The sequence below is a fragment of the Eumetopias jubatus genome, unplaced genomic scaffold (assembly GCF_037043125.1).
Source record: "Eumetopias jubatus isolate StellerSeaLion01/CBP00866 unplaced genomic scaffold, mEumJub1_p1.0 scaffold_11, whole genome shotgun sequence".
Lineage (NCBI taxonomy): Eukaryota > Metazoa > Chordata > Mammalia > Carnivora > Otariidae > Eumetopias > Eumetopias jubatus.
The window spans coordinates 9,894,016-10,038,194 of NW_028274817.1; the positions used below are offsets into that span (position 1 = coordinate 9,894,016).

Consider the following 144,179-nt stretch of genomic DNA (forward strand, 5'->3'; position numbering starts at 1 on the left):
AAGGAATAGTGAGCTGGGCAGCTGCCTGTGGACAAACCACAGGGCTAAGCAGCTTTGTGGAGGGAGGGGGGAAAGGAAATTAGTCACTGCCTTGTGATCACAGAGTAGTACAGGGGGAAAGGATATCCACATTGCAGCTTATCCAGTCCCTCCCAGCCAATCCCCCTCTCCTTGGTCTAGGCAGAAAAGCCTCAGGGAAGTCAATGCGAAAACAGCAACCACACAGGAAGGAGGGGATGAGCTCAATGACCTATGGAGTAAGTCAAAACTTGGCAGGAATCCAACTTACTGTAATGATGATTCCTCTGGAAAGGGACCAGAATTCCCTCAGCTCTGCAAGTAGCGCACTTCCTCACCTCCATAGCAAGTCTTTGTTCAAATGTCACCTTCTCAATGAGGCCTACCCTGACCACCCTATTTAAAACTACACCTTTCCTCTCCATATCTTCCCCACTCCTTATCCCTTTTACCCTGTTCTATTATCTTTTTTTTTTTATTTTCCATAGCATTTATCACATTTTAATATACTGTGGAATTTACTAAGTTTGTTTGTTTTCTGTACCCCTCTCCCAATGAGGGCAAATATACTGTCATCTGCTTTGTTCACTGATATGTTTGTTCACTGATGCATCACAAATGTCTAGCCATGAGAAAGAGAACAGCAGGTCCTGACATCCAGGAACTGGCCTGACAGTCCCAGCTAGGCCTTGGTGTTCTGTTGAACACAATTTCACAGAATGTCAACATCCAACAAGGCAACTCTGGGGCCACAATGGATCGAGACAAAAACAAGAACACTCTGTAATCATGTCTGAACACAGACAGAACATGAACATTGTCCAGATCACAAAAATAACCAAACTTCTCTAATGTGAGTAATTGTGGCTTCTTCACCAATTACAGCTTTACGCTTGCTTCAGTTTTTTCTCCTTCTCTGAGATTTATTGACATAATCAATCATAAAACTGACCCTGCTTCCTGACATCATCCAACCCAGAGCAAAGCCCTGCTTCCTTTTTTTTTTTTAAGATTTCATTTATTTATTTGACACAGAGAGAGAGAGAGAGAGAGCATGAGCAGCAACACAAACAGGGGGAGTGGGAGAGGGAGAAGCAGGCTTCCCGTGGAGCAGGGAGCCCGATGCGGGGCTCGATCCTAGGACCCTGGGATCATGACCGGAGCCGAAGGCAGACACTTAACGACTGAGCCAGTAAGGTGCCCCTCTTTTTTTTAAGATTTTATTTATTTATTTGACACAGAGAGACACAGTGAGAGAGGGAACACAAGCAGGGCGAGTGGGAGAGGGAGAAGCAGGCTTCGCACTGAGCAGGGAGCCCAACGTGGGGCCCGATCCCAGGACTGTGCGATCATGACCTGAGCCGAAGGCAGACGGCCAACGACTGAGCCACCCAGGCGCCCCATCCCTGCTACCTTAAAACATCCTCCAAATCACCCAATATAAGCCCAAATTCTATCAAAAGTCCTTTCTGACACTTACTGAGATGCCTTATAGTATGCATTCCCTCTCCTTGCTGCAATGAGCAATAAATAAGTGGTTCAACTAAGGTATATTTCTGGTGGCTTTTGAATGGAAGGTATTGATAGTAGGTACATTAAAAAAATATTCAGTGGGGGTGTCTAGGTGGCTCAGTTGGTTAAGCGTCTGCCTTCGGCTCAGGTCACGATCCCAGGGTCCTGGCATTGAGCCCCACATCGGGCTCCCTGCTCAGCAGGGAGCCTGCTTCTCCCTCTCCCTCTGCTTGACCCTCCCCTTGCTTGTGCTCTCTCTCTCCCTAATAAATAAATAAAATCTTTAAAGACTATGTTCACTTTATGGATATTCTGGGCTTCCTGTTTAAACACTAGGTGTCTAAAGTCATGGCTATTCCAAGATATAGGCAAAGTTTCAACCCCATGCTGTTCTGCACAAAGTGATGTTAGAGCTGTCCTGCCTTACAGATTGCATTTCCTCATCTAGCAAGTGCAGCCAATTAGTGACAACAACCTTTGCCATTGTCTTAGGAGGATTTTCAACTTTCCTGTAGTTCATATGTAAATCTATAAGCCAAGATATGTGCCAGTTGACATAATGATGATGGGCATAAATCAGGGACTCAAGCACTAAGCTGTCTTGTGAGCCAGGATCCTTCAATGCATATGGGAAATTCTGAAGGACCCAGGGGCAGGAAAATGGGTGGAGCAGGAGCAGTGTGTGTGTGGGGGGGGGGAGGGGGTTCCAAAAGACAGAGACAGAAGGTTGCAATGACAAAATTGTCATTTTCATCTTTCTTAATAATGTTCTCCTCTATCCCATTTTCCAAACATGGATTATTGAAGTTTACTGTTGATGGGGGGCTGATGTGAGGAGCATATTGTATAATATTGTGCTAAAAGACACATTTTTTATGGCATATAAAATTATGTCAAATGTTTACCACTTGGAGTGACTGAATGAATAAACATCTGTATCCAGAGACCATGCTTCTCTAATATCAGCAGTTATCTTCTGAAATAATAAAATATGGAATAGAATCTGGAGGCATACAATGGGTGATATAATCACTGGGTCTACATTACCTGAATACTCACAATTGTATGTTATTTATTTTACATTTTTTTTTTCTTGTATTCATTTAGAATTTTAGCTGGACCAGGGAAGGAGATATCCCTAAGTAGTGTGAGAACTGCTTTCCAGGGCACCTGGGTGGCTCAGTTGGTTAAGCAACTGCCTTCGGCTCAGGTCATGATTCTGGAGTCCTGGGATCGAGACCATCATCGGGCTCCCCGCTCAACGGGGCGTCTGCTTCTCCCTCTGACCCTCCCCCCTTCTCATGCTCTCTCTATCTCCCATTCTCTCTCTCAGATAAATAAATAAAATCTCTCTAAAAAATAAAAAAAAGAACTGCCTTCCAATAATAGATTGGCTGCACAAGAAAGAGGACACTAGTTCTCCAAGGTCTCAAGAGGCAAAGCTAGGACATTAAGAGAGAACATGTGGAGCCAGATTTTGGCTCACCAAAGGGAGAATTTTCTCACAGATATGTCTGTCTCAAGCTGGTTTAGGAAGCTTTCTGGATATTTTGGGCACCTTTTCCTAGGAGGATATCAACAGAAGCTAGATGACCAGTTGGCAGGGGTAACGCAGAAGCAGTTCAAACACTAAAGCTGGAGTTGAGGCAGATGGCATATGCTGGCCCTTAACAGGCCTGGAAATCTATGAGACACTGAAAAAGAACAAAATGAAAAGCAGCACCAATTGAACAGAAGTGAAGTGATTACCCTTTACACTTGACCTCCTGCAATTAAGAAGAATGACTTTGAGCAGAGCAGTTACTTTTTCAGTTTCTCTGGCAGCTCTCAGGTGTCTAATGGCCAGAAGGTAAGGGCTATTACAATGTCCACTTCACTGTGGAGTTAAACTTTTAAAAAATGAGTCACTGCTCTAACGTTTTTTGCCTGAGAGCACAGCAGCTATTTGACAATTTTCCTCTTTACTTTTCTTTGATTTTTTTTTTTTTGGACTTCATTCAAAATCACCACTTTAAAGTTAGTTTTAAAATTATAGTATGGTTGTTAATTCACAAAAGCAAAAGTACATGAAAAAAAGTAGTCTTCAAACAGAATAAAGAAGTGTGGAATGGGGTGGGAGGAGGAGTTGGTGGGCAATGGGATTATATATTTTTTTAAAGATTTTTATTTATTTATTTGAGAGAGAGAGCATGAGCAGGGAGGAGAGGCAGAGGCAGAGAGAGAAGCAGACTCCCCACTGAGCAGGGAGCCTGATGCGGGACTCTATCCCAGGACCCTGGAATCATGACCGGAGCAGAAGGCAGCCGCTCAACAGAATGAGTCACACAGGCGCCCGGGACTATAATTTTTTGAATGCCCATATTTTGCCAGACCCTGTGCTAGGCATTCTGCATACACAATCGAATTTGCCTGATAGCTCTGTGAGGTCAATATGCTTAACTCCATCTAACAGAAATATACACTGGAGTCCTAATAATATAGCTCATGTTTATTACATTCTTATTACCTGCTAGATGCTATTCTAAGCATTTTGCATGCCATTTCAATTTTCCTTCTCATGGTAACCAGGGAGGTAGGTGCTTTTAATAATTCCGTTTTACAGAGGAAGAAACTAAGATCCAGAGGGATTTGCAACTTGCCCATGATTGCACAGCTCATAAGCAGTGGAACCGGGATTTCAATCCAAACATTTGACTCCAAAAATTATTGGGCTCTTACAACCAATGAAATCAGAGGTTGAAATACTTCTATTTTAATGACTGACGTGTCTGTGATAGAGGAGGTCAGAAGGTGATGGGCGGGATAAAGTATTGAAATGGGGACTAAGGTACAAAGGCCAGTGCTTTAAGGAAAGACATTTTTCAAATATAGCAAGATCACCCCCAGGCAAAGAGCAGAGACATGTCCAAGTATGAAAATGAATGCCTTACATCTGGGTCCAAAATGGACTTGAGAAAACACTTGTGAGGAGCTCCTAAGCAATTGCAGTTTTTTTTTTTTTTTATTCCAACTTGAGAACCAGAGGAAACTACTGAAGAATACAGAGCAAATGGTAGATTTGAAAAGATGAAAACTAGCCTGCAGTGAGGCCAGATTCACCGAGGTGTACATTAGGAAGGTGCCGGCTCCCTGTCTTTGGTAGAGCACAGACTATGAACTGTAAGGAAAACCCTGTTCTGCACATTTGAAAAGCATGTTATCCTGTTCTCATGCTGTTCTTTTAAAAGTGGTCATAAAAGAAAAATCCCTAATGATAACCTAGGTCAAGAAGCCATAAGAATTGTTTGGTTTTATGAATTGTATAGACAATTCTGTGCAAAGGAATTCTTACAGCAACCACAGCTACAGATGACAGGGCCAGGTAGGTGTTTAAGAAGCTGTGGGATGCAGCATATGCTATTTGGCCAGAAAGGTTCTCCCACTAAGACACCACATCCTTTGGGAATGTAAACTATCTTCAGCTAAACCACCCAAACCACATGGAGTTCTTCCTCCAGCACCTTCTCCACTGAGAGCAAGCGGGTCTTCAGTGTAGTTAAGCCTCCAAGTAGAGCAGTTAAAATGATAAAGGTTTCCATGGCTAAGGTGGCAGGATTCAAGCTAAGCTTTGATGCCCAGGCCCTCAAACAGCAGGAACAGCTGGAGAAAGCAAATCAAAAAGCAAATCGAAATTGCAGGAGCCTTGTTGCACCGCAAATAATCAGGGTCCTAGGGACCAAAAGAGAAAAGGCAGAATAAGGTACACAAAATTGAGTGAGCTACCTTGCCATTATAATCAGAAAGAGAAACAGATGGAACTAGGTGGAGTTTTGACCTCAGGCTACACATTTCTATCTCTGGGCTTTGGTTTCATTATCAGTAAAATGATTATAAAACCTCTCCTATATTGGTCTGTCATCAGGCACAAATGAAAATGCGTGTTAAAACGCTTTAAAAATTGTAAAGTATGTTAACACGCTAATGAAAACACTTGATCCTTATGGTTTTGGTCTATTAATTTCTTCTCATAGTTGTTAGCAGTCTTTTTTTTCTTCTTTAAGTGGTAATATTTATAAAAGTGCTAAAATTAAGTGTTGGTATTATTTTATTAATATGTGAGTCCCTCTAAATTCAGTAAGTAAGTGGTTAAATTTGTAGTTGGAGAATAACTCCGTGAAAGTTCTGTCCTTGAATGCCAAGAGAAGGTAAGGGAAGAGCTGAGGTATTGAAAGGCACGGAGCTACTCAGGTGGACAACCCTGTTGCTGACTGAGGAAATGAGAAAACTCAGTGGGAGAACCCAGCATACCCTGAAGAGATCAATGCAATGGGGTATGGAAGGGGGTTCTAATTAAATACACACACACACACACACACACACACACACACACACACACACACTCACACAATCTAGAATCTATATGCCAGTCTGTTTTACTTAACCCCAAAGGAAGAAAACTAAGATCCGTTGTGAGAAGCTATAGGTCAAAAAAACATGATAGTTTCATAGAAAAATAAAAAGCCTAATAAATCTGGAGTTATCATCAATCCATTCACAACTGAGCTCAGGGTTAGAATATCTGAAACAAATCTATATGAGTGATTCAATGTGCTAGGATCAGAAGCAAGTTGCACTATCCAATCAGCTTAAAAATCACATCCCAAGAGAAATCTTTCCTGAATAATTGCTCCACACAATCAGGTCCCTTGTAATCTCTCATTGCAGAGATTGCTTCATATCATCAATCAGGGTGTAATGTTTTCATGTGATTATTCATTTAATATATGCCCTCTTCCCCCATTAACCTGTAAGCTTCTTGTGTTTGCTGAATGAATAAATAGACTAATTAAAAAATTAAAAAGCCATGACCAAGGGTTTATCTCTTTCGAATTGACATCTCCTGGTTGGCAGAGACTAGAAAATAGCACAGAGCCTAATGCTTGCAGAAAAGGCATACTGCCATCAAGTGCTAATTACTTGAATTGCAGGCAAAGGTACTGGTCAAAACAAGTATCCAGTTCAGCGCTTCCTAAACTTTTCTGAAAATAAAATCACTTGGAGGTACTTATTAAAATTCAGATTGCTAGGCCTATAATTGACGGACTCAGAATCTCCAGGTAAGGGCTGGAAACATATATTTATCAATCTCCCCAGAGTATTCTGAGTAACAAGGAAATTTGAGCAACCCTGATCTATGCTAAAGTCCTTCTAAATTTGGTCTTTGGACATTCTGCTAGAGAATCACCTGGGGTCCCTGTGAAATATACAAAGACCTAAGACGCACTCTATATCGACTGACTTTTTTGTTTTCTTCTTATTATTATTTTTTAAGGATTTTATTTATTTATTTGCCAGAGAGAGAGAGAGCACAAGCAAGGGGAGTGGCAGGCAGAGGGAGAAGCAGGCTCCCCGCTGAGCAGGGAGCTCATGTGGGACTCCATCCCAGGGTCCTGGGATCATGACCCGAGCAGAAGGCAGATGCTTAACCGACTGAGCCATCCAGGCATCCCTGTATTATTAAACCAGTGCCACTCCAGCCACCAGATAGATAGAAACTGTCTCTCCCATTATAATTGCAAAACTTCTGTGGTAATACCTCACATTTACCCATCTTAGGTCAACCCTTGACCAACCAAGTGTGGTTGCTCATGATCTTCAGGTGTGTGGGACAAGTTTCTCCGGGGCGGGGGGCAGAGGTGTTAGGCCAACAAGAGAGGGAAATGAAATAGAAGTGTGTAAGGCCAAATAGTTGCTGTATTCATAGTATTCTCAATTAATTCCAAAGGGGGCTTCTGTCAGAAACGAGCCAATTCAAGTAACAGGTTTATAAGAGCAGGGTGGTATAGTCCAGTTGAGATCTTAAATATATTTTTGGATTTTTTTAGCAGTAAGAATTTGGACAGAGTAAGACAAAATTTAAATAATACAGCAATAATATTTCCATTTTTAAAATTCCTTCCTATTTTTATTAAACATTGGCCTTGATTTCAAGAACTTGCCAGCATTCTACTTCTTGTTTACACGGGTCCTATGGAAATAGCATTAAGCAATTTATTCCTGCCAACTACCATCTTGCTCTTAAAATTCTAACGTGCAACAGTATGGTTAGTCTTTCAAGCATACCAAGTTGACCTAGTTATCAAGCTTTACAGACCTCTGATCACTAAAGTAAATCCACAGCCTCTAATTTATGGAATAAAATATTTGGCATTAAATGGCAGTACCTGGAAATTCAGGTTGGTTCGAAAGCTGGTTAAACAAAATAACTTGTAAAAACATTTCGTGATTTTTAATTATTTTGTTTCAATCTTTAAGCAAAATTATTTTCCTAAATTGTACAGACAGTAACAGTTACAAAGCTAGAGTTGACACTCATGGTTCTTTGACAAAGACAAGTAGATGTTAAACTAATTTTAATCACATGGTCTTACCTTTATCATAACAACTTTAATTTTTTTAATGAACAGAAAATAAATACATTTTATGTAAGCAGCCATTGTGTTTTCTGGCAAATATAATTAATGTCTGATAAATAAAATTTATGAACTTTATAGCAATAGATCCAATGACTTCCACCACCACCCAGATTCAAGTCTTCATCATTTCTTACCTGATTACCCACTGTGGAATAGCCTCCCCATTTGTCTTCTTGCTGACACGAAAACCAGAGTTTTGTTTTTAAGTAAGTGACATTATGATCTTCCGAAGCCCAAAAACCATCAAATGGCTTTTTATCTTACCAAGAATAAAACTCAAAGTCCTCAATCTGATCCATAAAGATTTGCATGATCTGGTCCTTAGCTAAACTTCTACTCCTCATTTTCCACTACTTCCCTCACTCACTTTGATCCGATAGCACTGGACCCCTTGATGCTCATTGAACAAGCCAAGCACATGCCTATTTCAGGGCCCAGGTACTTACTGTTCCATGTGCCTGGAATTCCCTTTCCCCAGGTAATCACATGCTTCATTCCTGAGTCCTGCTCTGATGTTACACTTTCAGAAAGATGTTTCTTAATCCCTCCATACAAAATAGCACCTCCCCCTCACCTTCTATCCCCTTAACTGCTTTAATTTTGTTCATAGTATTTATAGCCACCTGACATATTATTTACTTATTTGTTTGCTTATTTGTCTTTCAATCCTAAAAGGATATAAGCTCCATGAAGAGGGGTTTTTGCCTACCTGTTTACTGGTATGTCCCCAGTGTTTGACACATAGGTACTCAATAAATATTCACTAAATGAATGCATGGATAATTCTTAAAAGGGCAAGGAAGATATCTCACAGTTGAAAAAATACAGTGTCACAAAAGGATTTAAGCAAATAATGAAATTGCAGGATATTATAGATTTAACTGATAAATTGGTTTAAATGCATCAAAAGTTTTAAAACAATCCAAGGGTAAAACTGTGGAGCTATTAGCCAAAAATGTAAATAGTCACTATAAATTTTGAAAGGATGACATTTGGCATCCATAGAAAGAGTTTTAGTGGGGATTCCTATAGCTAAAGACTGACAAATTTCACCTGTATATCAGACAAGCTAATGGAAGATAAATGATAGGTAGATAGATGATAAACAGGTAAAATAACTGAGTTACTCTACAAGATATATTCATTAAGGAAATGTGGCTTCTACAAGGGGAATCATGTTCAGCTAATCAGATTGAATTATTTGTGGATAACTAATATGAACAAAATAGAACAAGCAGATATGTTATATTCATTCGCAGAGTGTGTTACATAATCTTCAACCAGAGTTACCATGAAGTTGAGAAGACTATTTTTGTCATGAATATAGATAAAGAAACACAAAGTAGGGCAAAATTGCCCTAGACAGAAACTACAAATGGAGAGATCTCCCAGAGGTCAGCCTCATCCAACAATTTTTATAAGTGATTTGAAGGACACAATGCAATTGACACTGGCTCTTCTGGAGATAGTGAGAAACCGAACTGGAAGGGACAAAATGCAAGAAAATTATGTGAAAATTAGAGATAAGGGCAGGGGAAAATATACTACTTTATTTCAAACTGTGTGTTATATTATTTCTATAAGAAGATTTTTGTGGGTCGTTGGGCCCGTTCCCTAGAGCCAAAATATGTCTAGAAAATACTAGGCTTTATTAGAAAATATATTGTAATAAAACAAAATCCAGCATTCAACTGACATACAGGATTGTGGTGTGTTCACACCAGGAGCATTGTGTTATCACATCTCAAATAAGACATAAAAGAGCTGAAGAAAATCCAGAGGGAGGCAACAGAAATGATCAGTGAAAAGGAGGAACTGCCATATGAGAAAAGAATCAAAAGATTCTCTTTCTTCAAACTGAAAGATAAAAATACTGAAAGCATATCATTGAAGTCTATAAAATCCTGAACAGGGGCAGAGAAGGAGGATGTGGTCATGTTCATCACATTGTAGTATATCAAAATCAGTGGGGTTCTCTTGAAGCATGAAAAAAATTAATTTTAGGGCAAAGAAAGAAGAATTCTACTATAGATAGCAGATAGCAAACCTATTCATCTATGTGAAGATTTGATGAGTGTCTGTCATTCCCCAGATACCTCAGGTTATGAAAAAAAATTTTTTTTCATTAAATATTCCCAGCTGGGAGTGGAAATACAGAGACGAACAAGACGTAGTCTCTCCCTTGAATGGGCCTGAGGCTGTAAGGGGAGAAAGGCAAGTAAACATATAGTTATAATATTCCCCTAATCAGATATACCTGCAGATATTTCTTTAATCCATTCATTTCTATTTCCATGGCCTGTATCTTAGCCTAAGCCACCTCCCATTCTTTGCTTGGATCACCTTTTAAATAGGCTTTTAAGAAAACATCATCCTCCTTCAGTTCTTTCCTCCCTCTAATCTATTCTCCTTATAATATCCAGAATAATTTTAAGAATTAAATCATATCAGGATACATTTCTGCATAAAAGATTTCAATATCATTCCACTTTTACACACTGGCCTATAAGGACCTGCATGATCTGAGCTCCTGCCCTTCTCTCCCCTGTCGCAGCTCTGTATTTTCCCATTTGTTTGAACATTGGCCTTTTCCCCCTGGTCTTACCATATACCAATCTCTTTACCATCTTGGAATATTTCCATATGTTGTTTCCTCTGCCAGGAATATTCTTCCTTCTGCTTTTTGAATGGCTAGCTCCTCATCCTTCTGAGCTCAGCTTAAATGTCAGCTCTTCAAAGGGTACTTTCTCTGTCCACTAAATTAGCTGTCCTGCCCCTGTTGGCCTCTATCACAGTACTATGCTTTCTTCTTTCATCATTCTTAATAAAATCCATCTATTTGTAACTGGACCATAAATTCCATTGGGAAAGATACTATATCTGCCTTGTTTGTCATTGGGTCCCCAGTATATAGCTCTAGTACCTGGCACATAGTAAGCACATTACAAATTGGAATGGAAAAAAATGAATAAATGAATACGATAACTTCTATAAAAATGATGAAGGGCATTTCAGCTACTTAGAAAAGAGCAAAATTCATGGTATATCCTTTATGTATCCATACATTTTGAATAGTGTTTCACATAAATTAGCCTTAAAGATGGGAATATAGAAGAAAGAGGAAATTGACCATCTTATGAAATTGACCATCTTCATTAATTTAAGAGGTGACAGAGCCTGAAAATAACCATGAATAGTAACTACGATGAGTTATTAATAGAAACTGTGATGTTTGTGATGACATCCTAGTCTTTGAGATTGGTATTAGGAAGACAGCGACACTCTTAAGTATCACTCTCTTAGTTCCCCATGGGTTCAACCCAGGCAGGAAGAGAACTTTTTATGATCGTATGCTCCTATTATATTTGCTACATTTCCTTTAAATTTTCAATAATTGCTGATATACCCTCAAACATTCATATCCACAACAAAGAACAAGGTTTTTGTTTCAATATAACTGTCAAAAATCTAAGATTTAAAAGACTTCCAGTTCACACTGTTGTTTTTAATGACTAGAGTCCTATTAAAATCTTAAAAATGTTGTTTCAATATCACACTAAAACAGATAACCCCTGCTCAAAATTCAAGCCACAGTCTCTCTGAGCTAGAAGAAAGCTCTCACTTCTGTGCCCTCTCAGAGCATTTGCATGCTCCTATATTATGAAATACATGTGTTCATTCATTCAGGAAATAGTATTGCCTATTTAATAAATAGACTTAACGGGTCTACCATGTCCAGGTCTACCTGGCTAGATCCAGTGCTGGGCATACTTTAGAATTTATGTAGATGGCCTAGCTCTGTGGCCCCTCTCCTTGAGAGCAGAGCCTGTAGGTAATTCTTCCCTGCATCTCTGACAGAACTTCTCAGTGCTTGACACATATGAAGTGACTGATAAAGGAAAATTGATTGAATCAAAGTAGTCCCTCTAACAAACCTCCTGTTGATTTTGATTTCTGCAACATTGGCTCTATACTTAAACTCTAAAAATCATGTGAAAAACATGTGAAGCCACTACTGGTGAGCATCCAGCCTCACATTCACCTCTCAGTAAAACGAATTGAAAAGCAGATTCAATGAATATGGAATCCTCACATTGACATTGCAATTGGGTTTTCTGCCAAGAGAAACTTTATGAAGCCTTATAAAACTGTTACCCTAGCACAGCAAAATTGTTATTGTTATTCTGAATAGTCCTCTCTTAACCAAGGAAATGGGCTGGACCAAATTAGACTATGTTGTAGCACATTAAAATGACAAGGAAAAACAGTTTTTAAAGGTTCCTAATACATCTTCGTATGATAATAGTTAATAGCTCCTAAGATACTGCTAGAGACCTTCACATTTACTACTTAAAATGACCTAAAATTTGGATTTACATTATAAAATTTAATGGATCACACGGGAAAATCAAAATCCTATAGGTAAGCTATGAGCTGTTTTAAAAGTCTCTTGTTACACGTTCAGTAAAATGCCAGACAGGCACTTTAATTACTGACATGGTGCTTTGGACAACTGTGTACTTTTTAATAAGTACATCTTAATTGTTCACTTGCTGCTATCATTTTTAAAGTATTTCACAAAAAATAAAGGATGATTCTCAAAGTATTCTAAAACTATGGAGTGCTCCCAGTTTTGGTAAATCAGATGAACAATTTCCAACCACTCACAGAGACAATATGTTATAAAAGGAAACAAATAATGTTTTTTCCCTTTACCATTAAATAATTATGTGTATTGTTTCTTTTCAGAAATAATTTTATCTAAATTTAGGTGACCAGATAATTAGGTATACAGAGATTTGATGTACAGGTATTATAGAGAGAGAGCTGATTTTTAATTAGGTTATCTATTTTTCTCTTTTTTAAAAAACATTTTATTTATTTGACAGACAGAGAGAGAGAAAGAGAGCGCACACAAGCAGGGAGAGTAGCAGAGGGAGAAGCAGGCTCCCCGCTGAGCAAGGAGCCCAATGTGGGGCTCAATCCCAGGACCCTGGGATCATGACCTGAGCCGAAGACAGACGCTTAACTGAGCCACCCAGGCTCCCCTATTTTTCTCTTAATAATCTTGCTTGATTTTCATTATCTTGATGCTTTATCACAGCTATAAAGTGGAGTCTTCATACTTTTCCTCCTCAAGAGCCATTAGTTTTCTTTTTAAAAAAAATATAATCACAAAAAATCCAGCTGTGCAGAAAAGACTGAGCACACTTCTTTTATTTTCTGTTTTACGGGTTATTATTCAAAATTCATGTACCTACTCTGACTAGAATTTACCTCAATTAACCAGGGTAATGAGTTGAAACTTCTTTGTTTTAATTACACAATCTCTGGTTACTAATATTAAACCACTCTTCAAATCACTCTACCTACAAGCATTCTGTTTAGGAATATTAACTATCCAAGAGCTTTAACACATGTCATTCACTTGAAAACACTCTACTAGATCAACTCAGGGAAGTTTGCTCTTAATCGACAGAAAGATTTTTTTTATATCATGGTAAAAACATTTAACATGAAACCTCCCACGTCAACAAAATTTTAAATGCATAATACACTATTGTTAACTCCAGGCATGATGTTGTACAGCAGATCTCTAGAACCCATTCATCTATATAACTGAAACTTTATACCTGTTGAATAGCAACTCCCTGTGTCCCCCTCCCCACAGCCCCTGGCAGCCACCATTGTGTGCTCTGCTTCTGAGTTTGACTCTTTTAGATATCTCATATAAGTGGAATCATTCAGTACTTGTCCTCTGTAACTGGGTAATTTCACTTAGCAAAATGATTTTGCTCCAATTTTTTAAATTACAAGTTGTACTACATGTAGTATTGCTTTTCAGAGTCCACTAACCAAACAATAAGCTGGCCCAGAATTATAATTGTAGACTAGGAAAGATATCTTCTTGTAAGATTCATGCTGAGGCTGATTAAAAATCACTTCCCTCTGTAGAAGATTTGCAAATAAAACTCTCTCAAAAGCTCTAGGAAAAGCTCTTTGGTAGAAAGAAAATTCCTCTGAAGATAGTTCCCTGATGAGCATGCTGGTTAGGTCAGAATATCCTTAGACCACATTCCTGAACAGTCCTGATTAGTTCCTAAGAAGAAACAAGTAATAAGGAAATTGATCATCACCTCATGAAAATTTATTTTCATCTGTCTTCTCTTACATTTTCACACCCTAAGTGATGCATTGTGGGGCACAGGGAAGCTTGTTTCCAGTCAACTTTCCATTTTTGTTTTTGGTAATTGTCATTGGAAAATTATGTCCAGGGGTACCTGGGTGGCTCAGTTGGTTAAGTGTCTGCCTTTGGCTCAGATCATGATCCCAGGGTCCTGGAAATTGAGCCCCACATTGGGCTCCCTGCTCAGCAGGGAGGCTGCTTCTTCCTCTCTCTCTGTCTCTCCCCGCCACCCCCACTTGTGTTCTCTCTCACTCAAATAAATAAATAAAATCTTAAAAAAATGATGCCCAAATAAATGCCTCTATCTTCTCTTTAGCAATTTCTCAGTGGTCTTTTCCCTCCTACTACCTCCATCCATTTGTCTTCTACTCTTCTCCCTGCCCTCTCCTCCAGCCTCTGCCTCTTTTCTCATGTGGATCAAAATCTCATGGACGTTGGAAAGAAATCACCAGTATTCCAGGTGTACATGTAATGGTCATGCTCTGAAGTGAAATGAGGGACCGTAGTAGAACACATGCTCTCATAATATGCCCACACAATGGAGACATACCACACCCATGCACTCCACTTAAGTGGCTCACCTCTTATGACAGCTATGAAGGCAAGCCCATATCGGAAGAGACAAATTTAGTGACCTGCAAATAAGGGGACACCCAAGACAAAGAGTCTCTTACAAATATGAGAAACAAGATAAATCAAATCATTCAACAATGCATAAATATTCCACAGAAATTGGACCAATTATGAATGGCCTGAAAATAAAAGAACACCAGAGAATTAGAATGAGTGAAAATGAGAAATGACTTTCTTTTCTTGTCCATCCTTCCTATTTATTTTTATTATTATGTTATGTTAGTCACCATACAGTACATCATTAGTTTTTGATGTAGTGTTCCATGATGCATCGTTTGCGTATAACACCCAGTGCTCCATGCAGTACGTGCCCTCCTTAATACCCATCACCAGGTTAACCCATCCCCCACCCCCTTCCCCTCTAAAACCCTCAGTTTGTTTCCCGGAGTCCATAGTCTCTCATGGTTCATCTCTCCCTCCAATTCCACCCCCCTCATTTTTCCCTTCCTTCTCCTAATGTCCTCCATGTTATTCCTTATGTTCCACAAATAAGTGAAACCGTATGATAATTGACTTTCTCTGCTTGACTTATTTCACTGAGCATCATCTCCTCCAGTCCCATCCATGTGGATGTAAAAGTTGGGTATTCATCCTTTCTGATGGCTGAGTAATATTCCATTGTATATATGGACCACATCTTCTTTATCCATTCGGCTGTTGAAGGGCATCTGGGCTCTTTCCACAGTTTGGCTATTCTGGACATTGCTGCTGTGAACATTGGGGTGCATGTGGCCCTTCTTTTCACTACATCTGTATCTTTGGGGTAAATGCCCTGTAGTGCAATTGCTGGGTCATAGGGTAACTCTATTTTTAATCTTTTGAGGAACCTCCACACTGTCTTCCAAAGTGGCTATATCAACTTGCAAATGACTTTTAATATATTGCACTCAAAATTACTTTAGAATAATATGATGTGAAAGGTTAGGCTAAATGAATGCCAAGTTCTCTTTCACTTTTTTCATTCTGCAGGTGAGGTCTTGAGGTGATTTCACCAATGTTTAAGCTGTGTGATCTTGATCAAATGACTTAGTCTCTCTAGACCTTTGGCTCTACATCCATAAATGAAGAGAACTGTTGGGAGAAATGAATGTGATAAATTCCAGTGCTTGACAGGTCATGTTATGGTGTTGGTGACTGAATGGTGAGTTCATAAATAGGAAGAGGTTTTATGCTTTAGTAAATTATTGTTTAGTGGATTCAAGGGCAATAGTAATTGGAGGGGATTATACTAAATGAAATAAGGCAAGCAGAGAAAGACAATTATCGTATGGTTTCACTCATATGTGGAACATAAGGAATAGTGCAGAGGACCACAGGGGAAGGGAGGGAAAACTGAATGGGAAGAAATCAGAGAGGGAGACAAACCATGAGAGACTCTGGACTCTGGGAAACAAACTGAGGGTTACAGAAGGGAGCGGGGTAGGGGGATGGGGTAGCCAGGTTATGGGTATTAAGGAGGGCATGTGTCGTGATGAGCACCTGATGTTAAACCCAACTAATTAATTGTTGAACACTACATCAAAAACTAATGATGTACTACATGTTGGCTAACTGACAATAAAAAAAAAATAAAAATAAATAAAAGATGATAGCACTTTGAAAAAATAAATAAATAATTTTTAAAAATGCATTTAAATTTTGCATGCTAGTTGTTTCCTAAATGCTAGTCACTTTGCTGGGTTATTGAAATATAATTATAGATAAAATATAAGCCCAGACCTCATCTGCCTCATTCAAATCTCTGTTTTGTGTCCTGATTCAATTATTTCCTTCTTTTCTCGCATCTACTTCTTATTTCGTTTTTCTTTTGGATAACCTTTTAGTTGTCTTAAATCCTTGCTGAAATAAATTGCAATATACATAAATAAGGAGATTATTTAGTTTGTATATACATGCATACACACACTAACTAGCCCTTTTGTAGGGAAGCTACACCATAAACAATCACATTGTATACATTGGAATCAAGGTATGTGCTATGAAGCACAGAGAGGGGAATTAGCTCATTTTGTAATTGGGGGTTGTCCATTAGAGGCTTCCCCAAAGAGGTAACATTAGAATGAAGCCTTGATGAATGAGTGTTTATCAGAAGGAGCAAGGTTTGCTACCCTCAGGAAACAAAAGCAAAGAGGCAGGAAAATGTGCAGGGAATGAAGAATTGTTCAATGTGGTAAAGCACAGGGGGCAGGGCACTGAAGTGTGGTAGTCTGATGGTGAGGGCATGGTGACTAGTGGGGGGAGAAAATACAGAATAAAACCATTAATCAAAGTAAAGCACAACAGTTTCCAGACAATAAACTCAGAGCCATTTATCTTCAGTCATCACTGGGTATTTTCCAGTGGCCTTCCATGTCCACGTAGAATTGTACACTAAGTAAGTACATTCTTTATCAAAGTAATTATTTAAAATGCCAGGTCCTTTTGCTGTTTAGGCATGAAACACCCAGATTTCCAGCAAGAACTTAGAGATTTCCAACTGAAATATATTTTCATAGTAAAATAGATAAAAGTTTTGCTTTACTGACCCTAAATGAGGGCATTTTAAAGAATTCTGGGAATAGTTAGAAGCATTTATGCTCTAACACCTTTCAGTCAAAGCACAAGTTTCCTCTCACTACACAGAGCTGACAAAAGGCTGTCAGAGGTGCTATGGTGAAAAAGGCTTGCTTAGTTGTGTGCTGCTCAAATGTTTATTTTTATTTTAAATCAACATGATCTTTCAGTCCCTCAAATGTTCATGTCCAAGGAAATCACAGAAACATAGCATATTTTTCCTTTTTTCTGTATTTGTTAATACCCCTCTAGCCTAAATTTTTGCTGCAAAAGGCATTACAGTTGATAGGGTGGCATTTAGTGCCTATTCCACAGCCTTGGGTTATCAGTGACCCATACTCTGACTTCACAACCAAGAGGATGGCTCATCTCTAGTAGCTTACCTTTTTTTTTTTTTAATTTTATTTATTTGAGAGAGAGTGAGTGAGAGAGAGAACACAAGCCGGTGGGGGGAGGCAGAGGAAGAAGCAGACTCCCCACTGGGCAGGGAGCCCGATGTGGGGCTCAATCCCAGGACCTTGGGACCATGACCGGAGCCGAAGGCAGTACTTACCAACTGAGCCTTCCAGGTGCCCCTCTAGTAGCTTACCTTTAAAGTGAAATTCAGGGACACCTGGGTGGCTCAGTTGGTTAAGTGTTTGCCTTTGGCTCAGGTCATGATCCCGGGGTCCTGGGATTGAGTCCCTCCTTGGGCTCCCTGCTCAGAGGGGAACCTGCTTCTCCCTCTGCCTGCCACTCCCCCTGCTTATGCGTGCTCTCTCTCTCTGGCAAATACATGAATAAAATCTTTTAAAAAATAAAGTGAAATTCAAACTAACATCAGGAGAATTTCTGGTTCACATGCAAGATTATAGCAATTATCTGCCAAAATGACGACCAGTACAGTATCTGGCAAAACTTCTGTGCTCTGAATGGTAAGAGTATCTTGGAATCCAACTGGATTCCTCTTAGGTTAAGCCAATCTATGCAGGAACAAATGTGTTTCTTCAGCGAAGAATTCCACATAAATAAATAATATGGAGTTAAGTAACCAGGTAACTAATAATGATATAATTCCTTTTTGTATGAACTTTTAAGTAAGTCATTTAACCTGTGTTTCAGTTTTCTCATCTTTAAGATGGATGCAATGAAAGGTTTGGGGAGGATTTTATAAGGTAATCAAGGAAAGCACTTAGCACTATGCCTGGCACTTAGCATGTGTCATGATCACTATTATTGCTATGAATTGTCTAGAGTGACTCTACAGAATCACCAGAAACAAGGCCACTACAATTACTTAAAAATTATCGAACCACAATAAACTAAGATATTTTGAACACTACTTGATTCAATAAGCATTTACTGTGGGTTTATAAATGCTGGCATTTATGGTAAAGACAAATGATGCAGATGATCTCTATTCCCAAAGAACTTACAATCTAAGGGTATACACAGACACATGCATAAACAATTTGATACAATTTGTCTGTGAAGGCTGCTATAGTAGATATGGAGAGGGATTATGGGAATTTAGAAGCCACAGGTCTTGACTATGATGACCTATAAAGTGTGACCTTGAAAGAAACATTTATTGAAAACCTTTTATGGGCTAGGTTCTGTACGAAGCACCGGTTATACACAGCTGAAAACAAGATAGGCATGATCACTGCCATCATAGGATTTCTATTAAAGAATGCAAGAGGATTTGGCTTGGTGGGGAGAGATGAACTCACTTTTAAACATTTTGAGTTTGAGCTTACTCTAGAACATTTAGGCATAGATACCCACTTTCCACTTAAAATAATGGAGGTGGAGCTCAAAAGAAAGATAAAAACTGGAATCTTCTCTAAAGCAAGAACTTTGCCATGTTAACTGTTGTATCCTCAGCTACAAAAAAAAGCTTGGCACATAGTAGGTATTTGGTCAACATTTGTTGAATGAATTAGTACCAAAAGACAAAGATATTATTATTATCATTCTTCATCTTACTATTATTATCAGTATTATTTCTCTATAGTGATCTGACAAGATAACCAGAAACAGAGACACTAGAATTGGCCCTGGTAAAATCCTTAGATTTAATGAGATCACTGGGGGCATTTGATGCTTTGTGTATGTAACTGTGTGTAGCTACTATTGAATTTGTGTTTTCTGCATTAATGCTAGTCATTCTTGGGAAATCATTCTAATCTTTATTTATTTATTCATTCATTTATTTATTTAAATAACATGTCATGTTTCACTCAAACAAGCCAAGGGAAAAAAAGAGAGAGAGACAGAGGCAAACCAGGGAACAGACTCTTAACTCTAGAGAACAAACTGCTGGTTACCAGAGGGGAGGTGGGTGGGGGGATGGGTGAAATAGGTGATGGGGATTAAGGAGGGCACTTGTCGTGATGAGCACTAGTTGATGTATGGATTTATTGAATCACTATATTGTACACCTGAAACACACCACTATATGTTAGCTCACTGGAAATAAAGTAAAAACTTTTAAAAATAAAAATAAATAACATGTCATGAATACCATTTTTTGCCAAGTACCATGCTAACTGCTTAGAATGTAATGACAAGCAAGTTATCTGTCTGTCTGCAGGAAGCTTGCACTTCTCAAATGACATTGCTGACATCAAGGTCAGGGTGGCAGGAGAATGTAGCCAAAATATACAAAGAGGTAACAACAACAAACAGTATTATGTCTTACTAAAATTATTACATCTCTGCTTATTTCCATGCACAGTGATAATTTTCAATTACCAAATATAAAATCACTCCATGTATAAAATCCTCCAATCTAATGTCCCAATCTTGTCATCCAAATATAATAGAAGACCATATACAAATGTGTCTCGCTAGACCTGGAGGGAGGGCTGTTTTTCATATACTGGAACAGAGATTCATTCTTTGGAAGAGACTCAAGATTCATCACAATAAGCTTAAGTTAATGGACTAAGACTTTAAGCAAAGGTAACAGCATTGATTAATGAAAATGATGAAGTGGTCTTATGTTTTTGCACCAGCCTGTTAAAGATATGCAAGTGATGAAAATGAGGAAAAGTGTCCAGCCTCCAAACTGACCATGTATGCAAGCTTTCCCATTATCTGTAAAATGGCAAAAATAAAGAATTGTTTCTATTCTTCAGCAAACTCCTGCTCCGTTATTTGGGGACGGGGATAGAGGGTATGGAAAATGAACAGTTTCTATGAGCCCCATGGGATGCATTAAAATTTTGGCTGCTTAAGATTTTCTGGTAGTTGGCCTTGAGAAATGAGCTCCAAAAATATGATAATATGGTTCAAAAGAAATTAAAATAGCACTTCTGTTTTCTAGAAAGCTTTCAGAAATAGATGTGATTTACAGAGATTTGGGGATACAAATGTTTCTGTATAGCATAGGATCTAACACACCTGAATCTCAATCTAAATATGGCACCTAGATTATGAGATAGGCATACATAAATATATACACACATACACAGCCTCAGGGATAGCATGACCAATTTAACCCAATTTTCTGGGACTATCCTGGTTTTAAAACTGGAAGTTCCATGTCCCAGAAACTCCTTTACTCCTGGGAGAACTGACAGTTAGTCACTCTACCCACAGAATACCACAATTATGGAAATCACAATGCTACACTAAATTGAAAGTCCAGCATGCTTTTAAAGTATAAACTGAACAAAGAGTACTATAGAAACTTCACAAAACTGCATGTGTTCATCTTCATTTTCTCCTTGAGTGTCCAACATTTCAGGATCACTAGATGAGCAACCCCTCCATGCTGGTTCACTTTCTTTTGGAAACATATCAAAAGAGATTGCAAAAAATAGTTTACAGAAAATCATTTACACAGATTTGCTCAACAGTGGCTGACACAGAGTAGGCCCTCAATAAATATTTGTTAAATGCAATATCTTAATATTTCTACTTCCAAGGATTCAATTTGTGGTAATAGTAATTTTCAAGATCACTGCATTGGCTAATCCACATAATCTGATTTATGGGAAAATGCATTTTTGCAATAGCTAGCATTAAGCTTACTATGCTCTGGTTTTCCAGTAATTTCTGGCACTTTATCTGATATCCATAATGATAATAATTTCCTTCTTTAATCACTTATCGTGCTAATTAATGTGTCTGAACTTTTACATATTCTTTAATCTGTGCAGTGACTCGTGGAGGATAGTTATTGCTACCATCCTTATTTTACAAATGAGAAGACTGAGGCGCAGAAAGAGATAAAGCAACTTGTTCAAGACCACTTGGAAGAAATTAAACTTAAGTCGGCTATATTCACCTAACCATTTAGATATACTATATACTGTCTCTCTAATGTATTTCTTCTATCCACTTATTCATTCATTCAGTAAATATTAGTTGGGCACCTACTGTGTTTCCAGCACTATTATAGACAGTGGACATGTAACATTGACTCAACTAGATTAAGTCACTATTCTCATGAAGAGGGGGTGGAGGAAATCAGGAGAGGTTGGTAAAAGGGTACAAACTCTCAGTTATAAGATGAAGTTCTAAGGATCTAATATATCACATGATGACTGTAGTTGATAACATTGCATTGTGTAATTGAAATTTCCCAAGAGAACTAAATGTTCTCTCTCTCTCTCTCTCTCTCTCTCTCTCTCTCTCTCTCACACACACACACACACACACACACACACACACACACAAAATATGCAAGTTAATGGATTTGTTAATTAACTGGATGGGGGTATCTTTTCATAATGTACACATATATCAAATCATCATGTTGAACTCTTCAAACATCTTATAATTTTATTTTTCAATTACACCTCCCTAAAACTGGGGGCAAAAACTAAATTGAGCAGAAAATTTGAACCAAGGAATAGAAATTTCAATAGAGGGAAAAGTAAATAGAGTAAGGTATATCCATAATACAGAAAAATATTCAGAAGTTGTTAAAAAATGAAGTTATATACACTAACATGGTTTGTTACCCAAAATATAAATTATATATTTTTAAATAAAAAGCCACAGAAAAGACTATATATTTTCTATATTGTGTGTGTGTGTGTGCATGTGTGTGTATCCACACTGGTCTACATTTTATTCCTTGAACAAAGCAATAACACCATTTTTTGTTATTCTTGTGGTTCTTGCTTCCCAGAATAGCTTTACCCCACTCATCCATCCTTCAGTTCTTAGCTCAAAACCCACCTCCTCAGAAGGCCTTCCCTGGCAGCATAAAATAAAGTAGGATCCAACTTTCATACTATTATCATTATCTAGCCTTTTTGGATTTGGTCTTCATAGCACTCACATTTAGCATTTTTAATAATTATGTCTTCCTTTTTTTATGTGTCTCTCCTCAGTGGAAGGTAACAGAAAGGCAGAACTATATTCTTAATTGTAAATATCTAGCAATCCTGCACATAACTAAGCTTCAGAAGACAGATGCTACATCTCAGTCTTCCCCCTCTAGGTTAGACAGTTCCAATTCTTTTCATCATTTCTGAAAATAATTCCACTCTGAATAGTCTTCATTTTTCATTATTCCTCTTAAACATTTGCACCCCCCTCCAAAATGAGTAGATTGCTAATTACTGTTGAGCAGAGTGAAGTTACTATCTCTCTCATTTTAGACAAAATACTCTTCTTTATGCAGCCTAAGATAGCATTTGTTCTTTGGGAAAATGACATCAATTACACTGTGACTCATACTGAGTTTACCATTGACATTAAAACCAGATGTCTTCTACAAGTGCCTCTACAAAACTGTGCCTCTCAACATGGATGTGTGCATTGGGTTTTGATCCTAATGGCGTAGATTTACATCTATTTTTATTAAATTTCATTTTGAAATATCTACTCCACCATCTCAGTCTTTCAACACATTTTTGGATCCTAATTCACTGATCTAAACTACTTGTTGTCCCTTACAACTTTGTATTATCCATATATTTGATGACCAAATACTCAACTTCTTTATCTAAATCACTGGTAATAATGATAATCAGGACAGGGCTCGGGCTAGAGTCCTATGACATACCATTAGAAACCTCTCTCTAGCAGAACTACAATCAAATCAGGTATATTCAGCCACGGAGAAACCCAGTCATGCTTATATTTCCTCATGTTATCTACAAAGATAGAATGAGAAATCTTTTCCAAATGAGCTGCTGAGAGCATATGTGTTTTGTTTGCTGCATGAACCTCATATCAAAAGCTATTAAACTATCTTATAATAATAACAAATATAATAAAAGTGATAACAGCTTACATTTATTAAGTACTTATATGCTATGCAGTATGCTAAGAATTTTATTTTATTTTTTTTTATTTTAAAGATTTTATTTATTTGAGAGAGAGAGAATGAGAGATAGAAAGCACGAGAGGGAAGAGGGTCAGAGGGAGAAGCAGACTCCCTGCTGAGCAGGAAGCCCGATGTGGGACTCGATCCCGGGACTCCAGGATCATGACCTGAGCCGAAGGCAGTCGCCTAACCAACTGAGCCACCCAGGCGCCCAAGAATTTTATATACAATATTTCTTTTGATCCTCTGCTAAATCTGAAAGATAAGTGCTTTTTTATATTTTGAAGATGGAAAAACTGAGTCTCAGAGAAATTAAGTCAGAAGAAATTATAATTACTCTGAAACAACTTATTGTTGTAAATTCAAACAAGTGTTCATTGTTTGTAAACTTGTACTTCCAAAGCAATATATATTTGGCCATGTAGCATATTCTCAAAATAATTTGAAAGTCAAAATATTACTTTCTGAAACAACAGTGTTATTTACATTTAAATATCAGATTGCTAAGGAATAAGAGCATGAGACATATTGACACTATTAAAGGAGATATGATGTTGCCCCATCCTAGAGGAAATTTCTTGACATTTGTGAAAGCCCATAAAAATTTCACCATCCAGCTACTTCAGGAGTTCTAGTAAAGATAGCAGGAGGGGAAGAATGAAGGGGAGTAAGTTGGAAGGGGAGATGAACCATGAGAGACGATGGACTCTGAAAAACAAACTGAGGGTTCTAGACGGGAGGGGGGTAGGGGGATAGGTTAGCCTGGTGATGGATATTAAAGAGGGCACATTCTGGGTGGAGCACTGGGTGTTATGCACAAACAATGAATCATGGAACACTACATGAAAAGCTAATGATGTAATGTATGGTGATTAACATAACAATAAAAAATTTTTTAAAAAATCCATAGTCCGTCCTAATGTAATGCTTATGATTCCATGAAGCAGATGTATTCTTCCCATGAGATTTCAGTTTAAATCTTATCTCTTCCTACTATTTACTGTCACCACATCGGATTTTTTTTTTTTTAAAGGGCAGCCTCCTTCTCCTTGGCTATCATAACTGAGAGCTTTAGCTGTGGTTTATTGGTCCATGCAAAGCGGAGAAAAGGGACAAGCTCCAGCTGGAATGTGAGAGAAGTTTGAGGACAGAGCCATGTGGAACTAACGAGAATTGTCCTTTAAGAGCATAACAAATGTAGAAACACTGCTTTCCTAAAATCCTGTTTTATTAACCTTTATCAACGCTGAGAAACTGGGACATGATGGAATTTTTGAACTTTCCTGTCAGCAGCTAAAGGGTAATGCTTGTTATGATTGCTATTTGGCAAAAACCCAGGCTTTCATTCCAAAAGGTCTCAAATTAAATTTGTTCACAACTGATTAGAGAGCACAAAGACTACAGGGGTATTTTTGCCACCTCCGTGTCATATGTAGGTGAGAAATATTTGTTGCTCTTGATATAAAACCACCTATTCATGTTGTTGAATTGTTGGCACACTATTTACTACCACTTAGTTAATGCAGAAAGTTGCAGGGAAGTCATTGAGAATGCATTATAGTCTAAATGAAAATTATGAAATTTCACTTTTCCTCTGCTTTACTCATTAGAAAAGAAATTCAGTTTCTCTGTATTAATAGCTTTTAACATTCCCCTACAGTGAGAGTGCTTATTTTTAATCCTGTCAATGAGAACCATTGTTTTTCTTCCAAAGATAACACACCCTAATGTGTGAAGGTGCAGACTAATATGTCTGACTGTGGATATGCCTGAGAGATATATATATGTGTGTGTGTGTGTGTGTGTGTGTGTGTGTGTGTGTGTGTATTGTATATATATACATATATATGTAAATATATATATATTTATTTATTTATCCATTTGAGAGAGAGTGAGAGCGAGTGAGCAGAGGTGAGGGGCAGAGGGAAAGAACCTCAAGCAGACTCCTCGCTGAGTGTGGAGCCCAACCCAGGGCTCAATCTCAGGACCCCAGAATCATGATATGAGCTGAAATCAAGAGTTGGACAGTTAACCTACCAAGCCACCCAGGTGTCCTGAAATATGTTTTTTTTTTTTTTAAAGGCCAAAGGCAAACTTCTGTTTCAGACTCTAAACATTCCCAAGCAGCATGTGTTATCTTTTTAGCATTATAGTGTAGAGTCTAGGGCTGAGGCTTTAGAGTCAATCTTCCAGGGTTTGAATTCTAACTCCACTGATAGTTATTTACTCTCTCTGCCTCTATTTTCTCATCTGCAAAATGGAGATAATAATCATATAATAGCTACATTATTAAGCTGTTGCAAAATTAAACACATTATCTAGTAAGAGTGCTGTTACTGTCATTAATGAGATGACACAGAAATGAGTAATCTAGATCTAGGTTCTGGCTCAGCTTTACAATTAGTAACCTATGTGATCTTGAATGAAGCATCTGACCTCACCTCACTGGGTCTTAAGTTCCCCATCCACAGCATGGGGATCATGATGCATAGCTTCATGTTTGATAACATAAAATAACTCAGGTAAAGTGCTCAGCCTTGCATCTGGCACCAAGCAAACCAAGGGAATCACTTACTATTAATATCGTTTTGTGTGTGTATAAGAATGATTTATATATTTGTCAATATGAATGAGAAAAAATTGCATTTTCTAGGGCACAAATGAGTTTAAGTAACTTTTTAATGTGTTTGCTAGTCATCTGCATGCTTTTCCCATGAATTACCCCTTTATAACCTGTGTCTGATTATTTAGTAGCTTGTTTCTAGTTTCATTTTGATCTGTAGAAGTATGTATACACACACACACACACACACACACACACACACGTTTTATTATTGACTGAATGTTTGTTTCCCTCCAAAATTCATATGTTGTAGCCCTAACTCCAAGTGTGGCTATGTTTGGAGATAGGGCATCTAAAGGAATAGTTAAGGTTAAATGTGGTCATAAGGGTAGGGCCATGATCCATTAGGATTAGTGTTGTTCTAAGAAGAGACACCAGAAAGCTCACACTTTCTCTGCCATATGGAGACACAGTGAGAAGGTGGCCATCTGCAAGTTAGGAAGAAATCTCTCACCAGATTTCAACCATGCTGGCACCCTGATCTCAGACTTCCAGGCTCCAGAATTGGGACAAAATGAATTCTGTTTTTAAGCCACCTGGTCTGTGGTATTGTATTATGGCAGCCCAGGCAGATGAATATATAAATATATACTCTATTATATAAATATATATATTATATTATATTATATAAATATATTCTAACCACATAATATATATTCTATTAAATATTATTGAAAATAACTTATTTTTCCTAATTTATAATCTATCTTTATTTATTAAACTTTATGGTATTTTGTAATCTACAGGGGTGTGTGTGTGTGTGTGTGTGTGTGTGTGTGTGTGTGTGTGTGTGTGTGCTTAATTAAGATAAACTTATTAGCCCTTTTCTTTATGGCTCCTGAGATTTTTGTCATTCTCAGGAATGTCAAAAGTTGTAACACTCATATTCTAGATCTTCTTCTAGTACTTCCATGGTTTTTAATTTTAATGTTTTGATATTTAATCTACCTGGAATGTATTTTATATATGTTGTGAGATTATTATCAAATGTTTACCATCATATAGAAAACCAGTTATCCCACCACAGTTTACTAAACAGACTATTGTTTCACCACAGATTTGAAAATTCAACTTTAATATAAAATAAATATACTAAAGTCTGTCTGAATTCTTAGATATATCTGATAGATCAATCTTCTCTAGTAGCACATCACCTTTTACTACCATAATTGGGTAGAACACAATCCCATTCAAGTGTCTTAGGATATCCTAGTCTGGTATATTTTTTATTCCAGAAGAATATTATATTTATTTTATCAATTTTCAGTGGCTGTTTTTAAATATTCAAAGAATTTAAAAAGTATTAAAACTCATGGTCTAAATGAACAAGTAAGGAAATAGTTAAAATACTGTCTTCAACTCTTTAGCCTACAGAAGGTGATTATGGTGCCCACTTAATTTTCAAGAGAGTATTATACAATAACCACCAGAGAGTAGTAATTAAGAACATACACTTTGGAGCCATACTGTCTAGGTTCAAATTCCAGATCTTCCATTTGTCAGCTGTACAACTGTGGAAAAGTTATTTAACTTCTTGGCAACTCAATTTCCTCATCTATCAAACAGTATTAATAATACCTTTGTCTCAAGCTATAGATTAAATGAATTGATATATGGAAATCCCTTAGGAAAAGTTACTGACATAGAGTATGATCAATGGTAAATGCTGGTCAGATAAAATAACTGATTCAGAAAGTTATTTCTCCTTCCTGTGAAATAAGAAATGATCTCTAAGGGCACTGAGCATTGACTACAAATTCCAATTCTGTCAGTGATAGAATTTGGGGCATGAGCAGAGCCCAAGTTGGCATCCTTTGGGTTAACTTCTCTGGGCCATGTAGCAAAGTGTTTCATTCAAATACTCCCTGGAGATTCAGAGCCTCAAACATGTTTGCCCCCAAAGTTAACATATTTATTAATATCTTTGTCATATTTTCTAGAAGCAGCAACTTCTAGCAGATCTTGCTCTACAGAAGGATGTATTTCTGTATGAAGTGGATGTAGGCCACTTCAGTCTGTCCTCTAATGCTCACCTCAGTATCACTCTATCTAGTTGATAATAGCTTTGAGGTCAACTTCCTGAAATAGTATTTTTTTTTAACTTTAGGAATATTGTAGAGTAAAAAGACTGTTAAAGATATAAGATCAGGGGCACCTGGGTGGCTCAGTCGGTTAAGCTTCTGCCTTCAGCTCAGGTCATGACCCTAGGGTCCTGGGATCGAGCCCCAGGTCAGGCTCCCTGCTCAGTGGAGAGCCTGCTTCTCCCTCTCCCTCTGCCTGCCTCTCTGCCTACTTGTGTTCTCTATCTCTCTGTCAAATAAATAAATAAAATCTTTTTTTTAATAAATAAAATCTTAAAAAAAAAGAGCCTCTCTCTCCCTCCCTCTCAAAAGAAAAAAAAAACAAAAACAGGGGCACCTGGGTGGCTCAGTCGTTAAGCATCTGCCTTTAGCTCAGGTCATGATCCCAGGATCCTGGGATCCAGCCCCGCATCGGGATCCCTGCTCAGCGGGAAACCTGCTTCCCCTCTCACACTCCCCTTGCTTGTGTTCCCTCTCTCACTGTCTCTCTCTCTGTCAAATAAATAAATAAAATCTTTAAAAAAAAGAAACAAAGATATAAGATCAAAGTGAGCCATGATGCACAACTAAATTGGGCTTATCAGCATTTCTAAATGTGTTTAAGGCAAAAACATTTCAGAGAGAGGTAAATAATACCCATCATAGCTATCATTTGTTGACCTCTGACTACATGCTGGTCCCTGTGTTTGATATATATTATCTAATTTAATTCTCATAAAACTTCTGTGATGTTGACATTATCTCTTTTTTACAAATGAGGAAATAAGTTCACATAAATTAAGTGACTTTCCCAGGGCAACAGCTAGTAAGTTTCAGAGCTGGATTTGAATTCAAATTAAGTTGGTGTTTTTTTTACTCTATTTTTATTTTCTTCTTAGTAATATACCATACATTTACTATTCATATTTATTAGAAAGGATAAAATAGAGGAAGATGGCAATGGAGTAGAAGGACCCTATGCTCACCTCCTCCCACAAACACAAGTAGATAACTATCAAATCATCCTAAATTCCCCCCAGAAATAGACCTGAAGACTGACAGAATGAACTCCACAACTAAAGGCAAAGCAGAGGCCACATTGAAGAAGTATGGGGACATGGTTTAGGGGAGAAAGATCCTGGGTTCTGTGGAGGGAAGAGAGTCATGGTTGTGGAGAAGGGGAAGAGAGAAGCACACAGGAGAATGAACGAGATGAATGTTTCCCCAAAGCCACTGGCTTGGAAAATGAGAGGGGCTGAATTTCCTGAGTTCTTGCAACCAGTGGGGCTTAAGGCCTGGTGTTTTAAAGGTCAGTGGGTGTGGCTCAGATAGAGCACAGAGGGAACTGAGCTGCTTCTAGAGAAAAGGCAGGCAAACAAGTCAGGGGCATACAGCATGGAAACAGCATCTGAAGAGCACCTGGGGCACACAGTGGGGAGATTATGCACTCTTCTTGGAGTGTGCCTCTGAGAGGCAGCTTTCATGTAGACACCTCTCCAAGAACAAAGGAGTTGGCCAGCACCATTTCCCTCCCCAACCCTGCGGCATAAATACGGAGCCACCTGTGAGAAGCAGTGCAGCATTGACACTGGCAGCCTAACTTGCTAACACCAAGCACCACCCCTCTGTGCTCTGGTGGAACTGCCCTTCTCAGTCACACTTGCCTCAGTCCCAGAACAGTGGGCCCCTCCCCAGAAAACCAGCACAAACCCCTGCCCACACCATGTCTCCCAACCAGAGTTTTACAAGGCCTCAGTTCCAGTGGAGGTGGTCACAAGTTTCATTTTACAAGCAGACCAGAGCACACCTTGTTAAAACTCGATATATTCAGGCCAGGAACCAAACACGGCTCACAGCAAGCAAAGAGAGCCTCTGCAGATGTCTGGCCTAAAGGGTAGAGCAGCCAGAACACAATAGCAGACCACATGCAACACACACTGGAGACACTCCCTGAAGTGCCAGGCCATGGGCACTACATGACCTCTTCATAAGGCCATTACTTTCAGGAATGGGAGACATAACTGGCTTTTCTAACACAAAGAAGAACACAGAGGTTGACAAAGCATGAAGAAAGAGGAATTTCTCCCAGATGAAAGAACAAGATAAGGCCATAGCCAGAGCTCTAGGTGAAACAGATATAAGTAACATGCCTGATAGAGAATTTAAAGCAACAATCATAAGGATACTCGCTGGGCTTGAGAAAAGACATCAGAGTGACCATTACCACAGAGATAAAAGAGTTAAAGAAGAATCAATCAGAGATGAAGAGTGCAGTAAATGAGATTAGAAACACTCTTTTTTTTAAAGATTTATTTATGTATTTATTTGAGAGAGAGAAAATGAGACAGAGAGAGTACATGAGAGGGTGAGGGTCAGAGGGAGAAGCAGACTCCCCGCTGAGCAGGGAGCCCAATGTGGGACTCAATCCTGGGACTCCAGGATCATGACCCGAGCTGAAGGCAGTTGTCCAACCGAGCCACCCAGGCACCCCTAGAAACACTTTTGATACAATGAACAGAAGGCTGGAAGAAGCAGAGGAATGAATTAATGCCTAGAAGAAAAGTAATGGAAAGCAGTGAAGCTAAACAAAATAGAAAAAAAAAAAAAAAAAGAGGGGCACCTATGTGGCTCTGTCAGTTAAGCATCTGCCTTCAGCTAGGGTCATGATCTCAGGATCCTGGGATTGAGCCCCATGTGGGTGGGCTCCCTGCTCAGTGGGGAGTCTGTTTCTCCCTCTACCCCTCCCCCTGCTCATGCTCTCTCATGTGCTCATTCTCTCTCAAATAAATAAATAAAATCTTTTTAAAAATAGAGAAAAAAGAATTACCCAAAATGAGATTAGACTTAGGGAACTCAGTGACTCCATCAAACATAATAACATTCATATTATAGGAATCCCAGAAGAAGAAGGGAAGAAAAAGGGGCAGAAAATTCTTGTGAAGAAATAATAGCTGAAAACTTACCTAATCTGGGGAAGGAAACAGATCCAGGAGGCACGGAGAACTCCCATCAAAATCAACAAAAGCAGGCCAACACCAAGACATATTGTAATTAAATTTGCAAAATACAGTGATAAAGAACAAAATCTTAAAAGCAGCAAGATAAAATAAGTCATTAATTTACAAAGGAAAACCCATAAGGCCAGCTGCAGATCTCTCCACAGAAACTTGGCAACCCAGAAGAGAGTGGCATGATATATTTAAAGTGCTGAATGAGAAAAAAATCTGCAGCCAAGAATACTCTATCCAGCAAGGCTAGCATTCAGAATAGAGGGAGAGAGAAAAAGTTTCCCAGACAAACAAAAACTAAAGGAGTTCATGACCACTAAACCAGCCCTGCAAGAAATATTAAAGGGGACTCTTTGAGTGGAAAGGAGAAATCAAAAGTTATAGTATAAAGGCAGGAAACACAAAAACAGTAAAAATGAATATTTATGTAAAAATCAGTCAAGGAACTCACACAGAAAAAGGATACAAAATATAATTACATATATCCAAAACATGGGGAGGAAAAGAGAAAAGAATGGGTTCAAACTTGAATGACCATCAACTTAATAAAGACTGCTATTTGCAGAAGAGGTTATATACAAACCTAATGGTAACCATATATCAAAAACCACTAATAAACATGCAAAGAATAAAGAGAAAGAAATTCAAATACAGCAGTAAGGAAAATAAGAACAATATGAAAGACAGACAAGTAAGGGTCAGAGAAAATCTCCAGAAACAACCACAAAACAAATAACAAAATGGAAATAAATACATATCTATCAATACTTTGAACGTAAAAGGACTTAATGCGCCAATCAAAAGACACAGGGTATCAGAATGGATAAAAAAAAAAAAGAGACTCATTTTATTTTTTATTTATTTTTTTAATTTTTTATTGTTATGTTAAGCACCATACATTACATCATTAGTTTTTGATGCAGTGTTCCATGATTCATTGTTTGTGCATAATACCCAGTGCTCCACGCAGACTGTGCCCTCTTTAATACCCATCACCAGGCTAACCTATCCCCCCACCCCCCTCCCCTCTAGAACCCTCAGTTTGTTTTTCAGAGTCCATTGTCTCTCATGGTTCGTCTCCCCCTCCGACTTACTCCCCTTCATTCTTCCCCTCCTGCTATCTTCTTCTTTTTTCTTAACATATATTGCATTATTTGTTTCAGAAGTACAGATCTGTGATTCAACAGTCTTGCACACCTCACAGCACTCACCATAGCACATACCCTACCCAATGTCTATCACCCAGCCACCCCATCCCTCCCACCCCCCACCACTCCAGCAACACTCAGTTTGTTTCCTGAGATTAAGAATTCCTCATATCAGTGAGGTCATATGATACATGTCTTTCTCTGATTGACTTATTTCACTCAGCATAACACCCTCCAGTTCCAACCACGTCATCACAAATGGCAAGATCTCATTCCTTTTGATGGCTGCATAATATTCCATTGTGTATATATACCACATCGTCTTCTTTTTTTTAAGATTTTATTTATTTATTTGACAGACAGAGACACAGTGAGAGAGGGAACACAAGCAGGGGGAGTGGGAGAGGGAGAAGCAGGCTTCCCACTGAGCGGGGAGCCCGATGTGGAACTCGATTCCAGGACCCTGGGTTCATGACCCAAGCCGAAGGCAGACGCCTAATGACTGAGCCACCCAGGTGCCCACCACATCTTCTTTATCCATTCATCTGTCGATGGACATCTTGGCTCTTTCCACAGTTTGGCTATTGTGGACATTGCTGCTATAAATATTGGGGTGCACGTACCCCTTCTGATCCCTACATTTGTATTAAAAGAGACTCATTTTAGACCTAAAGACACCTGCATACTGAAAATGAGGGGATGGAGAAATATTTTTCATGTAAATGGATGTCAAAAGAAAGCTGGAGTAGAAATATTTATGTTGGACAAACAAACACTGTAACAAGAGACAAAGAAGGGCACTATATAATAATAAAGGGGTCTATCCACAAGAAGATATAACAATTGTAAATATTTATGCACCCAAAATTGGAGCACCCAAATATATAAAACAATAACAAACATAAACATTATTATCATTGATAATAATACCACAATAGTAGGGGACTTTAACAACCCACTTACATCAATGGACAGATCATCTAAACAGAAAACAAAACAAGGAAACAAAAGCACACTGAGCCAGATGGACTTAAAAGATATATTCAGAACATTACATACTAAAACAGCAGAATATGCATTCTTTTCAAGTGTACATGAAACGTTCTCCAGAATAGATCACATACTGTGTCACAAAACAGGCCTCAACAAATATATAAAGACTGAAGTCATACCATGCACCTTTTCTGACCACAATCCTATGAAACTAGAAGTCAACCACAAGAAAAAAAAGTCTGGAAAGGTCACAAATCCATATGGACTTAAAAGATATATTCAGAACATTACATACTAAAACAGCAGAATATGCATTCTTTTCAAGTGTACATGAAACGTTCTCCAGAATAGATCACATACTGTGTCACAAAACAGGCCTCAACAAATATATAAAGACTGAAGTCATACCATGCACCTTTTCTGACCACAATCCTATGAAACTAGAAGTCAACCACAAGAAAAAAAAGTCTGGAAAGGTCACAAATCCATAGAGGTTAAAACATGTTACTAAACAATGGGTCAACCAAGAAAGCAAAAAAGTAAAAAAAAAAAAAAAAAAAAATACATGAAGGCAAATGAAAATGAAAACACAGTGGCCCAAAACCTTTGGGATTCAGCAAAAGTGGTCCTAAGAGGGAAGTATAAAGCAATACAGGACTACCTCAAGAAGCAAGAAAAATCTCAAATAAACAACCTATCCTTACACCTGTAGGAGCTAGAAAAAGGACAGCAATCAAAGCCTAAAGCCAGCAGAAGGAGGGAAATAATAAAGATTAGAGCAGAAATAAATGATATAGAAACCACAAAAACAATAGAACAGATCAATGGACCAGGAGCTGGTTCTTTGAAAAAATTAGTAAAATTGATAAAACCCTAGCCAGACTTATCAAAAACAGAAAGAACCCAAATAAATAAAATCACAAAGGAAAGAGGAGAAATAACAAACAACACCACAGAAATTCAAACAAGAGAATATTATGAGAAAGAATATGCCAACAAATTGGAAAACCTAGAAGAAATGGATAAATTTCTAGAAACATATAAAGTACAAAACTGAAACAGGAAGACATAGAAAACTTGAACAGACTGATAACCAGCAAGGGAATTGAATCAGTAATCAAAAAACTCCCAACAAAAAACTCCCAACAAACAAAATTTCAGGACCAGATGTCTTCCCAGGGAAATTCTACTAGACATTTAAAGAAGAGTTAATACCTATTCTTCTCAAACTATTCCAAAAAATAGAAAAGGAAGGAAAATTTCCAAATTCATTCTATGAGGGTAGCATTACCCCAATACGAAAACCAGATAAAGATACCATTAAAAAAGAGAACTGCAGGTCAATATCCCTGATGAACATAGATGCAAAAATTCTCAATAAAATACTAGAAAACCAAATCCAACAATACATTAAAAAAAACATTCACCACAATCAAGTGGGCTTTATTCCTGGATTGCAAGCATAGTTCAGTATTTGCAAATCAATCAACACAATACATTATATTAATAAAAGAAAGGATAAGAACCATATGATCATTTCAATAGATGTAGAAAGAGCATTTGACAAAATACAACATCCATTTGTGATAGAAACCCTCAATAAAGTAGGTTTAGAGGGAACATACCTCAACATAATAAAGGCCATATATGAAAAACCCACAGCTCATGTCATCCTAAATGGGGAAAAACTGGGACCTTTTCCTCTATGGTCAGGAACAAGACAGGGATGTCCACTCTCACCATTTTTATTTAACATAGTACTGGAAGTCCTAGCCACAGCAATCAGAAAAGAAAAAGAAATAAAAGGCATCCAAATTGGCAAGGAACAAGTAAAACTTGCACTATTTGCAGATGACATGATACTCTATATAGAAAACCTATATAGAAAATCCACCAAAAAACTGCTAGAAGTGATAAACAAATTCAGTCAAGTCTCAGGATACAAAATCAATATACAGAAATCCGTTGTATTTCTAGATACCAATAATGAAGCAGCAGAAAGAGAAATTAAACAATTCCATTTATAATTGCACCAAATGATAAGATACCTAGAAATACACCTAACCAAAGTGGCAAAAGACCTGTAGTATGAAAACTATAATACACCAGTGAAAGAAATTGAAGACACAAAAATGGGAAGACATTCCATGCTCATGAATTGGAAAGACAAATATTGTTAAAAATGCCTATTCTACCAAAAGCAATCTACATGTTTAATGTAATCCCTATTAAAATACCAACATTTTTCACAGGTCTAGAACAAACAACCCTAAAATTTGTATGGAACCACAAAAGACCCTGAATAGCCAAAGAAACATTGAAAATGAAAAACAAAGCTGGAGGCATCACAATTCTGGACTTCAAGTTAAATTACAAAGCTATACTAATCAAAACTGTATGGTAGTGGCACAAAAATAGACACATTGATCAATCAAAATCCAGAAATGAACACACAATTATATGGTCAATTTATCTTTGACAAAACAGGAAAGAACATCAATGGGAAAAAGAGTCTCTTCAATAAATGGTGTTGGGAAAACTGGACAGCGACGTGCAAAAAAATGAAAATGGGCCACTTTCTTACACCATACACAAAAATAAATTCAATGTGGATTAAAAACCTAAATGTGAGACCTCACACCACAAAAATCCTAGAAGAGAATACAGGCAGTAACTTCTTTGACATCAGCCATAGCAACTTCTTTCTTTTTCTTTTTCTTTTTTTTTTTTTTTTATGGTCAACTAATCTTTGACAAAGCAGGAAAGAATATCCAATGGAAAAAAGACAGTCTCTTCAATAAATGTTGCTGGGAAAATTGGACAGCCACATGCAGAAGAATGAAGCTGGACCGTTCTCTTACACCATACACAAAGATAAACTCAAAATGGATGAAAGACCTAAATGTAAGACAAAATCCTAGAGGAGCACATAGGCAGTAACCTCTTCGACATTGACCATAGTGACTTCTTTCAAGACATGTCTGTAAAGGCAAGGGAAACAAAAGCAGAAATGAACTTCTGGGACTTCATCAAGATAAAAACCTTCTGCACAGCAAAGGAAACAGTCAACAAAACTAAGAGGCAACCCACGGAATGGGAGAAGATATTTGCAAATGACATATCATATAAAGGGTTAGTATTCAAGATCTACAAAGAACTTCTCAAAAGCAACTTCTTTCTAGATATGTTTCCTGAGGCATGGGAAACAAAGCAAAAATAAACAATTGGGAACCTCAAAATAAAAAGCTTCTGTACAGCAAAGGAAACAATCAACAAAACTAAAAGGCAACCCACAGAATGAAAGAAGATATTTGCAAATGACATATCTGAAAAAGGGTTAGTATCCAAAATCTATAAAGAACTTATACTACTGAACACCCAAAAACAAATAATCCAATTAAAAATGGGCAGAAGACATGAACAGACATTTTTCCAAAGAAGACATCCAGATGGTCAACAGAAACATGAAAAGACGCTCAATATCACTGATCATCAGAGAAATGCAAATCAGAACTACAATGAGATATCACCTCACACCTGTTAGAATGGCTAAAATCGACAACACAAGGAACAACAGGTGTTGGGCGAGGATGCATAGAAAGGGGCACCCTGTTGCAGTGTTGGTGGGAATACAAACTGGTGCAGCCATTCTGGAAAACAGTATGGCGTTTCCACAAAAAGTTACAAATAAAACCACCGTATGATCGATCTAGCAATTGCACTACTAGGTATTTACCCAAAGAACACAAAAACTCTAATTCACAGGGATACATGCACCTTGATGTTTATAGCAGCAGTATCTACAATAGCCAAATTATGGAAATAGCCCATGTCCATCAGTTGATGAATGGATAAAATAAATGTGGCATATACATATGATGGAATATTACTCAGCCATAAAAGAATGAAATCTTGCCATTTGCAACGACATGGATGGAGCTAGAAAGTATTACTTTAAGTGAACTAAGTCAGTCAGAGAAAGACAACACATGATGTCATTCATATGTGGAATTTAAGAAACAAAACAAATGAACGTAAGGGGGAGAAAAGAGGCAAACCAAGAAACAGACTCTATAGAGAACACACTGTGGTTACCAGAGGGGAGGTGGGTGGGAGGATGGGTGAAATAGGTGCTGGGGATTAAGGAGCGCACTTGTCCTGATGAGCACAAGATGATGTATGGAAATGCTGAATCACTATATTGTACACCTGAAACTAATATAACACTGTATGTTAACTAACTGGAATTTGAATAAAAACTTAAGAAAAAGAAAGGATAAAAAGTTTGGGCTCCTCTCTCACACAAAATAAATAAAATTCTTCATGGTTAAAGATGAAAATGTTAAAATAAAATTAACAAACTGAGAGTTGCTGGAGGGGAGGTGGGTGGGGGGAAGGGATAATAGGGTGATGGGCACTAAGGAGGGCACTTGTGATGAGCACTGGGTGTTATATGCAACTGATGAATCACTAAACTCTATCTCTGATACTAATAAAAATAAATAAAATTAATATAGATAATTTGAAAACTTATGTATAATCTAAGAGTCAAGAAAACTTTTTATTCAAGCTAGGTAACCTAGACACTATAGAGGAAGATTTGAAATATTTGAGCACTTCAAACTTAAAATATAATCATATGGCAAAAATAAAGGTAAAACCAAAAGACAAATAATAGAGAAAAATATATTTGTAGTAGATATTACAAATAAAGCGTTCATATCCAACATATAAAAATATCCTACACAAGCTTTGCGCAGTGGCAGTATTGTAGCCAATGAGGTTCATCTGAGGCGTGATTATTGCTAATTGAAAAATATCCTACACATTAATTAAAAAAAAAAAACACCTGAATTGAAAGTGGTTAAAAGGTGTAAGGATTCACAGAGGAAGAAAGCCACCTTGCCAAAGAACAAGTGAATTTACTCAGCCTCACTAACAGAGATGCTAAAATTAAAATAACAGAGGAATATCACTTTAGGACCATTAAATATGTTACCACATATTGCTGGAGGGTGGTGGAAGTTAACATGTTATCTCATACATCTGCTGAGGGATATGTGATGTAGTAAAGGCATTTAGAATTCAATCTGGCAACATCTATTAAAATTAAGAATTCACATAAACTTTAACTTAGCAATTCCATTTGAGACCCCTTTCCATGGAAATAAAAGCACAAATGTATAATGATGAATATAAACAAAATATATTACACACACACACACACACACACACACACACACACACACACACTCAGAGTAATTGTAATATTGTTTGTGGTGGCCAAAAAAACTGGAATCAACTTGAATGTCCTCAGTAGAGGAATGGTTTAATAAGTTGTCTTTCATTCAAACCATCACACTTTACATGTCTACTTTAAAACATCTATACCAGATGATGTGGAAAAGTTTCTGTGAAGTGTTTCTAAGTGAGGAAAAACAAGATGTGGTAAAGAGTAAAATACTGCCCCTATACATTTGTATGTATATGTATATATGTTACATTATTGTGTGAACATGGAGAAAGATATGGAAAGGTGCACAGAAAGCTTTTAACACTGGTTATCCAGTGAAGGAGAAGGTAATGAAATGCAAAAATTCTATAGAGTTAAAGGTTTTCCCAGCATTATAAATATATATAAAGTTACTTTACTTATGTAAATGCACAGGTAAATGTTTAAATCAGTGTAGAGCCATGTACAGAAAGAATGTTGCCAAAATTGTGCTTATTGCAGGGTGTTTTAAGTTTTCAGGATTATGTTTTTTTTTTAATTTTGTTCCTGATATTTTGAATTTTTAACAATAAAAATTTTAAATGATTTTAAGTTTAACATTTTCTAAAGCAAATATTACAGAGCAGATTAAGGAAATGATCCAGTATGTATACAATGATTTGATTGTTTACTCCTTCAGTCATTCATCAATGCATTGAGCAGCCACCATGATATTGTGTTAAGTGTGTTAGGGTGGTTGGGATTATAAAGATGGATGAAATATGCTCCTTGCTGTTGTATATTGTATATTGGGGGAGATAAATATGTAAATGAATAATTCTCATACAATGTAGCAATTGCTTTAAGGTATTTATACGACAACAGGAGCAACTAACTCTGCTGGCACTGGTGGTAAAGAGGCTTCAGAGGGGAATCACGATTTGAGCTTAGCCTTGAAGAATGAGTAAGCTTTAATCACTTACCAGCCCAAGGTGGGGAGGGAAAAGCAATCCCTTCAAAGAAGGAAACATCTTGTCCTATTTCATTTTTATCAAGGATGTGGAGGAAGCAGTAAACAGCTTATGAATTTTAGTCTTAAATGATGATAATGCACAAAAATGGGGAAATACCAGAGACCAAAAAGAGGAAAAAAAAAAAAAGCATCAAGGGAACAAGGGAGTTTGGAAGAGTTCTGATCAGCAAGTAATAAAATGAGAACCTTCTTCGAAAAATGCAAATAGATTTTTCTGAAGGAAGAAAAACTCAAAGCTGCATTTAATGGAAAGAAGCAATTTTCAAAGCAACCTGACTAAGCTCAGCAGGTTATGTTTGTAGTTAGGAAAGAAATATGGGTTGCTGTTCATTTAGGACCTTATGGAAGGAGGTTGGAGAGAAGAGGATAGATATTTAAGTAATGATTCTTTAGGTAGAGGTAGAAAGAGGGAATGTTAGAAATCAGCCATTACTGGGCACCTGGGTGGCTCAGTTGGTTAAGCAACTGCCTTCGGCTCAGGTCATGATCCTGGAGTCCCGGGATCGAGTCCCGCATCGGGCTCCCTGCTCGGCGAGGAGCCTGCTTCTCCCTCCAACCCTCCCCCTCTCATGTACTCTCTCTCTCTCTCTCATTCTCACTCTCTCAAAATAAATAAATCTTAAAAAAAATATCAGCCATTACTGCCACTTCATTGTATAAATTAATCACAAGCCATATATAGATATTTACTGTGAAGTATCTAAAGGTACCAGAATGCCTCACTGTTGCGGGAAGGTGCCCCAAAATACTTGAGTCTTCAAGAAAATCAAACAGGGGTCAGTAGTCGTAGGTTAACAGCAGCTCACACAAGACACATTAGTTCTTGGGGAATGGTGTGGAGGAGAGAAGCAAGAAGGAACACTTATTTATTCATTTATATTATTGATGATAATAACAGAAGCCATTTTATCAAATGCTGATTATGGGTTTAATAGTGTCAGGTGTTTCACATAAATTACCTCATTTAATCCCAGAATGACTCTAAGACATAAACACATATCATTTCCATTTCACAGGTAAGGAAACTAAATCTTAGAGAGGTTAAGAAACTTATCTGAGGTCAAATAGCTTCTAGGTGGTGAAGCTGTAAATGGAGGTTGGACTTCAAATCATATGCTCCAAATTGCTCTGCTCAACACCATGTTGCATCCCCCCCGCCCCCCGCCGCCACAACCCTAGTCCCAGCCATCATCATCTCACCCCTGTACTGTTGCAACAGGCCGGTACCTCTCTGGTGCTACACAGGCCACAACATCCAGTGAACTTCCTAAACATAACTCAGACTGCATCACTTGCCTGTATCAAACTGTCCAGTAGCTCTCTACCGCACATAAAATAAACTGCAAGTTCTCACCCTGCAAGTCCCTGTTCCCTGTACAGCCTCCTCTCTGCCAGACTCTCTGGTTTCAGTCACCACCTTCACTCTGCCCCTGTCTCTGTACTCCAGTCACACCCACCTCTTTGCTATTCTTCAACACATTGTTTTTGTTCTTACCTCATGGCATTGCTACTTGCTGTCCTTTCTACCAAAAATGCTCTTCTTTGAAGTCTTCACACAGCTCACTCTATCTCATTATTCAGGTCTCAATTCAAATATCAGCTCCTCAGAGATTTCCCCACAACCATTGGCTGAAGCAGCTGTCCTCTGCCCCACACCAACACTCTTAACTACTTCTTCATCCATATAAATGTAATTACTTGGCAGCAGGAACTATGGACCTTATGTTCTTCACTGTAAGCCCAGGACCTAGAACAGTGTCTGGTACATACTACACACTCAAGACATATTTGTTTCCTGAAATATTGGTATCCTTAAAGTGCCATACCCACATGCCTAATCTCTCTCTTTCTTTCTCTGTCTCCATTTATAGCATTAATTTTCTGTGGAGTATGTGAGCTTGTTGTCACCTTACAGAAGTAGGATGTATATCCTCCAATCAAAATTTGGTTTGAATTTCAAGACTAATGATGGCACTCATAGACCAAGAGGGTACAAAAAGGATTATTACTCACATAATGAGTTATATATCAAAAATAGAGTCAAACAAAAAAAAATAGTAACTACATGATGAATTAGATGGTTGTGATTATCTCACTTATATATCAAAACATTAAAGTGTACACCTTAAATATATACAATATTTGTCTATGAGTCACACTCTATTCCAATTCATCCCTCATGTTTGATAATGAAAATATTTCATGGTATATTTAACTTAATTTAGACTTATTTATGTAAGCTATTATGGCACCTGCAGCCTGAGACCAGTAGGAGAGGTAAATGTTCCTTTGAATATTTTGTTCAAGAGCCCAGCATTGTGTATTCTGAAAACTGAAATGAATGCCTTGGTCACTATCAATGTGTGGAACTCCAAAGATGGTAAGCAGTGCCATGATGAGCTCTTGTATTGTGTCTTTAATATGTGTAGAGAAATATGTGACCTTAATTTGTATTTTAGGTATCTGTGAGGCAAGAGATTCCAAGAGTTCTTTACCCCACATGAGTCAAGCTTGGGTAAGGAATTGTTTGCATTGGCCAGACCAGATGGTGAGACCATTGGCAGTGGCCCAAAGATCTGTAGAAATGTGCAGATGAGGCAAATTGTTGGCCAAGACATCCAGTGTTAAGTTGATTGCCTAAAGTTTGGCCAATTGAGCTAACCCTTGGGTCCTGTCCTACATCAGAAACATCCTGATTAAGGGATGAAAAGAAGCAGCTCTGAAGAAAGCTCCATTAAATGTGACAGTGATAATATCATTGGTTAACTGAATGAACTCCCTGTGGCATTCACTCTGTTGATCCTAAGGGGCTCCCCAGGTATTCAAAGGTTCTAAGATACAGGTGACCTCTTCTAGCACTATGGCATCTGGTAAAGGATTGAGCACAGGGAAGGTACCCTCTCCTGTAGGTGGGTTATGCGGAAAGCCCACTTTTGGTTCTATCCTGTAGCAAGGAGGCCTTACTAGCCACGCTGAGCTTGCAGAGTGCTGCTTTCATGATCTATGTCATAATGGGCAGCTGGATATGGAGAGTCACAGATTCAGGACCTGAGAAAGCCTGTATTTCTAGGAAAGTCTAGTATGCCATACTAATGGCATATAGCATTGGGCCAAGGAGGGCAGTTCCTTGTATCAGAAGTGCATGGCAACTAATTGACATCATGGATGTTCTAGGGACTCTAAGAGGTATGACAGAAGGTCGCTAAAGCCTCTACAATAAAGGAGTCTCTGCGGGGCCTAACAGGAGTGCCTTATTCCAAATCAATTTAGACAGGTTCTAGAACCTTTTGTGCAGGGCATCTCATTCGAGGTGGGCCTATTTGCAAGTAACAAAACAAATGGACTTAAATAAAATTTGTATTATAAGTAATGTTGCCTCCAGAATAAAAAAAAAAATGTCTAAAAGATTTTAGGCTTGTTTTAACAATGTGCGTACCAAGAAGGCTAAAAGCTGTTTATTCACACTGTCAGAACTGGAGCAGCCCTTAGCTTACCACATAATTTTCAAGAACTTAACTGAGGTGGTAGGGCCTTGTACTATGTGTGGGAGTAATGGGTCCTCCTCTTTTGTGAGTTCCTTTATAAATGTTTTTATGTCCTGAATAAGCATGCCATATGAATCTCCTCAAAGGATGTCATCAGTGTGATGTCATACCTGTACATCTGGAAAAAGCTAGATGTGGTTAAGATATTCCCTGCAAAGATTATGTGAGATGACAGGAATGGGAGAGCTACCCCACCAAGTACCCAGGTAAAGGTATATTGTGACGCTTTAAAGGTGAAGGTTAACTATAGCTGAGAGACTGCTGAAATAGGCACTGAATAGAACATGTTAGCCAAATACATTGCTGTGACTGCAAAGTATTTATCAGGTACTTATTGGATGGAATCAGTAATTTTAATAATATTAGATATGGAGTTCTAATGGTTGGGACCATGACATTAAGGGCATGAAAATTCACACTGGGGCACCATTCATATTTTCCAGGTTTAATAACAAAGTCAAATTTGACTGTTAAATGAAGAAGCAGTGGGGATAATCACAACTTCTCTAAATGGGTCTTATATAATGGGTTTCAATCTTTGAAGTCCCTGTTTTCATTTAGATTGAACCTTTTAAAAAAATCTGGGGTAGAAGGTATTATTTTAACTAGGGAAGAAGGTCCATAGGGTCATATTTTTTCAAATTGATAAGTACCAGAGACTTAATTTTATTACTCTTTGGGTCAGACTGTCCATGTGCACTAGAGAATGTTTCAGGGCAATGAATGCTTTGGCAATGGAGAATTTGGGCAAAGCAATAGTTCTGATGGTTAAGGTTGCACATATCTATTTGTTTCTATTTTATGTTCAGTTAAATCCCTGGTTGTTTTTATCAGCTTGCCCAGATGTGGGCCAGAAGGGAAAGAAGGAATGAGGCTTAAAAGCTGTCAATAGTCAAACATCAAAAATGGGATCAGGGAAGGATGCCTGGGTGGCTTAGTTGGTTAAGCTTCTGACTCCTGGTTTTGGCTCAGGTCATGATCTCAGGGTCATGGGATCAAGCCCCGTGTCAGGCTCGGCGATCAGCGTGGACTCTGCTTAAGTTTACCTCCCCCATCTCCCTCTGCCCCTCCCCTGCCCCACTCACATTCTTCTCTCAATAATAAATAATAAATTAAAAATAATTAATAAAATATGGGATTAGATTCATTTTAACACACTGCTACCCCACCCATACACCACCCCTCTCCCTATCTAGGCCCCCCCAAACACACAGAAACACCAAGTTCTTTTCTCACTCTCCAGTGGGATAAAGTGTTAGGAAATTTATCTTCAGTCCCTAGTCCTCATCTAGTCCTTATTCCCAATGTCCAGCTAACTATGGAGTGGCTGGTCTGGGCCCCAAACTTGCAGGATTCCACCTCCCTCCCTTCTCATACACTTGCCCCTTTCTTTCCCTTCTCATCATCAAAGAACAGAGAGACACACATATCTCCTTTTTGCAATTTGTCAGTGTTTAATACATCAACACCCATGTCCTTTATTTGGTCTCCACACAGGTGATCATTCACATACGTTTTGATCTCTACATGAGCAGCCATCTCTCCAACCTTTTTCTGGAGAGGTAACAGCTACTTCAAGTCCGTGGCCCCTGGTGGGCTTGGGGCATTGCCTGGGGTGGGAGACATGCTTTCTTGATCCCTCTTTGGCTGATTTTCATTCTTTTTTTTACTCTGCCTGTGGTAACAGATTAGTATTCTTGACTTTTTCCCCTTCTTACGCTTTTCCTCACTCTGTTGAAGGGCTAATTTAACCTTCCTGAGTATCTTCTGCACCTGGTAAGAAAACAAAGTGAGTCCAGAAAGACACTGGTTTGGGGGAAGAGGATAGAAATAGATGGGAAGGGGGACTTTAAAAGAATGGGTACAGACTAAGGAGGGGTTTTGTGCCAGATAAGGGCAGCATAGGGGTCTCAGGTGGCCACCTCCAAGAAGAGGAGGAGATGCATAAGTAGGGTATTCTGACCTTCTCACTTTCTTTGCCCTTGAGTCGATAAAGGGTCTTGTTGCTCTCGGTGACAGCCAGAAATTGTTTCATGTTTGGGGTACCTGTACGTGTACCTATATCTGAGTCAGACCCGGTCTCTTCCTCATTAATCTCTGCCATGTTGTAGCAACAGTGACTCACTCCGGGCTCCTGACCCCTCTATATATAGCCTGCCAGGACAATGAGGAGCCACACCCTTTAACTCTGATTGGTCAGTAGGAAATTCCTCCAGCCAATGGTAGCCCTGGAATGGCTTGCCATCACAAAGCACCACGCGTGAAAAACCATGGGAGGAGGGGATGCAAGCAGAGGAGTTCAGATGCTCTGGTTAGAGAAAGGGGGAGCTTTCTCAACACCCCTTAAAGAGCCCTCTCAAACTGATCTGTTATTCATTCTCATCTCCTCTGGTTCAATTCCTGTGGTACACATGGCAGGGAGAAGGTGATTTTTCCAACCCATTCCCCATGGCCACTCCCACTCAGTGGTTCATTCTGTCATCTCCCAGCGCTCATCACTACCTAGTATTTCGTATTTTCTTAATAAATTTTTAATTTTACAACAGTTTTAGATGTACAGAAAAATTTTGAAAATAATATCCATATATCCCATGCCCAATTTCCCTTATTTATTAATGTCTTATGTTAGTATGATACATTTGTTAAACTTAGTGAACCAACAGCACTGAAGTCTGTACCTTATTCAGATTCCCTAGTTTTTACCCAATGTCCTTTTTCTGTCATCTAGGATACCATATTAAATTTAGCTAACATGTCATGCCTTTTTAGGCTCCTCTTAGCTGTGACAGTTTTTAGACTACTTGTTTTTGAGGATCTTGACAGCTTAGGGTATATTTTGTTTTTTGATTTTGTTTTTTACATTAGTCCTCAAACATTATTAATCTTATAACTGAAAGTTTGTACCTTTTTCCCAAACTTTCCCTATTTCCTTCACTCCTCAGCCCCTGGCAATCTTTTCTACTCTTTGTTTCTATGAGTTTGACTTTTTTTTTTTTTTTTAGATTCCACATATAAGTGGTACCATGCCTATTTGTCCTCTGTCTGGTTTATTTCACTTAGCATAATACCCCATCAAGATTTATCCATGTTGTCACAAAAGGCAGGACTTCCTCCTTTCTCATGGCTGAATAATATATATAATATACCACATATACATTTCCTCATATTTTGGTCTTACCTAAAACTCCTTTGAGGTAATGTACCCATATTTAAGTCTCAATAGAGACATGAATTATCACACTTCCCTCCAACACTTGGCTCTACCAGGGAACTTTTCCAGGTTATGTGCACGTGTGTGTGTGTGTGTGTGTGTGTGTGTGTGTGTGTGTGTGTGTGGTTACTGGACATATTTCAGTGAGGTTCTTCTCTGCCCTGCTCATATTTATAAGTTTCTTCTTCTAGAGAACCCCAAATCAAATCAATACCATCAGGGTTATGGAATTCCCATGGCAATGGTTGAATTAATCCTTTGTCCTTATCACAGGAGTGCCATGGATATTTCTCTCTAGAAACCTGAGGATCAGTATCTCTCCTGTGTGTGTGTGTGTGTGTGTGTGTGTGTGTGTGGTATAAACAAGCAGCAGAAACATTTTTTTTGTTGTTTTAATTTTTATTTATTTATTTATTTGAGAGAGCAAGAATGAAAGACGGAGAGAGAGCACATGAGAAGGGGGAGGGTCAGAGGGAGAAGCAGACTCCCTGCTGAGCAGGGAGCCTGATGCGGGACTTGATCCCGGGACTCCAGGATCATGACCTGAGCTGAAGGCAGTCGCTTAACCAACTGAGCCACCCAGGCGCCCGCAGCAGAAACATTTTGTAAGGTCCTAGTGAGTTATCTGCTTTTATTTTTTTTATTATGTTATGTTAATCACCATACATCATTAGTTTTTGATGTAGTGTTACATGATTCATTGTTTGCATATAACACCCAGTGCTCCATTCAGTACATGCCCTCTACAATACCCATCACCTGGCTAACCCATCCCCCTACCCCCCTCGCCTCTAGAAAACACAGTTTGTTTCTCAGAGTCCATAGTCTCTCATGGTTCATCTGCCCCTCTGATTTCCCCCCACTTCATTTTTCCCTTCCTACTATCTTCTTTTTATTTTTTTAACATATAATGTATTATTTGTTTCAGAGGTACAGGTCTGTGATTCATCGGTCTTACACAAATCACATCACTCACCATAGCACATACCCACCCCAATGTCTATCACCCAGCCACCCCATCCCTCCCACACCAAACCACTCCAACAACCCTCAGTTTGTTTCCTGAGATTAAGAATTCCTCATATCAGTGAGATTATATGATACATGTCTTTCTCTGACTGACTTATTTCGCTCAGCATAATACCATCTAGTTCCATCCATGTAGTTGCAAATGGCAAGATTTCATTCCTTTTGATGGCTGCATAATATCCATTTTATCTGTCAAAGGACATCTTGGCTCTTTCCATAGTTTGACTATTGTGGACATTGCTGCTATAAACATAGGGGTGCACGTACCCCTTCGGATCCCTACATTTTTATCTTTAGGGGAAATACCCAGTAGTACAATTCCTAGATCGTATGGTAGCTCTATTTTCAACTTTTTGAAGAAGCTCCATACTGTTTTCCAGAGTGGCTGCACCAGCTGGCATTCCCACCAACAGTGTAGGAGGGTTCCCCTTTCTCCGCATCCCCGCCAACATCTGTCCTTTCCTGACTTGTTAATTTTAGCCATTCTGACTGGCGTCAGGTGATATCTCATTGAGGTTTTGATTTGGATTTCCCCGATGTCGAGCGATGTTGAGCACTTTTTCATGTGTCTATTGGACATTTGGATGTCTTCTTTGGAAAAATGTCTGTTCATCTCTGCTGCCCATTTCTTGATTGGATCATCTGTCTTTGGGTGTTGAGTTTGATAAGTTCTTTATAGATTTTGGATACTAGCCCTTTATCTGATATGGCATTTGCAAATATCTTCTCCCATTCTCTTGGTTGTCTTTTGGTTTTATTGACTGTTTCTTTTGCTGTACTAAAGCTTTTTATCTTGATGAAGTCCCAATAGTTCATTTTTGCCCTGGCTTCCCTTGCCTTTGGCAATGTCTCTAGGAAGAAGCTGCTGCGGCTGAGGTCGAAGAGGTTGCTGCCTGCGCTCTCCTTTAGGATTTTGAAGGACTCCTGTCTCACATTTAGGTCTTTCAACCATGTTGAGTCTATTTCTGTGTGTGGTGTAAGGAAATGGTCCAGTTTCATTCCTCTGCATGTGGTTGCCCAATTTTCCCAACACCATTTGTTGAAGAGACTGTCTTTTTTCCATTGGACATTCCTTCCTGCTTTGTCAAAGATTAGTTGACCATAAAGTTGAGGGTCCATTTCTGGGCTCTCTACTCTGTTCCACTGATCTATGCGTTTGTTTTTGTGCCAGTACCCTACTGTCTAAATGATTACAGCTTTGTAATAGAGCTTGAAGTCCGGAATTGGGATGCCAACAGCTTTGCTTTTCTTTTTCAATATTACTCTGGCTATTCAGGGTCTTTTCTGGTTCCATACAAATTTTAGGATTATTTGTTCCATTTCTTTGAAAAAAGTGGATGGTATTTTCATAGGGATTGCATTGAATGTTTAGATTGCTCTAGGTAGCATTGACATCTTCACAATATTTGTTCTTCCAATCCATGACCATGGAACGTTTTTCCATTTCTTTGTGTCTTCCTCAATTTCTTTCATGCGTATTTTATAGTTTTCTGAGTACAGATTCTTTGTCTCTTTGGTTAGATTTATTCCTAAGTATCTTATTGTTTTAGGTGCAATTGTAAATGGGATCGACTCCTTAATTTCTCTTTCTTTTGTCTTGTTGGTGGTGTATAGGAATGCTACTGATTTTTGTGCATTGATCTTATATCCTGCCACTTCACTGAATTCCTGTATGAGTTCTAGCAGTTTTGGGGTGGAGTCTTTTGGGTTTTCCACATAAAGTATCATATCATCTGCAAAGAGTGAGAGATTTACTTCTTCTTTGCTAATTTGGATGCCTTTTATTTCTTTTTGTTGTCTGACTGCTGTGGCTAGGACTTCTAATACTATGTTGAATAGCAGTGGTGATAGTGGACATCCTTGCCCTGTTCCTGACCTTAGGGGGAAAGCTCTCAGTTTTTCCCCACTGAATATGATATTTGCTGTGGGTTTTTCATAGATGGCTTTTATGAAATTGAGGTATATACCCTCTATCCCTATACTCTGAAGAGTTTTGATCAAGAAACGATGCTGTACTTTGTCAAATGCTTTTTCTGCATCTATTGAGAGGATTATATGGTTCTTGTTCTTTCTTTTATTAATGTATTGTATCACATTGATTGATTTGAGGATGTTGAACCAACCTTGCAGCCAGGGCTAAATCCCACTTGGTCATGGTGAATAATCCTTTTAATGTACTGTTGGATCCTATTGGCTAGTGTTTTGGTGAGAATTTTGGCACCCATGTTCATCAAGGATATTGGTCTGTAATTCTCCTTTTTGATGGGGTCTTTGTCTGGTTTGGGGATCAAGGTAATGAGGCCTCATAAAACGGGTTTGGAAGTTTTCCTCCCATTTCTATTTTTTGGAACAATTTCAGAAGAATAGGTATTAATTCTTCTAGAAATGTTTGGTAGCATTCCCCTGGGAAGCCATCTGTCCCTGGGCTTTTGTTTGTTGGGAGATTTTTGATGACTGCTTCAATTTCCTTAGTGGTAATACATCTGCTCAGGTTTTCTGCTTCTTCCTGGTTCAGTTTTGGTAGTTGATACATCTCTAGGAATGCACCCATTTCTTCCAGATTATCTAATTTGCTGGCATAGAGTTGCTCATAATATGTTCTTATAATTGTATTTCTTTGGTGTTGGTTGTGATCTCTCCTCTTTCATTCATGATTTTATTTATTTGGGTCATTTCTCTTTTCTTTTTGATAAGTCTGGCCAGGGGTTTATCAATCTTATTCATTCTTTCAAAGAACCAGCTCCCAGTTTCATTTATCTGTTCTACTGTTCTTTTGGTTTCTATTTCATTGATTTCTGCTCTGATCTTTATTATTTCTCTTCTTCTGATGGGTTTAGGCTTTATTTGCTGTTCCTTCTCCAGGTCCTTTAGGTGTAGGGTTAGGGCGTGTATCTGAGACCTTTCTTATTTCTTGAGAAAGGCTTGTATTGCTATACACTTTTCTCTTAGGACTGCCTTTGCTGAATCCCGAAGATTTTGAACAGTTGTGTTTTCATTTTCATTGGTTTCCACGAATTTTTTAAATTCTTCTTTAGTTTCCTGGTTGACCCACTCTTTAGTAGGATGCTCTTTAGCCTCAATGTATTTGAGTTCTTTCCGACTTTCCTCTTGTGATTGAGTTCTAGTTTCAAAGCATTGTGGTCCGAAAATATATAGGGAATGATCCCAATCTTTTGGTACCAGTTGAGACCTGATTTGTGACCTAGGATGTGATTTTTTCTGGAGAATGTTCCATGGGCACTAGAGAAGAATGTGTATTCTGTTGCTTTGGGATGGTATGTTCTGAATATATCTGTGAAGTCTATTTGTTCTAGTGTGTCATTTATTTATTTATTTATTTATTTATTTATTTATTTATTTATTTTTAAAGATTTTATTTATTAGAGAGAGAGAGAGTGAGAGACAGCACATGAGCGGGGGGAGGGTCAGAGGGAGAAGCAGACTCCCCACCGAGCAGGTAGCCCGATGCAGGACTTGATCCTGGGACTCCAGGATCATGACCTGAGCCGAAGGCAGTCATTTAACCAACTGAGCCACCCAGGTGCCCTCATTTAAAGTCTTTATTTCCTTGTTGAACTTTTGCTTAGATGATCTGTCCATTTCAGTGAGGGGGGTGTTAAAGTCTCCTACTATTATTGTATTGTTGTCAATGTGTTTCTTTGCTTTTGTTATTAATTGGCTTATATAACTGGCTGCTCCCATGTTAGGGGCATAGATATTTATCATTGTTAGATCTTCTTGTTGGATAGACCCTTTAAGTAGGATACAGTGTCCTTCTTCATCTCTTATTATAGTCTTTGGTTTAAAATATAATTTGCTGATATAAGGATAACCATCCAGGCTCTCTTTTGGTGTCCATTAGCATAGTAAATGGTTTTCCACCCCCTCACTTTCAATCTGGAGGTGTCTTTGGGTCTCAAATGAGTCTCTTGCAGACAGCATATCGATGGGTCTTTTTTATCCAATCTGATACCCTGTGTCTTTTGATGGGGGCATTTAGCCCATTTACATTCAGGGTAATTATTGAAACATATGAATTTAGTGCCATTGTATTGCCTGTAAGGTGACTGTTACTGTATATTGTCTGTGTTCCTTTCTGGTCTATGTCATTTCGAGGCTCTCTCTTTGCTTAGAGGTCCCCTTTCAATATTTTTTGTAGGGCTGGTTTTGGGTTTGCAAATTCCTTTAGTTTTTGTTTGTCCTGGAAGCTTTTTATCTCTCCTTCTGTTTTCAGTGACAGCCTAGCTGGATATAGTATTCCTGGCTGCATGTTTTTCTCATTTAGTGCTCTGAATATATCATGCCAGTCCTTTCTGGTCTGCCAGGTCTCTGTGGATATGTCTGTTACCAATCTAATGTTTCTACCACTGAGGCTACAGATCTCTTGTCCCGAGCTGCTTTCAGGATTTTCTCTTTGTCTCTGAGACTCGTACATTTTACTATTAGATGTCAGGGTGTTGACCTATTTTATTGATTTTGAGGGGGGTTCTCTGTGCCTCCTGGATTTTGATGCCTGTTTCCTTCCCCAAATTAGGGAAGTTCTCTGCTATAATTTGCTCCAGTATACCTTCTGCCCCTCTCTTTCTTCTTCTTCTGGGATCCCAATTATTTTAATATTGTTTCATCTTATGGTATCACTTATCTCTTGAATTCTGCCCTCATGATCCAGTAGTTGTTTATCTCTCTTTTTCTCAGCTTCTTTATTCTCCATCATTTGGTCTTCTATATCACTAATTCTCCCTTCTGCCTCTTTTATGCTAGCAGTTAGAGCCTCCATTTTTAATTGCACCTCATTAATAGCCTTTTTGATTTCGACTTGGTTAGATTTTTAGTTCTTTTATTTCTCCAGAAAGGGTTTCTCTAATATCTTCCATGCTTTTTTCAAGCCCAGCTAGTATCTTTAAAATCGTCATTCTGAACTCTAGTTCCGACATCTTACTAATGTCCATATTGATTAGGTCCCTGGCTGTCGGTACTGCCTCTTGTTCTTTATTTTGAGGTGAGTTTTTCCGTCTTTTCATTTTGTCCAGAGGAGAATAGATGAATGAGAGAACAAAATGTTAACAGGGTAACAACGACCCCAGAAAAATATATACTAAACAAATCAGAAAAGACCTGAAACCAGGGGAAAAGAAAGGGAAAGAAAGAAAAAAGAAAAAGAAAAAGATTTAAAAAAAAAAGCAGAATATGTTCAAATACGATCAGGCTGGTGAATAGATCAGTGCCACACACTAGATTTTGGGCGTATTTTTGTCTGTTAGAAGAAACGGCCTCCCAAAATTTTAAAGAAAGAAAAACTTCTGTATGTACAAAAATAAGGGTAAATATGATGAAGGGATGGAATATGACTATAACGATGCAAATTATAAAAGATTTTATAAAAGGAATTGATAAGATAAGAAGTTGGTTGAAAAAAGGAAGAAGAGGAATTAAAAAAAAGGGGGGAGAGAATGTGATCAGGCAGGCGGCTAAAACAAAGCCATACACTAGAGATTTAGGGTATCTTTTGGTCTGTTAGAAGAAACTGTATCCCAAAATTTTAGAGAGAACAATTTATACATATATACCAAAAATAAGGTTAACTACTATGAAGGGATAGAATATGACTCTAAAAATGAAAAATAAAAAAGATTTTTAAAAAGGGGATTGATAAGATGTTGGTTGATAAAGGGAAAAAGAAAAATTAAAAAAGAAGAAAATTAAAAAAATTATCTTTGAAAGACTAAAGAATCAGGGGGGCAAAAAGCCATGAATTCTATGTGCAGTATTCCCCTAGTGCTGGAGTTCTGCCATTCTCATTGATCAGTAAGCTTGGTCTTGGCTGGCTGTTCTTGCTGATCTTCTGGGGGAGGGGCCTGTTGCCATGGTTCTCAAATGTCTTTGATGGAGGTGGAATTGCCCCACCCTTACCGGGGCCGGGCTAAGTCATCTGCTTGGGTTTGCTCTCGGGAGCTTTTGTTCCCTGCAAGCTTTCTGTACAACTTTGGAGGATGAGAGTGAAATGGTGGCCTCCCAATCTCCGCCCCAGAGGAGCCGAGAACTCGGGGCCCCGCTCCTCAGTGCACCCCCAGAGAAAAGCAGTCAGTCACTCCCATCTCCCCGGTCTCCGGCCACACTCTGTGCTCACCCGGCCTGTGACCAAGCGTTTCTATCTCTGGCACACGACCCCGTTTGTGGAGTCTCCAAACCCAGCAGATTCCTGCAGTGCACTCCTGCGCCACTCCTCCCGGGGAGAGGAAGGGGAGTCTCCCTCGATCTACCGCTTGTTGGGTCCTTGCTGGAAGAGCAGTGGCCCAACTGTGCCATGGATCACGGTTTATGGCAACCCCAAGCTGAGAGCCCACTCCTTGGCTCCGTCTCTGCAGCCAGCTTCCCCGCTCCGATACCTGGAAGCTCTGCCGCACTCACACACCCCTGGTCTTTCTGTGACCCTGAGGGTCCTGAGACCACATTGTCCCAGAGAGTGTTCCACCCCCCGCTTAGCCACTGAAGCGATGTTCCTCAGCGGAGCAGACTTCTAAATATTCTGATTTTGTGCTCCGCTGCTCTATCACTTGCCAGTAGTGGCTAATGGAGTCTCTCTCCCCCCGCTGTCTATCTTCCCGAATATTGTCTCGGATTCACTTCTCTGCACATCCCACCTTCCAGAATGTGGTCACTTTTCAGTTCAGAGAGTTGCTGCTATTCTTTTCTTCAATCTCCTGTTAAGTTTGTAGGTGTTCAGAATGGTTTGATCCCTGTCTAGCTGAATTCCTGGGACCAGACGAAATTCAGGTCTCCTACTCCTCTGCCATCTTGCTCCTATCAAGTTGTCTGCTTTTAGAAGTGTGACTTTAGCATCCCACATAGTAACTGTTCTTCCCCCACATAAGTGACCACCCAATAAGCCTATATATTAAACAGACTATCAGTCTTTCCTTTTAGCTCCATATAGAAAGGGGGCCAACACTGGTTGAGACACAACCAATGTTTACAAGGTAAGAGTCATTCCCTTGAGCTTAGTGTCAGTCACAGAGTACTTGGGAATTGAGACACATGATTTAATCTGAGACCCTCAAATAGGTCTAGGATGAGACACATAATCCATGACTGCTTTAAGGAGGGCTCCAATCCAATCTTGTCACTATATGCCCATTTGCTAAACTGACATCTTGGTCAAATCTTTAGCAGACTCTCGGTAGAATTCACAAATGTAGCACAAAGGATAGCAGTTCAAAGTACAAGCTAGCCAGTTGGCAATAGCTCAAAGTGCATGCTCACCAGCATGCAGCAGAGCCAGTTAGGAAGCCAAAGCAAGAGAAGACAGACCCCTGGTGGTGGTGGAAAGTACCCTGATGTCCTGCTTACAGGGCCAATTACTGTGATCACTCCATAGAGACAGAATGGATCCTTCACCCCAAATTTGGTGGGATGTCAAGACTAATGACACATTCACCAAGAGAGTATGAGAAAGCTTGTTACTCACACAATGAGGCTTTCTGGAGAGAGCAGGACAGGCTCTCAAACAGGTTCAAGAATGGCTTGAGAGAGCTGAAAAAAGAGACTGGCTTGGTTTTTATGGTGGCAAGGGAATGACCTGGAGTGAGTGTTCCCACACATAGGTCAGGGCTTGCATGGTCGGAACTTCCTACTAACCCCATAGGAGAGAGTACCTGGGCTTTCTTATCAGATATAGATAAGTAGGCAAAGAGAAAGTGGTGGGGCTCTGGTATAAAGTAGTGCTGTGTAAATGAAAGATGTTCTAACACAATTTAGAATTCTCATAACCATTAAAAGAAGCTTCTCATATTGTTTTTAGTTTAAGCTGCTTTTCATTAGATTAGTATTTCCCAAATTATGGTTCTTTAAATATTATTTAAGGTGGCTTAGAATTATCCTGGTTCATCAACAGAGAAACTGTGTAAGAGAAAAGACTGCTAGCATCAGCAAGCCTGACAGTCTATAGGAGAGCAGACCTAACTGCACTATTTGCTGAATTATGTAGGGTTTCTTATATTTTCCCCATCCCAGCTGATTACTGTGGCATCCAAAGACTGTAATAATTTAGAAACTAACATATATTGACCATTAATTCTATGTAGGAATTACGCTAAATATTCATATCCATATTTAAAACTCATCACCACTCTATTGAGGTAAGTGGCAAAATAACACTTATTGCCAGCTCTGCTGGGACTCCTGAGGCCATCTCCATTCTAACTGGAGAAGCAGAAAAGAACATGGAGGAGGGTTCCATGGGAATATTTATGGGCCAGGTTCAAAAGGGGCATGCATTACTCCTACTCACTTTTCATTGCCAAAAACTCACATAGCCACACCTAACGTGCAAAAAGAAGAGGAGAATTTGAATGTGGGAGATCAGCTAGCAATCTCTGTCTCCACTATCCTCTTCATCACAATCTCCAGGATTAGGGTAGAGCCTAGCACATGGTAAGTGGTCACAAATATTTCTGTCAAATGAATGTGTTTGAGCTCTTTTGGTCAGTTATGGAGATTAGAAACATATAGAAGTTGGTTAAGCAATGGTTTCTTAGATATGACACCAAAAGCACAAGCAAGCAAGAAAAAGTAGATTGGAATATATAAAAATTTTAGAAATGAATACTATCAATAAAGTGAAAAGGCACACCAGAGAAAAACAGAAAAATATTTGCAAATCATATATTTGATAAAGGTCAGTTATGCAGAATACAAAAAGAACTCTCACAACAAAAATACAAATTACCCAATTAAAAATTAGATAAAGGACTTGAATAGACATTTTGCCAACGAAGATATACAAATAGTCAACAAACACATGAAAATATGCTCAATGTCATTAGTCATTAGGGAAATGCAAATCAAAAACCATGATGAGATACCACTTCACACCCACTAGAAAGGCTATAATTTTAAATAAAATTGGGAGGGAGGTCCAAGATGGCAGTATAAGATCTTGAACTTACCTCCTTCCATGGACACACAAATTTATAGCTACATATGGATCATTTTCCTCTAATAAGATCTGAAAACTAGATGAACTGCTCTCCACAACAAAGGATAAAAGGACCACATTGAGACAGGTAGGAGAGGCAGAGACACAGTCACACACACACACACACACACACACACACACACACACACACACACCAAAAAACCCACCTGCCCCTGCATGGTGACACACAATAGAAAGGGATCTCACCAGACAGGTGCTTCTCCTGCATGAATGAAAGGTTGATGCTTTACATAGGGCACCTTACTCCCTGGGATCTGCACCAGAGAGATGAATCCCCAGAACATCTGGCTTGAAAACCAATGGGGCTGACATCCAGGGGCCCAAAGTGCTATATGAAACAGATTCCCCTCTTGGAGGGCTCACATGTGGTTTCACTTACCCCAAGACCCAGCGATAAAACAGCAGTTTGAAAAGTGCTTAGACTATATATGAGAGATTCATTTGCTGATCTGGGGGCATCTTCTGGAGCGATGGGGGACAGTTAAGATGCTCCCTGGAAACAGAGATATTGATGGATGCCATTGTTGCACCTTGCATCCTCTACACAGCCTGCTAGCACAGACAGGTAAGCTCAAACACAGCACTCTCCCACCACGTGGCTGGGACTGGGAGGGACGAGGAGTCCCAGCATGTGCCAAGGCTGGAGAGTGTGGGTGATTGCAATGTTCCCCCACTCCCTGGCTGGGGTAGGGTAGCACAAACAGTCATGGAGTTCTCCCACTCTCTAGCTAAAGTCTGTGAGTGTAGGTTGTTGTGACACTCCCCTACTCCCTAGCTGGGTCTAGCAAGAATGAGTAGTCATGGCATTCTCCTGCTCTCAGACTAAAGCTGGCACATGTCCATAGACAAGTCACTCTCCCAGTGCATTGTTGAAGCCCGTGGGCAGGGAGAGTCAAGACATTGTCCCACTGCCTTTCTGAAGCCAGTGAGCATTCCCTACCTACAACATTCTCCAGCTGCCATGCTAAAGCAGTAGGTGCACACAATTCACACAGAGGACACCCCTTGATTGTCTGGCCCTGTGGCCAATAGAACTGGTGTTCCAGAGCTGCATGAGACTGTAACAATTGGAAAGATAGTTCTTGGCAGGCCATCACACCCAGGGTACTGCATAGACAGCAGACTGAAAGATAATATCCCAGTCTCCTATGAAAAAGGCCTATTTACTTAGCCTGGAGCTAAATTCTCCAGTCAAAAGACAAAGAGTGACTGAATGGATTTAAAAAACAAGACACATCTATATACTACCTACAAAAAAAAAAAAAAAAAACTCACTTCAGAAGTAAGGACACATGCAGACTGAAAGTGAAGGAATGGAAAAAGATGTTCAACGCACATCAAAACGAAAAGATGGTACAGCTATCCACATATGCTACAAAAGAGACTTAAAAAATAAAGACTGTGATAAAAGACAAAGGGGGGTACTACATAATGATAAAGGGTCAATCCAACAAGAAGACATAAAATTTATAAATATATATGTGCCCAACCAAAATATATAAAGTAAATATTAACAGACTTAAAGGAGAAATTGATAGCAATACAATAATAGTAGGGGTTTTTACATCCTCTTTATGTCAGTGGATACATCATTCAGACAGAAAATCAATAAGAAAACATCAACCTTAAGCAACACATCAGACCAGATGGATTTAATAGATATATACAAAACATTCCATCCAAAAGCAATAGAAAACACATTCTTCTCAAGTGCACATGGAACATTTTCCAGGATAGATTGCACGTTAATCTCTAGTTGGATGTATGATTTGCAAATATCTTCTCCAGTTTAGTAAGTTGCCTTTTTGTTTTGTTGATGGTTTCCTTAGCTGTGCAATAGCAGTGGTAGTAGTCCCACTTGTTTATTTTTGCTTTTGTTTCCCTTGCCTTTGGAGTCAGATCCAAGAAAACATGGCTAAGGCTAATGTCAAGGAGCTTACCCTCTATGTTTTCTTCTAGGAGTTTTATAGTTTTGGGTCTTTCATTCAAGTCTTTAATCCATTTTTAATTTTTATACATGATGTAAGACAGTGGTCTAATTTTATTCTTTTGCATGTAGCTGTCCAGTTTTCCCAATACCATTTATTGAAGAGACTGTCTTTTCCCATTGCCTACTCTTGTCTCCTTGTTGTAAATTAGTTGACCATACATGCATGGGTTTATTTCTAGGCTCTTTATTCTGTTCCATTGATCATATGTCTGTTTTTGTCAATACTGTATGGTTTTGATTACTATAGGTTTGTAGTATATTTGAAATCAGGGAGCATACCTCTGGCTTTGTTCCTCTTTCTCAAGGTTGTTTTGGCTATTTGGGGTATCTTTTGTGTTCCATACAAATTTTAGAATTATTTGTTCTAGTTCTATAAAAAAATGCCACTGGAATTTTGATAGGGATTGCATGGAATCTGTAGATTGCTTTTATTTTTCCTTTGATTTCTTCTATGACCAATTGTTGTTCAATAACAAGTTTTTTAGTCTCTACATATTTGTAGTTTTTCAGTGTTCTTCTTGTAATTTATTTGCAGTATTTTACCATTGTGGTAGGAAAAGATACTTGATATGATTTCAATCTTCTTGAGTTTATTAAGACTTATTTTGTTGCCATAAAACACTAATTCAGAAAAGATATATGCATCCATATGCTCACTGCAGCATTATTAACAATAGCCAAGATATGGAAACAACCTAAGTGTCCACTGAGAAATGAATGGATAAAAAAGATGTGGTATAAATAAACAATGGAATACTACTCAGTGATAAAAAAAAATCTTACTATTTGCAACAACATGGATGAACATTGAGGGTATCATGCTAAGTGAAATAAGTCAGACAGAGAATGACAAACAGTGAATATTTTCACTTATATGTGGAATCTAAAATAAAACAATAAAACAAAACCTAGACTCATAGATACAGAGAATATATTAGTTTGTTGTCAGAGGGGAGGTGGGATGTGAGGGGAGGGCAAAATGGGTTAAGAAGTACAAACTCCCAGTTATAAGATAAGGCATGGAGATATAATGTATAGTATGGAGAATATAAATAATAATACTGTATTAACTTTGTAAGGTGACAGTAACTAGACTTATTGTGTTGACCGTTTTGCAATGTATACAAATGTTGAATCACTATCTGAAAGTAATATAATGTTGTATATCAATTATACCTCAATAAACATAAATAGATAAACAGAAAATAACAAGTATTGGCAAGGAGGTGAATAAAAACCCTCATACGCTTATGGTAGGAACATAAAATGGTGCAGCCTCTGGAAAACAGTTTGGCAGTTCCTCAACAAGTTAAACACAGACTTGACGTATCACCCAGGATTTCCACTCCTGGGTATATAACCGAAAGAATTGAAAACATGGGGGGAAAACAGGTAAATTGAGAATTACAAAATCAAAGGGCAGATCATGTTTCAAGAAGGAAAAAATGGTCAACTTTGTTAAATATTTTTCATAGGTAAGATGGGGACAGACAGACTATTGAACTTACTAATATGGAGGTAATTGGTAACTTTTTAAAAAGGAGATTAAAGGAGTAGGAAATATTTAAATATAAACCCCAATAGTATGTATTAAGGAGATAATATGAGATGAGGAAGTGGGTGGTGAATAGGTAATTTCTTTTGCAAGATTTGGTGCCAAGGAGAGGAGAAAATGGGACTATAGCTAGAGGGGGATTAGGTATCAAGAGAATATATTTTTAAGAGGGTAGATTCTAGGGCACATCTGTATGCTGATGTGAATAATTCAATAAAATTGATAATACAAAAGATCAAGGGGATAATTGTTGAAGAAAAAACATTGAGAAAGCAAGTGGAGTATTCAGAGCACTAGTAGATGGGATACATAGTAAAAGTAGAAGGGTTGGCCTTACATGAGAACAGGTGATGTTTATATACTGTAAAGAAAAGAAGGAAGTGATTGTGGTATGATTACCAATGCAAGTAAGATGGTGGATTTGGTGGGAAAGATTTAAGGGAATTCTCTCTTGATTCTTCATTTTCCTCAGTGAGGAGGAGGCAAGGTCATAAAATGACAGGAGTTAGTGTGGGGTGTTTAGGAACTGAGGAGAGGATAAGGTGTTGAATATTCATTTGGAAAAAAAATAGAAATGGGCACACAATATGGAAGTGTTGCTGATTTGAGATCTGTGGTCAAGAATTTAAGGTGATATGAGTCAGCTCAGTTGTGTAGTATAGTGGTATAGTAGGTGGGAGATGAAGGTTTATGAAAGTAAGTGATAATGATGATGGAATGTGCACTTTGTATTGGTAAAGAATGAGGAAATGAGGAATGAGAAGGGTGAAAATTAGTAGAGTTCATAAACTGGAATTCAAAGTTAAAGAATTGCTGGAGTTATGTGTATGTGTGTGTGTGTACATACATGCATGTGAAGGGGGTATTTTTGGCAGAAAGAACAACCAGTTGTAGCTGTAAGAGATGTATGCTTTAAAATCAAGATTTCAGAACTGGTACAATTTTTTAGAATGGCAATGTCTACATCATGAGAATTAAAATGAGCAGCTTAAGTATGATGGAAGAAAAATGTCATTGGACATGAGGACAAGAAAGATTTGCAAGGCCAAAAATGTTGGATGAATATCCACATTGATGGCAGATGTTGAAGCTGACAAAATGGTGGCAGTGATAAAAGTGGAGAGGTAAAAGAGACTCATGAACTGAAGTGTCTATTGAATGAAGGGAAAGGAATAAGGAGAGATAGCACATGATATTGTCTAATAATATGAACTACAAATGAGCTCTGGATTTCAAAGGAGAATGGAGCAGAAATGGCTTAGAAGTGATAATGAGGAGCAAAGCAACCAGCTACTCCACCTCTACTCCCTGGGATATATGAAGAAAACTAATGTTTGCCTAACAGCACTGTAGGGGAAGTGATTTCCTCAAGGCACAACCACATTCCAGTTGTAAAACACAGATAAACATTGAGAGAAAAAACTGAAGCTACTGGAGAGTTTCTTAACAATCAACTATCAGTTACAGAGGGCAGAAAAGAAGGGATTATGAAGATGGAGAGAGAAAGTAGTGTAGTGTCGTGTGTAGAACAGTTATGTGGATAAAAATCTAGGTAATGATGGATAATATGCAGGGTAGTGACTTAAGTATAAGTGATGAGACGAGATAAACCTTGTGACTGCATGGCCGTCTGGGAGGTAAGTAAAACCCTCCTGACTGGGGATTGCTTGAGATTGACCTAGAACCCAGAAGAATCCAGAAACACCAATAGGAACATGTTTCCTCAAGATATCATGTATCCTGCATGATGATGCAGCCTTCCAAAGATAGACTAGTAAGGACATCTAAAAGGGTAGATTTGAAAGAGAGGAGTGTGTGTGCTCAGGAGTGTGGGTGTGTATGAAATAGCATCATATTCTAATGTTAGAAGGTTGCTATTATAGGCATATGGAGCTGTGCACTATTTTTGGACAACCCAAGATGCCTGCACACATGTGGCCCAGATGTAGGTACTAACATTGTGCACCTGCAAACCTAAAACTGGGGAAGCAAAGAGGCCATGGAGAAGTCGTATTATCCCACTACAGGAATGCACTAACTGAGGCCTCCTAAATGGCAGATGGAAAAAAAATGGAAGAAAAGAAAGTGAACTTTTTCCCCATAACATCTCTCTTTAAGAAGAAGTACTTGGAGTTGTATTTCCTACATAAATTCACCTGGGAGCTCATCATTGGGCAGATGTTCCCACCTAAGTTTGGTTACCAGCAAACATTTAATCAAAATCATGGCTGCATCTGGCTCACATTAAAAGGTTTCTCTTTGTCATTGTCTTTTAAAAGAACATTTCCCCACGCTTATAAATCCAGGCTCAGAATACCAATTCAACCTGCCTCAGGAGCTTTGTGGCTACCCCTTTCTGCTGGGAATTAGTGCTGTCCCCAAGTAATCAACTTGAGAAGTATTGCCAAAGTATTTTTCTTTTCAGTGTTTATCTACTGGAATGTCTAGGAGTAAAGCATAGACAGGGCGATGCAATCCTAAGATTGAGTTTCTTTCATCAAATACATACATTGTATATGAGCATCAAGGCAAGAGGATGGAGAGTTTTAATTGAACTTCTGATAAAAATTGGGGCTCAAATCCTGGAATCATCCCATATTAGCCTTGTGAGTTAGGTTAAGTACCTAACCACTCTGAACCTGTTTTCTGATTGCCAAAAACAGTGGGGAATAATATCTCACAAGGCTGTTATAAAGATCAAATGAAATGATTCACATAGTGAATATAACCACAACAACCCACAGAATGGGAGGAAATATTTGCAAATCATATGTCTGATAAGACATTTTTATCCAGAATACATAAAGAACCCTTGCAAGTCAATGACAAAACAGATAAATAACCCAATTAAAAATGGGCAAAGGATCTGAACAGACATTTCTCCAAGGAAGATATACAAATGGCTAACAAGCACATTAAAGATGCTTGACATCATTAGTCAAGGAAATCAAAACCACCAAGAGTACTACTTCATACCCACTAGGATGGCTAGAATAAAAAAAGTCAGATAATCATAAGTGTTGGTGAGGATGTCGAGAAATCAGAACCCTCATCCATTATTAGTGAAAATGTAAAATGGTACAGATGCTTTGGAAAAGTTTGGCAATTTCTCAAAAAGTGAAACAGAGTTACCCTATGACCCCCCAATTCTACCTATAGGTATATTCCTAAGATAATGAAAATATATGTCCACACAAAAACTTATACATGAATGTTCATAGCAGCAATATTCATAATCCTCAAAGGTGGAAACCCAAATGCCCATCAACTGATGAATGAACAAAATTTTGCATATCCACACAATGAAATACTTTTCAGCCATCAAAAGGAATGAAGTACTAATCCATACTACAACATAGGTGAACCTTGAAAACATTATGCTAAGTGAAAGAAGTCAGTCACAAAAGACCACATAGTATATCATTCTATTTATATGAAATGCTCAGAACAGGGAAATCTATATAGACAAAGCAGATTAATAGTTGCTTATGGCTGAGGGCAAAAGCTGTTGGGGAATGATAGCTAAAGAATATAGGGTTTCGGGGCACCTGGGTGGCTCAGTCATTAAGCGTCTGCCTTTGGCTCAGGTCATGATCCCAGGGTCCTGGGATCGAGCCCCACATCGGGCTCCCTGCTCAGTGGAGAGTCTGCTTCTCTCTCTCCCTCTGCTTGCCACTCCCATTGCTTCTGTGCTCTCTATCAAATAAATTAATAAAATCTTTAAAAAAAAAGAATATAGGGTTTCTTTTTGAAATGTTGAAAATGTTCTACAATAGATCGTGGTGATAGTTGTACAACTCTGTGACTATATGAAGAAAACACTGACTTGTACACGTCAAATGGGTAAATTGTATGGTATGTGAACTACATCTCAATAAAGCGGATTAAAAAGTCTGTGTGGTAGGCAGAAAAAAAAAGTACAGCATATCACCTGGAACATGTAAATGCTCATTAAGTGATAGCTATTATTATCCTGCCATCATTTACTGTATTCCTCTGACAAATTTCATTTGTCAGGTTCAAAATCAACCCAGGGCAAATGATTAATTACTGGAAAGGAATTAAATATGACTAATAAATCCTAAAGATTGACGGACTGATCTTTGGAGCCAGACAACCATGGATCTTTCATTACTAACATATGACCCTGAGCATATTATCTTCTCAGTTTCCTCATCTCTAAGCTGGAGGTAATAATAGCACCTGCCTCATATAAATATTGTTAGGAATAAATAAAATAAAGTATTTTATTGTGTTAAGGCCTGTGCTAAGGCCAGCACAGTGACTGGAACATAATAAGTCTCAGCAAAAATTAGATCTCCCTGTCTCAAGCAAATTTCCCAGATGTTCTAATTCCCCAAAAGATCTTTTAAATATTTATATACTACCAATTTTTATTTTAAATGTCAGACTTTTCCTAGAAGTTGCTTCCAATAATGGTTCACTGCTTGAATACTGTCAGCTGCCAAAATGTCAATTATTCCAAAAGGCTACATTCTTACTCTCATTGTCCTCTATTGGTAACTTGTTGATGGATACAAGTCACTAATGTTTGTTGAGTTAATAGATATTTTTCATTTTAATCAACCACTGGTGCATCTTTGCCATTCTTTTAGCTACCAGAAAGAAAATCATTCATTGTGATTCAATGAATATGGCTGCCAATGTTAGAAATGAAAACTACTCCCAGCTAATTCAAGATTCTGCTATTGTGAAGTCTTCTCCCAATGTTTTTTTTCAGATTTACTCAAAATCAGTGACCTTAAATAACTAAAGAAAAAATAAAACAAGATGTTAACATGTCAAGATGTGCTTGGAAATCAATACACAGTTGCTTTTAATATAGAGAAAGGAAGACACAACCTCTGCAAAAAATCCCTGCTGGAACAAATCATGTTCTTCGCTCTAGGGATTAAAGAGAAGAACAATTTTGTCACAACTATATATCATCCATCCAGATGTGTGACTTTTTTCAAATCTATGAAACCTGGAAATTTCATTCTATAAACTTGAAACACATACACTGAATTTAAAGATAACCATATGTACTTTTGTAATCAAGCTTAAATTATACTACAATGGAATAAAATACATTTTTATGCCTTGCAACTTTATTCAGAAATTCAGCATAGGAATTGGCTATAAAAGTCTCAGACTTCATTTATAGCTTCCAAAGTTATGCTTTTGTTCTGGAATTTTAACTGTTTTAAACTAACTTAACAGAAACATTAACAAAAACAAAACACACATTACAGGCTATTTCAGGGAAAGGTATGCCCTGCAGCAAGTCCCTACACAGGGAATGGCACATGTCAAGTTCATTACCTTTTTGCCAAGGTGTGAGCATGTGACAGGCCGGTATGAGAATTTAAATCCTCAGAAGAAATATGATGCTACTTCTGAGAACAAGTTGACCTGAAGATCACAGAGATTGTTCCTAGGAGGAAAATCTCTTCAAAGTTTCACTCTGGTCTGCACAAGTCAGGAGCATTATTTCTGCCCACTCTTTCCGTCCCCAATTTTAATTCATAGGGGCACACTCATGGCCTTAGATTCACCCTACTCTCTCCTTGGTGTTGTCTCCTCTGAAATGCTTCTGTATGTTCTCTTGCTGGGCCATGCCAAGGTCAGTGCCATGCAGACAGCTTCTCTCTCAGAGTCCTCAGGGTTATCTCACCCTCCCCCATTACCAGGCCATTTCCTTGAATACTTTCTTCATGTTAATAGGTAATGTCATAAGAGCTAACATGTATTGAGTTTTTACCATGTGCCAGACCCTGTTTTAAGCACTTCACATGCATTACCTTAACTGATCCTCCCAACAATCCTAAAAAGTAGGTTTTATTATAAGCTCTACTTTACCATTTTACTGAATGTATGGAAATGTTTCTCTTTTCATTACTGTCAAATGCAATGAGAAAAAAATATATCAAGTCATGTGTCAATAATTAATCCAATTGACACCAGTAAAATTAGAACATCTTTCTTAAATTAATTGACCATATATGTATTTTATTTTAGGAGTTACCTAACCAAATCTTTGCCCATTTTCCTATTGGGACATTTATATTTTCCTTACTGTTTCCTAAAAAAATCTTTATATATCAATTCTTTTTTTAATATTTTTTTAAGATTTTATTTATTTATTCATGAGAGACAGAGAGAGAGAGAGAGAGAGAGGCAGAGGGAGAAGCAGGCCCCCAAGGAGCAGGGAGCCCGATGTGGGACTTGATCCCAGGACCCTGGGATCATGACCTGAGCCAAAGGCAGATGTTTAACCATCTGAGCCACCCAGGTGCCCTATATCAATCAATTCTTATATGATATATGTATCCCTTTTTTTCTGGTTATTTACCTTTTATTTTATATATGCTTTTATATAGAGAAGTTTTAATTATTTTTATGCAGGAAGAGCCTTGTATTTTTGAAGCACACTTAATCCACAATGAAAATAATAGTAAAGCTAAAATATCAACAATATTGATAATAACAGTATCAATAGATTTCTGCATTCTTATTTTACTTTCACAGCCCTTGTGGACAATGGTAGTGGTAGCAAGAACAATTTAATTAGCAGGCTACTGGAATTACACTGATTACAGGTCAATTTACATAGGGAACTAAAAGAAGGAATTTCTGCCTTTTTCCAGTTCAAGTTCCCTTGCAGAGATTGATGTCAAAAGATAGAACCATAGGGGAAGAGGGAAATCCAAGGGGGGAGAAATCAGAGAGGGAGATGAACCATGAGAGACTATGGACCCCGAGAAACAATCTGGGGGTTTCAGAGGGGAGGTGGGTGGGGGGAGGGGGTAACAGGGTGATTGGTATTGAGGAGGGCACGTGCTGTGATGAGCACTGGGTGTTATACTTAACTAATGAATCACTGAACACTATATCAAAAACTAACTATGTACTATACAGTGGCTAACTGAACATAATAATAAAAAAAGAACAGGTGAGACAATTTATATTTCTAACCATATAATTTCCACTAGCTTAAATCAAGTCAATGGATGAACAGGTGGGTCATTACTGCCCAGACTTAAGTTCATTCTTGTATATAGAACACCAATTGTGTTCCTTATAGCCTCATTGCTTTGTCAATGGCATAAATCCTATCAAAATTCCTCCTACTAGCTTTCCCCGAAATGGAATTAACTCAACCAAGTGCTGCTCTGCTTCTTACTATTCTTTACTTCCAGGAATAGCAAAATTTTCTGTAAAGGAAAGGATAGTAAATAGTCTAGTTGCTTCTAGATGGCCTCTCCTCCTCCTCTTCCACCTCCTCCTTCTACTCTTGTTCTTATTTTTCAAATCACATTTTTCTTTATGTAATGCCATGAGATTTTGGAGAGTGGAACATGAATAAGAATAGAAACATTATTTTTTAGTGGGCCATTTCTGTTTACCCCAGGATCATGTATTCCCTGCTTTTACAGGCATCCCAGATTGGATGTGATCTGCTGACTCACAGGCAGTGGTGTCTGGTGCTGGCACAGACCTGCTTGAGAGAGTTGATTGTATGTGTCTCTTCTTAATTTTGTGTTTGATGACAGTATGTTGGTAGGCTGAAAATAGCCATAGTGGGAGTATTTGATCCATGGAATTAGGAAAATATGATAAATCAGGTGTATTAGTTTGCCTGGGCTGCTATAACAATTATCAAAAACTAGATGGTTTAATCAACAGAAACTGATTTTCTCACAGTTCTGTAGGCTATAAGTCTAAAATCAAGACTAGTAGGGTTGGTTCCTTCTGAAAGCTGTGAGAGAAAGATCTGTTCCAGTCATCTCCTTGGCTTATAGATGGATGTCTTCTCCCTGTGTTTCTTCACATTACCTTCCCTTGATGTCTCTTTCTCTACACATGGCATTCTTTTTATAAGGTCACCATACTGGATTAAGGGCCCAACCTAGTCCAATATATATCATATCATATCATATCATATCATCATATATCTGTAACGATTTAAAATTATATAATATGTTACATCTGTATAATAATTATATCTGTAATGTAACTGGAAATTAGGCCACATTTTGAGGTACTTAGGGTTAGAACTTTAGGATACAAATTTTGGGGGCATACAATTCAACCCTTAACATCTGGCCTTCATGTTTTTTCAGAGAACCACTTGTTAAACATTTACCAGCCAACCACTGCCTACAGGCCTGAGATCACTCTTTTCCTCAATTAGAACTGAACAGAGGGCTGAAGGAAGCAATTTCAAATGCAAAGGCAAACACCTGATGACTATAAGTAACTTCTTAGAACTAGTGGCACTATGAATCCAGTGTTCCCCTTTCTTGAAAAAAGGTACTAAAGAAAATGTAAAAACCTGAAACCATAAAACTCCTAGAAGAAAATATAGGAGAAAATCTCTGTGACATTGGTCTTGGCAATGATTTTCTTGATATGATACCAAAAGCACAGGTAACAAAAGCAAAAATAAACCAGTGGGACTACATAAAACTAAAAAGCTTCTGCACAGCAAAAGAAATGATCAACAAAATGAAAAGGCTCCCTATGAAATGGAAGAAAATATATGTAAAATATATATACAACAATAGGTTAATATCCAAAATATATAAGGAACTTGTACAACTCAATAGCAATAATAATAATCTAATTAAAAATGGGCAAAGGACCTGAATAGACATTCCTCCAAAGAAGACATCCAAATGGCCAACAGGTACATGAAAAGGTGCTCAACATCACTAATCATCAGGAAAATGCACATCTAAACCACAATGAGATATCACCTCAAACCTGTTAGAATAGTTACTATCAACAAGTCAGAGAATAAGCGTTGGCAAGGTTGTGGAGAAAAGGGAACCCTTGTACACTGTTGGTGGGAATATAAATTGGTGCAGCCAGAATGGAAAACAGTATGAGGTTCCTCAAAAAATTAAAAATAGAACTACCATATGATCTAGCAATCCCACTTCAAAGCATATATTCAAAGGAAATGAAATCAGTATCTTGGAGAGATATCTGTACTCCCATGTAGACTGCAGCATTACTTACAATAGCCAAGACATAGAAACTATCCAAGTGTCCACTGAAAGATGAATAAAGAAAATTATATATATAATCTGAAAATATAAATATATAATGAAAATATATATAATGGAATACTATTCAACCTTAAAGAAGAAGGAAATCCTTTCTTTTGCAACAACATGGATGAACCTGTAGGACTTTAAGTAAATAAGCCAGACAGAGAAAGATGAATACTTCACAATCTCAATTACATGTGGAATCTAAGAGCTGAACTCATAGTAACAAAGAGTAGAAGGGTGGTTACCAGGGCCCAGGGGAAGGGTGTTAAGGAGAGATGTTGGTCAAAGGGTACAAACTTTCAGTTATAAGATGAGTAAGTTCTAGAGATCTAACATACAGCATGGTGACTATAGTATTGTAAGCCTAAAATTTGCTATAAGAATAGATCTCGAGTGTTCTCACCATACACCAAAAAAATGCTAACTACTTGAGGTGATATATATGTTAATTAGCTTGATTGTGGTAATCATTTCACAATGTGTATACATATATCAAAACATCACATTGTTCACCTTAAATCTATAAAACTTTCATTTGTCAATCACGCCTCAATAAAGCTGGGGAAAAATAGTTTTTCAATATAAATGAAGTACCCTTAAAAAATAGAAAATGTAGAACTAGTAGATAAAATTCCCTCACAAGGTTAGAAAAGATTACCTAGGAATACACTGCATATGTCTCATCAAAAGGTCTCAGAAAAGGTGACTAAAGTGTCTGTGAGAGTTAAGTAGTTGGTGACCCTTCATACATACCTGACTTCAGTTTAGAAAGTACACAGATTTAATCAATATTATTCAGTCATCATTAAAATTAGTTTTATTAACTGTGAATAGCAATAATGACATTATAGGAGTAGATCCACCTGAATCAAAATCCACCTTGATCAAAGCAGATCAAGCCATCTATCCTACAAAACTAAATGAATTCACAAAGGATAAATCAGTGAAACTGGTAAATTAGTGCCTATCAATGGAATTTTCTAATTTTTAGCCAATTACTTTGATATCAGATTGGTCACAAGGTAAGACTCTAACATATGCTAAGTGAGTAGACTGAAATAGGGTACAATTGGCAAGGGATGGGCATGGGCAGACCTCATTCACGGCTAAATTGATTTTTTCAGAAATGGTGACTGAGCAAAGTCATGTAAGCTTGCTATGGCAACGAGAGCCTAAAATAACTTTGCCTGAATAAAATGAAGGCTTCACTTTGCCCTTCAGAGTCATAGGGCATTCAGTTTCTGAAAAAAGCCCCTAAGGTATAAAGTAGACACTGTGTGAAAGTTCTGGAGTCATATTCAGATAACTAGCAGCATTTTACCTTTTCCCTTTATGTAGTTTAGAAACACAAGATGACTCACATTTCTCCTGTAATGCCATATGTTTGTTCCACCAATCCATTAGCATATTTTAGAAATATTCTTTTTCTTGTATAAAAAGCTAAGACAACAACTTCCATAGCCAGATTGATGGGACTGGTTTGATATATAATCTAGTTGGTCAAATATGGTTTGGTTATGCTCATTAACAAAATAAGCATGAGCATGCTCAATGTGGTTTCTTTTCTTTCTTTCCTTTTTTTTTTGGACTGGCTCTTAGTGAATGGGCCAAAAATGCGTTACCAACTCTGCTCATTTCAGTCATTAAGAATGATCACCAAAGAAATTTCTAGGATCTCTTTCTCTGAGGACTGTAAGCATCACAAAGTAGTAAATAGAAATTGTGTGTTTTCCCTCTCATCCTCCCTTTCCTTAATAGTTCTTGGCAGTTATTGATAATTGACAACCAATTGTAATTCATAACCAATATAAATTTTGAATAAATTGATCAGTTAAGCAAGCATTCAATAATCATTGAATGAATGCTTGCTTTGCCATTGCCATCACAGGAAAGTTTTCTGTCATCTTTGGAGCCATCCTTAAGCTCTAGGTTTCTTTTGTAAATTAAAAAAAAATGTTCAGCTTTATTAAGGTATAATTGATATATGAAAAGTAACCACACACATTTAACGTGTAAAATTTGATAAGTTTGGATAATACATACATATGTGATAGCATCACTACGATCAAGGTAAGGTTCCTTTGATTATACAGAGGAGATGAAAAACAAAAGCAAAGAGGCAGGTATTTACCCTAACATAGAGATATTAAGTCTAACAAAATAAATTACAATGTAAACTCAGAAATTGTCTCTATCATAATATATTTGGGGAAACGAAATACACAATGTTGGTCAAAGGAAGTTAAATTGTAAAGCATTTACAGATAAAGGTCAAATACAATTTCTCTTTTTAATAGGATGTATTAATAGGGTAATGTTTTGTTCAAAATTTTTTGTTCATTCAGGCCTTGCTGATAAGTGATTCCAACTTCCATCTCCAAAGAGATTAATCACATTTAATGTGTTCACTGGCACAGTGACATGCCTAAAGCAAGTAGGTGGAAAGTGATTTTGCCAATGTCATTGGAATGTGTTTTTGCCAAGCTCTGAATGATATTACTTAATGGCAATTCTAAGACAGATGATATATGTGTTTCATCTGAGGAAATTTCTTTCTCTCAACTTAAAATAATTAAATGTGTAGTCAAGTCTGTTTCCATATGTATACAGTTAAGTAGATTTCTTGAATTCCTACATCTATTATGAACCCAGGTACACTCTGCAACATATTTTTTTCAATGTTGGGAAAACAGACATATGACCTCATAGGTGTGCTATCCTAACCCCCTACTAGTGACTACAGTAGATAGAACAATGGTTGCCCAAAGATTTCCATGTCCTAATTCCCAGGAACTGTAAGTATTTTAATTTACATCATAAAAGGGACTTTATAGGCATAATTCAGTTAAGGATTTTGAGATGGGGAGATTATCCTGAATTATCCAGGTGGGATTGATAATAATTGAAAGGGTCCTTAAATGGGGACAAAGATGGCAGAAGAGTTAGAACCAGAGAGATGGCATCATAACAAAGACTCCACCAGCCATTGCTAGCTTTGTGAAAGAGGGCCACAAGTCAAGGAATGTGGGAACTGTCCATAAGCTAGAAAAAGCAAGAAAACAGATTCTTCCTGAGAAACCTTCCAGAAAGGAATATAGGCCTGCTGACATTTTGATTTTAGCCCAGTTGAAACCCACTTTGTACTCCTGAATTCCACAACTGTAAGATAATAAGTTTGCAGAGAATGTAGATGGAAAAGAAGAAAGATGGTATTGTATGTGCTTTCTGTAACAAGTCCTAGGCAACATGATTATCAACCAACTAGTGATTCTATTTTGAGGAATCAGAAGAGACAATAAAGCTGTGAGAAGGTGTTAACACTTCTAAATAGGTAAGAAAAACATCTAAACCATTATTTCTGACTAGATTTAGGGAAGCAATGGTTTGAAGTGCAGTAGAGTGAGCCTTTAATTTATCAGCACCAAAATAATACATTTAATGGAGAATTTTCCAGCAAGAGAAAAAGAAACTTTGTGGAAAGGAGCTTCTCTAGAAGCAGCAGTATATTGTAGTGAACTTGACAGCTCAGATTAGCTGAATTCAGCTCAAACTGCATAAACAATTGCACAAAAATCAAGCACAATATAACTCAAAATCAATATAATCCCTTTTCACTACAAAGAAATGGTAGATATAACAGGAATTTATATGCCCAATCTGAGCTATAGATGAAATCATCGTTTCTTTATGTGTCATCTAGGAAGTCTGTGGAGGAGGGAAGAAGCGTAATGCAGCAGGCTAGAAGGAGGGTATCATAGCCATTACAGGTGTGACCTGACACACTCACAGAGGCAGGAATGGAATGAATACCATCAAAAAGGCAAAAGGGCAAAGAAACTCACAGTTTTGAGATATGAATCCTTTCAAATTTTCTGAATCTATGAGAAGATGCCATTACAATTTAGGGCTCGGATAGCAATGAGGTCATATACCTGACAATCCTAAGAGAGACATTAACCTGGAAATACATGCACACTGAATCCCATCACCTAAATGAGACGCTGCCTCTCAATCCCCCCAAAATATATTCATTCTTAACTTATTCTTAAATTAACCATAGATATCCAATATTGTAGTTGAAGAAATGAACCTTAACTATTTCTCTAAAGAATTTCTCTAAACATTCCCCTAAGCTATCCCCTAAAGAAGACTGTAATGAATTTGGGGATCTCATTGGTAGTAAACCCATTCAAAATGTCAAAGAGATAACCTAATATTCTTGATTTATGTTCGAAATAAGAAAGTGTCCGACTAGACAAAGGGTAGGCAAGTGGAAAGAGCATCAGGCTACAATGTGGGAGACGTAGGTTTTAGTTCTGACACTGCTACCACCTGACTATAGAATCTTCATTAAATCACTTCTCCTCTTTGGGTCTCAGTTTATGTATCTTGAAATTAAGGGGGATTTAAAGAAATTGAAGAAAGGTATATTTGGAGAAAACATGCTTCCACTACTTCATCTTTTAGTATGACAGATACTCATAATGGATCATGGCACCCCTTTTCCTGAACCTGGATGAAGCCTCATAATCCCAACTCAGCAATCCAGGCAGCTGCTACCAGACCATCAGAGTCAACATGCAAGGCGAAACGTATTCCCCTCCTTGTAAATGATCTCCAAAATGCCTTCACTTCCAAGAATTTATGTTTCTGTGCTTTTTTGATTTCATGTTGCCTGTCCTAGCGATTTAAAAATAGGCTTGAATGGGGGCTGGGCGGATGGGTTAGCCCAGTGATGGGTATTAAAGAGGGCACATTCTGCATGGAGCACTGGGTGTTATATGCAAACAATGAATCATGGAATACTACATCAAAAAATAATGATGTATGGTGATTAACATAATAAAAAATAATAAAAAAATAAAAATAGGCTTGAATGGTAAAAACTGACAAGGCAAGAAACAACAAATGTTGGAGAGGTTGTGGAGAAAGGGGAACCCTCTTACACTGTTGGTGGGAATGCAAGTTGGTACGGCCACTTTGCAAAACACTGTGGAGGTGCCTCAAAAGATTATAAATAGAGCTACCCTATGACCCAGCAATTGCACTCCTGGGTATTTACCCCAAAGACACAGGTGTAGTGAAAAGAAGGGCCACATGCACCCCAATGTTCATAGCAGCAATGTCCGCAATAGCCAAACTGTGGAAAAAGCCCAGGTGCCCTTCAACAGATGAATGGATAAAGAAGATGTGGTCCCTATATACAATGGAATATGACTCAGCCATCGGAAAGGATGAATACCCAAGTTTTACATCCACATGGATGGGACTGGAGGAGATTACGCTAAGTGAAATAAGTCAAGCAGAGAAAGTCAATTATCATATGGTTTCACTTATTCGTGGAACATGAGGAATAGCAGGGAGGACATTAGGAGAAGGAAGGGAAAAATGGGGGGGGGATTGGAGGGAGAGATGAACCATGAGAGACTGTGGACTCTGGGAAACAAACAGAGTTTTAGCGGGGGCGGGGGCGGGTTAGCCCGGTGATGGGTATTAAGGAGGGCATGTACTGCATGGAGCACTGGGTGCTATACGAAAACAAAAACTAATGATGGTGACTAACATAACATAATAAAATAAAATTTAAAAAAATAGGCTTGATAAGAATGGATCTTCTGCAATTTCATTGACTCACTTCTCCTAAGAGTTTCTTTACAAGTTCTTACGAAATTCAGGAGCAGATAAAGATTTCGTATTAAAATTAACATGGCTTATAGGGTTATTTCTTGTGTTAACAAAAAAGAAGCGACAGAGAACCATGTGTTAGGTGTTAGGTGATTGATGTTGTTGTATCTGGCCTTAATCTGCTGAAAGTTGATAGCAATTGAACAATAAGCATAATGATGACCTGTGAAAGAAACAAATTGTGTATAGAAGGTTAAAATTTAGTTAAACTATAAAGTTATCTAGAAGCAGGAAGGTATGATGTCCAAGAAACAAGGAGACAATCCTATGTGTTGGAAAGGGCACAGGCTCTAAAATCAGGCAGACACAGATTTAAAAAAAAACAAACAACAAAACAGTTCTGCCACTTGAATTCTGTGCAACCTTAGGCAAGTCACTGAACCCCTTTAAATCTGTCTTCATATGTAAAAGTGGGCATAATAACTACCTCAGGGAGTTGCTATGAAATTTAGAGATGAGTTTATTAAGGCCAGTGAAAATATCTAGCATATCGCTTGTTATGTAGTAAGTGCTCAATAAATGTCAATTTCCTTCCTTCTTTCCTTCTAAAGAGAAAACAGGACTCGAAGAACCTTTCCTTATGCCAAAGCCTATCTACAAAGACTACTGCATTCCTACTTCCTGAGGTGAATTTTTAAAATTTTGAAATAACTTTCAGAAACGAATTTGTGATGTAAAGAAATCACTGTCAGATTAAGTGTTGCCTATAGAGTATTTCTGCATATTTATCTCAAGGTGGAGATTAAAAATTGGAATAGGAGGACATTTTGTAGTTCAGCTTTGAAAAAGTCTGATTGAACTGGGATTTTCTGATTAGGTTGGTAACATAAAAATGTTATTTAGTAGAATATAAAATCACTGGTAGCAATTCTACATCGAGCTGAATTTAAATATACACATAATAGTGTATATTAATTGACTCAGCTGGGGCAGAGGTTTGAAAACTGTGGCTTGCAGGCCTTCCGGGTCAGATGGTCAGGGCAGGAGAGAGGCATAGCAGCTAGCCCTAGAAGAGTAGTGTCATCACAGGATATGCCACAGTGTTGGCCAGCAAGACCACTGGGAGCTTGCAGGATACACCTTGCTGTCTTAAAGGTTACTATACAAATGCAGGACCATAAGTGAAGAATACAAAATAATGCAAAATCATGAAATCCTTCATCTCCTTAAAGGAATAGAAATGAAAATATGCAATACTGGGACCTTTGAACCCCACAAGCATGCAGTCCCTAAGCACCCCCAGGCTTCCCTATGCAGCAATTTTTAAATTAAAAAATGAACAGCAGCAATCCAAGTCCTTTGCTTATTTTTTGCCATTTGGTGTGGGTTTTTTTTTTTTTTTAAGATTTTATTTATTTATTTGACAGAGAGAGACACAGCGAGAGAGGGAACACGAGCAGGGGGAGTGGGAGAGGGAGAAGCAGGCTTCCCGCTAAGCAGGGAGCCGGATGCCCAGGACCCCGGGATCATGACCTGAGCCGAAGGCGGATGCTTCCCCGACTGAGCCCCCCAGGCTTCCCTATGCTGGCAATTTTTAAATTAAAAAATGAACAGCAGCAATCCAAGTCCTTTGCTTATTTCTTGCCATTTGGTGTTTTGTTTTGGTTTTTGGCTTTTGTAGAATGTGGAGTCAACCCAGCGACGTCAGCTCCATGCAAACAGAAACTGAAAGCAGGGACATCCCCGTTCAGTCCTCAGGGACCTGCAGGCACGCAGGCTCACTGTCTACACACTGGTGGTCATGAAAAATAAGGAAATCCTGCATTATTTTGTATTCTTCACTTATGGTCCTGCATTTGTATAGTAACCTTTAAGAGCAAATCCTTCCCTGTGAAGCAGACGGCAACATTGCCCATGTCAAGCACAAACTGGAGGAAGGCAAAGACCTCTCTGGAATGTCTGGATAGACTTCCTCCAAACCTCTCCCTGCCTTCCCTCACGGGCTACTGACAGAGATTCTCCCCCTTCTTGGACTCCAAGCTGACCCGCTTCTGGTTATTCGGACAGTGAAATGGTCTAGTTTCTAGATTTTTCTTAAGAACAACATGCTGTGAGGGTCTACAGATTAATACCCCTACTTGCCCAAAATGCAGATGACAAGAGATTACCAGGCAGCTAAGTGACTTGTGCCATCATCAAGACAAGTAGCTCCTATGTTGAGGTCCTAGGAATCCCCGTGAACGTTCTCACAAGCCCCAGGGACCCCCTGAAAGGAGATGCTAGGTTTGGTTTATGAGCAGTTTTTGGAGAAGAGAGACCAGAGCTTTTGTTCGATTTCCACGGGGCCCATGACTCAAAAGGACTGAGCAGAGTTCGGACTCATCGCCAGTGAACACACACTCACCCCCACCTCAACCCCCAACCTCATGCATAGCCCTGGACACACAGTGGGTGTTCCGTACATGAGGAGCAAATTCAAATCTGCCAAGTGACTGTTCGTAAACCGGTGGGGAGACATAAGTGATCTACAAATACAGATCCATCTTGCGGGAAAAACAGGAGGCCAAGAGCTGTTTCCTTTTTGTTGTTGTTGTTGGTTTTTTTAAATGAAGAGTAAACTGGAGTATCAGCAAGGCAAAGCACCTGGTAAGCATCCAGTGTTGATGGAATATTTCATTCTATCTTCTCCTAACACCACTGTGAAGAAGGACCCGAGGACATGCCAGGACCTTGGCCTCGAAGCAGATGCTGTGCTGGAAGGCATCCTCGTTGTGCAAGGGGATCCGCAGGTCGTGCCCATCGTCCACAAGGTTGTACTCGGTTTTGCTGGGCATGGTGGTGACCCGCGGGGACCGGCTCCTCCAGAGGGGGCGTTGGGAAGGGACTGGCCAGACCCGGGAGGGGTGAGGAGAGGTGGGGAGGGGAGGGGAGGGGTGCGCAGCGGCGCGCCTGTACTAAATAACAATCTCATCAGGTTGCCTAGAGAAACATGATTGCTGTTTTCACTCCTGCTCCCATATCAACCTACTTTGTCCTTGGCATCTGTACTTGCAGAGTCAAATATTGTAGTGTGTTTTGAATAACTGGGTGTATTTTCTGGAAAGTTAATAGGATTTTTAATCTCTTAGAAAATGGGTAGCTTTGTGAAAAAAGTATTTCCATCTATGGAAAAATAACAGGGAATTGTCATTTAAAGGATTTCCTATACATAAATGTAAAGTTTGATGAGGTTCCTTTAAATCTCTACAATCTATTAAGTTATAGATGTACAACTTATGAAGAACTGCAAATAAAAAATGGCAGATGAGCAACACAGAGGAGTAGTGCTCTTATGGTTGACATTTATTTTTCTTACCCTTCATCTGATGGAAGATATTATCCTAGTACCATTATGTTCCTTTCAAACTCCTACAAGAAAAACTATGTTACTGGAGGGGAGAAATGTTCTGGGCCATGAGACAGGTATACAGCATAAAATGTACAAAATATCTTCCCCTAAGTCACCTTGGGGCATAAACTATATAACCTATATTAATGCCAGCTGCTAGCCTGAAGATTCAGTCCCACAGAGGATTGTATTCAAAGGAACAATAGTAATATTATAGTGTGAGATTCTAGGAAATTCCCTTTTTTAAAAAAAATACATCTCTTTGAGTGCATTTATTCTTTACCTCTTTCAAAATCATTTACTGATCATCAGCTATGTGGTACTCATTATGCCAGAAAACGTTGAATCAATGTTGTACAAAAACAGACGTTTCTTATGGACCTTATCTGATTGGCAAAATATATATTAATTGTAAATATGAATTAATCAGGTATGTGTATATTATATATTAGCATATGTTAATCATATATATATATTACATCTTCTACATAATGGAATATTATTCGGTCATGAAAAATAAGGAAATCCTGCCATTTGCAAAACACATAGATGGACATGGAGGATATTATGCTACATGAAATAAGCCAGACAGAGAAAGACAAATACAATACGATCTCACTTACATGTGGAATCTAAAAATAAAAAGTCAAGCTCAGAAGCAGAGACTAGAACAGTGGTTACCAGGAGCTGGTGAGGTGGGGGAAATGGGGAGATGTTGATCAAAAGGTACAAAGTTGTAATTATGTAGGATGAATAAATGCAGAGAGCTAGTGTACAGGCATGATGACTATAGTTAACAATACTGTACTGAACTCAAAATATCCTAAAAGAGTAGATTTCAGGTGCTCTCATCACTCACCAAAAAATGGCAACTAAGTGAGAGAGTAGTATGTTTTTAGATTGACTGTAGTAATCATTTCACTGTGTATATGTATATCAAATCATGTTGTAAACTTTAAATTATATATAAATTTTATTAATAAATATGTAAATAAATGAAGAATAAAAAGATATAGAGGGTCAAAAAATAATTTCTCCATGTTAAGGTCTATTGTGGAGATGATGTTCCATTTCGTTCTGTCTTTAGGAAACACAGTTCAAAAGGCAATGGGCTATTTCACCACATAGGTAGTTATCTTCTCTGTGTACCCCAGGGACCAAATGTGCTGATCATCATTCTCATAGCACCCTGTACATTTTCCTTATGCTACTTATCACAGATATAATCAAATATTTCTGTCCTTCTTCATGTTTGTTTTAAAGTATCTACCCTAATAGATTTTAAACTCTGTGTGGAGAATGAAGACTAGAGGGAAGGAAGAAAAGAATCTAAGAATGAAGGAAAGAAAGAAACAAGAAAGAAAGATGGAGAAAAGGAGGTAGATAGAAAAGTTATTTAGGTAGTGCAATCACTGTGACTTATGGATAAATAGGTTACTAATAATCAATCATTTAACCTCTAAAAAAATCAATTTATATGGCAATGCACAGCATCTACAGGACAGTCACATTTTGTTCTAATATGTGGAGTGGATGTATGGACTATAACTTCTTTGTAGAAGTTTGGAACCACTTTGGTTTTCTTATACTATAACCTCTGTCTCCAAATGAATCCTGTTCTTTTTTTTTTTTTTTTATGGAAGTATCCTGTCTAGAAGTCTTTAAAGTATGCATATCATATGCACTCAGTAGTGCTGCTCAAAAAACTCTTATCATCGGGGCGCCTGGGTGGCTCAGTTGGCTAAGCGACTGCCTTCGGCTCAGGTCATGATCCTGGAGTCCCGGGATTGAGTCCCGCATCGGGCTCCCTGCTCAGCGGGGAGTCTGCTTCTCCCTCTGACCCTCTTCCCTCTCATGCTCTCTCTCATTCTCTCTCTCTCAAATAAATAAATAAAATCTTAAAAAAAAACACCTCTTACTATTGACACTTTTCCTTGTCATACATTTCCAATTCATTATCAATTTGTCAATGTTGCTTACTTGATACCATTTGAATCTGTCTTTCTCTTAGTCATCACTGTTGCAAGTCTACCCTAAGCTATCTCTCCCTTGGTAAATGGAAATAACCTCCCAACGGGTCTCCCTGATTCTACTCCAGATCCTTCAATTCACTTTCTCTGCTGCAACTAGATGGTTTCAGAACACCAACATGGGCACGGCAACTGCATGCTCAAAAGTCATTAGTGACTCACTACTCTTAAAAACCAAACTTCCCAGTGAGTTCTTTTTTTTTAATATATATTATAAATCTCCTTTAATATTCTTCTTTACTGTAATAAATTCTCAGTGAGTTCTCAGTGCCCTACATGATGCTGCTCCGCTCCCTTCCCATTCCTGCCTCCTCTTGTAGCACTCTCAGCCTCACCTCTACACTCCATCACTCTGGCCTGATTTGAGTTCCTTTCATGTATCATTCTACCCTGCCTGTTCCCACATACTTAGGCCCTTTACCTAATTAAGGCCTGTTCATGTTCTGGGTCTCAGCTAAAGTAAGAGTTCTTCAGGGAAGCCTTCCCTCGTCAACCCTGCCCCCTAGTCTAGGTCCGGTTCCTTCATAATATACTCCATCAGTCGCGTTCTTGACATGAATAACATTGTTCTCAGATTGGAATGATGTACTTACTTATGTGATTATTTGATTAATATATATTTTGCCAACAGAAGATACGGTCCATAAGACCCATGTCTGCTTTTGTTCCACATTTTATCAACATTTCCTAGGGAAATGAGTAGCACATAGCTGATGATCAATAAATATTTTTGAAAGAGGTAAAGAATAAGTGTACTCAAGGAAGTGTGATTTTTTTTAATATCCTCATAAATATAAGGGAATTTTCTATAATCCTATTTTTAACCTAAAGATGAAGACTCGGATTTAATGTTTTAGTTAACATCCCCTAAGATTATATAAAAAAAATAGCAACATCACTATTGTCCTTGGTGACCGTTTCTTTTTATGAAAAAATATTGAAACATTAGAGTTGTATTATAACTTTGTGATGAAACCAAATTGATATGCTCTACATCTTGATCTCATTATCAAATTACCTTTATTTTGAATAATGAAATGTCTGCATGAAGCCAAGGTTTTTTCCTGTGTTCAAATGCCTGCCGATGGGAGAACGCTGCAAGTATCTATTCAAATGATATCAAAGAGTTAGGTGAGATTATGGGCTATGTTAAGAAATTGGTTCACTGATCTGTTTTGATAGAAAATGTCCTCAGAGACTGTTTTTACATTTAAAAGTATTGGGTCAGCCTTAGCAGCAACAAAGCATCTTAACTGCTGTTATTTAAAAATTGCGATCTCTCTCAGGCTCCTCTTGGCTAAAACAACAAGGAAAATGGTTTTCTTTATTTTGTGATACATAATGTATCTTGTTCTTATTCTTTTACCCACCCCCCTTTCTTATTCTTAAATGATAGGAAACATGGAGGTTCATTCAGGATGGTAGGAAAAAGGTGTGGATACTACTAGTACTGAATGATTATAGCCTGGGGCTTAGCCAAGAAAGAGCCAAAGCAAATGAAACTACAACACAGGCCGTAAAATTCATTCAGGGCACAGTATTCACAAGAAAAAAGTAAAATAATTAATGGGAACATTTTGGGCTCTTAATATTAACACAGAAGTGTCAAAAATAAGTAAAATAAGAAATAAAAATTTCTCTAGCCTTTTGAAATGAACATGCCATCCCTACAGTTCTTATTTGGGACAGAAGATTTCAAACTTGCATTCACTTGATTTTGGAATGATTTTTTTTTTTAATCTTGAAAGGCCTTATTTTAAAAGTATGAAATTTACTTACAGCCACCTCCTTCATCTCTTTCCACATCTGTCTCTTGGCCCATCCCTCAAAAAAGACTATTCATGATCCTTTTCTATTCAAAACCTTTCAAGGATTTCCCATAACCTTCCAGATAAATTCAAAAACTTTTAGGAGGACATTCAACTTTCTTTAGCATAATTTTCAAAGCATTCGAGGACCTGGCCTCAGCTCATCCCTTGCCATCTCAACATGCAAACCCATACAAAAAGTGAACCCTTTACAGTTTCCTAATCCATCTTTTTCTCATTCCTCTCTGCCTCTGTGCATGTGCTGAGAATATCTTTTCTCCTAAAATTAATTCCTCCTAGTCCTAAAAGGACCTGTTTAGGTAATAATCTTTTACTGCTTCTGAAAAGCCTTCCTGGTATTCCCATTTTGGGTGAGGTATCACCCAAGTCAAAAATGGTAATAAATAAGCTTTATTCCCTTAAGTACAAGGAGAAATGATTGCCACTAAGGATTAAAAAAAAAAACCTCTAACTGTATATATAGTTAAGTAATATGACTTCATAGTGGAACTGAAAAGGCCATACATGTCATCTATCCAGGACATTTACCACAGAAAAGTGACTCCCACAATGTACGATGGCCACATTGGCAGGGTTGATATGTTTTGGAAGCCTACTCCACTGAGTAATTTACAGTTCATCTCCATAGGGAACCAGAGCTGCAACTTCCTCCACAGTATAGCAGTAATTGGTCACTCAATTACCACAGATACACATAGTGATGGTGGGGAGTCTTTCTGCTGTAACATCATTGTATATGTCTGTTTGATACACTGATGTTCTGGAATTAACTGGAGTCAAACTCTAATCTCCTTTCTCCAAGAACCTGATACCTGAATTGGAATGTTTGCTTTACCTCAGCTGCAAATTCACTCCTATCACTTGGAGAGGAAAATGGCATGTAAATCAAAATACAGTTATGACACTATTTCCCTGTCATAAGAAGGCATCACTAACATTTCTAGACAATTTTTCCAAAATCTCATGTGATCCACAAAATGTAAAAATTCTATAAATGATTAACTCATGAAATTGGGTTGAAATCTCTGCTCCATGCACATTAGTGACATTGATAGAGATAGCTACCATTCTAGAATTTTTATATTGGTGGAGTTTGGCATCAGTAATTGGTTGAGGGAAGTGGGGAGAAAGGCTGAAGAACTTGTCCTGGGCTCAATTTGCATAGCAATGTCACTGTTTCTTACCTGCATAAGTCTCTTTGGGGAAGCATTTGTGGGGGAGTCTAAAGAATATTATGGTGTCCTAAGCCTTGTGCCGCAGATGCCTTGGCATCACCACTAATTGCAAGAGCTACACCAAGCCTAGTGTGCAGCTTCATGAAGGAACAACTGTACATTTCTGAGTGTTAGGACCTGGATTCTTGCTTTAAATTTGCTACAAAGTATGTGGGTGATGCTAAGTTATTTTCCCTCTTTAGATTCCAGTGTTTTCTTCTAAAAAATGAAGACATTCAGTTCCATGATCCTAAGATCTCTTCTACTTTAAATATTCTATGCTAGAAATGTATTAGCTTCAATAAGGTCCAGTGCTTTCTCTTTCGTAAAGATCTAAATCTTGGTCCTAGAAGTTCAATGCCACGAATTTCCACATCCTAATATATTCACCAGTAATAGTTAGCAATACTGAACACACACTACGTATCAGGCCCTGTGCTAAAACTTTTACATATATTAATTCACTTGTTTCCCACAACAACGCTGGAAAGTAAATGCTAGTATTATTCTTATTTTTTAGAGGAAGAAACTAAAATGCATAGAGGTTAAGAAACGTGACCAACGAGGAAATAGCAGAACCCAGATTTGAACCAGGCCCATGTCCTTATTTTTGTGCCATATTGCCTCCATTGAATGTAACACGAATAATATTAAGAAGCATAACATTAATATAAGTTCAGTTGTATTACATTTGGCAATTTGATAACCCTTACCACTACTGTGTGAATAAAGAACATGAATAATATCATCATTTTATAGACAAAGGAATTAATTGGTTTCCAAATGTTCCTCCTAGGGAATTCAGCATTCTTTCTTCTACATGCCAATGTTTTCTAACGTTGAAGGCTGCAATACTAAGTTGAGATTAACATGCATACATTCACTAAATATTTTTTGAAAGCTTACATGTTCTAGGCACTGTACTAAGATGAAACTGACAAAAAGGATCACATTTTTTGGACAGAAATACAAGTACCACTTAATGCTTTCAACATTCAATTAGGAATGGTTTTTCTAATAGAGGGGCTTCTAAGTTGAGACCTAAAGAAAATGATGATGCACAGCTGATATCTTAGAGAAGAACCTTCCAGACAGAAGAATGCAAAGGCCCTGACAGGGACTTACGCATGTGGGTCACAGGAATCACAGATTGGTCACTGTGACTGGAGCAGAGCAATCATGAGAATAATAATCATTGAAGTCAGAGAGGTAATAGGTGACCAGATCATGTAGAGTCTTACTAGGACTTTGGATTTCATTCTAATCAAGGTCGTTGGAGACATGATCTGGTTTAAAATATACAGTAAGTGACTGAAGGAATAATAAAGAATCACTGTCATTACTATTTTACTGAGTATTTTCCAGAACCATTTTTCAGTTGCCCAGATATTTTTCAGAAACATTTTTTAAGCTACATGACTTTCTGATAAGCTTATTTTTAAATAGCTGTCAATAGTCAGATTTCTGAAATTTTCTACAAATTGAGGTTTAGGGATGTTTTCTTTTTTCCTTCTTCCTTTTTCTTTCTTTCATTGCTCACCTTTTTTTTTTTTTTTTTTTTTTTTTAAGATTTAGCCTGGAGCATAAGTTAATGTAGGACCAGACTTGATGTGTGAAATGAGTTCATGTCCCCCGTTACAAGAGTCCAAAAGCATGATCACCTCCAAAGGATGATCTACATATAGAAGCTGCCTTAAGCTGAACTCAGCATTATTGTATCATGGGTTATGGGGGCCAGTCTACATGGTCTATATTTCAGTCAATAGCCAGGTATTTATATACACTGGTTCTCAAATGGAATAATGGCCTTGATCAGTGATTCTCAATTTCTATTGCCCATGAGGAAAATGATGTTCTCACATGCAATATACAATGCCAGGACCATTCTGCAAAATAGAGAAGACAGAATTCAAAGATAGAACCTTACTTACAACCCCATCCCTTCCTCTTACATTCAAAAAAGCATACTGGAATACAAGCTATTTTGTGAGAGAATGCCACTTTTATTTGTATAGTTGGTATATGAATAATACACCTGGTCCAAATACTCAGCTGAGCAAGAAATACAATGATGGTTTTTCTATAAGTGGGCCTAATTTGCATGTGGCAAACACTCCAGGATTTCTGTCATATTCCCTAGGGTCCTGTCCATCTGACACCTCCTGAGATGTGCATCATCCATCTGGACCTTTGTGGCTGATTCATGCAAAACACTTGTCATCCCTCTAACCCAACAAAAGAGCTTCTCTAATTCCAACTCTCTTTAAGACACTTCCTGATCCCTCTTAGGGGCATGGGGAACATTTAACTCCTTCCTTCCACTATTCTGATTCTTTAGTAAACAAGGTAGGGCTTTTAGAGGACGTTTCTTGCCTGAGGGCTACTCTTAGGTAGCACTCTTACTTCTGACACACTGTGCACAGAAACACAGGGCACGGTAACTACAGAAGGCAGTCTTGGGCCCATCACTTGGACATTTCTTGCAATCTCTCACTACTCTGGCCTAGAAGCAATTTTGTCTCTTATCCTCTCAAGAATATGTATGTATTCTCAACTCTAGTTCCTAACCTATTATTGGTTTCTTACATTCAGTTATTCTCCACCCACTCGAGGACTGTATGGGTTGGGAGTTCAGGGTGCAGTACTCCATCTCAAGCACCAACAATATCTATTTATTCATTGTAAATTATGGTACATATCCCTTCATTCCACACTTCAAGGATGGATATTCATATGGTCTAAGCAAATCATGACTACCCACCAGGATATACTAGTATTTGCTGGAGAAACAAACAAAGCCAAAATCTTAGTGACTTAATATAACAACGATTTAATTCATACTCAATCTAAATATCAAGGGTGAGCTAAAAAGTCCTATCCACAGGGCACTGACTATCTAGATTACATACCAGCAAGTGTGGCAGAGGGAAAACAGAGCCATGGAGTATTTCACATCAGCAATTAAGTATTCTGGCCAGAAATGATGTTTGTCATTTCTGCTACAATTCTCTGAATAAATCATGCCTCTTGTTGTCCTTCCTCACCCTAATTGTCAGGCTTGGTCATATGATTGCTTAGACCAATAAAAAGTAAGTGGAAATAACTTAGTAGAAGTTATAAAACCCACAGCATTATTCTTCATGCTCTACGTTTCCTCTGCTACAAACTGGTAATACCTTACCTCTTCATTCAGCCTGCATCCTAGAATGAAGATATTAAATAGAGCTGTAGCCAACACACAGTCAACAAGTAGCAAGAGCAAGAAATAAACTTTTATTAGTGTGATCCATGGAGGTTTAGGGTTGTTCGTTACTGCAATGTAACTGTTCCTAAACTAATTTATATAACCTAGAAGGGAGGGGAACTGTAATATTTGATGAAAGGCACTAATGACTTATCATAAACTTTCTATGTTCTAAACACCTGGGTAAAATAATTGTGGACTTGGAAAAACTTGAGTTTATGGTAAAAGCAATTGGGGAAGTAAGAAAAAGGGAATCTATTTGAACCTATTGCTTGAAATATGCTCCATAGAGTGGCACTGATGATCTGACATTATGCCTATAGAGGAAGAAATTTAATTAAGCATACTATTGTCTCACAGTAAATGATATTTATATAATCAAGATAATATCAATATTTATGGTTTTCTACCTACACAATCAACAAGATGTAAATCAAAGAATACTTAATACAATTGGTTTTATAACCATCGTGATCAGCCTTGGCAATATCAAATGAACATAGTGCATATAAAGCCTGGGTGCTAGAAAGAGGTAAGAATGGGTGCAGGAGGGATACAGGGAAAAAGGAAGGAGAGAATTACCAATATTTCATTCTACAAAATAGGGAGTTAGGAGAAACTGTTTCTGGTTGGTAAAGCAAGAAATGGAGATTTAAATACTCAGTTTGAAGCAGAAGAGGTGCCCAGTAGAGAAACTAAAATAATAATATATTGGTCAGAAGAGGCTAAGTCAGAGTCAGCATCTGACCTGCTGTCTATTTTTTGTAAATAAAGTTTTATTGGAACATAGGCACCCCATTTGTTTATGTCTTGTCTGTGGTGCCTTTAACACTGCAAGAACAGAACTGAACAGTTGCAAGAGTCCTAAAACAGAGTCCCAGCCTAAAATATTTACTAGCTGACTCATTACATAAAAATTTTTTGATAACTCCTGCACTAGACCATGGTGTAGTAAAAATTTAGTCTCAGAAACAAAGTGGCCTAACATTAACAAGAGATTTTTTCTTGCTCACAACACATCTAATATAAGTCAGTAGAGACCCTGCTCCATGTAATTACTCAGAAGAACTAAACTGCCTGAGTACCCACCATCTTATGATGCCTCCATATCAACACAAGGTTTCAGAGTTTGCCACAGTATAAGAGGAAGTCACATGAAAATTCCATGCTTCCCCTTGAATGCTTTGGGGCTAGAAGCAAAATATATTACCTCTCTTCATACCCCATTAGCCAGCACTAATCACATGGCCCTAAAACTGCAAGGTGGCTTGAAAGCATAATCTTCCATGTGGTTTTCTGTGTGCCTGAAAGGAGAGGAAACACAGATAGTGGTGAGCACTAGAAGTATCTAGCACAAATGACATGACAATACTCAGAGAAAGATGGAGGCACAGAAGTGGGAGGTTGCAAAAGATCTAAATACACATCAATCATTGCAAGGAAATCAACAGATAATATACAAATTTGCTAAATAGTGGTGCAACTAAATTACTTAGAGAGAAGGAATTAACAACCAGAAGGAAAAAACTAGAAAGTCAGCAAGGTGGTTTCTTCTGGGGCACAGAACTGGGAGAGGAGCAGTGTGGGCATAGGACTACTGTATTTCACTACAAACTCTTCTATAGTCTTTTAGAGTATTGCTTTTCTTAACTTAATGCATATACTACCTGGATGTTTTATTTCAACTGGATCATTCTGGGCATGAATATGTAACCTCTCTATACCAGCTTATTACCCAGTTAATATATGTTAAGATCTAGTTCACTGACATACTAACAGATTTCCCTTTTTTGCCATTTAGCCCTCCCTCAACCTATTATCCACACTTTTGCAAAAATGATCCTTTCAAAGTGCAATTAAATTATTTTACCTATTCTCTAATTTTTTCAATGTCTAGAGGTTCTGGAAAAACAAGGTATAAACTCAGTAATGTGCTGGTAAATGTTTATCAACTGGCTCTCAAACAAAAATCCCTGAATTGTAGCATTTGTTAACTATTGTGTATATACTAACATCATGACTGATCTCAAACTGACAACATGACTTCACTAAACCCAGAGTTGGGAAGAAATGCACAGTAGCACACCACGATATATATAAATGTCCACCATGCAGATATAAGAGAAGTAAATAACCTCAATAGCATAGATAATAGTTAAATGGAGTAAAATAATTAGGAAATGATTAGTTTTGAGTAGATATTATCTTGGGTTTTAATATATTCTGTTTAATTGCCTATCTTACAAAATTTAATTTGTTATTAAATTATCTAAAATTAATACTTTTTAATAATCAACAGGTCAGGAATTCTAGCACACCACTATAAATCTTCTTAGCAAGGCCTACAAATCCCCTCATAATCATACCCTAAGCTTAGCTTTCCAGCCAATTCCATTCAGCATTCAGATCATAAAAAATGATTAATGGTTCCCTAAGGATGCTGTTCTATGTCCCTTTTCTGTGCATTTATTCTAAATTTCCTCTGCCTGGAGGGCCACCCTTTTTATTATGATAATAGAAAACTCCTAATAGTCATACAAGATCCAGATAAGTGATGACAGTGAAAATAGTGGAGTAAGTACCTCCAGAAATTTTCTCCTTAATTAAAGCAATGAGAAAACTAGCAAAAATTTATAAGTATCATCTCTTTCAAAACTCTGGACATTAACAAAAGACTAGTAACAATATGAGAATTATTTAATCAAGAAAAAGAGTTGAATGCAGGTAAGAATAGTGAGCTTTGTAGCATTTTAACTTGCCCTAGTCTAATACCCAGTTCTCTAGCTCCACAGGAGACTTGAAAACTAACAGCTTGCATTCACAGCGAAACCAGTAGTCTGGCAGTCACTGGAGGGACAGAACAGTGTTAGAGCTTTTTCAAAGCTACATCCCCGGATGAATGTCATTATTTGATGTGTCTGATGTCTCCCTGGAAGATCCCACTTGCAAGGCTGTCTGTATTTGACCTTATTCAGAGATCATCTACTAAGAAAAGCCCTTTCCCTACAGTTTGAAGAAAACCATTAAAGGCAATTGTTTAAATTCAAGACTGTCGAAGGAGGTGGATAACAGTTAAAGTGAACAACAGACTAGTCAAAAAGCTTAAAAGGACAAGCTAAGGAAGCAGATAGCTATAAAGACTTCAAATCTAGGGGGCCAAGTGTATACATGTGGCTAAGCGTATGGACAGCACTGTGTGCATGTTCTGAAAAGACCCAAGAAGGCCCTATGCTCTCACTTGTGCCTGACCCTGAGGCTTTGTACAAAGAGGAAGTGGAGGATAAGGCAGAGTGGTCAACTGCCAACCCCAACACACACACACACAGCCCCTTAGCAAAGACTGGAAGACTTATTGGTTCCAACCATTTAAGAAAACTGCTGTCCAATCATTAGTTGACAAATAATCTGAGTAGAAACTTTAATGGCCACACATGACTAAGAATAGAGACTTTACAGAATTAGTTCAGAAAAGTCACTAAACAAACAAATGAACAACAATAAACAGCAACAACAACAAACCTTGAGCTATAATATTTCATTTCCAAAGTTGCTATATATTATTTTAAATATCTAATTTTTGACAAAAAAATTATAAGGCAAAAAACAATAAAGTAGGGCCCATACAAAAATTAAAAATCAATCAAGAAAAACTGTCCCTAAGGAGCAGACATTGGAATTATTAGAAAAAGAGTTTTAATAAGCTATTCTAAATATGTTCAAAGGACAAAAGGAAATCATTTATAAAGACATAAAGGAAAATATGAAAGTCATGTCTCACAAGAGATTATATCAAAAAGAAGATAGAAATTATTAAAAAGTACCAAATAGTAATTCTGTAGTTAACAAGTATAATAACTGAAATGAAAAATTCACTAGAAGTCTCAAGAGCAGATTTGAAAAGACAAAACAGTGAATGTGAGATTATCTAATCTGAAGAACAAAAGAAAGAAGAAAAATGTGCAATACACAGAGACTAACATCAGTCATACCAAAATATGCATAAAGAGAGACCCAGGAGAAGAGAATGAATAATGGATACAAAAGCTTTGAGGAAATAATTGCCAAAGCTTCCTAAATTTAAGGACAAGTATTAATCTACACATCCAAGGAGTTCAGTGAACTCCAAGTACTATAAACTCAGAGATCTGCACCTAGACACACCATAATCAAATTGACCAAAACAATAACAACAAAGAGAATCATAAAAGCAATAAGAAAGAAGCAACTCATCTTCCACAAGCAAGCCTCAATAAATTAACAGCTGTTTTCTCATCAGAAACCATGGAGATCAGAAGGCAGTAGGATGGCATATAAAGTACTAAAAGATAAAAGCAGTGAACCCAAAATTTATATCCAGCAAAGCTATCCTTCAAAGTGAAGGAGAAATTAGGACACTCTCATATAAACAAAAACTGAGACAAGTCATCACCAGCAGACATGCCCTACAATAAATTCTAAAGGAAGTTCTTTAGCTTGAAATGAAAGGAGACTAGACAGTAACTCAAATCCACTTGAAGTAATAAAAAGCATCAGTAATGATTACTACAAAGATAAAAATAAAAAATAGCATAAATACATTTTTCTTGTAACTTTTAATCTTTTTATGATTTAAAAGATAATTGCTTAAAACAATAATTATGAATCCATGTTGATAGACATGCATTGTAGAAAGATGTAATTTGTATGACCATAAGAGCACAAAAGAGGAAGGAGAAATAGCTATGTAGAAGCAAAGATTCTGTATACTATTAAAAATAAACTGGTATCAGGAGCACCTGGGTGGCTCAGTTGGTTAAGCGTCTGACTCTTGGATTTGGCTCAGGTCATAATCTCAGGGTCAAGACTGAGCCCCATGTCAAACTCTGTGCTGGGCTATATTCTATTTATTTCTCCATCATGGTATATACCACCCATATTGCAACTGCCTGCTTTCTTGTCTTTCTCCCCCACTATCTCTGTCAAACCATATTTATTCAAGGGCAGGGACTGAGCTTTACTCATCTTTGTATCCAGAGAACCTGCACAGTATCTGACACATAGCAGGTCCTCAAAAAATGTTTATGCAATGGATGGGTAACTTTTATGACACAAACTTATTAGTGTCCCTATTCTGTGTATATCATTAAAGATTAGCCATATAAATCCCACGTTATACTGCCAAAAGGATGATAGGCAGAAAATCACAGGAAGCAAACATTATCTATATCAAATTCCCAGAATAGTGACAATTCTTACATAGAATTGAGTACTGTTGTTGTTATTATTAATATTAACATGATTGTTTTACATTGTTAAACACACATTTTGCTTTGAGACCTTTCCACATATTGGTATTTTTTTTTAAGATTTTATTTATTTGACAGAGAGAGACACAGCGAGAGAGGGAACACAAGCAGGGGGAGTGGGAGAGGGAGAAGCAGGCTTCCCACAGAGCAGGGAGCCGGATGTGGGGCTCAGTCCCAGAACCCTAGGATCATGATCTGAGCTGAAGGCAGACGCTTAACAACTGAGCCACCCTGGCGCCCCCCACATACTGTTTCACATTTTTTCAGTGATTACTTTCTCAGACTCAGCCTTGTCATGATTTAAAAGAGTAATTGGAAGAGCTTACCACTTTTTCTACAGGAGACAGGAATAAATACAGACGCAGAACATTCAGTCTGGTCTCATCTTGGATCCTCTATACAGGAGCAACTGAAGCAGTCAAGGGCATAAAGTTCCACAGGCCCCCATCACCGCATCTACACACCCACCTGCATCTGTACCATATACTACTCCCCCTTCATCCTGGTTACTCTGGATGAAGCACTCTTACTCTTAAGTAGTTAAGACTACTTGCTCCACAGAAGTATTAGATCCCATCTTCTCTTGCCAACTGAAGGACGCTATTGAAGCAATTATCCCTTTTATTTACAGTATCATCAGGTTTTCCTTCTCCACTGCATATTTACGTAAATATACACACTCTTTCCTCCCATATTACCAATCAACAAACAAAAACCAAACCTTTCTTGACCCTACTTCTTTTGCTCTCTACCCACTCTCCAATAAACTCGCTCTAATCAGAATTCACCCTTACTAGTCCATCCAAACTTTTTATCAATGTCACCAATAATATCCACATTGCTACATCCAGTTTCAACTCTCAGTCCTCATATTATTCAGCTTCTGTACAGCATTTGACACAATCGCTTATTCCCTCCTCTTCAGAAAACTTTTTTCACTTGGGTTCCAGGACGCTGTACTCCTCTTGTTTCCTCTTAACTTTCCTTGTCTCTTAATCTTTGCCAGTCTTTTCTCTGACTTGCAAATGATAAAGATCCCTAGGGCTCAAAACTGAATTTTCTTCTTTATCAATACATCTGTCTAGGTGATCTTATTCATTTGCATGGCTTTAGATACCATCTTCATGCCAATCACTCCCATGTTTGTGTTTCCAGCACAGACTTTTGCCCTGAAGTCAACACTCATATGCCTAACACAACTTGACATAAATGCCCCAACTAAGATTGTGATTCCCCCTTCTCCACCCAAACCTGCTCCACTCAAGTCTTTTCTATCTTAGTAAAGGGCAATATCCTCCCAGTTGCTCAGGCCACAAAACTGGGAGTTATCTTTGAGTCCCTCTCTTTCACTCCTCACATCTAATCAGACAGAAATTCCTGCTGGCTCTACTTTCAAAATAAATCTACAGTTCATCCACTTAACCACCAATCCCTTTGACAATATCTATATCCAAGCCACCATCATCTCTTGTCTAGGATATCACAAGTGCCTCCTATCTAGACTCCTGGTTCCAGCCGTTTCCCTCCTTCAGTCTATTCTCATCACAGTGAACCTGATAAATCTAGTCAGATCAAGTCATTCCTTTTCTCAAAACACTCATCCTCAGAGTTAAAGCCCGAGCCAAAAGGCTTTTTATAATCTGCCCACCAGGAACCCTCCTTCTTTACTCCCAGTTACCTCTGTGAACATATCTCCTACTATTCTGCTCATTCACTTTACTCTTTTACTGGCCACCTAAATTTCTCTGAATATTCTAGGCACATTCTCATTTCAGTCTTTGAAGTTATTTTTGCCTCTTCTGGAGTTTTCTTCCTTCAGCTATCTGAATGTTTCTCTCCCTCAAGTTTACTTACTCATCTCTTTTCCAGCTCTATGCTTTAGGCCCTGGTACTCTGGTACAGATTTACTAATATAGGTTTGGAAATTATTATTTTTTTATTATAGCATGTTAGTCATCACACATTACCTCATTAGTTTTTGATGTAGTGTTCCATGATTCATTGTTTACGTATAACACCCAGTGCTCCATGCAATATGTGCCCTCCTTAATAGCTGATGGGAATTATATATGAATAATAAAATATTTTAAATGGATGACAAGATCATTAGCAATTAAGCAGTCCTGGAAAATACCAATTATGCCAAGCATTTTCCTGGTTGAGTCTCCCATTATGCTTAATGGTACCATTATCCTCTACATCTCTGTGCCCCAAATTTGGTTGTCATCTTTGAGATCCCCTGGTTGACAGACCTATTCTCTCCCCTCTGTTCCACTGTATATCCATCTACTGAAATTATGACTATCCCCCAAGTCCCAGTTGAAATGTTCCTTCTTCCATGAAACATGGGCAAAACTTCTGACTAGAGGTTGGCTTACTTCCTTTGAATTCTTATATTTCATTGTCACCCTCTTACAACATTTCACATATGAAATATAGGGAGGATGTTGTGGTAAAGTGGAAACAGCATTTGGACTTAGAACATGAAGGCCAGGATTCATATTCCAGCTGTCATTTACTAGATCTGTGACCTTTGGCATCAAATATCACACTAACTGGGATTGTTTTAAGGATCCCATTAGCTAATATATGGAGAAACATGTAACATACAACTTGAAATATAGCAGATAAATAATTAAAACACAAGGCTCATACCTTTTACTAGACTGAAAGTTTATTGGTAACCAAGGTCATGTCCTGTCCAACTCTGTTTTATACAACCCCACCTCAGACATAGTTAGCATATTGCCTGGTTCAAGGTAGGTAGTCAATGTTGAATGAATTAAATTTTAAGAATAAGGATAAAAAAAAAAAACCCCACCCTGTTTTCCAATACTGAAGACATCTTATTCTGAGGCTTGTTCCCAAATTTTCACTTTACCACGTTAGAATAAGCTGACTTATCACATATACCCTCTTTAAAAGATGTATGTTTCAGGAGTGGATTGTATCGATGTTTCCTGCAAGATCATGGCATGTGATGGTGATACATCTTATGTGTTAAAAGACTCTAAGCAGGACCCCACACTCTTTGATCACATACTGTTTATTTTCCATTTACACCACTACTCTCAGAGCTACAGCAAAGGGAGCAGTAAGATAGTTATGTAACAAACTAGAAATAAATAAATTTTACTTGGAATGTAAGTTGGTTAATTCCTCAATTCAACTTTTTTCTATGTGATAACTGTATCTTCATTTATAATAAGGAAAACTTATAAATTATACTTTTCTACCTGAAAGAAGATTGAAATGAAGGAGTAATATGAAAGATGTAATTATAATGTGCCAAAATAGGATCATTGCAAGTTGTTCTTTTTAAGAATTTATTTTGGATGACATTTAAATTAAACTGCATTTTAATTCAAATACAAAGAAGGAAACCCACATCACTAACTAACTTTGCCCATCAACCTGTCAATACACTAATTATCAAAAACTTAATGAGGCAGAATTGCCCCCTTACAATTCTTATACTCCAGCCCCAGACACAAAGGCAATTACTTTGTTCAAGTTGTCAACTTTGTGAGTTAAGTTTAAAAGTGCAATCACCAACAGTCTAATAAGCCCTATCCATGAAAGGATTTTGGTAGCTACAGAAATGGCATTCCTTAACTATAACAGATACAAATCCACTAAGGGAACAATGCTGTTTACCCTTAAACCAGCCTTGTGCACAAATGTAAACAACAAAATAATCATGTACAACTAATCATAATTGTTGTCATTTATTGGGCATCTATCAGTTTTAGATTTTTAAATGATACCTTTAATCTTCAAACTCTGAAAGATAGATATTGTGGCCCATTTAATAAATAAGAAAGTGAGACTGAGCTAAGTAATTCAACCAAGGCTGCATACTAGGCAGTGCACAGTTTAGCCAGCTTTTTCTGACTAAAGCTCCTATTTTTTATCTTATGCCAACTCCAGAAGAAAAAATGCTAGCCTTCAAGCAAGACTCCTGAAATCTGACTCCCCAAAGTCAAGTGCCTCAAGGGCAGGTTTACATATATAACTTCACTCCAGGAATTATTTTTCAGCACAACCATTTGTTTTTAAGGGCTTCTGACCAGAACAATTTATTCTTTTCATAACCTTGATAAAGCAAGAAGGGTTGCTAGATGATGTTAGCTCTTTAAGCTAAATATTTTGTATCATGGTTAAAATATTGCAACTTTTTTCTTTTTTAATAACAAAATTTAATGGGAGATGTATGAAAAATAGAATTAATAGCATTTATGTAGTACAAATGGGAAAAAAATGTCAGTACTATTTTTTATTTTAATTCCAGTATAGTTACCTTATAGTGTTATATTAGTTTCAGGGGTACAATTTAGTGATTCAACAACTGCACACATTGCTCAGTGCTCATCTTGATAGGTGTACTAATGTGAGTACTATGTTTAAAAAATAAATTATTCAGGGGCGCCTGCATGGCTCAATCAATTGAGCAGCTGCCTTCGGCTCAGGTCATGATCCCAGGATCCTGGGATCGAGCCCCACGTCCGGCTCCCTGCTCAGCAGAGAGCTTGCTTCTCCCGCTCCCTCTGCCTGCCACTCTGCCTACTTATGCTCTCTTTCTATCCCTCTGTCAAATAAATAAATAAAGTCTTTTAAAAAATAAATAAAAAATAAAAAATAAATTAATCAGTGTTTTTTTAGTATATATGAATTGTAGATTTATATACAATCAATGTAGGCATGCAATGTAGACCTATTACAATTCTCTATTATATTTAGGCATTGTGTTTTTCAATAATTGTCATTTCATCTAAGTTGCAAATGTATGGTCATAAAGTTGTTTGACATGCGTATTATTTTTTTAATGACTATAGGGTATGTAGTGGCATTCTCCCTTTCATTCCTGATGTTGGTAATTTGTATCTTCTATCTTTTTCTTCTAATTAATGAAAAAAATCTTCAAAACTTACACACATAGTCATTAGGCCCTTTTACTTTGTACAGATCCAAATTTCTGTTTTTTCCCTTCAATCTGAAAAACTTCCTTTAATATTTATTTTACTTCTGGACTTCTTGTGAAAAATTATCTCAGCTTTTGTTTTATTGTTTCTGTATTTCTTCATCTCCAAAATATATTTTCACTGGATGTAGACATTTAGGTAGGCAGTTTTGTTGATTTTAACACATTTATCAATTTTGTTAAAGTGTCCTCCGGCTTTCATAATTTCTGATAAGAAGTCTGTAATAATTCTTTTTTATTCATCTACATGTAATGTGTCTTTTTTGCTCTCCTGCTTTTAATTTTATTCCCCACACTTATTTTAGTAATTTGATTATGATACCTTGGGCTTGATTTTCTTTGTGTTTGTCATCCCGTATTTAATTGAATTCCCTACTTCTACAAATTAATAGTTTTTAAATCAAATTTACAAAATTTTATCCATTTATCCTCAAATAATTATCTGCTTTCACCTTTCTTCCTTCTCTTTCTTGGATTTCTAATATACATATATTGGATCATGAAACATTATTCTACTTGTCGCTAGTGGTCTGTAAACTGATAAACATTTTTAGTATAGTTTTAGATTCATTGTAAAGATGTGAAAATAGAGCAAGTTCACATATAAGACACTCAGTTTTCCCTATTGTTAATATCTTAAACTAGTATGGCATATATATCACAGCAAAAGAGCCAATACTGATATATTATTACTAACTAAAGTCAATACTTGATTCAGTATTCCTTAGGTTTCACTTGATGTCCTTTTCCTGCTCTAGGATCCCATGCAGGACACCATATTACATTTAGTCATCCTGTCTCCTCAGGCTTCTCTTAGCTGTTTCTCAGACTTTCCTTATTTTGATGACCTTGACAGCTGTGAGAAGTACTAGTGAGGTATTTTGCAGAATATTCCTCAACTGGAATTTTTTTCTGATGTATTTGTTTTTTAGATTTTATTTCTTTATTTGACAGAGAGAGAGAGAGAGAGAGAGAGCACAAGCAGGGGAAGCAGCAGGCAGAGGGAGAGGGAGAAGCAGGCTCCCTGCTGAGCAAGGAGTCCAAGGCAGGGCTCGATCCCAGGACTCTGGGATCATGACCTGAGCCAAAGGCAGATGCTGAACCGATTGAGCCATCCAGGCGCCTCCTGATGCTTTTTTATTATTAGACTGAGGCTATGAGTTTTAGGGAAGAATACCACAGAGGTGAACTGTTTTTCTCATCATATCATATCAGGGCTATATGATAGCACATGACACATCACTAATGACATTAGCTTTAATCACCTAGCCACGGTAGTGTATACCAGGTTTCTCCATAGTAAAGTTACCTCCACAGATAGTTTCAAAGCAAATCATTTAGTGCTGCCAACACTCAAAGGAGACGGGAATTTTGCTCCACCTTAGAGTAGGGAGTATCAACATAAATTACTTGGAGTTCTGTATAGCAGACTTGTCTCCTTTCTTCCACTTATTTATTTACCCAATAATTTATATTGCTACGGACTCCTAGATCTTTATTGTATAGTTTTCATTATAAGTCAATACTATTTATTAATTTTGCCTTTCATATTGTTCCAGCTTTGGTCATTAGGGTCTCTTTCTGTTGGTTTCTATGTCCTTTTGCCATGCCCCCATCCTTTTGCTTTTGAGATTTTTTTTTTTTTAATTTTCTGGCATTATAAGATGCTCTAGGCTCATGTTGTATATTTCCTGCCTCAGCCCTCAAATCAGTCATTTCTTCAAGGAGTCCTGGTTTCTTTTTTTGGAGAATGATATTAGAAGCTAAGATCTGAGTCCTAAGTATGTTGGTTGCTACTTGGTTGTCATCGATTCTGGGCCCTCTCAGCTGATACAGTGAGAAAGTATATGTATGTATACTCAATTGTGTATATATCCATAGCTACAAATATTTCTATATGTAGCCATTTATATCTATATTAAACTAAACCTGAGTTTATACTGATGTCTTCCACTCTAATCCATTACCATATGTATCATTCTAGCCTTCTGCCTTGCTTGTCTACAACCTCCCATTCCAGCATTGAGAAACTGAGTTCCCCAAATCCATCATCTATTTGCTTATTTGTTCAGTTCCAGTATAAATGTCAAGGGGTTTCAGAATTGTTAGTCTGTACCCCAGTGAGAAACAATGTTATCCGGTGGAGTGCAGTGTTTATATAAAACTCTTTTTGCCTTTAGTTTTATAGACTCCATTCATAGCCACCTTTCTCCCCACCTTCCTCAGTGAGGTTATTTAATACATGTGTAATACAGTCAGATTCTGTTGTCATCATCTGAATTTTCTATTTTCATGTGGTTTAGACAGTTTTTTTTTTCTTTTGCAAGTGTCTAATGTTCTGGAAATTTCATCCACTTAGTTTCTAATTTCAGATAGTATATGTTTTAGCTCCAAACTCTGTTTTGTTTTCTATTTATCTCATTTTGCTTATGTTATTTTTAAAAATGTAAAACATAGTTACATTATTTTAAATAACTATTTTAAAGCCCTTCTCAGCTAATTCCATTATCTCTGATCTCCTCCTTGTTATAGCTCACAATTTACTGTTCAGTTTGTTTTGTTAGGCAGTTAAATGAAGATTTTGGGCTTTGGATTTAAAAGGATTTTTAATTTGATTTTTTAAATCTTGATTTTAAGCTTTGTTTTTAAGCTTTGTTAGAATGAGTTCCCAGTAGCCTTTACTCTTGGACTAATTTAGCTTTCTGGTGTCTACTGGTTTATTGAAGTGTTAAGTGAGGTCTCTCCACTTTCACTGGTAGGATTTTGAAGACTTTTTCAATCCTATGTGTAGAAAATTTTTAAAAAACAGTCTTTGACATCTGGGAATCAGCCTGACACTTACAGCTAGGCCTCAGTGCTATTAGAAGGTAGCCTGGCACTCACAGCTAAGCTATATTATTCTTTTATGGGACATAAATGATTTCATAGAACACCAATTTCCAATTTCAGACAATGATTAAGTGAGATAAATAAGGCTATTTTATAATTCTGTCTAAGCACAGACAAAAATAAGATCTCTGTATAACCCACAAAATATGAATATCCTCCCTCCCTGCTAATATGAGTGACTGCTACTTATTTTTCCAATTACAGTTTTATATTTGTTCTACTCTGCCTTCCTTCTATATAAGATTTATTTTGATATCCAATCATAGAATTGTCCCTATCTTCTGGTAGCATCCAATCTAGAGCAAACCCCCACTTCCTTAGACCCTCTTCCAAATCACCCAACCAAAGCCCAAATCCTATAATATATTCTTTCTAACAGCCTCATACTGAGATGCCCTGGTGTTCATTCTACTCACTGAAATGAGTAATAAACCCAACTCCTTCATCTATAAGTCTGTTCCTAAAGGACAGTGACAGCAAGTTCCAGGAATTTTTCAGCTGATAACTCACAAGCAGTCATTCTTTCTCTGGTCTCATGGAACTCATCCTACAAATGTGTTGATTAGTAGTCAGTCAAAGATTCCAAAGGCCCTCATGAAGATTTCTAGAGCTCCTTTTCTGCATAGCTCCCTCCTCTCCATTACTTTACTATTCAAATTCCTATTATTTCAACATACCTGAACTCCAATTTCTACTCTTCAATTTTGTGAAATAACAGTGGTTTACTTGGGTTCCTCTTTCTTGTGCCACAGTTCAAAATGTCCCTCCTGGGAGGGAGCTGGAGTGATTGCAGAGCTCACCTTATTTGTTTCCTTTCTCTTAGTGATCACAATCCTGCGCTGCCCATTGTCCTGATTTCTGATAAGAGATTGTTTCAAATGTATGTCTTCTAGTTTCCTAGTTGTTTGCATAGGTACAGAAAGTTCTGGATTGGTTATTCCTTCACGGGCAGAAGTGGAAGTTCTGTAGTCACTTTTTAAAATCAAATCATACCATATATATTTCTCTGCTATTTGCTCTCCTTACATCAATCCTTTGAAAACATCTCAAAGATATATTATAAATAAAACTCTACTTCACTTGATTTTGGTTAATATGTTATGGGATATAACCATAATTATGTATATAATCAATGCATTTGTATTTTTCCTTTTTAAATTGAAGTATAATTAACATGCAATATTATATTTGTTTCAGGTGTATGACATAGTGATTCAATAATTCCATACATTATTCAGTTCAGTGCAGTGGGATGGGTGAAACAGATAAAGGGGATGAAAAGGTACAAACTTCCAATTATAAAATAAATAAGTCAGAGAGATTAAAAGTACAGCATAGGGAATATAGTCAATAATATTTCAATGCACTTTAAATAAACATTTGTTTCTAGCATGTATGTCTGTGTATATAGTACCTTTTTGCCCCTACCCATAAAGTTGCATTATTTTATTTACTCTAATATCCATATGCCCAACAAACTTTTATTGAGATGCTACTATGTGCCAGGTCATATGCATTATAATGATCATGGTTCCTACTGCTAAAACCATGAAAGGAAAAAAAATATCAATGTCATTGTCTATTTATGAGAAACCTATTTTACTTTTTCAGAGTTGACTTTCTGTAACATCTATCAGACCTGTAGTTTATGTGTTCTGGTAGATCCACTTTAAATTTCTCCAAAATATCTTTTTTATCTCTCTCATAAATGCATTTTGAAACCATGAGTTTATATATAGGTTGTGATTTTATGGGTCTAATTTCAAATGACTTTTTGAGGACAATCTGTAATTGGGAGATTAAAATCTAGTTTTTCCATACATTTCATTTTTTTATTCCTTGTTTCGGGTATTAATGGGAGCAATGGGCTGTAGGAAGTTTTGCGCAGCAGATAATATGTGGTTAAAAAAACAACTGAGGAAAAACAAAACCAAGATACCTTAAAACTTTTGATTGAAGAAACACAATCACAGAGTTTCACACTAGTCAAAAGCTTTGCACTGTGGGATGAGAATAGCATAAAAGGAACCAGAAATTACAGCCTTTTCTCTCTTCTTGGTAATTTCTTCTGTGTGCTACCTAAGTCAGGGAAAGGGCAGGTTTAGAAAAAGGAAAACTAGCACCTTTGATTAGTGGGAAACAGATACTTCTTTCTTGCTAGAAAATGAAGAACAAGGGCAAAGGTGTTTAATGTGAAACTGGCTTTAAAACCTAAGCCACAATCATAATTCACTGTTTATTGTATATAAAATGCTATTCTTTAGGATTTCTAATGTTAATCATTACAGTTTATGTATATTGTAGTAATGAATAATTAGGGGCTTTCTGAAAAAAATTTAAAAGAATATTTGAGTGAAACTGTATTAATGTCACCTTCAGTTAATTATTCCTTCAGCCACCTAGTTTCCTTTCTACTTTACAAAATCCTGATTCTGTATTATTTAATATATATATTGGGAGTGAAGATATGTTTGGAAAACTGAAGGCAGGCAGCAAGTAGAGAAGAATCCAATGAAAGAAATCCTTATCTCACGGAACCTGAACTATTAAGTCACCAACATGAATAGGCTGTCATTTTTAAGCACTTACTGTGTTCCAGGCAGACCACAGCTTTATGCAATATTCTTTATCCCACAGCTTTATTGAGATGTAATTCACACATAACACTGTGTAAGTTTAAGGTGTACAACACTTTGACTTGATACACATATATTTCAAAACAATTATCACCATAGCATCAGCTAACACGATTACTGTTTCTTTTTTGTGTTGAGAACATTTAAGCAACTCTCTTAGCAACTTTCAAGTATATAATACAGTATTATTAACTATAATTGCCATGCTGTATATTAGATCCCCAGAACTTAATCATCTTGTAATTGGAAGTTTGTACCCTTTGACCAACATCTCCCCATGTCCCCCACCCCCCACCCCCACTCTACTCTCTGGTTCTGCGAGTCTGGCTTTTTTAGATACCACATATAAGTGAGATCATATAGTACTTGTCCTTCTCTTTATGACTTATTTCAAGGTTCATTCAAATTGTCACAAATGACAGGATTTTCTTCTTTCTCATGGCTGAATAATATTCCATTATATATTATATATCATAATACATTAGGTATAACATTTTCTTTATCCACTTATCTGTTGACAGATGCTTAGATTATTTCTTTGCTATAAGCACTATGCTTTTTTATCCTCAAACAAGCTCTATGAATCGGATAATTTTATTATTTCCTGTTTCACAATGATGTTATTGAGGCCTAGAGAGGTTAAGTAGCTTTCTAAGGTCACACAGCTAGTGAAAAGGCAAAGCTAGGTTTCAAACCCAGGTCTATGTGAATATTTCATTGTAGTTCTTTCCTCCCATGGTCTATTGCCTCTATATGGAGTCTTAGTCTCATTAAAGGGAAAAATTGTTTCCTATGGCTAGCTTCCGTAGAATATTCTCAGGAGACACATTTTTACATAATATGTATGACTTCTGGTCCCCTGGTTGTATGGCTAGGGATTGACACCATGACTTTGGAGGTCCACTTCCCTAATTCTATTGTTCTCTTTGGAGGTTAATGTGGTGAGATGAGGCAAGGCATGGTTTAGGAGCTTGAAAACTCTCCTTAATGTCAGCTCTGCCTCTAATTGCCCTGGTGCTCTTGGTTGACACTTGACTTTATTCTATCCAGGGGCAGGAAAGAAGGTTCCTACTAAACAAAGATCAATGATGAGACCTTCCCCAATGTCCCATCATCTTAACGGGTTTCAATCTCCTCCATTCTAAAGGAGAGGGAATGTGTTTTGATATATTTTCTTTAACGAATCATGAGAGACTATGGACTCTGAGAAACAAACTGAGGGTTCTAGAGGGGAGGGGGTGGGGGGATGGATTAGCCCAGTGATGGGTATTAAGGAGGGCACGTACTGCATGGAGCACTGGGTGTTATACGCAAACAATGAATCATGGAACACTACATCAAAAACTAATGATGTAATGTATGGTGATTAACATAAAATAATAATAAAAATATATTTTCTTTAAGTTGTGTCAAATGCTATGCAAGCTCAAGAGATACTCAGACAAATATATCACTCTACCTTTTCCTGAAGAGTAGTTCACCATCCACTAGAATAAACAGACACTAAAACAAATAATTAGCATTGATATGCCATGGTCTATTAAAGACAAAGTTTTAGTAGAATTCACAAGAGAGAATTTTGTGAGGAAGAAATCAAAGAAAGCTTCAGAACAATAAATCATGGATCACTACATCAAAAACTAATGAAGTATTGTATGGTGACTGACTTAACATAAAATTTTTAAAAAGGTGATATTTGATCTAGATCTTAAAGGATACTAAAGATAGTGAAAATAACATTTGCTGAGTATTATGTGTCGAACACTCTGGTAAATGCTTTATATGCATTTTTTTCCTTTAATCCTCCTAGCAAAACTATAAGCCAATTATTAGGACTGTTATTTTATAGACTCAAAGTCACACAGCCACTAAGCGGCAAAATTGTGATTCAACCCTATGAATCTTCATTTATTAATGAATAAATATTATTTCAGGAGCTGTTCTAGATTGGCAGTTCTCAACCAGAACTGGTTTTGTTCCATAGGGGATGTCTGGCAAAGTCTTGGGACATGTTGGGTTATCTCAACAGGGGGTGTGCTACAGGCATTTAGTGGGTAAAGGACAGGGATACTGCTAAATATCCTACAATGCACAGAACAGCCATCCACAATAAATAATTATTTGGCTCAAAATGTCAATAGTTTGCTAACAAATCCTGTTAACATTGAAAAGCCCTATTTTAAATGTTTAGGGTACAGTAGGGAAACAATGGCTCTGGGATCAATCATCTTACACTCTTTTGGGTGCAGAGAGAAAATAAACAAAATTAGTAAAACTATATATAATAGAATGTGATGTTGTGACAAGTACTATGAATAAAAATAAAGCAGAGAATGAAAATGTGGAAAAGATATGCTAATTTAGGAAGAGTGGTCAGAAAATACCTCTTTGTGGAAGTAGTACTTGATCAGAATGAAATGAAGGAAAAACATGTGGATATCTAGAAAACAGAAAGTGCAAAGGCCCTGAGGCAAGATTCTAGGAATAGAATGTTCTAGGAATGTTCAAGGAGGCCGGTGTGTCTACAAAGGGGTGAACAGTGCAGAGAATGCTGGGAGATTATGACAAGGAGTCAGTGGGAGACCAGATCATGTAAGACTTTATAATTCATGATAATGTCATTAGATTTTGTTTTATGTGTGATAGAAGGCCACTGGGGGATTTTACCAGGGAAATAACATAGTGAAATTTACATTTTAAGAATAACACTGTAGCTTGTGTGGGGAGAACAGACCATTTGAGAGACTCCTCTTTCTGTTAGTATGTCTGGCTGAGAAGACCAACATCCTGCTAAAATTAAGTAAAAATGCTGAATTAAAATCAATCTTCTTAAAAACACAGGAACACTGACTGGAAAGATATTAAGAATTCATCAGGTCAAAATATAAATGAAGACAGGATTTCCAAGTCATGAAACTACTTTTGTTGCCAAACCTGTAGGAATTGAACTTTGTTTGTATTATCTCAGAGGCTGTGGGGAACAGAAGGCAATGCCTAGGATCTTCACAAAATGGACAATCTAATAGGAGCCCGTATTTTCACAAATCTTAGGTCCCATAAATTTACAGCTCAGTGTAAATGTGAACTAGAAGTAAACCTGACTCCGCTTCACATTCATCTCTAATGAACAGCAAGGAAAATTGCCTTAGCAATGCTTATAGATGCTTGGGGCGGGGGGAGACACACAGATTTTTCAACTAAAAGCTGGCCCTAATATGGACTAGAAACCCAAATTCATATTGCCTGAATATCTTCCCAAAAAACTTAAGCCAAGGGGCACCTGGGTGGCTCAGTCAGTTAAGCGTCTGCCTTCGCCTCAGGTAGTGTTCTGGTATCGAGCCCCACATCGGGCTCCCTGCTTGGCGAGAGGCCTGCTTCTCCCTCTCCCACTCCCCCTGCTTGTGTTCCCTCTCTCGCTGTGTCTCTCTCTGTCAAATAAATAAAATCTTTAAAAAAAAAAAAAAAACTTAAGCCAAGAAATTAGTTTAAAGTAATCTTCAATGGGTAGTAGCCCCAGACACCTGACAGAAGAAAAAACAAAAATTCTCTTTGGAGAAAGTTACATACATCTGGGTCTCAAAGAATACCAAACAGTAATTTTCTGAGGAAAATGAAGGGCTCACCATAAAAAAGTCATTTAACAACTATAGCATGTAAGTTGAAAGAATTTAAGTGTAGCTAGTGTTCTATGGTCCGTATATTGTCAAGAGGAAGAGAAATGTATCTTTGGGGTATGTACCTAGTAGCGCCATTGCTGTGTTGTAGGGTAGCTCTATTTTTAACTTTTTGAGGAAGCTGAGTTATTAATTTTAGCCATTCTGACTGGTGTGAGAGGTGGTATCTCATCGTGGTTCTGAAACTAATAATACACTATATGTTAATTAATTGAATTTAAATTAAAAAAGAGGAAAAGAAATGTATTGATTATCTTTAGACTTTGAGAAGTAAAGAATGCATGTTGTAATTTATAGGGTAATCACTAAAAATAGAAAAATTGTGTACCCACAAATTAGTAGAAAGAAAAAAATGGAAAATAAAAAAAAACTTGATTCAAGAGAAATCATGAAGGAAGGAAAATATAAAATAGCTCAGACAAATAAAAGAACAAAATAGTATGGTAAGATATAAATGCAAGTATACCAGTAATAACATTAACTTTAATTAAACTAAATTATCCAGTTATAAGGCCAATATTTTCAGTCAGGATTAAAATTTCCAATACAACAACAAAAATTCCAAGTACATGCTCTTTATGAGACATCTGAAACATAAATTCTGAAAGCAAAAGGATGAAAAACCATTTACTAAACAAATTCTAGCCAAAAGAAAAAGAATTAGAGTTATTTCTATATAACAAAATAGATTATAAGGCAAAACACATTGCTTGAGTGATAAAGTATCTTTAAATGTAAGCTCCATTAGGGCAGAGATTTTTTTCTTTCTATTTGGTCACTGCACCTAGAATAGTGCCTGGTGCACAGTAAATGCTCAATAAATAATAAGTAGATGTTAAATAAATGAGTGGATGAACTTCCTAATGAGAGAAGGTTTAATTCATTGGGAAGATATGACAGTTTTAAAACTTGTATTCACCTAATAATGTACCTACCAAATATGTAAAGTAAAATTTGACAGAACTATAGGAAGGAAAAGATAAGTTCACGATTAGAGAGAGGGATTTTAATATACCTCTCTAAATGATCAATAGAAAAATTAGCCAAAACTATCAGTAAGATATCTCATTCTTGAGGATAGACTATAAATGAGCAAGGATACAAACAGGGAAAACAGTTAAGATGCTTTACAAAAGTCCAGTTGAAAGATGGTACTGTCCTGGACTTAGGTAGTGAGAGCAGAGAAGATAAGAAATGCTGAAATTCTGGATATATTCTGAAAGTGGAAAAAACAGGTTTTGTTTATGGATTACATGTATATCTAAGGGAAATAAAGGAGTTAAGCATAACTTCAGGAGTTTTTACCTGAGCAAACAGGTGAATGGTGTTTCATTTATTGAAATGAGCTAACTGGGGAATTAGCTGGTTTGTACAAAAGGTGATTGTGGTGGTAACTCAAGAGATCAGTTTTGGACGTATTAAGATGGAGATGCCTATTAGATGTCCCAGTTGGAGATATTAAGGCAGTAAGCTGGACATAAAAACCTGGAATTCATGGAAGAAGTTGAGAATCAAATATAAGTATGGGAATTGACAGTATATAGATGGCAGTTGAAGCCATAAGACCAGATGAGATTATCTAAAGTGAGATAGGAGAGCCAAGAACTAAATCCTGTGCACTTTTAGTGGCTGGGAAGAATGCGGGTGGGGGCAGCAAATGAGACAGGAAGGAAAAGTCACAAAGGTAGGAGGAAAACAAGGAATGTGTCATATTCTGGTAGCCAAATGAAAAAAATTCTTCAAAAAGTGACCAACTATGTCAAATGCTGCTCAGAGGTGGAATAAGATGAGAACTGAAAATTGATCATTGGATTAAGCAAGATGGAGGTCACTGGCGGCCTTGACAAGTGTGGTTTCAGTGCAGTAGTGAGGATAACACCTGATCGAACCACTTTAGTTTCAAGAGGTAACAGGAAGAGAGCAAGTGGAGATGGTAAGTATAGATTTTTTTCAAGCTTTAGTTTCAAATGGAAGCAAAGGAGGCAGAGAAAAGGCGTGATAAAGTCAGAATATGTTTTCCTGTCTTAAAATGGAAAGGACAGTATATTTGTATATTAGAATGATGAAATCAAAAGAAAAAAACAAACTGAGGGTTCTAGAGGGGAGGAGGGTAGGGGGATGGGTTAGCCTGGTGATGGGTATTAAAGAGGGCACATTCTGCATGGAGCACTGGGTGTTATGAACAAACAATGAATCATGGAACACTACATCAAAAACTAATGATGTAATATATGGTGATTAACATAACAATAAAAAAATTAAAAAAAAAGAAAAAAAATAATTATGAAAGAGAGAAGATAGCTGCATGAGAAGATAGCTGCTTGAGCAGGAGATATAGGGTGTCATCTAATGCCTTTGATAGACCACCAGTTAGATATTCTGACTCTACCACCCAGTAGAGGAGCAGAGCAGTAGTTGCTTTTCAAATGGTTTATAATTCCCTGTTGCAGATGACATAGCCTTGAGATTTGAACCTGAGTGGTGAGCCACAGTATTCACTACACCAGCCAGCTTTGAGTTGGAGGGTTGTACTAAATGAAGATAGTATCCATGACTCTTGCCATGACATTTGATATCTTTCAAATTTGCAGTGTTTCTCACTAGAGGTCCCTTGCAATTCCAAAATAATCTGACAAATTCCATGTCATTAATCTTCCAATCTGCGATCAATCCAAATGGGAGTATTTGCTGTTCCATTACCTTGGCTCCCACTTCTGCCTTTCTTACATTATTCCTTCTGCCTTTAATCCTTTGCCTTCCTGCCTCCTTCCCTTTTTAATTGCTACTGATCCCTATAAGGCCATCATGAATATTCCTGAAAGCCTTCCTTAATGCCTCTAGCCTGTCTTTGAATTCTAATGGCACTTCATTGTATATGCTCCTTGTATCTATATATGACCTCGATTCTACTATTAACTCTTTGGTAAAAGGACCTAAGTCTGACAAAGCCAAAGAATTATTCAGTGTATAGAAACAAACAATTTACACTCCTTGAAGAGCTCTAAGTACTCAGCAGTGTTTCTATTCCCCTCCATTGTTAGGGGATATAGATGGCAAAACAGGGCTGTGGGGAATCTGGATGGACCAATACAGATAGTAAGGTTTGAAGCATGAATGGAAAGGAACACGTTGTGTTATCTGAGCTCCTCAAGAGACCCTTTTCTTTCTTGGTGTATACTGTTCAGCTTAGTTCTTCCTTATCTCTCATTTGAAAGTATGGGTGTCAGAACTTTCCTTCACATAGGTTAGTGGGAATATAGAGTATTATCGACTGGATTTTACAGAGTAATAAACCAAGGTACCAAGTGGCAACAGGTCCTCAATGTCATCTGGTAAGCTATTGCTATGCCTCAAAGCCCTAATGTTCTCATCTGGGCTGAACAGCACTTCCTGCAACACATTAGACATATTTTAATGCAAAATCAAAGTTAAAATGCCAGCATGACTAATAATTTAAATGTTGAACATTGTAAAGGGAGAGGAAAGAGACGAGGGGGAATATTTCACTTATCAGGTAAGGATCACAGAAGGGTGGTTCCTTGCAGGTTCCAGAATCTGACTGTGTTAACATATTCAAGAAAAAAGGAATAATCAGTCTCAGGGGGAAGACACATGCAGACTACAGTCATCTTGATTAGAGTGAAAACTTCTGTGCCACTTTAGAAATGGAAATTCTAACTGCCGTGTAGACTAGGAATATAGAGTCACACAATAGAACCACAGCATGTCTGAACTAAAAATTATTTAATCACCATATTAAATTCCTTCATTTTACAAAGGAAAAAATTGAGACAAGTAAAGGGGATGTGATTTGTGCAAGGTCACACAGCTAGTTAGAGGCAGAGCTGGAGACAAAATTCAAAATTCCTGATTCATAAGCCAGTGAAATACAACTGTAAGTCATTATCAATTCAACACATATTTATGGAGCACCTGAGATGGGTCAAACACAGTAAGTCATAAGCAGCAAAATGTGATATGAGGGGCTGACTACAGCACGCTGATCTCTCTTCTCTATACAAGTGCTGACTAATAGAAATAAAATGTAAGCAGATATGTAATTTAAAATTTTCCAATAGCTCCAATAAAAACCTTAAAAAAACCACTAAAATTAATTTTGCTAATATATTTGATTTTACCTAATATATCTAAAATATTATCATTTCAACATATAATTTATAAAATTTTAATGATATATCACATCTTATCTTATTTGTATTAAGTCTCCAAAATCCAGCATGTATTTTACACTTAACAGCAAATCTCCATTTGAACTGACCACATGTCAAGTGTGCAATAGCCACATGTGGCTAGTTCTAGCTAGTTACCACTCTACTGAACGGCAAGGCTCCATATCATATACTAGAAAAATCAGTCGCTGACACATTTCTGAAAAGCAACTAAAATGCAACTCTAACATATTACATTTAATAATCCAATAAGTTACAAAAAGCAGAAAATGTTTTTTCAGATGAAGTCCTATGAACTTCAATTAAGTGTCCTACTTCCCTTGGTTATTCTATACCATGCCTAAGCACACCAGGTCATTGGAAAGGTTAAATGAAAAGAAGCAAAAAGAACATTTAAATAAAATGGAAGTCCTACTCAAAGACTGGATGATCTATCATGGAGATCGAGTTGTGTAGGATTTGAGTAGGAGTAGGAGATCCTACTCAAAACTGGAAGTCCTACTCAAAGCAATTAGGCAAGAAAAATAAATAAAAGACATCTAAATCAGAAAGGAAGAAGTCCATCGCCTCTGTTTACAGATGACATGATCTTATATGCTGAAAACCCTATTATATTAAACCAATAGGTTTTTAATGATTTCTGGCCTTCATTTATTCCAAGTCTTTATAATTGGGATTAAACATCATTTTCACAGTGGCAAATCAGAACAGATAACAACAGGAATAGAGACACTTTCTGGTAAGACATTGGGGACTAAACTGTCCATTCCAAATTAGTTTTCTTCCCCCAATATCACTGTCAAGACTAGTTTTTCAAAAAAGGCAGATCATTTTACATGGAAGGAATTGCTAAGCAGGCTTGAGGTTCCAAATCCATTACCTGTTCATCACCTAGCTAATAGATGTTCATCCTCTATAACCTTGGAGAAATTCTGCCACAAAATTCAAATGCAACATACAACTCATATTTCTGAGCCCAGTGCTGCAAAATATGGCTTGACAATATTACAGAATCTTTCAAATGAGAACTTTCTAGAAAATTCAGAATTTACGGTCACGGTAACTATAAATTAATGAAATGTCACAACAAATTTTGGAGCCCAAGAAGATGTAGCCTAACATTATAGTATCTGATCAGGAGAAGGTAGTTTCTACAAAAGTCACTAAACACCATCCTCTTAGAGATACAGTTTTCATAACTATCACTCTAAAGCATAAATGTATGGGGGAAAATGAGGTACGAACCTTGGGCGTTTCTCAATTTTTTTTTCATGGGTCTTGCTTCATGCATTGCCACTTGAAGAAATAATCACTTTTTTTTTCCTGAAAAATTATAAAACACATTATTTCACTTCCAGGTCTTTGGGAAAAAAAATCTTACTTTATCTCTAGTTCTTCAGTTTCAAAATGTGCTACTCTAATTACTAACAGGATAAACAGTGAAAGTCTATATGCCATATTGCTTAAAATGACTAAAAGATTATAAAGGAAATGCCAGAAATTTTATTTTCATAGAAGTTTACTTTCAAATAGAGATAGCTCCATTTTTTAAAACTGAATGCTTGGAATTGTTTGGGGGTGGAAACCTACCAACATTTTTTTTTCCCCACTGTGTAAATTCTGCAATTCTCAGTACACTTATCTAGGACCATTTGCAAATTGGAGGGTATTCTAAAGAATGTGACCAGGATGTTCTATAAAGAGAATTAAATCCTGTCATGTGAGGAATGGTTGAGGGAAGTGGAGAAAAACTGTGGGAAGATGCCAACTTTAACATAAATACTAACAGATCTGAAGGGAGAACTAGACAACTGTACAATAATAGTAGGGGACTTTAATAACCCACTTTCAACAATGAGTAGAGCACCCAGACAGAACATCAACAGGGAAACACTGAGTGACTTGGACCATACTTCAGACCAAATGAAACTAACAGACAGATACAGAGCATGCCATTGAACAGAATACACATTCTCTCAAAAGCACATGGAACATTCTCCATGATAGATCATATGATAAGTCACAAAAGAAGTCTTGGCAAATTTAAAAAGACTGAAATCATACCAAAGCCACATAAGGACACTACAAGAAAAGAAAATTACAAGTCTATATCCTTTATGAACATAGATGCAAAAATCTTCAACTAAATACTACCAAACAGAATTCAGTGGCACATCACAAAGATCATAAACCATGATCAAGTTGGATTTATCCCTGGGATGCAATGATTGTTCAACATATGCAAATAAATCAATGCGACACACCACATAAACAGAATGAAGGGTAAAAATCACATGATCATCTTGATACGTGCAGAAAAATCATTTGACAAAATTCAACATTTTTTTCATGATAAAAACTCTCAACAAATTAGTTGCAGAAGGACCGTACCTCAACATAATAAAGGCCATATACAGCTAACATCATACTCAACAGTGAAAAGCTGAAAGTTTTCCTTTAAGATCAAGAACAGGACAAAGATGCCTACTCTCACCACTTCAATACAATATAGTACTGGAAGTCCTACTCAAAGCAATTAGGCAAGAAAAAGAAATAAAAGGCATCTAAATCAGAAAGGAAGAAGTCCATCACCTCTGTTTACAGATGACATGATCTTATATGCTGAAAACCCTAAAGGATCCACCACAAAATTATCAGCACTAATTAATGAATTCAGTGAAGTTGCATGGTTCAAAACCAATATACAAGAATCAGTTGCATTTCTATACACTAACAGGGAACTACTGAAAAGAGAAATTAAGGAAACAATCATTTATTGAATAGCTTTGGGAGAAAAATATCTTCTACCAGCCCTGCTAGGGATTCTCAGGTTTGTCAGACTTTTCTATGGATATGCCTGTCCCACACTTCTTGTTTCTGCTTATGGGGTGGTGATTCTTATGATCATATGCTTTCTCTCATCCTGCAAAGCCAGGCCAAAGGCTGACAAGTCTCCCATTTGCTTTCCCTAGGGTGGTGTTAACAGCTCTAGTTTGTGTGCTTTCTCCAGATCTTGCAGTCAAGCCAGCTTTCTGTGCATGCTCCCCAGACATCTGTAAAAGCTTGCACACCAACCCCTTGAGGGCAATGCACAGGGAGCCAGCTACAGTGTGGGTGTGTGGGTGAGGAGCACAAAGCAGTGGGTGTGCCTGTGGGCCTGCTGGGCGATCCACAGGTTAGTCATCCCCAGTGTGGCTTGTGGGCAGGCTTCCTGATGAATTCTGCAAAGTGCTTAGTAGGATCTACATCCCTTTGATGATCCTGAAGAAGACTTTGCTGTTCTCCCAGCCACCCCCACTCCAGTTGTGCAGCAATGTCTTTATTCTGGATGGGATGAGAAAGAAGTGAGCCTCTCAGGCCTAGTCCCGCACAGCTGGGGTGGCTGGGTGCTCACCTACACGGTCACTTTCCCCATGCGGCAGAAACAGCAGGCTGGGAATCTCTCTCAGTACAGAACTGTGTTGCCGTGGGGGAGGGGAGATGCAGGTAAAAAGAAACTGGTCCTCTTATCCTCTTCAGTGTTTCCAATCTCAGATATTTTTGTCCCAACAGCATGCTGGAACTTGTCTGCTGGACTCCTGGACTTCCACAAAGGTACTCTAGCCTGTGAGTGATTGTCAAAATAGATGTTTTTCGGTGGGAAGATAGAAAACACCTATTCCATCGTTTTGCTGTCACTCAAGGAACTGGAAGTTTAAAGTCTCGGTAATGGTCCTTCTTGAGTAGCAAAAATATTGTCCTTTAAGGTTGCATATGATGCTTTGGGACACTGATATGATCCTTCTGACAGCAGAATAAAAAGCCCAGGAGCTCTTTTGCTCAGGGCAACATGGATCTAAAATTCTTCTTTGATCAGAGCCTAAGGCATTATTACATGTAAATGATGGAGCTATTAAGAACCATGTTAAGGAATCTAACATTCCTATAGCAAAATTTTATAACATATTATATCCAAAAAGCAATCACTAAACAGCATCACAGAATGAAATCTAATTAAATTATAGCTATATATTTAGACACATACATAGAAACAATAAGAGAAAAATGTATAGCTTGTTCACAGTTCTCACTCCAGAAGCAAAACTGGGGTTATTTTCCTTCTTTGTAGACTTCTACATTGGCTATATGTAGAGTAATTAATATGTATTACTTTGGTAATCAGAAAAAAAATTGTTATTTCACAAATATAATTAAATAATAAACAATGAATGCCATAAAATTAATTTCTTATGGAAGTTCTTAGTTAGCTTTTCAACACTTTTTTCAGCAATATGCTGGAAAATTCCCACTGGGTCTAATAAGAATGATAAAGGCCTGTGGGGGAGGGGAAGAACTGATTCATTTTCTATTTTTAATAATGGTGTCATGTATAATTTCTAATTTCTGATTATAAAACTAACATACATTGAATTTATCCAGGAATACAATTCATATATATGAGTTTAAATACATAAAACTAAAACTCTAATTTTAAACACATAAACAAGTCAGAACAAACTAATTCAGGACACTTCATTTAAATCCTTAAGATTAAACCTCTTAATTTAAAAAATGAAAATATATTATTCCATTAAAATATCATCTTGGAAAATGCAACATAGTTCCCACAACGAGAAATATAACAGACTGGTAATCTGGAGCTGCTAAATATCTTACTGTGAATTAGATAAGTCAGATTTATCTCTATACCCTATATCTGGAAATGACCAGAAATGTATATAGAATAATACGTATATTTCTACAGAGCAGCCCTCTAAAACACATCACCACTTCAAAGTTTGTTTCCTGAGCAAGACCTATTTTCCTCAGGTATAAGATGAGGGAGTTGAAATAAATGATCTACAATGACCCTTTAACAGGGCAATTGTCACCCTACAGACACACCAGCTCCATGAAGGAACCTGTATTAATATAAAGTCACCCCTGTCTTATACAGAGTTTCAAAATAATTTTTTATTATGTTAATCACTATACATTACATCATTAGTTTTTGATGTAGTGTTCCATGATTCATTGTTTGCGTATAACACCCAGTGCTCCATGCAGTACGTGCCCTCTTTAATACCCATCACCAGGCTAACCCATCCCCCCACCTCCCTCCCCTCTAGAACCCTCAGTTTATTTCTCAGAGTCCCTAGTCTCTCATGGTTCGTCTCTCCACACATTTGCCCCCATGAAGGAATACCCTTTACCAATCTAACCCAATGACCATATTGAAATGTCCCTGCAATTTTAAAGCATACCAGCCTCATCCATAGGAATACCTCCTGCTCCAGAGACTGTAATTCCCTTGAAAGTATCTCCAGAAAGAATCTCCTGCCATTTGCAATCTCACCAACACTTGAAAGGGTTTCTCATACACCATTCCCTTAAGGTGCCACCTATACATCCAGATGTACTAATTCACATCATCCTTTTACACTTTAGTTTTATAGGAAAATTTATACAGAGGCTTTATTTGCAAATAAAGGATTACATTCTGTTTTTCAGAAGTATTTAAATTGTACCATTTACCACTTTCCATAATGTTATCAAAATATGCTATGTTTGGTTTGATTTCTGCAAAGCAAAAATAAAATGGAAATCCTCAAAAATACAGTATAAGTAATTTAAATCACATTAAAATTCCTTGTTACATCTAAGTGAATACTATCATCATTAATCCTATAATATAATTGTGACACCAATAAAATTAACATCTTTCCATTTAAAACATTCCCCAGAACAAGAGGCCAATTCTTCGGAGTATATTTTATTAATTATTTTAAAAATTAAATTAGAATTTCTAACACTGCATTTCATAATCACATTATCATTTAGTGAATTCATTATGATTAATATCACAACTATGACTCTCAAGGGAACTAATAAATGACTACTTCTTTAGCATTTTAGCAATGAAAACTAAAATGTACAGTTTTATCCCTTTTGCATGTGATTTTTCTCTTTAGCTCATTCCAATAAATGAAGTCTTTAATCTACCACTATTTGACCTATAATCTAATTTGGGTATTATATTTCTTTTTCTTTATCACATAATTCTTACTACTTCATTATTTCTTAAATTATATCATCAAATGTAATCAATTTATTAAAAGAGTTAAGTGTTATTATAATGTAGTTATTGCACTGTTCGATGTTTTTCTAATGGTTATATAAAACATCTCTTGATTGCTAAACACTAATTTTAGTAGGCATGTAAATTCTTTTATTCTAATAATTTCAAAGTTCCTATAATGAAGGGTCCCTGCCTGCCTAGATCTGAGGGGCACAACAGTGACAATAACTTTGTGGCTAGGGACACCAGGTCTAATTTGCCAGGGCTTTTGGGACAATTCCTCAACTCCCCCCAGAAACTGTTGTAGTGTGGAGCCTAAATAGACTCCACAGAGAAGCCATAACATCCAGAAGGACTGGCCAGATAAGGCTAGGTTAAACAAAGAAGGGTGATGCAGGTTTAATGGTACCAACAAGTCTCTGGCAAATGTTGGAGCCAGGACTGCCTTGGTCTCTAGCTATCAGTAAGGCAGGTGCCAGACAGTACATACTGCAAAATAAGGCTTGAAGTCAAGTCCTCAACACTGCTTTCCAGACTTTATGAAAATGTTAGTCTAAGGTTAGATGTCTTGTTCTGCTACCTAACTTTACAGTTTGATGACAGTCTTGTCTTGCTCTTTGTGTTTAATTCCTCAGGACCTCGCCAGTGACAATGAAACAGTGTTACCTCAGCCATCATCACTGGCCAGATAGTTCAGATTCAACTATAAGCAAGTCAGATGCCATTGCAATAGCCACAATTACAGCAAAAATCTCTTTAAGCCAAAATTCAAATCTCTAAAGCCTACATATTTCAAAAGATCTGGGTAAAAGCAGCTCTAACATTGATCAAATGCTAGCTATGTGGTAGACAAAAGATGTACTGCCCAGATCGCCCTTCAAGGAAAGACATGATGCCCACCTACAAGGAGTATGGTCAGCACACAGCCTCTAGCTGTCAGCTCCTTCAAGGTCTGCCTCAGCTGCAGAGAGCTGCCTCACCTGAAGTAATGCCCACAGCAGTCTACACCTGGTGCCTGAGCAGATACAAAGGCAATACTCTCTTCAGAGTTCCCAGTAAGATTGGATGAGATTTTGTTGAGACTTCACTGAAGTTCAATTTCTTCCTCTGCCCAAACCTGCTCTTTCTCCTTTCCTCTTATAGCTATTGTTCCTCAATAAATATCTTGTACCCCAAACCCTCAATTGCAGAGTATGTTTTTGGACACCTCAAACTGCAGCAATGTATTGTGTGTGTGTGTGCATGCGCATGTGTGTACCTATACACACATATATACATATATATGTATCTATGTATACACACACATGCATATACTGTAAATCCCAAATTCCGCTTCTAGCATTAAGGCAGACTAAACTCCCCTCCATTGTGAAACAATTAAAAATAGCATAAGACCTATTTTTTAAAGCTTTCAAATGTATCACCAATCAGGAAAATCCTCAGAAACCATCAATGAAGAGAAAGTCTAGGTCTTGCTATAGATAGTCCAATAAAAAATGTGGTATAAACTCCTGAAAGACTTAGGAAAGAAGGTCTGATTCAGCAAAGAAATATAGAACTAGTCAAGTCCTATGTGAAGATATTAGAAAATAGGGAAAGACAGTGTGATAGTTTGTGTAAAGAAGACATAGTCAAAAGATGTAGCCAACCCAAATTGAATGAAAAGTGAACCTTTATAATTATATGCACTGAAATTTTGGAGCCATTTGTTACTAAAGCATAACTCTGTCAATCCTAAAAAAAGAAATTTAATTTTATTCAGCATCTTTTGTAGATATTATCTTGTATGACCTTCAAGTCAACCCTGTTAGGCAGATCATTATTCCATATGGTGATTTAGTTTGCAAACAAAAGAAACCAAGTCTGCTAATGGAAGCAGAAAAAAATGCTTTATTAAAGATATATCAGATAGCTCTCAGAATCCATGAGAAGAACAAAGAAACAGGTGCAAAGAATGGCTGGGAATACCCAAAGGGAAGAAGGGAATCACACAAGAGAATCAGCCTTCTTAAGACCCTAATGCAGTCATTATCACTACTGAACAATTTCTGCCACACCACTGGACTCTAGCCTCTGCCATGAACACTGCAAATAAGCTTTGAATTTTTCTACACTTTAGTATTACACCCTGAAGAGTCAAAACTCCTGAGCAAAGCAGTCCAGATCGCTAAACTTATATCCCAGGTCTATGCCAACAAGTTGGCCAATAAGAATGTCTTCCATTTTAAGTTTCCTAGTGGGAAGTGGGGCCCTGCCTCATATTTCTCTTTGTATTACCGCAAATACTAGGAAGACAAAAGTGACAGATGTAATATTATTTCCAGAACACACTTAAGAATACTGATATTTGGAGAACTTAAGTGACCAAGATCACACACCAATAAGGATTTGTGTCAGTGAGAATGTTTTCAGCTGCAAATAACCAAAATCACCAACTCAAACAATAAGGCATTTAGTATCTCATACAAGAGGTATTCCAAGTGAGGGTAAGGTTTCTGGATTGGCTGGATCAATTCCTTAATGATGCAATTAGTTCTTGTAATTTCTTAGCCCACTTGTCCACAATATCAGCTTCATATCAATACTAGTATCCCTTATAGTTATAAGATGGCTTCAGGAGCAATCAGTTCTAAACACTTTTTGTTCATTCTCTATGGGAGAAATTCTATTAGCCCCTCATTCCTTGTTTCTGACCGGGCTAACTAACATCGTATGCTTATCCCTGGACCAGTAACCACCACCAGGAGATGACCATGTGTTGATTAGCTTAAGCCTAGCTTCCTGAAATAATTGCTAGCAAAAGGACAGTATTACCATGATTGATTGGCTTATCATCTACTCTGAAGCTGGAGATGAGGATACCTTTTTGAATCATATAAGCTTCATGTAGGAAGGAAAATGCCTGAAGAAAATTGGGGCTGTGTTATGAAGAGAGAAGGGGGAAAGAGGTGCTCTGTAGGCAACCAATATCCATGCTCTACCCACTTCTAATATATATATTTTCATAAGTGCTCACACCTACATGAAATGACTTTGACCATCCCCAAAGAGAGGCTGCCCAAAGTCTAATCTGGTTACTGCACTGAGATCTCTAGGTGATGCATCAGTGACTCAGAGTGAAGTGATATCATATACGTATCTGAAACACACTGGCATATCAAATGGAGGAAGAATAGGAAAACTGCATTAAAACAAATTATTATTGGAAAACAAGAATGAGGGAAAATAAAGCAGTAACCTTTCCACACAATGTATCATGTCTTGCTAGTCAGGAATAGAGAGGATGCTCTGCACTCGAAGAAAGATAATTGAATTCCCTAATCAGCCAAGCTGGCTGCCCCTGGATCTGTTCTCAGAGAAAATCTCCCTCATCAGTTTTCCTCCGAAGTAAAATTTGTGATGAGCATTTACCAGATATTTTTCCTCACAGGGGATCGTACTTCCTTAGTAGTCTACTTCGTACTGCTGCAAGCATAGAAACTTAGGGATTGAGGTTCTTGGCTACAATTTCTGTTTCTTTGGCAGTATAACACACTTATAAATTCAATAAACTCTCAGCCTATTTACCTTTAATCAGTTCTACCAGCTAGGAACCCCAGCCAGAGATCTTGTCAAGCCATAGTCTTTGAGTCTGAGAATACTGTTTCCCTTTCTAGAGCTTTTAAGTGACCACATTCAGCTTAACTATTATAGGACATTCATGAAGGCAGCAGGAACAGCTAAAACACTCTAATATCCTAAAATTTCCTCTAATAATACATTCTAAGCATGAACATAGTTTGAATCCCAAAGCAAAGCATATGGCAGCTTAATAAAATGCTGTGTAATTACACAGTATGCGTCAACAACTTACTACTAGTTCACTGACTTAATGATACTTATTGAACACCTAGTGTCTAAATCAGCTATTGCTGCAATAACGCTGCATAACAAACAACCATAATATCTCAGAGACAGACAAAAACATTAATTTCCTCACACACAGGTCTGCATGTCAGCTGTGGCAGAATTGAGTCAGGCTGCAGATTGAGTTGAAGCCAGCTTCACAATGTTTCTCATACTAGTAGGCATGCTGAAGGGACAGCAGGGACCCGGGACATGTTCTTCTGATGGAAATGGCAGTAGAAAAGAAGACAAAACCCAACTTTGAAAATACCATTTTAAACCTGTTTTCACATTATATCTGCAATCATCTCATTGAACAAAGAGAGTAAATGGCCAAGACTAAAGAAATGGGGTGGATAACTATAATCCACCTATCACAAGGCCACGGTGAGGACATGGATGTATACTACTACTACAAGTGACTGAATAATTAGGGCCACTAATGTAATCTACCACCACATCTGCGACATCAAGGATTGTTACAAGCACTAAGGATAAGCAGTGCTCAAAACAGACAAACCCGCTGCACTTCTGGATTGTAAATTGCCATTGTGGGGGGACATAAAAACAATGAGCACAATCAAAAGAGAATTTATAAAATGTTATACAATGCTAAAAATGTTAATTGTAGAATCTCAGTGGTGGATAGATGGGAGTTTGCTCTAAATTCCTTTCAATTATGCTGTATGTTTGAAAATGATCAGAGTGAAAGGTTGGAAAAAGCAAAGCAGGTTAAAGGGTTTAGAGAGTGGTATGTATTTGTGATATCTTGGATAGGTTAGATCAGAGAAGCATTTATGAGGAGCTACATTTGAACAGAGACTGACTCATGTGAAGGGTCAATGTGAATGGAAATATGAGAGAAAATCTTTCCAGGAATAGGGAACAGCACATTGAAAGGGCTTTAAGATCAGAGATGATTTGGTGTGTTTTAGGAGCAGCAAAAAAGCCAGCATGGCTTAAAAGTCTGGTAGTGGATGACGTTAGAGTGATAGGTAACAACCTGATCACATGTCCTTGTGGCCATGATAAGGATTTTGCATTTTATTTTAAATATGATGGGAAGTATTACAATGTTTTCATATAAAAAGATAGTGAGCATATGTGAACATGTATTAACTTCATTTAGAAGGGAACCAATAGGCAAGAAAGAAGAGCTATTTCAAAGATTCCTTGACAAATAAGGATTTATTTAGTCAAGCAGAAAAGAAGTGCCTAAATAAGAATACAATGTTAGATATATGGTTTGCCTATCTTTCTATAAGAAAGCAAAATCATAACAGTTTTGGGGTTAATATTCCCACCAGGCTACACAATCCTAACAATTTATCAATTTCTACAGGTTGACCTTGAACCTGGCAGAACTCTAAACTGATTTCAACATTAACAGTTGCGGATGATTTATTAGTCAAATAAACTGTGACAACAAGGCTACACTCAAACAAAAATGTGTGTCAGGTAAGAATCAAGCAGGCTTCTTAGAACAATGCTTTAGCATGATATCAATATATCGAATAATTAACAGTTTGTGATTTTCCAATTTGGGTTAAACTCTCTTCAGAAAAGACATTGGAGGGAGCAGAATGTTGACATTATGACTTCTATTTTAAAAAGAGTTCTCTTGGACACCTGAGTGGCTCAGTCAGTTAAGTGTCTGCCTTCAGCTCAGGTCATGATCCCAAGGTTCTAGGATCAAGTCCCACATCAGGCTCCCTGCTCTGCAGAGGGCCTGCTTCTCCCTCTGCCTGCTGCTCCCCCTGCTTGTGTGCTCTGTGTCTCTCTCTCTCTCTGGCAAATAAATAAATTATATATATATATATATATATATATATATATATATATATATATATATATATATATTTTCTGTTGTGTGGTGAAGAAACTGCAGGATACAACAACCAAAGTAGGATGACCACTTAGGAGCCCAATACAGTAGTCCTGATGAGAGGTGATGGGGACTTGGATTAAGACAGGGTCAGTGCAGATGAAAAAAAGTACAGGGATTCATAATATAATTCTGATGTTTATGTTTCAGGTATTGCTGATATGTGCCTATATCAACATATGCCCTTTTAAGACTACAACCATTATTAGTAGTTTACAAGGCTTATCAATGTGGGGAGGGAGCCAGCTCCAAAGTACATCCCTTCCCTGATTTGTTCAAAAACTTTCCCGGTAACTTGTCTCCCCATTTATGTGATATCAATACCAGCACCTCATTTTATTTGTTAGATAGTTAAAGCCCTCAGGGATAACGAAGAGTAATGTCTTCTCCCACCTAATAATGTTGAGAAACACACTTTAATCATCATTCCAGCAATTCTCCCTTCTCTCCCTGATATCATCACACTTCCCACTCTCCTAGATCAGTATCATCAGATACAAATATACTCTTATTTCTACCACCTTAAGTAAACATTTCTCTTGGGCCCACTTCCTTGTTCAGCTTCATGGCCATTTCTCTTCTTGGTACAGCAAAACTCCTAGAAAGATTTGCCTATACTCTGTTTCTATTTCCTCTTTAACCCAAATAAATATTACACTCCTACCACTCCAATAAGGAGTGTCACAAATGAATGAATTGAATTGCCCTGAATTGAAATTAATTAGAACTCACTATTTCTGAGGCCTCATCTTATTAGACTTAGCAACATTTAGACTACACTGATCATACCTTCCTCCTTGATACACTTTCTTCATGTAATACCACAAACTTAGATTTATTCCCACCTCTTGGGCCACTCCTTCTCAGTCCCCTTCTCATATTCTACATTATCTCTCAGGCTTTTAAATGGTAAAATGTGTCCCATTGCCTTTGAAGAGTCTATGTACACTCATATCTTTGGTATTCTCTTTGTCTCCTGGCTTAAATGCCATCTATATGGTGATGAGTCCAAAATTTATGTCTCATAGATCGCTCCACTGACAGCTGAACTGAAGTGTCTAATAGTAACAATAAATAATAGTAATGATGATGATGATAATAGTAAAAACTAATGCTTACACAGTATTTATTATTTTCCAGACCTTATTCTAAGCACTTTTTCATATGTTAACTCACCTTAATCCTCACAACCCTATGAAGTATGTATTATTATCACCCCCATTCTAAGAGGAGGAAACAGAGACATAAAGACAGAATAAGTAATCTGCTCAGGGGCACACAATTGCTGAATGGTGGAGTGAGAATTTGAACTCAGGTAGTCTGGCTACAGAATTTGTGTTCTGAACCACATTCCAGCACTGCCAGCAATTAATAGATAAGTCAAACTTATCATGTCCCAAGCTGAGCTCTTGTTCCCCATCACCACCACCACCAAACTTGTTCTTCCAGAATTCTTCCCATGTCAGGGAATAGTAAATCCAGTTGCTTAGGGCAAAAATACTGGAGTCGTCTTCAACTCCCAAACACCTCACACAACCCATACCTGGTTCAACAATTCCTGTTGGCTCTAATGTCAAAATACATTAGAATCTGACAACTCCATAATCTCCACTGCTACTATTCTGGTCCAAAACACCATTATCTTTCACGTGGAACAGTGCAATCATGTCATCACGTGGCTCCTTGCTTCCATATTTGCCCACCTTGCTTCAAACTCTGCAATGGATTCCAGTATCACTCACAATAAGAGCTAGAGTCCTTATAATGGCCTATAAGGTTCTTCATAAGCTTCCTTATATCTTTTGAACTCACCTCATACTACTCTCTGGTTCACTCATTCTGGTCCAGCTATACTGGTCTCCTAGCTATCCCTGGAAAACATCAGGCTTGCTCCTGCTTCAGGGCCTCTGCAATTGTCTTCCATCTGCCTAGGATGCTCTTCTTCAGATGTCTTCATGGTTCATTCCTTCAGAACTTTACTCAAACATCACTTTCTTAGTGAGGTTTCCTTTGCCACCCTACATCATTTAAACCCTTCCCAACCAATGTACAATCCCTCCTACATGGTTTATTTTTTTTTAGATTTTACTTATTTATCTTGTTTATTGTCTATATCCTCCCACTAGAAATCTGTTTGCTTTCTTTGCTGCTATAACCTCTGTGTCCAGATTAGTGCTTAGCACGTAGTTTCATTCAATAACTATTTGTTGAAAAAATAAAGTGATGAAGCCAAACAACTAATTTTTAACTGTGGGAATTTCTGGCATAAAAACAGGTAAGGTGGGGTTTCCCCTGGTTAAGGAGTAAGTGGTACCTGAGATCTATTTCTCTTAGAGAAAGATTCTTCTCTCATTTCAGATTTGTTAAGTTGCACTCCTATAGTCACTTGCTAACCTGGGACTAAAATTCTGAGGCAGATTGATGGCTCCTACAAGCTAGATATGACTTACATAGAGCTAAGTTGAATATCAAGCTGATACTTAAAAGCTTTGCAAAATTTGTTTATAAAGACTTTTCCAGCCAATATTCCTGTAGCTCCTACATTGGAATATCAGAGGCCTCAAAAACTTGTACTCTGCTGTCATCTTCTTAAACTCAGCTGACTAGGAGACAATGCACTCTAAGGCAGAAGCTCCTTTCTTTCAAAGTTTCTAAATCTCTGAATTGTAAAATTAACTGGAGGAAAAAAATCCTCATTAAATCTTAATTGTTAAGTTTATTATTGAGTACTGATTAAAAAGAGGAACTAAAAAATATCCAACCTTTGATCCCTTAATTCTAAGATTTCCAGCTGAACCCCTTTCTGGTACTAGAGTTGCATGTATATGGAAATTTTAAATTATTTTTATTTATTTTAAACACAGAAAGATTTTTTAATAGGATTCATATGTTCAGGGATGTATGAAATATTATTAATTCAAAAATAAACATCACTAGATTTATTTTTTATTTTTTTAAAGATTTTATTTATTTATTCATGAGAGACAGAGAGAGAGAGAGAGAGAGGCAGAGGGAGAAGCAGGCTCCCAAGGAGCAGGGAGCCCGATGCGGGACTCGATCCCAGGACCCTGGGATCATGACCTGAGCCGAAAGCAGACGCTTAACCATCTGAGCCACCCAGGCGCCCAAACATCACTAGATTTAAAAAAGGACATGTCAGGTAAAAAGAAAGGCTCCTGCAAATATATATATTTTATATATATATTAAATATATATATTTATATTTTATATATTTAATATTTATATAATATAATATATATAAACTCATATATATGTCTTTGCACACATCTTCATAAGTCATTTGTTTAATAGTACTCACCTTAATGGGAGCATTCAAATATTACATTTGCCTCCAATATCAGGGGAATTCAGTTACACTTTTAAAATAAATATATGTCAAAGAGCACCCAGTTTAGGTAGAAGCCGGCATCAAAGAAAATCTGTTGCAATTTTAAGACCAGTGCCTCTGAGCATTTGATAGAAATCTCTTTATTAAGGCACTCCTTTGCCCTGTTATTTAAGCCTGGGATTTTGGTCTTACCTTGAGGACGCATAATGGTCCAGAAACCACTTCGTGATTATCACACAGTGACTGCTATAAAAGAGTAAGTGAGGTATTTTTTCTCAACTCCAAGGTTATTAGCTTTAGACAGCTCAAGTACACAGTAACTGCTGATCCATTTAGTGAAGTATGAAGGGAAATGAAACCTGTGGTCTCTGGGAGATTCTGATTCTCCATTAGCAAAAGTAAGTTTCCAGCAAAAGTAAGTGTTATTAAGTCTAGATTTGTTTCATCAACTGGGGACTAGTTGTGGGCTGCAGAGTTGCTTCTAAGGAGTATTTTGACTGGTTACTGATTTCAAAGTAAATGGGGAGAACCAAGGGAATAATTATACTCCAGGAACTTTTATCTCCATCTACATGACCTTGGGTAAATTGGATATATTTTCAGGCATATACAGATTTCTATTATTCTAACCCAAGAGCATCTAACCCAAACCCACATGGTACAAAAGAACAAAAATGAGGCCCAGAGAGGTTAACTGACTTACCCAGTTAGTGAGATACACAACTATGATAGAACCTAGATCTCCAGATTCCCAGTCTAGTCTTCCCATCAACCACTTTACCAAAGATGTCTTGAACACCAATGATATGAGGCAATGTGTTAGGCATATGGGGGGATACAAAAATGACCATGATGTTTCCTGCCTTCTAGATGTTTCCTAAAATGTGTCCTAATAATAACACCTTACTCAGAGATTACATTAAATATTCAGGTTGAAAAATATGCACAGAAGAGAGGCTGAGATTATATCAAAATGCTTCTGGGAGTTCAAGTTCAAAGCCATCCACCCCCACCCTCCTAAACACACAGAAACAATCAGGCTTTTATTTTAAATAAAAAGATATAACTGGATTTAAAAAATAAAACTGAAACAGAAATATGGAGTGAGTGTATTCATTTGCTAGGGCTGCCATAACAAAGTATAACAGACTGGGTGGCTTAAACAACAGAAATTTATTTTCTCACAGTTCTGGAGGCTAGAAACCTAAGATCAAGGGATTGATAGGGTTAGTTTCTTCTGACAGCATCTCTTCTGGGCTTATAAATGTCTATCAACTCTTTGTCTTCACATGGTCTTCCCTAAGTGCCTGTCTCTGTCTTAATCTCCTCTCCTCATGAAGATGTTAGGCATATTGGATTAAGCCCCACCTCTATTACCTTATTTTACCCTGATCATTTTTTTAAAGGCAATATCCCCACATATATTCATATTCTGAGATATCAGGGGCTAGGACTTAACCATATGAATTTGGTAGTAGGAGGTGAGGAGAAACACAATTAAGCCCCATAACAATGAATAAGTGGGGCTGAAGTTACAGGACAGAAAAAGAAGAGACTCGTTTGGCTCCTCTGAGGTGAAAGAAACCAAAACACCCTACACATGAGGGAGGATCAAAACTAGATCATTGGTTGAAGCTGGAGCTGGGAGAGTTCTCTTGCTCTTAGAAAGGAGGATGTAAAAAACTATACCTGGTACCCACCAAAGAACACAGATTCTTTTTGTATTGAGAAGAACAATTAAGTTTTAAACAATAACAAGGATAATAGGAGGTGGAGATTCAATGGATTGTTGAACATTCTAAGATCTTTTTCTTGCATTGTAGGAAGCTGGGGATGTTGAATGGCTTTAGAATTTGTAGAAAAACTATATAGGTTACTGTGGGTGCTAAAAATTTAAAGATAACCATCGGAAATATAGACATACAAGCTATAGTTTCTAAAACAGAATAAAAATAAAAGTGAAGAAAAAAGCTTTATCTTCCAACATAAATAAGAAAAGTAGAAAAAATCAAATAAAAATTATGGTAAACTAAATAAAATCATATAAATAAGTCCAAATATACAAAAATAATGACAATGAATGTTAATTAAACTCTCCTGTCTGGCAAGAAAGATAATTATATTAGAATCTAAAAGTCCAGCTATTTACTGCTTATAAGAAATGTACTTAAAAGCAAAACAGAAAGCAACAGAAAGGTTGAAATACTTAGTGATATAAAAAGATCTGCTAGACAAATACTAACCAAATCAAACTGATATACCAATATTAATATCAGAATATATTGAATTTAAAGCATGAAAGATTGACAGATATAAAGACATACACTTCAACATGGTAAAAATCATTATCCACCTAGATTGAACCTATAGGAACTGGACAGCATAGTCTGAAAATACAGGAAGCAAAATTTGATGAAAGCACAAAGAGAAATCAATAGGGTAGATTTTTAACATAAATTCTCCTCAAAGCTGAAAAATACAAAAATAAAATGACAAAACTTATTTCAACAATTCTGTTATGCATATGTGTATGTGTGTGTGTATATATGTAGAAAGAAATGGAAGGAGAAGACCAAGAAAGAGAGATAAGAGAGAGATGTTTTTACATGCACACTATTAACATTTACAAAAATTGACTAAGTGCTAGGTCAGGGTTTGCAAATTTTTCTGCAAAGAGCTATCTAGTAAACATTTTAGGCTTTATGGGTTATAAGGTCTCCTTCACAAGTACTCAACTCTGCCATCATAACACAAAATTCCTAATACACCATACCTAAATGAATGAGTATAATTGTGTGCAAAAGATCTTTACTTACAAAAACAAGCAGCCAGATGAATTTACTGTACAGGCCTTAATTTGTCAAATTAACCCTTGCTTCAGGTCATGAAGAAAATTTCAAAAAATTTTTAAAAATTGATGTCTTATAGACCTCATTGCCACAAAAAAGAAAAATGTAACTAAAGCAGAAATTGAAAATTAAAAGAATATTTTAAAAGTTTGGGAGATAGGAAACTTGCTCTCACATCACTCATGTATTAGGAAAAAAAACATAATATTGGAATTTACAAAACATTTAGAATTGAATAACAAAAATCTACACATAAAAACATGTAGATCTCTGCTTTATGTTATGATAAGGAAGGATTCAAAGAGGTTCTGAAAAGATTAATAAACTTGATACATCTTTAATAAAATTAAAATAAAAAGAAGAGAATACACAAATTTCCAATGTCAGGGAAGAAAGAGGAGAGCACTGCAAGTCCTATTGGCAGTAAATTGATAATAAAGGAATATAAAACCAATTTGTGCCAATAAATTTGAAGACAGATGAAATAGACAAATTACTTGAAATATCCAACTTATGAAATTTTACATAAGAAGGAATTGAGAGATATAGTCTCAGATCTGTTAAAAATGGAATTTATAAGTAAACAATATACATGTAATTTAAAAAAAATACCCCCACACACACCACACACACACTCCCAGGCTCTGATGTCTTCCCTGGTGAATTTAATCATTTAAAGAAGAAATAATGCTGGGGAGCCTGGCTGGCTCAGGCAATAGAGCCTGTGACTCTTGATCTTGGGACTGTGGATTTGAGCTCCATGTTGGGTGTAGAGATTACTTAAAAATAAAATCTTTAAAAAAAAGAAGAAGAAATAATGCCAAATTTACACAAATTATTTCAAAAATAGAGGAGGAAAGAATATTTATCAACTTATTTTAGAAGATCAGCATATCTCTGATATCAAAATCTGTCAAGAATATTGCCAGAAAAGAAAGCTATGGATCAATATCCCTCATGAATACATGCACAAACACTGACATAGGATACAAAGTAATATCAGCAAAAGGAAAAGTCACATGGGGCAAAGTTCAGAGAAAACCAGGCACAAGCTTCCAAGAGTTCTCTGGAAATTAAACACAAAATAATGTGTAAATCCTGCAGAGAATTGTAACAAAGTACGTGAAATGCTGTCTCATTAAAGACTTTATTGACATGGTTTTTTATTGGGGGCTGATCATGTAGGTACCTTCTGCCTAGCACATATCAAAATTCCAGAGTCCAAAAAGGAAAGCAGACATTCAGCATAACTACATTATTTGTACAAGCAGTTTAAGCACAGTGAGCCACTTTTATCAGTTAGAGAAAGCCTTCCCAAAATCTAAGTTCCTGAACACCAGCCAGAGGCCACCCATGCAAGCAAGGCTTCCTAATGACAGTAGTCTCCAGACTGCAATGTTAACTCTTTTCTGAACAATGACTGAATGAGATTTATCCAAGGAATAAAAAGTTGGTTTAACAATTAAAAACCAACCACTGTAATTCACCATGTTAACAAAATAAAATAAACAAACAAAAAACCCTTATGATCATTTGGATAGATTCAGTAAAAGTATTTGACAAAATTCAACACTCATTCATGATTTTAAAATCTCTTAATAAACTGGACAAAGATGGAAATCTCCTCACCCCAATAAAAGGAATCTATACAAACGTAGGGTTAATGTCATACTTAATTGTGAAATATTGAACACTTTTCTATAAAGCTTCTAAAAAGGAAAGAGTTTTATTGTAGGTACTAGCAAGCCAATGAAATAAAGCAAGAAAATTAAATAAAGGTTTACATTTGGAAATAGAAGTAAAACTTTGTTAGCAGACAATATGGTGGTTTACATAAAAAAATTCTAATTCATCTACAAGCAACTAGTAAAATTAATAAGTGAATTAGCAAATTTATAGAACACAAAGTCAGTATAAGAACTGTAGTTGCTAATCTACTAGCAACCAAAATTTCAAAATAAACTTTTAAAATACCATTTCCAGTAGCATTCAAAAGCAGAAAATACCAAGGAATAAACTTAATAAAAAATGTGTAAAACCTCTACACTGAGAACTATAAAGCACTGAGAGAGGTGACATCAGCAAGATGGAAGAATAGAAGATCCCCTACTCATATCCCCCCTCAGCAATGATAATTTGCCAGCCATCAATGAACAGAAGTGCCTTTGTGGGAGTTCTCGGGTTCAGACAGATTATAAAACCCTGGTGGAGTCCAAGACCAAGGAGGGCCATTTTGAGAAGGCAGGCTCATTACCATGTGGTAGTCTCATTGACTATGGTCATGAAAACAGACTTATCCCTTTGTGGACTCAGCCAGAACTTCATTTGGCCTTGATCCAGCCACCAGCATCATCTGCCAGGGAACCCCAGCGTAGTCATGACTGCCCATACCTTGAGCAACAAGCTTGCTGATCTCAGTCCAAAAACAGATCCTGAAATGGCCCTGTAACAGCTCCAGCCCCTCTCAGCCATGGTCCTGAAACATTCCTATCAACCCAGGGTACTGGCAGGATAGATGCTCCTCTGTGCCCCCAGTCTGACTACAAATCCTAAAACAGCCCTGTAATTTGTCTCCAGCCCAGCTCGGCTGCAGGCCAGCAGATGTCTTGTCTGCCCAGAAACCTGGCAGGATACAAACTAGTACAAGCCCCCAGAAGTAAGCCTACAGAGCTTGGTCTCCATTTTGAACTCTGATGCAGCCCTGTATTTGCAGGAACTATATTACAAAGCCATAGGAATCAGAACAATATGGTACTGGCATAAAATCAGACACATAAACCACTGACCCAGAATAGAGAGCCAAAAAATAAACCCATGTATGTATGGTCGACCAACTGCCTTTGATAAGAGCACCAAGAATATACAATAGGGAAAGGATAGTTTCTTCAATAAATGATACTGGGGAAACTGGATATCCATATGCATAAGAATAAATTGGACCCTTTCAATTTACAAAAATCAGCTTAAAATAGATTAGACACTTAAATCTGAGACCTAAAACAATAAAACCCCTAGAAAAAAAGCACATAGGAATAAAGCTCTGTAACACTGGTCTTGGTAATAATTTTTTGGATATGACATTGAAAGCACAACCATCAAAAAGAAAAATAAACAAATGTGACTACACCAAAATAAAAAGTCTCTGCAGAGCAAAGGAAACAACCAATAAAATGAAAGGGCAACCTACAGGATGGGAAAAAAAAATATTTGCAAATCATGTCTCTGATAGGGGTTGATAACCAAAAAATATCAGAAACTCATACAACTCAATAGCAAAATAATCATCATCCAATTTTTAAAAAATGGCAAAGGACCTGAATAGATATTTTTCCAAAGAAGACATACAAATGGGTAATGGGTACATGAGAAGGTGCTCAACATAAGAGAAATGCAAATCAAAACCACCTCACACCTGTCAGGATGAGATCTCACCTCACACCTGGCTCTTTAGGACTCTAACAATTTTATTTGCTCTTAAGTCTACTTTATGTGTTATTGATATAGCCACTCCTGCTTTGATTCCTGATTATATGCTAATTCTTTTCCACTCTTTTATTTTCAACATATGCATGTGGTTAAATGTGAGTTGAGTTTCTTGTGAACAGCATACAGCTGGGTTGTATTTTTTAAATCTATTCTGCCAATCTCTGCCTTTCAAATAGTGTATTTAAAACATTTACCTTTAAGATAATTATGAATATCATTGGGCTTGAAACTGTCATTTTATTATTTGGTTTCCATTTGTTTCCCCTGTCTTGTTTTCTATTTGTTTTATCTTTACTTGTGGGCTACTTCAACATTTTCTAGGAGTCCAGTGTGAATTATTTATAATGTCTTGGAATTTATGATTTGTATAGTTTACTTAGTGGTTGCTCTGGGTAGTACAATATTATTTTGTGACTTATCACAGACTACTTGGTGTCAGTGTTTTACCACTTCAAGTGAAACATGGAAACCTTGCTTCCATTTAGATCCCTTTTACCCTTCATACTTTTAAATATCATCATCATGAGTACCAAATGGTGTTATAATTCTTGTTTTGATCATCACATATGATTTAGAAAACTCATTAGGAGAGAGATAGTCTATTGTATTTACCCATATGTCTGCTTATTCTGTTGTTCTTCCTGATGCTGTGATTATTTTATCATTTTCTTTCTGATTAAATAACTTTCTTTAGCTATTCTTTAAGGTTAGTTCTGCTAGCAACAAATTATTCTAGTTTCCTTTTATCTGATAATGTCCACTTTTCCCTTTTATTTCTAAAGAACAGTTTCTCCAATGTAGAATTTGTGGTAGAAAGTTCTTTTTATATAGCACTTGAAAAATGCTGTACCTCTTTTGTCCTCCACAATTTCAAAGGAGAAATCCATTGTTATTTCTCTATAGGCAATGTGTTAATTCTCTCTAGCTTCTTTCAAGATATTTTTCTGTCTTTAGTTTTCTGAAGTTTAATTATCATGTGCCTTGGCATAGATTTCTTTGGTTTATCCTATTTGTAGTTTGCTCATCTTTTTTTTATTTAACTTTACTTAAATTCAATTAATTAACACATAGTGTATTATTAGTTTCAGAGGTAGAGTTCAGTGATTCATCAGTTGCATATAACACCCAGTGCTCATTACATCATGAGCCCTCCTGTTTGCGCATCTTCTTGAAACCATGAGTTTATGTCTTACCATTTTGGTAATTTCTCAGCCATTATTTCATTGAGTACTTTTTCAGTCCCAATTTATTTCTCCTCTACTGCTGGTACAAAGGTTATTTGAATGTTGGATTTTTAAATTTTAGTCCCAAAGGTCCTGTTCATTTTGTACTCTATTTTCGTGTTATTTAAATTGTATAAAGTCCACTGAGTTGTCCTCAAGTTCACTGATTTTATACTCCGTCTTTCCTGTTTTACTACTGAGACATTCCAGACAGGGTTTTGTTTGTTTTTGTCATGGTATTTTTCAGTTCCATAATTTTCACTGAATTTTAAAAAGATTTATTTATTTATTTGAGAGAGAGAATGAGTGTGAGTGAGGGGAGGGGCAGAGGGAGAGAATCCTCAAGCAGACTCCTCACTGAGCACAGAGCCCAATGTGGGGCTCGATCTCATGACCCATGAGATCATGAGCTGAAACCAAGAGTCAGATGCTTAACTGACTGAGCCACCCAGGCACCCATCACTGAATTTTAATAACACATGTCTTTTCTGAAAATATTTACTTCAAATGGCTTTCTAGTTGCTTGTTGAATCATTTTCATGATGGTTTCTTTAACATTCTTGACAGAAAGTTCCAACATTTGATTCATGTTGGTGTTGGCATCAGTCAATTGCTTTTTCTCATTCATGTTGTGATTTTCATGATAGTTGGTATTATGGGTGTCTTTTTATTGTTTCCTGGACATTTTGACTAATATGCTAGAGGATGCTGCATCTTACTTATTTGTTTTTATTTTAGTAGGCAATCTTCTTGCTTAGATCTGGAACAACAGTCCTGGACTAATTTTGTTGTCTATGGTTCCAAGAACAGTCTAATTTTCAGAGGTCAAGCAGTACCATTTTGGTTTATTTGGTGTATTTCATGCTCTTGGCCCCTAAATTCAATGGTCTCTGCTGATACTGCTTCAGGGGGAAGAAAAAAGTTCCCCAGGACAGGTTGCCTGTGCCTCTAGGTGGGGAAAGAGAATCTATACCACAAAATGAAGAGTGATTCCCTGGTTGGGCACTTGTGGTAGGTTTTCCCCTGCATGTTTGGGGGGTAGAGAAGTTCCCTGGGTCCTGTTATAGCATGATCATCTTGGCTGGTGGCCCTCAGTTGCATGGTGTCCCTGATTGTGGGAAAAGGGCCTCACACCCAGTGGTGAAGGAGAGCACTTCCTGGAGAGGTGCTTCTTGTGATAACATTCCCCTTACCATGTCTCCTGCCCTGGGCATTCAGTGTCTTTGGGTTGGGAAGGCACACTTATTTTTTTAAAAACATACCATAATCTCATACACCAACTAATTGGACAACCTAGGAGATACGGATAAATTTCTAGAAATACAGAACCTCCCAAACCTGAATCAGGAAGAAACAGAAAATTTGAACAGACAGATTACCAGCAATTAAATTGAATCAGTAATAATAATAAAAAAAAATCTCAACAAACAAAAGTCCAGGACCAGGTAGCTTCACAAGTGAATTCTACCAAACATTTAAAGAATTCTTCTTCTCAAACTATTCCAAGAACAAGAAAAGGAAGGAAAACTTCCAAATTCATTCCACAAGGTCAGCATTACTGTGTTACCAAAACCAGATAAAGACATCACAAAAAAGAAAACTACAGGACAATATTTCTGATGAACATAAATGTAAAAATCCTCTGCAAAATATTAGCAAGCCAAATCCAACAATAAAACAACAACAACAAAAATCATTCACCATGACCAAGTGGGATTTATTCCCAGAATGCAAGGGTGGTTCAATATTCACAAATCAATCAATGTGATACATCACATCAATAAGAGAAAAGATAAAAACCATATGATCATTTCAGTAGATGCAGAAAAATCATTTGACAAAGCACAATATCCATTCCTAATAAAAAGCCTCAACAAAGTAGGTTTAGAGGGACTATACCTCAACATAACAGACACCATAAATGAAAAACCCACAGCTAACATCATACTCAATGGTGAAAAATTGATAGCTTTCCCCCTAAAATGAGGAACAAGACAAGGATGTCCACTCATACCACTTTTATTCAACATAGTATCGGAAGTCCTAGCCACAGCAATCAGACAAGAAAAAGGAGTAAAAGGTATCCAACTTATCCAAAAGAAGTACAACTTTTACTATTTGCAGATGTCATTATATATAGGAAACCCTCAAGATTCCACCAAAAAGTACTAGAACTGATAAATGAATATAGTAAGGTTTCAGGATATGAAATCAACGTATAGAAATCCACTGTATTTCTATACACCAATAATGAAGCAACAGAAAGAGAAATTAAGAAAGCAATCCCATCTACAATTGCACCAGAAATAATAAAGTAGCTAGGAATAAACTTAACCAAGGAGGTGAAAGGCCTGTACTCTGAAAACTACAAAACACTAATGAAAGAAATTGAAGATAACACAAGCAAATGGACAGATACTCCATGTTCATGGATTAAAAGAACAAATATTATTAAAATGTCTGTGCTACCCAAAGCAATCTACAGATTTGATGTAATCCCTATCAAAATACCAATAGAATTCTTCACAGAACTAGCACAAATAATCCTAAAATTTGTATGGAACCACAAAAGACCCTGAAAAGTGTAAACAATCTTGAAAAAGAAAAAGCTGGAGGTATCAATTCCAGATTTCAAGTTATACTACAAAGCTGTAGTAATCAAAACAGTAAGGCACCGGCACAAAAAGAGACACATAGATTGATGAAACAGGACAGAAAGCCCAGAAACAACAATTATATAGTCAGTTATTCTTTGACAAATCAGGAAAGACTATCCAATGGGAAAAAGACAGACTCTTCAACAAATGGTGTTAGAAAAAAATGGACAGCTACATGAAAAAGAAACTGGACCACTTTCTTACACCATACACAAAAATAAATTCAAAATGGATTAAAGACCTAAATGTGAGACCTGAAACCATAAAAAAATCATAGAAGAGAGCACAGGCAGCAATTTCTCTGACATGGCCATAGCAATATCTTTATAGATATGTCTTCTGAGGCCAGAGAAACAAAAGCAAAAATAAACTATTGGGACTACATCAAAATAAAAAGTGCACTGATGCACTGTTGGTGGAAATGCAAACTGGTGCAGCCACTGTGGAAAATAGTATGTAGGTTCATTAAAACTTTAAAAATAGAACTACTCTACCATCCAGTAATTGTGCTACTGGGTATTTACCCAAAGAATATGAAAACACTAATTCAAAAAGAATATGCACCCCTATGTTTATTGTTGCATTATTTACAATAGCCAAATTATGGAAGCAGCCCAAGTGTCTATTGATAGATGAGTGGCTAAAGATGATGTGGTATATATAGAGAATGGAATATTATTCAGCCATTAAAAGAATAAAATCTTGCCATCTGCAACATGGATGGAGCTAGAGAGTATAATGCTAAGCGAAATAAGTTAGTCAGAGAAAGATAAATACCATATTATTTCATTCATATGTGGAACTTAAGAAACAAAATAAATGAAAAAAGGAAGAAAAAAGACAAATCAAAAAAATAGACTCTTAACTATAGAGAACAAACTGATGGTTACCAGAGGGGAGGTGGGTAGGGGAATGGGTGAAATAGATGATGGGGATTTAGAGTACACTTATAGTGATGAGCACTGAGTAATGTATAATATTGTTGAATCATTATATTGTACATCTGAAACTAATATAGCACTGTATGTTAAGTATATTGGAATTAGAATTAAAAACTTAATAAGTAAAAAACATACTAATCTCAATTTTAGAAAGGTTTTAATTCTGAAAATTGTCAAGAGAATCATATTTAATTTGCTCTATACATGTGGGAACGAGGAATCAGCCAAGTTCTAAAATTGCTAGTCATTGTATCAATAGATGTTTAAGACATATGGAGACAACCCTCAATGGAGGATATATTTCCTCAAAATCAAGGGTCTATATTTTTACTGTTGATGGTATGCAAGTAACATAAAACTGGCATGCTTCATGACAGTCTGCAACTCACAGATGACACTAGTGAATTTTCTGCCCATTTCATCACAACATACTTTGGCAATTAATACTCAAAGTCTTAAGCCTGAGATACCTTCTCCATGGAACAAGAAAACCTCAAGAAAACTCCAGCTGACTAAAGGGGCTGTTGGTTCTTCATATTTATGTCTCAAATGAAGATATAACTTGTTCTAGCTAAGTCTGTGAATTTTTATGCTTCATGATTATTAGGACCAGAGAAGCCATAAAGCACTGTTAGCAGTAACTAGATTGAGAGAAAAAAGGGAAAATTTCTCTCTCCCTTCCTCACTCTCATGCCCAGGTGACTGTCCACTCAGTACTCAGTGGGGAACGATCAAGATTGGGGGAAACAAAAGAAAAAGTAAGCTGAAAGTGAATTAGATCATAGCACATAAGAGGTAGAAAGGAGGCAATAAGTATATGGACAAGTAAAAGTAATTATAATACCATCTTTCAATTCCATCATTAAAATCACTCCCCCAGGTCTTGCTTCCTCACACCCAATGTAGAATTTGATAGAATTGGAATACTCAATACGTGAGATTAATTTTGGAATAATCATTAAGGATTGTTAACCAAACACAGTACTCTGGACCTTACTAAATACAAATGCTATTGAGTAAACTACATAACCACAAGATTTAATTTTTCACTTTGTGGCCATATAAATTGGTCTAAATAAACAGATCTCAGGTACTTAGTCAAGAATAATTTTGAAATTGGTTATATCAGTAATTATCTTTCTAAGCAAGTCTTCCTCTCAGGATCACCCTTACATCTGAGTCCCTTAAATGTGTCAAGTTCTGTGTTGGTCCCAGGGTCTTTGCACATACTACTGCCTCTACCTTGACTATTATTTTGTCCACAGCCTCTTTGTCTGCAACCTATCTTTATTTTTTATTATTATTCAAATACTTCCAATCTCTGCTTAAACATCCAATTCTCAATAAAGTCTTCCCCAGCAATGCTACCCATCACTACCAACATCTGTTAGGTGACCCTCTTGTACTTGCACAGTACCCTGTATTTCCCTCATTATAGCATATACTTATCCATATACCCCAGTAAGCACTAAGACAACACAGACCAACTCTATCCACTACATAGGAATATTGTGGTATTGCTAATACTTTGCATAGTCCCTGACAAAGATATTCTCAATACATATTTGAAAATGAATAAATCACCAAAACCTGAAGTAGATGGAGTACTGATTAGTAGAGGATGGCCTGAGAGACAAAAAAAGTGGCTAATACTCCCAAATTTTATGGAGTGGCTTTGATCATTCTGCAGTTCCAAAGTTTCAGGAAAAGCCCATAGCACCAACTGAGGCACAGTCATTTACATTGCTGAAACTGAGGATAACATTGAGGGCATAATTACCCCTCAGGCTTTCCATGAAGTCATCTCATCCCACACTAAGATCATAAAAATTTTTCCTAACTCAGGTTGAAATAACCTAGGAGTTGCAGAGACATTGGTTTAAATTTTGGCTCCAACACTTCCTAGTTGTGTGCGATTAAACAAGTCACTTAACTTCTCAAATCCCAGATTTACTTGTGCTTTAATACCTACACCTAATGGATGTGGGGGATCAAAAGAGAAACTGTATTCAAAAGGACCTAGTGCATAATTCAGTATATAATACATGCCCAATAAAAGTTGCCACAATAATTGTTTAGGGAGAAAACATGAGTAAGACTTGGGCCCTTTCTTTGAGAAGCTTATAGGTCACTGTAAGTAAATCATTACAATTCAATAGAATAAGAGTAAATGATTATACTAAATGATAGAAGATCACAAATGATATATTCATTTACTGGCAAGAACACATGAAAGAAGAGATATTTGAGATGGATGATAAAAGATATGAAGATGTTAGCAGATAAATAAAAGAGTTGGAGGGAAATTAGAGGATAAACATTTCAAGAAGTATATCCAGAAACAGAGGTATGACAGAGCATGGCACATTTAAGGAAAGGTAAATTGTTTGATATGATTGACTGTAGTAGGTAGTGAGGATAGGGAAAGGGAATAGCAGATGTTGTGTCATAAATGGTCTTGCATGCTAGGCTAAAGGTCTTAAAATAGGGACAGCATGATCAGATTTGTGTTCTAGTATGTTAATTTACAACTATGTAGATGATGAACCAGAGGAGATAGCTACCAGAGGTATAGAATCATGTTAGTTTAGAATACATTGCATTAAAAGGGGTGATAATTTATAAAGTCTGAACTAATGTAGTAACAGGAAAAACAGAATAAAAAACAGATTCAGGAGATAGTGAGACAGGATTTGGGTAATGTGGTAGAATAGAACGATGGTCCCCAAAAGATGTGTATGTCCTAAGTCCTAGCCCCTGTGACTGTGTTATCTTAAATAGCACAAGGGAATTAAGGTTGCTGATTGAATGAAGGCTTCAAATCAGCTGAATTTAAAATATGGAAATTATCTTAGATAATCTTGGTGTGCCCAATATAATCAGAGGGGTCCTAAAAAGTAGAAGAGAAAGCCAGAGTCAGAGTTAGAGGGATACATGACTGTGGAAGACTGTCAAAGTTATGCAATATGAGAAAGACTATGGCAGCCATCGCTTGATTTGAAGACCAAAGGAGACCACAAGCCAAGGAACATGAGTAGCATCTAGAAGCTGGAAAAGGCAAGAAAATTGATTCTTCCTTAAATCTTCAAGAAAGAAACATAGTCCTGCCAAAACCTTGATTTGATCCCCCAGTAAGGGATTTTAACCTCCAGAACTGTAAGATAATAAATTTGTGTTGTTTTAAACCACTAAGTTTGTGCTAATTTGTTACAGGAGCAATGGGAACCAACTAACTGTGAGTGTGAAGAAAAGAACAGGATTGAAGATCAATTCTGAGTTTCCGACCTAGGTGATAAGATGGTGCCATCAATCAAGATAGGAAATACAGGAAGGTAATAAGGTTTGGCAATAAAGGGAATGAAAATAGAAGAGTAGAAAAAAAATATAATGAGTTTGGTTAAGGGTATGTTGACAAATATTTATATAACATATAGGAATACTTGTCTAGAGGGTAACTGATGCATGAATCAAGATCACAGAAAAGAGAAATTGCTGGACATACATACTGGGTAATGCCATTATATGAATGGTATGAGAAATCAGGGGGAATATCACAGGGAGAGAGAAGATAAGTGAGAAGAAAGAGGTGATGATGGAACATTGAAGAACACAGTATTTAAGGGGGGAGGGTGTGAAGGAGTTCAGTTAAAAGAAGCTGAAGAAATGAAAGAAGGTGGCCAAAAATCAGGAGGTAGTGTAATAGAAACACAGGGAAAAGAGTGCTTCAAAAGGAAGTGAGCAAGAAATCTAAAGGACACAGAGAGATCCAATAACATGAGACTGAAAATTGGCCATCTCCAGGACAAAAAGCAACTGTGATCCTAAGGACCAAACTATGTATATGGACAGTTTGAATCCCTCTGCTGGTTCAGTGTTCCCCAAAATGTTTACAGTTTAAGCCCAGCAAGGGCTTATAACATAGGACCTTATATAGCTGCTTATTGTAAAAATTATATGTGACCTATCAAGTTTTCTATAAAACTTCAATCAGATTCACTTGAAAGAAAGTCCTAAGCAAATTTTATTAATTGTTCCTTCCTAAATTATATCATTTGTATATTTGCCTTCACTTTGAAAACATATTAGATGACTATATCACAGATTAACCCACTATTATGATTTATATTTATTTATTATAATTTCCTATTTAATTTCCCTATTTATTTTGTTCTGACTCAAGCTGTATTTGGTCATTCTGTACTCACACTTTATCTATCATGCTGAATCACTGTACTAAAATATGAAATTTCTTCCTCTCAGGTAAAGAAAAAAGTTACTAGTTTAATTAACTAAACCCAAGCCACCAGCATGGCTTAGTAAAGATATGCACAGAAGATAATTCTCTTGTTGCTCCTGGAACAGTGTAGCATACCAAATTGAAGAAAAGCAAAAATTAAAGGAACAGTGATTTACCTTGTTAACATGACTTTTGCTTAGTAAAATCAGTCTTGTATTCCCAGGATTGCAACTTGTGGTGAAAGGCTCTCAGTTATTAAAAAAAAAAAAGTACAGATTAATGCACAGTGACTTAAATATTAAAAATAAAATATTTAATGCTCAATTCCAGGAGCAATGTGTTTAAATGGTGGCTAATTTATATGCATGGAGAAAAAACAAATAAAGCCAAAGAAAACATTTAAAAACGGTCCCATAATGGGAAGAATAACCCATATAGTAAATACTCCTGTATAAAAAGATCCAGGTTAAAACTTACAGTGAAAATAATTAAAAGAAAATATGTTTGTGGTTATGTTCACCCAACAGAAGTACACATAAACAGAATAAATTGCCCATGTGAAGTATTATTTACTTAAAAGTTTTGTCTAAAATAATCACACATTTGGCAGCATCTAATTGATGGGATTTTAAAAAGGTTTGGCAGCTGTAAACAATAGAATTGAATATAACTCAGATCTACATGGTACTGAACTAAACAAACAAACAAACAAATTAGAACTTCCACCTTTATTTTGGATGCACCTGATGAGATCAGTTTTGGGAAGGTATACTTGAAGAAATTATTCAGAATGCTTCAGAGTGAGAGATGGAAAATAGGAAAGAGTGGTTAAGAGATATGGAGAACAAAATGAGCACTTGTAACATTCCTCCAGCCATCCTTCCCAAAGGAGAAAAGAAAAGAGTGGGGGAAATAATCAAAAAGCTTTTTGAAAAGATAATGGTTCAGTATTATCCATAAAGAATGAATAATATGAATTCTCATATTCAAAATACCAAATCTCAAGTAGCATAAAAATAAATCCAAATCTAGACATATTTTAGTGAAACTGAAGAACACATAAGTGAAAGAGAAGATCTTAAAAGCAACAAGAAAAAGAGAACGTAACACACAAAAGAACAAAACTTAGCATGTCAGTTGACTTTATAGCAACACCAGAAGCTGGAAAGCTGAGGGAATTCTTCAAAGTGGAGAATAAAATGATCTCTAATAGACTGACTCAAATAATGATCACAATTTTTTATACCACTTTATATCAACTTCCTTTGTGGTACCCTCCCATATTGACTCTGTTTGTATGAGTGGCCTTGGCAAATGAGTAGTAGTAAACCTGGGCCTCCCCAAGTTTGCTACTCCACAAGCAGAAAATTGATAAATAATTTACATGTTTCTTCTCTCTCTTTCTCTCTCTCTCTCTCTCTCTCTCTCTCTCTCTCTCTCTCTCCATCACAAGCTCCATAACAAGATGTCTGGTCTGGACTTCTGGACTGATATAGAATGACATGGAACAGAGCCCGTCATCCTAGTTGAAGTTATCTTAGATCAGCCAACAAACACCCAGTGATAAGACATCAATGAATCCAGAAGGGGGGCGGAGCAAGATGGTGGAGGAGTAGGAGACCTGGATTTCGTCTGGTCTCAGGAATTCAGCTGAATAGGGATCAAACCATTCTGAACACCTACGAACTCAACAGGAGACCGAAGAAGAGAGTAGCAACAACTCTCTGAACAGATAAGCGACCACTTTCTGGAAGGTAGGACGTGCGGAGAAGTGACTCCAAGGTGATATTCGGGAGGATAGACGGCGGGTGAGGGGCCTCCACTGGCCGCTTCTGGCAAGTGCTAGAGCCGCGGAGCACAAAATCGGAACTTTTAGAAGTCGGCTCCGCTGAGGGACGTCGCTCCAGTGGCTAAGCGGGGGGTGGAACCCTCGCGGGACAGTGTGGTCTCAGGACCCTCGGGGTCACAGAAAAACCGGGGATGCCTGAGTGCAGCAGAGCTCCCAGGTATCAGAGCGGGGAAGCCGGCTGCAGAGACTGAGCCGAGGCGCGGGCTCTCAGCTCGGGGTGGCCATAAACTGTGATCCGCGGCCCAGTCGGGCCACTGCTCCTCCAGCAGGGACCCAACAAGCGGCAGAGCTGGGGAGACTCCCCTTCCTACCCGGGGAGGAGCGGCGCGAGAAAGCACCGCAGGGATCTGCTGGGTTTGGAGACTCCACATGGGGTCTGGTGTCAGAGATAGAAACTCTCGTCACAGGCCAGGTGAGCCCGGAGTGCAGCCGGAGACCAGGGAGACGGGAGTCACTGCTTTTCTCTGGGGGCACACTGAGGAGCGGGGCCCCAAGTTCTCAGCTCCTCCGGGTGGAGATTGGGAGGCCACCATTTTTGCCCTGGTCCTCCAAAGCTGTACCGAGAGCTTGCAGGGAACAAAACTCCTGAGAGCAAACCGGAGCAGCTTCCTTAGCCCGGACCGACAAGGGCGGGGCAATTCCGCCTCCGGCAAAGACATTTGGGAACCACAGCAACAGGCCCCTCCCCCAGAAGATCAGCACGAACAGCCAGCAAGCCAAGACCAAGTTTACCGATCAAGGAGAACGGGAGAACTCCAGCGCTAGGGGAATACTGCACATAGAATTCATGGCTTTTTTTTTTTACCATGATTCATTAGTTCATCAAAGTTAATTTTTGTTAACTGTTTTTTTTTTATTTTTCTTTTTCCCTTTTTCAACCAACATCTTATCAATCCCTGTTTAAAAAAAAAACAAACATTTTTTATTTTTCATTTTTAGAGTCATATTTTATCCCTTCATAGTAGTTACCCTTATTTTCGGCATATATATATATAAGTTGTTCTCCCTTTAAAATTTTGAGATACAGTTTCTTCTAACAGATCAAAATATACCCTAAATCACTAGTGTATGGCTTTGTTCTAGTCTCCTGCCTGATCACATTCTCTCCCTTTTTCCTTTTTCTTTTTCTTAAATCTTCTTCTTTCTTTTTTCAAACAACTTCTTAACTTATCAAGTCCTTTTATAAAATCTTTTATAATTTTCATCTTTACAGTCATCTTCCATCCCTTCATTGTATCAACCCTTATTTTGTACATATGTCTTTCTTCCTTTAAAATTTTAGGAGGCACTTTTTTCTAACAGACCAAAATACGCCCAAAATCTAGTGTGTGGCACTGATCTATGCACTAGCCTGATCATATTTGATCATATTCTGCTTTTTTTGTATTGTTCTGTTTTTGTTTTTTTTTTCTTTTTTTCTTCCTCTTTCTTTTTTCTTTCTTTCCCTTTCTTTTCCCCTGGTTTCAGGTCTTTTCTGATTTGTATACAGTATATTTGCTGAGGACATTGTAAACCTGTTAGCATTTTGTTCTCTCATTCATCTCTTCTCCTCTGGACAAAATGACAAGACGAAAAACATCACCTCAGCAAAAAGAACAAGAGGTAGTACCATCAGCCAGGGACCTACTCAATACGGACATTAGTACGATGTCGGACCTAGAGTTCAGAATCATGACTTTAAA

At 37.4% G+C, this 144,179-nt stretch overlaps 1 pseudogene; it reads left to right on the plus strand.

Annotated features, from left to right (window-relative positions):
• Positions 1 to 38,209: 38,209 nt before the first annotated feature.
• LOC114224628 (U4 spliceosomal RNA) lies at positions 38,210 to 38,291 on the plus strand (annotated as a pseudogene).
• Positions 38,292 to 144,179: the final 105,888 nt, after the last annotated feature.